Genomic DNA, 144,179 nt, shown 5'->3' on the forward strand with positions numbered 1-144,179 from the left:
TGCCCATGCTCCCATTCATTTCTATGAGGCTGGTGGAAATAGCCTATTTTCGGCAGCCCTATAGAAATGAATGGACGGCGCCTCCTTCACTTTCGGGGCTCTGTTCTCTATATCAGTGCGGGTCCCAGCGGTGGGATCCACACCTATAGGACAATGGGGGCATATCCTACCTAGCGATATGCCCCCATTGTCCAAGATGGGAAAATCCCTTTAACTATGACCAAATTCCTATGCACACTGCACATATGTTATTTTGAAGTGAAAAATACAATATAAATTTGTAAAGTTAAAATAAATCAGCAGACTTACTAGTACTTCAATGGGAACTGTGGGCCTGCTTTTGGCTAATGAGATGGTCAATGTCCGGTTCCATATTTGTCACTGCAAGTGTGCATCAGTTAATCTAGATCTGGTTGGAGATTTCAGATGTTTCATTCTTGAAAAAGTCTGTTCACAGACATAAGTGCTGCCAAAGATGGTTACCATTTTGAGTCCATGGTTCCTGAGATTAGGATATGTCTCAGAGGGGAGAGATGCATAGAAAATAGGAAGGCTGCTTGACTTGAATGCGTCTTTCAGAGAGTCACAATTCTGCAGTTCACCCAGTTCCATTTGGTAAATTGTATCCACATTTTCAATGTCAATAGAAAATGGGTTACGGAAAAGCTGTATGTCCTGTTCATGGAGATGGAGCTCTTTAAATCTAAATTTGAACTCCTTTTGCAAAGTTTCCAGTGAATCCACACATGTTTTGTTTGGGAATGAGAGGGCCCCCCAGAGCGTTTAGCTTGGGGGACACATGGGGGCAATGGTGCCTTACACTTATGTGACTGTAAATTATTATTATGGCTGCTTTTCTCTATTTCTTCCCCCCCCCCCCCTCTTTTCTTGTGTTTCTTGTTTTCCCGCTTTTTCTTGCAGGTTACCTCAGGATTCTTGTTTTGAGTTGCCTGTTTATCTTAGTGACAGCTGGGGTCTCAGCTGGTTGGCCCGCTGCTGTTGCTGTGAGGGAGTCAGGGACCCTGGTTGGTGGCGAGTACAGTGGCGGGAAGGGTTAGGGCTTTATATTTCAGGTGCGGCAGCGATTCTGGGCCAGTTGTGAAGACCGGATCATCGCCTCACCCTCCCTCCCTATGTTAATGTTTGTCGCTTTGCTTTGTTAGAGGGGCTGTGTCACTCAGCTATTGCTGAGGGGACTTCGGTGTTTTGTTACAATTTTGATTAATTAATTTAATAATCTGTCGTTTAATTGTGGTCCAGTTTATTACTGGAATTTGTATTTAACCCCTTAAGGACTTAGGACGTATCGGTACGGCATGGTTCCCGAGTCCTTAAGGACCCATGACGTACCGGTACGTCATGAGTTTAAAATAAGATTGCGGCCGCCCCGGGGGTTAATCCGAACGGGATTTCGGCTGAAATCATTCAGCCGGCATCCTGTCACAACGCCGAGGGGGGTCATGTGACCCCCCCGTATCGGCGATCGCAGCAAACCGCAGGTCAATTCAGACCTGCGGTTTGCTGCGCTTTTAGCCGATTCTGATCCCCGCGGTCTCTGACCGCGGGGATCAAACGTTAAAATGCCAGAAATTAAGTTTTATTAACCCCCCCCTGCACCCCTGAATGATATTATGTGGGCGGGTGGTGCAGGGGGGGTGTCGCAGGCGGTGCGGGAGGTGCGGGAGGCGGGCGGTGCGGGAGGCGGGATCACGATCCCCCGCCCGCCTCCCCTTGAATAATCGTTGGCTTCTAGTGGGTATACCAGGGTGCCAGCACATTGCTGGCACCCTGGTATAAACGGCTGACATCGGTGATGCGATGTCAGCCGTTTAACCCTTTCCATACAGCGGTCCGTACGGACCGCTGTATGGAAAAGGTTAACAGCTCAGGGAGCTCCCTCCCTCTCCCATCGGGGGGCTGCTGTGCCTTTGCAGCCCCCCGATGGGAGAGGGAGAGAGCTCCCAGGCAGCCCCCCAAGCCCCGTCCTTACCCTTCCCCGTCTGCGAAGTTCTGAACACTACTGAGCAGACGGGGAAGGTTCCCATGGCAACAGGACGCCTCTCAGGCGTCCTGCTGTCCATGGTGCTGAACAGATCTGTGCTGAAGGCAGAGATCTGTTCAGACAAAGTGGTAAGTAAAATACAGTGCAGTACAATATATATTGTACAGTACTGTATTATACAGACATCAGACCCACTGGATCTTCAAGAACCAAGTGGGTCTGGGTCAAAAAAAATGTAAAAAAAAGTGAAAAAAGTTAAGATTAAAAAAAAAACACATTTATCACTGAATAAAAAAAAAAAAAAAATATACTACACATATTAGGTATCGCCGCGTCCATAACGACCTGATCTATAAAACGATCATTTTACTTTCCCCGCACGGTAACGCCATAAAAAAAATAAAATAAAAACTATGAGAAAATTGAAATTTTGCCCACCTTACTTCCCAAAAAAGGTAATAAAAGTGATCCAAAAAGTCGCATGTACGCCAAAATAGTACCAATCAAACCGTCATCTCATCCCGCAAAAATCATACCCTACCCAAGATAATCGCCCAAAAACTGAAAAAACTATGGCTCTTAGACTATGGAAACACTAAAACATGATTTTTTTTGTTTCAAAAATGAAATCATTGTGTAAAACTTAAATAAATAAAAAAAAGTATACATATTAGGTATCGACGCGTCCGTATCGACCAGCTCTATAAAAATATCACATGACCTAACCCCTCAGATGACCACCGTAAAAAAATAAAAATAAAAACGGTGTAAAAAAAGCCATTTTTTGCCATCTTACATCACAAAAAGTGTAATAGCAAGCGATCAAAAAGTCATATGCACCCCAAAATAGTGCCAATCAAACCGTCATCTCATCCCGCAAAAAATGAGACCCTACTTAAGATAATTGCCCAAAAACTGAAAAAACTATGGCTCTTAGACTATGGAGACACTAAAACATTTTTTTTGTTTTAAAAATGAAATCATTGTGTAAAACTTACATAAATAAAAAAAATTGTATACATATTAGGTATCGCCACGTCCGTGACAACCTGCTCTATAAAATTACCACATGATCTAACCTGTCAGATGAATTTTGTAAATAACAAAAAATAAAAACGTGCCAAAAAATCTATTTCTTGTTACCTTGCCGCACAAAAAAGTGTAATATAGAGCAACCAAAAATCATATGTACCCTAAACTAGTACCAACAAAACTGCCACCCTATCCCGTAGTTTCTAAAATGGGGTCACTTTTATGGAGTTTCTACTCTAGGGGTGCATCAGGGGGGCTTCAAATGGGACATGGTGTCAAAAAACCAGTCCAGCAAAATCTGCCTTCCAAAAACCGTATGGCATTCCTTTCCTTCTGCGCCCTGCCGTGTGCCCGTACAGCGGTTTACGACCACATATGGGGTGTTTCTGTAAACTACAGAATCAGGGCCATAAATAATGAGTTTTTTTTGGCTGTTAACCCTTGCTTTGTAACTGGAAAAAAATATTAAAATGGAAGATCTGCCAAAAAAGTGAAATTTTGAAATTGTATCTCTATTTTCCATTAAATCTTGTGCAACACCTAAAGGGTTAACAAAGTTTGTAAAATCAGTTTTGAATACCTTGAGGGGTGTAGTTTCTTAGATGGGGTCACTTTTATGGAGTTTCTACTCTAGGGGTGCATCAGGGGGGCTTCAAATGGGACATGGTGTCAAAAAACCAGTCCAGCAAAATCTGGCTTCCAAAAACCATACGGCGCACCTTTCCTTCTACGCCCTACTGTGTGCCCGTACAGTAGTTTACGGCCACATATGGGGTGTTTCTGTAAACGGCAGAGTCAGGGCAATAAAGATACAGTCTTGTTTGGCTGTTAACCCTTGCTTTGTTAGTAGAAAAAATGGGTTAAAATGGAAAATTAGGCAAAAAAATGAAATTCTCAAATTTCATCCCCATTTGCCAATAACTCTTGTGCAACACCTAAAGGGTTAACGAAGTTTGTAAAATTAGTTTTGAATACCTTGAGGGGTGTAGTTTATAGAATGGGGTCATTTTTGGGCAGTTTCTATTATGTAAGCCTCGCAAAGTGACTTCAGACCTGTAGTGGTCCCTAAAAATTGGGTTTTTGTAAATTTCTGAAAAATTTCAAGATTTGCTTCTAAACTTCTAAGCCTTGTAACATCCCCAAAAAATAAATATCATTCCCAAAATGCTGCAAACATGAAGTAGACATATGGGGAATGTAAAGTCATCAACATTTTTGGGGGTATTGCTATGTATTACAGAAGTAGAGAAACTGAAACTTTGAAATTTGCAAATTTTTCAAAATTTTTGGTAAATATGGTATTTTTTTATCCAAAAAAATTAACTTTTTTGACCCAATTTTTGCAGTGTCATGAAGTACAATATGTGACGAAAAAACAATCTCAGAACGGCCTGGATAAGTCAAAGCGTTTTAAAGTTATCAGCACTTAAAGGGACACTGGTCAGATTTGCAAAAAATGGCCAAGTCCTTAAGGTGAAATAGGGCTGAGTCCTTAAGGGGTTAAGGTTACCCTTAATAAAGCATTGCGGCCATTTTATTCCACAAAGGTTGTCTGTCTTTATTTATTAACTTAGTGTTAAGGGGAATGAATGTTATGCATTGAATGGTGCCATTTGCATCCATGGAACCAATGGTTTTTCTGCTAACAGGTTTTGAGTTGTGGGGAGACGGCAGAAGTTTTCCTCCTTCACTTGTTTGATGAGGAGGCCTAATTTTACTTCAAATGCTTTCACATGTGATTGCATATCACAGATGAGCTTCCCTTTTCCTTGAAGTTGCAGATTGTAGCTGTTGAGTAGCTCTGTTATATCTGTCAGAAAGGCAAGGTGCCATCTCCATTCTGCATCATTGAGCTCTGGTACTTCTTTGTTTTTTGAAAGTAGAAAAGCTGTAATCTGTGGAAGTAAATCATAGAAACGTCTCAAAACTCTCCCTCGACTCAACCAACGGACTTCTGTGTGGTACAGAACATCTTCATAGGCAACATTTAGCTCAGACAGAAATTCCTGAAATTGTCTGTGGTTTAGTTTAGTGCATGAACTCTAATGAAGTTAACACAAGATACCACCATTTTCATAACAGAGTCCCACTTCAGTGATTTACAACCCAGCGCTTGTTGGTGGATGAGGCAGTGTATGGTATTGGATGAGGGTGGTTATGTTTGTCCATCTCTTGTTTAATGTGAGCAATTACTCCTTTCTTAGACCCCACCATGCTAGGAGCACCATCAGTTGTCACAGCTGGCTAGTTTAGCCCAATCCAGCTCCAAACCATTCACAGATATATGCAATGCTCTGTGGTAGTACCTTTAATCGCTTGCAGTGCAGCAAGCTCTTCTGTGACTTCAAAATAGTCATTCGTCCCACGAATGAGAATGAGAAGTTGGGCAGAATCCCGAACATCATTGCTTTCGTCGAGTGCCAAGGAAAAATAGCAAATTTTTTTGGCAGTGGTTTGCAAATGCTGATGCAAATTGTCTCCCATTTCTTCAATCCTTCGTGTCACTGTAGGTCCCGAAAGACTCACTGTACTAAATAAATCGGACTTCTCTGGACACATCTCTTTGGCAACAGAAATAAGGCATTCTTTAACAAATTCTCCCCCCACGAATGGTCTGCCAGTGCGCGCTATTAGCTTGGCAACTTGAAAACTTGCTCGCAGTGATGAAATATTTAGCTGCTTCTGCTTCACAAAAGTGTTTTGCTGAGTTGTCAATGTATGTTTCAGTTTTAATATTTTATCTTTTCTCACTTCTCCGACCAAACAATCATATTTATCTTCATGTTGAGTTTGATAGTGGCGACGCAAATTGTTTTCTTTGAACACAGCAACTATATTCTGGCATATCAGACACACAGCTTTTTCTTTATACCGCATGAAAAAGTAATCGGAAGTCCACTGTTGTCTGAATATCCTACACTCCGAGTCAATTTTTATTTTTCTTGACATCATTGTTTCCTAGGGATTCAAACTTGCTATTAGAAAAAAATACCAATGTGTGTGTGTGTGTATATATATGTGTATGTATGTATATATACATACACACATATACATATATATATATACACACACGCACACCCAGTGTATGAACCCCCACTTGCAGGTCTGTGCCCCCGATGTGGACACTTACCTCTTGCAGGCTTTTCTATGCAGACCAGCTCAGTCCCTGATGGGGTTCTGTTATATCTCCCTATATAACGGGCCAAATTGATACGTCCTAAATCCAAACACTGAAAGGAAACGCAATCAGTAATCTATTTTACGTTCTGGTTTGGAATGGCTATATAAGCAGGAAGATCCTTTCCATGGGACAACCATGACACTAAAATAGGATCTTCCTGCTTATATAGCCATTCCAAACCAGAACCCCCACTTACAGGCCTCTGCCCCCCGACGTGGACACTTACCTCTTGCAGGCTTTTCAATGCAGACCAGATCAGTCCCTGACGGGGTTCTCCCTATATAACGGACGGGGTTCTCCCTATATAACGGACGGGGTTCTCCCTATATAACGGACTGGGTTCTCCCTATATAACGAGCCTGAAAGGAAATGCGTATATAAGTAGGATGCTATTTTATTATCATGGTTGCCCCATGGAAAGAAAACTGGCAGTTGGCTGGATTGGCATGCTCTCAATTGTTTCCCAAAGAGACTTGGATAATGAAATATCAGGCTGCAAGTCTGCATTTCTATAGGTCAGATTCTGCAGACTGGCACCCTGATATTTCATTATCCAAGTGTCACTCTGACTGACCTGTTGACCGGCCAACTGGCATTTCGTTATCCAAGTGTCTTTGAGTATGAAATGAGAGCATGCCAACCCAGCTAACTGCCCGTTTTTTTTTTTTCCCACTGTCACAGTGGCCACCATTTTCATTTGCCCCACAGACAAGTGGCCGCCATTTTAATGTCCCCCGCATCGGCCCCGCCGCCCCCCCATTGTAAAAAATGCCCACCACACACTGTCTCCCCATTGTTAATATTAAAATGCCACACTGACGCCACAGTTGTTCCGGCTGTTCTTCTCTCTGCTCCGGGCGGTGATATGAGAAGCTGGCGGGCGGCGGCGCTAACTCACTCACTGTAGGTCACGCGCCAGCGTCGCCTGCGTCGCCTGAGAGGAGGCGCGTGACGTCAGTGAGCAGTCACGTACCGCCGGAGCAGAGCTGACATCGGAGGGAGGGAGCGAGGGCGCAGGAGGAGGAGAGCAGATGCGCGTAGGCCTAAGGTTAACTGTTAAAGACCCGGCGGGCCGGATCAGAGTCCTTGGTGGGCCGCATGTGGCCCGCGGGCCGTAGTTTGAGGACCCCTGCTATAGAGGATAGGCAATGTGGGATTCTGGAAAGTAGGGTGGTGATATCTGGACCAGAGAGGTTAATCAGCAGGGTGCATGTCCTGTTGATGAATTTAGCATAGACTAAACTTTTCTAAGTAGAAATGTGGAGGATCTTTTGTTAAATAAGTAGTGCTGTGTACCACACTGAAGCCTCCTCTATGCTGCCTTCATAAATATGAAGTCTCAACACCCTGTTTTTTTTTATGGCATGTACACCAGATAACTGGTATAAATATGATAATAATATTCAATATAATTTTAATTCCATTTTACATCACACTGTAGATGATAAAACTGTCCACCTGCAGCTGCCACTAGGGGGAGCTCAGTACATAGTAATGTATACAGTTACACAGAGTTCTCTCTAGTGGTGTCCACAGGAAAATGCTCTGTATTTGGTGGCAGGAATTCAGTGCCGGGCCACCTTTCCCCACAGTCTCCATAGTGGCACGGTGTGCTTCCATGCTGTGCTATCCTCGCCATTAATATGACATAACCCTGACAGACCCTATAATAAGTCTGTGGGAGCCATCGGCGGTCCTTTGGGTCCATAATTTGGCAGATCTGGCTCACCGGTATAGCCTTAGGTATAAACACAAGCCATAGTGCAGACTTAAAGCCAAATTCTGCTTGAAAAATGCTTTGACGGGGACGATAAACGCTGATGGTTTCTTTTCCTGCTGAAAAGATCTATGTACATCTAATATATTCCTATATGTTAGGAACTAACCTAACAGTACCTCCATCTACACATTTTAATAGCTTTTAGTAATTACAAATTAATTTATGTACTTCTCTTAGAGGTAATAATTTCTTCACCACTAGATGGCGCTCAGTAACCAGAGGATCCCAGTACTTTCACTGGTTCTTTCAATGTCGCTTGTAGTTTCTTGGTAGTTTTGCATTACATATAAAACCTACAGTAATCGGGGAGATTTATCAAACTGGTGTAAAGTAGAACTGGCTTAGTTGCCCATAGCAACCAATCAGATTCCACCTTTCATTTTGGACAGTTCCTTTAGAAAATGAAAGAAAGAATCTGATTGGTTGCTATGGGCAACTAAGCCAGTTCTACTTTACACCAGTTTGATAAATGACCCCAATGATGTGTGTCTGTCCAGTGATGAGGCTAAACCAGTATATACTGTATTACTATTTTCACTTGAGGCGGAAAAAACTGCTTCTTTCTGAGAAAAATGATGTGTAGCAAAGCCTCACGTCATCCTATAACCACAGTGGGATTTACATAGGATGGACATTCTGAAAAAAAAAAAAACAATTAGGGTATGGCTACATGGCGACACTGGTCAAGCAGATTTTTTTGCGATTCAGGTGTCGCAGTTGCGGCAATGCCCTTGCAATCTTGAAAGCGACCAGTGTCGCCGCACCCCGGAGTACAAACCTATTCAGGACATAAAACCTCATTATCAGAATGGGCAGAGGTTGGCACCATCTGTGCAGGTACGCTGGTGATTACCAGTATATGCAGGATCTGACATATAATAGACATGGTGGTGGATCTGGCAGCCGAACTCACTAAGGGTCCATTCACACGTCCGCAAATGGCTCCACATCCGTTCCGCAATATCGGGAAAGGGTGCGGACCCATTCATTCTCAATGAGGCAGGAATCTACTAGGCGAAATATGCCCTGCTTCACCCTGGGCGTTCCTTCTCCCAATCGCAGCGCAGATCTCGGAGCCTGGGAGTTTTTTTTTCTCTCCCAGGCTGTGAGCTTTGCGCTGCGATTGGGAGAAGGAACGCCCAGGGTGAAGCAGGGTAGACTCCGCCTAGTAGAACCAATTCAGTGAAGATACCGGAGGACACAGCGGGCGAACGGAGCGGCGCCCAGGGATAATAGTAAGTGCAGGGAGATCCCTGGCGCCGCTCTATGTAGCCTGATAATTATCTTACAATGTTTGGACCGGTGAAAGGTCCTCTTTAACCCTTTGTGGCAGAACGGATCAATATTTTTAATAAAGACCAATTGAAAAAAAAAAAAGATTTTTAGCCCAAAATGAGTAAAATGCAATCATAAAAGAAATGTTGCCTCCGAACGTGTACATAGCTTTGAAATGTGCAATGTCTATTGTACAGTCATGTGAAAAAATTAGGACACCCTTTGAAAGCATGTGGTTTTTTGTAACATTTTTAATAAAAGGTTATTTCATCTCCGTTTCAACAATACAGAGAGATTAAAGTAATCCAACTAAACAAAGAAAACTGAAGAAAAGTCTTTTCAAGATCTTCTGTAAATGTCATTCTACAAAAATGCCTATTCTAACTGAGGAAAAAGATAGGACACCCTCACATGTATTCCCTCTTAAATTGGCTCAGATCTCACACAGGTATATCACACCAGGTGCACATAATTAGTAGATCGTTACTCTGCATGTTGAATGAGGCTTGCCCTATTTAAACCTCAGACATTTAGTTTGGTGTGCTCCTGACTGTTGAAGTGAGAGTGAGCACCATGGTGAGAGCAAAAGAGCTGTCAGAGGACTTCAGAAAAAAGATTGTAGCAGCCTATGAGTCTGGGAAGGGATTTAAAAAGATCTCAAAAGATTTTGAAATCAGCCATTCCACTGTCCGGAAGATAGTCTACAAGTGGAGGGCTTTCAAAACAACTGCCAACATGCCCAGGACTGGTCGCCCCAGCAAGTTCACCCCAAGAGCAGACCGCAAGATGCTAAAAGAGGTCTCCAAAAACCCTAAAGTGTCATCTCGAGAACTACAGCAGGCTCTGGCTACTGTTGATGTAGAAGTACATGCCTCTACAATCAGAAAGAGACTGTACAAGTTTAACTTGCATGGGAGGTGTGCAAGGAGGAAACATTTGCTTTCCAAGAGAAACATCGAGGCCAAACTGAGATTTGCCAGAGATAAAGTTGACAAAGACCAGGACTTCTGGAATAATGTTCTTTGGACAGATGAGTCCAAAATTGAATTATTTGGACACAACAGCAGAGGACATGTTTGGCGTAAACCAAACACAGCATTCCAAGAAAAGAACCTCATACCAACTGTGAAGCATGGAGGTGGAAGTGTCATGGTTTGGGGCTGCTTTGCTGCAGCAGGACCTGGTCAGCTCACCATCATAGAATCCACGATGAATTCTACTGTGTATCAGAAGGTGCTTGAAGAACATGTGAGACCATCAGTTAAAAAATTAAAGCTGAAGCGGAACTGGACCATGCAACATGACAATGACCCAAAACATACTAGTAAATCAACCAAAGATTGGCTGAAAAAGAAGAAATGGAGAGTCCTGGAATGGCCAAGTCAAAGTCCAGATTTGAATCCCATTGAGATGCTGTGGGGTGACTTGAAAAGGGCTGTACGTGCAAGAAACCCCTCAAACATCTCACAGCTGAAAAAGTTCTGCATTGAGGAGTGGGGTAAAATTTCCTCAGACCGATGTCGAAGACTGGTAGATGGCTACAAGAACCGTCTCACTGCAGTTATTTCAGCCAAAGGAGGTAACACTCGCTATTAGGGGCAAGGGTGTCCTATCTTTTTCCTCAGTTAGAATAGGCATTTTTGTAGAATGACATTTACAGAAGATCTTGAAAAGACTTTTCTTCAGTTTTCTTTGTTTAGTCGGATTACTTTAATCTCTCTGTATTGTTGAAACGGAGATGAAATAACCTTTTATTAAAAATGTTACAAAAAACCACATGCTTTCAAAGGGTGTCCTAATTTTTTCACATGACTGTATATATTCCATCCATATGATGAATTTCTTACTGCAAATTTACAAGAGGTTTAGATAAGAATTACCATAGCTCTGTGGCACCACCTAGTGGCTCTGACACACAGTGCAGGTTAGTTAATTTCTTTATTCATTTTTGTTACCTTTATTAGCAATTTAGGGAAATAATGATTATATAATATTGTACATTATTATTATTACAGATGAGATTGAGCTGGGTCTGTCTGTACATCAGAATGCATTTTGTCATTTATTGACAAGACCCTAATTTCCATCTGTAGAACAGGAAGCATGTATTGTGAATAAGCCCTAGGGTTGATGTGCCATGACTTTTCATAGAACATAGGTTAACAATCGCGCATACAGAGACAGGCGTGCGCACATTGTCGCGCGTTCCCGAAAATTTATGTGCGGGAACGCGCGACAAACGCCCCAAAAAAAGCTCAAGAACTGCGCTGATTTTTAACGGCATTTGCTAGTTCATTGTGTAGTCGGTGGCAGTATTACACTGCAAGATAATCGCTAACAAGCGTTCTTGCAACTGCTCGTTAACACTTATCGGCCAAAATATCCAGGGTGGCCATACACATTTATGTCTGACGACTCCCTCCCGAATACTTCATACACATATATGTTCAGCTTGGACAAACATGTGTGTATTCAATGGGGTGAGTGGAAAAGGCTGCAAGACACTTCTGGTGCTGCCATATCTCCCAGGAGAACCAAAGGATCAGGCGAAAATATTCATTTTGGCTGATCCTTGTCTCCCCCGGGAGAGAGTCGGGAGTTGTTCCACCAGGACAAGCCCCTGTTGTTGGGTAGCCCTCATCCGCTCTCCAAAGCTGCACTGATCACTAGGGGTCTGACTGCTGGAACCTTGGTTAGATAATGAGGGGCTATGCATTTCCCCTGCACTGACACAGGTTAAAAGTGGAATAATACAAGGTCCTTCTAAAAAAATTAGCATATTGTGATAAAGTTCATTATTTTCTGTAATGTACTGATAAACATTAGACTTTCATATATTTTAGATTCATTACACACAACTGAAGTAGTTCAAGCCTTTTATTGTTTTAATATTGATGATTTTGGCATACAGCTCATGAAAACCCAAAATTCCTATCTAAAAAAATTAGCATATCATGAAAAGGTTCTCTAAACGAGCTATTAACCTAATCATCTGAATCAACTAATTAACTCTAAACACCTGCAAAAGATTCCTCAGGCTTTTAAAAACTCCCAGCCTGGTTCATTACTCAAAACCGCAATCATGGGTAAGACTGCCGAGCTGACTGCTGTCCAGAAGGCCATCATTGACACCCTCAAGCAAGAGGGTAAGACACAGAAAGAAATTTCTGAACGAATAGGCTGTTCCCAGAGTGCTGTATCAAGGCACCTCAGTGGGAAGTCTGTGGGAAGGAAAAGTGTGGCAGAAAACGCTGCACAACGAGAAGAGGTGACCGGACCCTGAGGAAGATTGTGGAGAAGGACCGATTCCAGACCTTGGGGGACCTGCGGAAGCAGTGGACTGAGTCTGGAGTAGAAACATCCAGAGCCACCGTGTACAGGCGTGTGCAGGAAATGGGCTACAGGTGCCGCATTCCCCGGGTCAAGCCACTTTTGAACCAGAAACAGCGGCAGAAGCGCCTGACCTGGGCTACAGAGAAGCAGCACTGGACTGTTGCTCAGTGGTCCAAAGTACTTTTTTCGGATCAAAGCAAATTTTGCATGTCATTCGGAAATCAATGTGCCAGAGTCTGGAGGAAGACTGGGGAGAGGGAAATGCCAAAATGCCTGAAGTCCAGTGTCAAGTACCCACAGTCAGTGATGGTCTGGGGTGCCAGTCAGCTGCTGGTGTTGGTCCACTGTGTTTTATCAAGGGCAGGGTCAATGCAGCCGCTATCAGGAGATTTTGGAGCACTTCATGCTTCCATCTGCTGAAAAGCTTTATGGAGATGAAGATGTCATTTTTCAGCACGACCTGGCACCTGCTCACAGCGCCAAAACCACTGGTAAATGGTTTACTGACCATGGTATTACTGTGCTCAATTGGCCTGCCAACTCTCCTGACCTGAACCCCATAGAGAATCTGTGGGATATTGGGAAGAGAAAGTTGAGAGACGCAAGACCCAACACTCTGGATGAGCTTAAGGCCGCTATCGAAGCATCCTGGGCCTCCATAACACCTCAGCAGTGCCACAGGCTGATTGCCTCCATGCCACGCCGCATTGAAGCAGTCATTTCTGCAAAAGGATTCCCGACCAAGTATTGAGTGCATAACTGAACATAATTATTTGAAGGTTGACTTTTTTTGTATTAAAAACACTTTTCTTTTATTGGTCGGATGAAATATGCTAATTTTTTTAGATAGGAATTTGGGTTTTCATGAGCTGTATGCCAAAATCATCAATATTAAAACAATAAAAGGCTTGAACTTCTTCAGTTGGTGTGTAATGAATCTAAAATATATGAAAGTCTAATGTTTATCAGTACATTACAGAAAATAATGAACTTTATCACAATATGCTAATTTTTGGAGAAGGACCTGTATACGGCGGCCTCTGAATTCAATGGGCCTCTATGTAGTATATGGTCATGTCAAGTTCTCCAGACTCATTCCTTGGTGTGTTTCAATGCCATTCAGTAGCTATTAGCGCAATACCTGTGCCATATAAGGTGCCCATACACATTAACGTCAGCTAAACCTGCAGATTTTGGTGGGACCTGCTATCTAATGTGTATGGGGGATATTCTGACTCTTCCTCGACCGCAGATGGATTTTAGCATGGGATATTAGCTACTGCCAGAGGTGTCCAAGACGGAATCGAGAGGCCACCTTTAGGCCTCTTGCAGATGAGCATGTCCGGATTAGGTCCGGATGTGTTGCGAATGCGTTCAGTGAAAAATGCGTGATTTCACAGGCAAAGTCATTCAGTTTTGCCTGCGATTGCGTTTAGTTGTTCAGTTTTTATCACGTTGGTGCAATGCGTTTTGATGTGTTTTGCACACGCGTGATAAAAAACGGAATGTATACAAACAAAATCTCTTAGCAACCATCCGTGAAAAACGCATCGCATCCGCACTTGCTTGCAGATGCGATGCGATTTTCACGCAGATCCATTCACTTCTATGGGGCCAGCGTTGCGTGAAAATTGCAGAATATAGAACATGCTACGAATTTCACACAACGCACAAGTGATGCGTGAAAAACAACGCACATGTACACAGACCCATTGAAGTCAATAGGTCCGGATTCCGTGCGGGAGCAATGCGTTCGCATCATGCATTGCACCAGCGCGGAATACTCGCTCGTGTGAAAGGGGCCTTACAGACCTGCAGGGACCACGCATTGCGTGTGCCCAGTATTAAAGGGGTTGTCTCGTCTTAGACATTGGTGGCATTTCGCTAGGATATGTCACCAATGTCATATAGGTGCGGGTCCCACCTCCCATCCGCACCTATCCCCAGAATGCGCCCCTGAAGTGAAAGGAGAGAAGCCGCGCTTGCGTATGGGGGGGGTCTCACTCCTCTTCGACACCCAATCATTTCTTCTCATGGGATATAAACTACTGCCAGAGGTGTCCAAGAGGGAATCGGGAGGTATATGGCCTCCTTTACAGTCCTGCAGGGATCACGCATTGAGTGTGCCCAGTATTAAAGGGGTTGTCTCATCTTAGACACTGGTGGCATTTCGCTGGGTGTAGGGACCCGCACCTATCTCCAGAACCGGAGCCCTAAAGTGAGCAGAGAGCAGCCTCGCATGCGTGGATTCATTTCTATGGGACTGGCTCGCGATCTCCTCCGGCAGTCCGCAGTGCGCTGTCCGTTAATTTCTTATGACAGTTCTGAGAATAGCTGAGCATGCTCGCTCGACTATTTTCGGAGCTCCTCTAGAAATAAATGGACAGCACGTTGCAGCGTGCGTGTTTGCGCGCTCTCTTTAACATTCAGGGTCCTAGCGATATGCCACCAATGTTCCAGAGGAGACAACCCTTTTAAGCGATCAGGCAGAGCATCCTATTAGGGAGTCGCTCTTCTAGCAATGATCATATAGTGGTGGGGGATGTGAGTAGTCTATGCTCTTGGCCGGGATTCTTAGAGGTGTAGCTCTATGCTCCTCCTTTCCAGCTGAAGAGGCCTGTGAGACAGTGGAAGAGAATCATTTCCCTGTCAGAGCTGAGGGAGGCAGCGAGGGGAATCTGTCCAAACCATCGCCCCTCCAGCAGCCATCTGCTCGCACTGCCTAGTACATGACTGGTCCTGTATATAGCGGGGTGGACTGTCTGCAGCAACCATGTGGGGATATACAGCGCGCCTGCTCCTCTGCGTCGTCTTCTGCACTGGAGCAGCAGCAAACAGCAAGGTAGGAGGCTTCTCACTTCGAATATTCTTTATGGAGTTTGGCCAGCAATGGGTGGCATCAGGAAAAGGGAAAGTTTGGCTGGAAACCATCTGTGATGATGGAAGTCGCCTCCTGTCTATGGCGCTATCAGTGATTCCATGCTCCTGTCAGGATAGTCTATGCTGGAGAATACGCAGAAGCTCCAGGAGCCTGTCTGATCCCTTTGAAGTTTTTGGAAAATCGTGGGTCTCTATTGACTTGCCTTTATGACATTTCCTCTTGTGCTGCATCTGCTCGCCAGGCTTTGTATGGCATCTGAGCCAAATAGCTCACATTAAATCACTGCTTCTTAATTCCAGCAGCTGCCCTCCTGTGGGCTAAGATGGGTGGCAGGTGCCCAGTCATGTGACGGCTTGTAGAGGGGGGCACAAACTTTCTTCTTGATTGGGGGGACACTGAAAAAGGTGGCACGTGCATATAGTGTTTTAGGGGGACGGTTTCTAGCTTCGCAAGGGGAGATTTGTGTAATGCAGTGATTTATATAGAAATGTAGCAGAGCTGACTTTGTTATTTAAGTGTTTGGTCTCTCGTAAGTCTGGTAACGTGTTAGCCGGTAGAAAACAGGTCTATTGCTCTCACTATAAGGGCTCGTTCACACGACCGTATGGCTTTTTCAGTGTTTTGCAGTCCGTTTGTAACAGATCAGTTTTTTGTTTCAGTAGTGTTTCCGGTTCCATTCCATTTTTCCGTATGGCATGTACAGTATAGAGTAATTACATAGAAAAAATTGGACTGGGCATAACATTTTCAATAAACGGTTCTGCAAAAACGGAACAGATAAAGAAGACATACGGAGTACATTCCGTATGTGTTCCGTTTTTTTTGCGGACCCATTGACTTGAATGGAGCCACGGAACGGGATTTGCGGGCAATAATAGGACATGTTATATCTTTAAGGGCTCGTTCACACAAACATTTTTTTTTTTGTGTTCCGTATACGGGCCGTTTATTGCGTTCTGTATACGGTCTGTATACGGAACCATTAATTTCAATGGGTCCGCAAAAATTTTTTTAATGTACTCTGTGAGAATTCCGTTTCCGTATGTCCGCATTTCCGTTCCGCTACATTTTGAGTCTTGTCCTATTATTTTCCGCAAATCACGTTCCGTGGCTCCATTCAAGTCAATGGGTCTGCAAAAAAAAAAACGGAACACATACGGAAATGCATCCGTATGTCTTCCGTATCCGTTCCGTTTTTGCGGATCCATCTATTGAAAATGTTATGCCCAGCCCAATTTTTTCTATGTAATTACTGTATACTGTATATGCCATACGGGAAAAACGTAACAGAAACGGAAACACAACGGAAACAAAAAACGTAACAACGGATCCGTGAAAAACGGTCCGCAAAAGCCATACGGTAGTGTGAACAAGCCCTAAACGGAACGGAAATACGGTAAAGGAATGCATACGGAGTACATTCAGTTTTTTTTTTTTCGCGGAACCATTTAAATTAATGGTTCCGTATACAGACTGTATACAGAACGCAAAAAACGGAAAAAAAAAACGGTGGTGTGAAAGAGGCCTTATGCAGTCATTTATATAGAAATGTAGCAGAGCTGACTTTGTTATTTAAGTGTTTGGTCTCTCTTATTTAAAAGAAAAAAGTCTGGTAACGTGTTCGCCGGTAGATACCAGGTCTATTGCTCCAAGGCCCCATTTTCCATTTCCATTTAGTTTTTTGCGTTCCGTATACGGACCGTATACAGAACCATTCATTTCAATGGATCCGCAAAAAAAACGGAAGGTACTCCGTATGCCTTTCAGTTGCTGTATTTCCATTTTTCCATTCCGTTCAAAGATAGAACATGTCCTATTATTGTACGCATAACGGACAAGGATAGTACTGTTCTACCAGGGGCCAGCTGTTCCGTTCCGCAAAAAACTGAATGCACACGGACGTCATCTGTAATTTTTGCGGACTGCTAAATACTTCCTGTTATGTGCGTAGGACCCCCATTGATCGGTTTTCTTTTGGCATACGGGGGACGGTAGTTGTCCCAATGCTTACTCTTTCACTGTATGGCGTGGTAATGCCGACTGCACCTAATTCCACATAGAGGTACACATTGAGAACGGACTATATCCGTTTTTTCCTATGGGCTCCTATTGGCAACATGTGTCCCGTATGCCCTATATACTGCCATATGTCGGAGCCTGCTGTTCCAGATGTATACTGGGAAGTCCTCCCAACATGTGCCTCCGACGTAAGGCAATAACAAAGTGTGAACAAAGGTGCCATAAAGATTGCGACATCGCATCTAATGATTTCAAGAGGGCTGTGATGCAACGCTATTGGATTTTCGGTTGCAAAACAAATGTTTTTGGTAGCCCCAGCCTAATACTGTGCTATTAGCATTGGAAGAATATGGAAAGGATGAAGTAAATGTGTGTTATTAGTATGCAGCGACTGTGGCTGCGCGTAATGTGGCACGTGCTGTACAACAAGCACAGAAAAACATGACTGCCGCAACGTGAGCGTAGTGAGTTGTGCCAAATAGCAAACTCAGCTCTGCTATATCAGACGATCTTAGCTGTTTTCCATTAACCACATGACTTGATCAGGCCTCATGCACACGACTGTATATTTGGTCCGTGTCCCATCCACATTTTTTGCGAATCGCACACGGATCCTTTCATTTCTATGGGTCCGCAAAAAAACAAAAAAAACAAACAAAAAATGGACAGCACACGGATGTTATCCTGTCCTATTCTTGGTCGTTTTGCAAGCAACAATAGGCTTTTTACAATGGATCCCGAAAACATTGCGGGATGCACATGAATCACATCCGTAGTTTGCGGATCCGCGGTTTGTGGACCCGTGATTTGTGGCTCCAGAGACTGAACCGTCAGACCCCTGGAACACCTGACAAAGGGTTGTGTCACATAAGAGATTCCCCTCCAGGACTGTCTAACTGAAAACTTGTCTCCTGCTTGACACTGGAGTCAATGGGGCAGAAAATCCTACCAGTGGTTTAAGGAGGCCAGTTAGTGAAAAGGTGAACGGTCGTAGAAACGTCTGTAGATCTCATGCATCTCATGTCACTTGAAACTAGAGACGCTGGAACGTTGGTCTATGTTACATGAATGAGTGATGTGATGTCTGATCTTTCCAACCATCCACTCATAGCCACACAATGCTGCAGGAAATCCCAAAAATCTAAAGCTGGCATACACATTAGATAATTGGTATAATCACAAGATAACGCCCATTTGGCTGTCGGGTGCCTTTCCTCATCCCCGCATACACATGCATGCTTGGCTTGGTAGAGCATGCATGTGTTGTGAATGGGACAGGGGAGAGAGCTTCTGCCAGACACTTATGACCAGTTTCACATATGTGTTAAAGCTATCCGGTAGGCACCTGCAGAGGAATAGCCTGCCGGTATTCACCGTATCCGGTATAGCCGGCGTCTATTAACTATCATGGGACCCAGCGGGGAATGTGGCCAGTTTAGGGCGTGAGTGGCGGGATTCGATCCGGCGAAAAACTCAATTTATGCTGGAAACAGGCCAGGTCCCTACCTGCTCTGGTCCTCTCTCCGGCCATGCCAGGAAAAGCCTGCCGAATAGTAGCCTTAAAGGCTATGTACACCTTTGTAGGCAATTTTTGTTTATGATTGCATTTTACTCATTTTTGGCTAAAAATCATATTCATAAGAGATGACCTTTTAGTAATTTAGAGACAAGGTTTGTTAGATGACCGGCACAAAGTGAAAGTACCAGTCGCACAGCTAGAAAAACAATTAACCTTTTTTGACAAAATGGCTCAATATTTTGAATAAACAAAATATTGAGCCATTTTGTCAAAAAAGGTTAACTGTTTTTCTAGCTGTGTGACTGGTACTTTCAGTTTGTGCCGGTCATCTAACAAACCTTGTCTCTGAATTACTAAAAGGTCATCTCTTATATCTTCCCTGGCCCACAGCCCTAAACAACTTTTTAACACTTTTAACTCCCTTCTCCGTCCCCCAGTGCCCCCACCCTCTCCTCTCATCTCAGTTGAGGACTTCGCCAAATACTTCAAACAAAAGATAGTCAACATGAGAGAAAGCTTCAGTACACAGTCCCCACGAACCCTCTACACAACAACTGCTCGGTCCTCTTCTCCCAAAACCCGCTTCTCCACCATTACAGAAGAAAAACTCTCCACTCTACTCTCCAGATCTCATCTGACCACCTGTGTACTTGACCCAATCCCATCCCACCTCATCCCTAACCTCACAACAGTGTTTATCCCAGCCCTAACTCATCTCTTCAACCTATCACTAACCTCTGGTGTCTTCCCCTCTGGTTTTAAACATGCTACCATTACACCCATCCTCAAAAAGAGTTCCCTTGACCCATCTGCTCTGTCCAGTTATCGCTCCATATCACTTCTTCCGTATGCCTCAAAGCTACTTGAACAACATGTCCATTCAGAACTGTCCTCTCACCTCTCCTCCTGCTCCCTCTTTGACCGCCTACAATCTGGCTTCCGACCCCACCACTCGACTGAGACTGCCCTTACCAAAGTCACCAATGACCTACTAACAGCCAAAACCAAGAAACAATACTCTGTCCTCCTTCTCCTTGACCTGTCCTCTGCCTTCGACACTGTTGACCACTTCCTTCTGTTGCAAACTCTCTCATCTCTTGGCATCACTGACCTGGCCCTCTCCTGGATCACATCATACCTCACAGAACGGACATTTTGTGTCTCCCACTCCTGCACCACCTCTTCGTCTCATTCCCTGTCTGTTGGTGTCCTGCAAGGCTCTGTCCTAGGCCCCTGCTCTTCTCTATCTACACTTTTGGCCTGGGACAGCTCATAGAGTCCCATGGCTTTCAGTATCACTCTTATGCTGACGACACACAAATCTACCTCTCTGGTCCAGACATCACCACCTTACTATCCAGAATCCCACAATGTCTAACTTCTATATTATCCTTCTTTGCCTTTCGCTTTCTAAAACTTAACATGGATAAAACAGAATTCATCGTCTTTCCCCCATCTTGCTCAACCCCCCCAAAAGACCTATCTATCAAGATCAATGGCTGCACACTCTCCCCGGTCAATCAAGTCCGCTGCCTTGGAGTGACCTTGGATTCTGCCCTTTCCTTCCGACTGCACATCCAAGCCCTTTCCACCACCTGCCGCCTCCAACTCAAAAACATCTCCCGCATCTGCACTTTCCTTAACTTTGAATTTGCGAAAATGCATGTACATGCCCTCATCATCTCCCGCCTAGACTACTGCAACACTCTCCTCTGTGGCCTTCCATCTAGCACTCTCGCAATCTATCCTTAACTCTGCTGCCCGACTAATCCACCTCTCACCCTATTACTCCTCTGCCATTCCCTTCACTGGCTCCCCATTGCCCAGCGAATTCACTTCAAAGTACTAACAAATACATACAAGGCCATCCATAACCTGTCCCCTCCCTACATCTCTGAGCTACATTCCCGATACACCCCCACACGCACACTGTCCGATCCTCACAAGACCTCCTTCTCTCCTCTTATCGCCTCTTCCCCCAATCGACTCCAAGATTTCTCCCGTGCATCCCCCACACTCTGGAACTCACTACCCCAACATATCAGACACTCAGCATTCAGACCCCCACCATCAAAACTTTTTTTTTTTACGGCTTAGTGGCCGTTTAATTCTCCAAGAACAAAAGGATGGGACATGTAGCTAACCAACTTGCTGAACCTCATACACAATAGATGCTTGGCTGATCAATCATTGACCAGCTTTACTTGTACCTTACAGGGGTTTTCCCCATTAAAGGAGTTGTGCCACGACAAACATTCTGCATTTTTCAAACCAGCATTTGGGTCTGAATGCTTTTGTAATTGCATGTAATAAAAAATGTTGCATAGCTACTGAATTATCCAATAAAATATATCTGTATAGCGCCACCTGCTGTTTGTTCTTTTCCGTATTTTTCTGTCCACCTCACTTAGGTGGTCGCACATATTCAGTTTAAATCGTCAACTGCTACCAGCCATATCTTCTGATCGAAACTGTGACAGTTAAAGGGAAAAAGCTGCAGCAGAATGGACACGCCCCCTGAGAAAGAACACGCCCCCTGAGCGGTCAGCTTGATATAAATCTAGCAGAACAACAATTAATGTCCAGATCTCTGGATCCATGTGAGATACAGGGCTGGTTCTAGCTTTTTAGAAAGAGATTGTCATGTACTATATGATGTCTGATTTAATTTTTTTTACATCAATGATGATTTAACCCCTTTAACAGCATGTATAACCAATGTATGATGTCACGGGGTCAGACTGCTGGGAGAAAATAGGGTCACCAAATCCCTATGTGAATGGAGTGGTGGTTAATGGAAACCTTTTAACTAGGAGAGATGTATATGCAGGTCAGGTTGGCTAGGTTAGGTTCTCTCCATGTCTGGTCTCTACATTTGGCGTGTATACATCGAGCCTGTCCACAGGCTGTTATTAGACACATGTAGGCCAATAAAGCGTCCTTTTGGCATATGCCATTGGCCAATAGAACAATATATAAAAAACCTATACACTCCAGAAAACATGGTGCCATGTGATGCAGGCATCTATAGTGCTCTCCTTGAGTGCTCCTTGGAAGCATTTGCCCTGTCATCTGTATAAACAAATGATTGCCTCTATGAGCATCACAGGATCTAGCAAAGGCAGAAGACAGGGCAGATCGTAATGGTGCTGAAATAAGTCATCTGCATGGAGTAGACTAAATACATTTAGAAAATGACCCCATGAAGAACGTTGCTCCTGGACTGGTCACAATGAGTGGAGAATGCCTAGTAGATGTGTCGGGGGCTGGACAGTTCGGTTTCTGTGCTTTGCACTGTTTTGCCATGTTGCTTAGACTCCGAGTTGATGCCGCCCCCTTGCTATATGATTTCACAGCTCACTGTCACGGCTACACGTTCATTGCTAAGTCTCTAGACAAGTGCTCATTCATGTCTGTTTCAGAGGACTTCAACCTATAGCTCTCCGGCTGTTGTAGACAACAACTCCCAGCATTCCCTGACAGTGTGCGACTCTCAGGGCATGCTGGGAGTTGTTGTTTGACAATATCTGACTGAAGACCTGCTCTATAGAATGCGTTCTATGTTGGTTCTTATCACTCCCAGCCAAAGCATCATAGACTTCAGATTTTTTTTATTAAGGGAAATTAATTTAATTGAAAAAAATTGTAATAAAAAAAAATCTCTATCCACCTCACCCACTTTATCTGACTTTGGAAAAAAATAGAATAGGTGCTTTATAAATATGGAGGTCAACCTGAACGCTGTATTTACACCAGAGAACTGGCATAATACATTGATAAATCTGCTTCCTTTCTATTAAAAAGCTGACTGCCTGCAGCCACCACTAGGGGGAGCTCAGTGCATAGGAATAGAAACTGAAATAAGCTCTTTTGCATTGAGCTCCTCCTAGTGGCAGCTGCCTGGAAATGCAGTTTTTATTGTTGGTAAAAAAAAAAGTGCAGTGATGGGCCCCAAGAGCAGTTGCGTGGTCTCAGTTGAAAGGTACGCCACTGGTTCTGATAAATTATTGTGATGTCATGGTATTTTACTTAAAATCACATAGCGCCTGCATTGGCTTGATGTAAAACCGTATGCGTTCTCATTATGGCAGTATAAGTACAGTAGATTCCCACCTATCAGACATTTAGGGCAGCTCTTTTAAGCATGTTATTAACAACTTTAGTTGGAATATTGTATTAGAGAGCATATGTCAGCATCACCAACCCTATTAAATCAGGCATTTCCCTGGTAGGGTTTATCATGCTGACTAAAATGATACATTTTAGTTTTGCCTCTAGGGTTGATATTTGCACATGTATTGTCCTTTTTACATTCATGCAAATAACCTATTTGGAGCACCAAGGGGCTTGCCATAGTGGTAGGAGCACCACTAGCACAACACCCTTGTGCTCTTTGTACTTCCCCCTCCACTTTGATTGACAGCTCTAGACCTCATTTAGCCTGTGTTCTTGTGCCCGCGCCAGTTCAGCCCAGTGACTGGGCACTTGTGCAGTGGATCAGATGCTGCTTCCCGAGCTTAGGAAGTAGAAGAAGGTCCATTGGGCAAGCATTGAGTTGGCTCAGTGACTCAGCACCTGCGCAGTGGATCTAATGAGCTCGGAAAGCAGCGCTCATAATATTCACTGCGCAGGCGCCAAGTCACTGAGCCGACTCGGAGCTGGCATGAGAACACAGGACTACATGAGATGTCTAGCCCTGTCAATCAAAAGGGAGAACACAGGGGTGTTGCGATAGTGGTGCTCCAAGCGCTGCTGCCAGCACCTTGGTGCTCCGAATAGGTAATCTATAACAATGACAATAAATCTGCAAATGTTAACCTTAGAGACAACAGAAAGGTATTGTTTTAGTCAGCATGATCAAGCCTACCAAGCCTAGTTTAATAGGGTTGATCATGCTGACAAATGCTCTTTATTCATTGTATAATAAGTTATGCACATTTCTAATATGCTTTTTGTGTCTATTACCATTTCATGATCTCAATTTGCTGTCAGTGAATGAAATCATTTATATTCACATCCAGAGACTGAAAATCTGAACAGACCATGTTCTGTTCACACCTGAGAGGTTTGATAGATATAATTGTATACAATCTAGTGTCACGGACGTTCCTGTGACAGGTGGCAGGAGATCGGTAAGACTGGCAATGCGTTTAATCTGACATGTTTTCCGTTTGGATCAAATGACACCTGTGTTGTTTCTGGTGCTTGCCGCACCTTCTTTCCACAGGTGTGGCTATTAGGGTAATTTAACCTTCTCTATTTATAGTTGCTTCTCCCACAATACTGTGCGGTTTATAGCTTCTGTTTGGACCTTTAGATAGGTTGTGGTTGGATCTCGGCTGAGTTCCTGGTGCTTCCATTGCTCCTTTGAAGTTAAGTCTTTCCTTTCCCTTTTGTATTTTTTTGGAGTTCTGTGTGTTGCATTTCTTCTGTGTGTTGCATTTCCCTATTGTTTGTATTAGGCCTGAAGGAGACTCCTGTTCGTCCTTCCTTTTGGAGGACCAGGTAGTCTCATCCCTGCCATTAGTACCAGGGTCCTATAGGACTTGATAGCACTCTAGGTATTTCTGCGTATGAACTCATCTACCTTTGGGGTCTGTTCATACTGGTAGTCAGTCAGGATTTTGGTTCGTTTTTTTTTTTTATACTAGGTGTCCATTTTCCTTCCCTAGTTCTCAGGCCTGATTCCCTATTCCCCCTTCCCTCCTATAGTCGGTGTGGTGTTTCCCTCCCACACCAAAGCATGACATCTAGACAGTACTCTCTGCAGGTTATTACCACTGGAAATAAACAAGAATGTTTTCATTCACTGACAACAAGCATATAAACATGGTGAGTTATTGTTTTATATATTTCTACTTATTCTGTAGTTTAAAGGGGTTGTCCCACAAAAAAATATTCTACATTTTACCAGCACCTGGATCTGAACATTTGTGTAATTGCATGCAATTAATCATTTAGTATAGCCTTTGAGTTATTCAGTAATATCTGTCTGTATAGCGCCACCTTCTGTTTGCTCGTTTCCTTATTTCTTTGTCCACCTCGCTGAGCTGGTTGCACGTTTAGTTTCTAACTTCAACTGTCACCAGCTGGTTCTTCTCTTAGAAGCTCTGAGTTACAGGGAGAGAGCTGCTGCAAAAAGGACAAGCCCCCTGAGAAAGGACACAACTTTGAGCTGTGATAGGGAGAGAGCTGCAGCCAAAAGGACACACCCCTGAAAAAAAGACATTACCCCCTGAGGTGCCAGCTTCAAATAAACCTAGCAGAGCAATGTGAAGTCTATATATATGGCATCAAATAGCTGAGGGTTGGAAGATGCATTTATATAGGCTTTGGCCAAGACACATCTAAAAAGAACAAAGTAAGCTTTGTGTGTCCAGGTGCATAACTTGAAGTTCCTGGGCAATGCAAAATCTGTAACCAGCCCCCCCCATCATGTGCCTACTATAATTCTGGTGTCTTATGTGGCAAATGGGCCTTTGGACTCTCTTAGGCAAAAGAGTTTGGGGGCAATTGCCATCTCTGTACCCCCTGTAGCTTGTGCGTCCCTAGACATATCCTATCTTTCAATGTCCTCCTGTAGCTGTTGTGCGGAAGATGGCCATAGACATGTCCTTACATCCCATTCTTGGCCTTGAAATTGCCCAATACTTTCATCTCAGAGACCATAAAAAGAACTGAGGGCCGGCCATAGACATGTCCTTACATCCGATCCTTGGCCTTGTAATTGCCCAATATTTTCATCTCAGAGACCATAAAAAGAACTGAGGGCCGGCCATAGACATGTCCTTACATCCGATCCTTGGCCTTGTAATTGCCCAATACTTTCATCTCAGAGACCATAAAAAGAACCGAGGGCCGGCCATAGACATGTCCTTACATCCGATCCTTGGCCTTGTAATTGCCCAATACTTTCATCTCAGAGACCATAAAAAGAACTTGAGGGCTGGCCATAGACAGGTCCTTACATCTGATCCTTGGCCTTGTAATTGTCCAATTTTTTCATCTCAGAGACCATAAAAAGAACTGAGGGCCGGCCATAGACATGTCCTTACATCCGATCCTTGGCCTTGTAATTGTTCAATTCTTTCATCTCAGAAACCATATAAAGATCCGAGGGCCGAATACCAAAAATACTGAGCTACAGATTTTCAACTACACTGACCTCTACTCTTATATTTTGTCCCAGGTAAACTCTTTGAAGTTTTTTTTCTTGCCTCAGTTACAGGGTTATCTACTGATTTGACCTCTGAGTCTAGAAGCCATCGTTCTCCTCCATCGCAACGTTCCTGGCTTCTGTTAAATCAGGAAACCATTCCCAGATGTTGGACAGTAGAAAATACATTCGATGTGGACAGCTGCTTCACACAATTCTTGTTTTCAGACAGCCCATTCAGTCCTGCGGCAGATTATGAGTTTAAGAGATTGACAGATTACATTATACTAAGGACGCGTTCTCATCTGTGCTTTGAATTCCAGCGGAGGAGGAGACTGCTGGAGTTCCCTGTATGCACCATAGCCGGATACCACCATACACCATTGGATCCCCCTGAACTATAATGGTATGCGGATGCATTCCGGCATATATACCGGTTTTCGGACACACAAAAAATGTTGAGTGCAGTATTTTCTGTCTGGCCGAAAACTGGCATATATGCCGGATACAGTGACCGGAAAAGAGATGTGAACCCGGCCTAACAAGAGAGATTGAGAACAAAGTTTTATTTTGTTTTCCCAAAATTTTTCTTAATTTTTTAAGTGTCATTTTTTTTTTTACTAATTAAAACCAAATAGTGGAATATGTTCCTCTTTTATGATTGTAGTTTTTATTTTTAATTCTTTATTCTGCACGATATTTGCCTGAGCCGCCAACAGCATTTACAGATATGCTTTAGAGCAGCCACATGGACAATGGCTCACAACCTACATGATACACTGCTATGGGAGAGTGTAGTGCGCATGCTCTATGACCAGTGCAGAGGTCATTGTGCAGGGAGGGGGAAAAGATGAGCAGTGACCGTCACCTATTGTGAATGTCTGATCCCGTTTTACATATCACTGATTATATGTTTTACAAAATAGCAAATCATTGATCTCCAAAGGGAGTAAACTGCATGTAGTTCCTGATGTAATGATACAATCCTTAGAGGTCCCTTAGGGTAGGAGGCCCTGGCTAGTGGAGAAACATTCAGAGGCACCACTAGCCAGTCATCAAACCAAGCACATTTGATACACATTTACGATTAGTACTGGTAATATGATCCTGTGTGAGCTGTACAGAGGTGTTATCTGTCATTGTATTCCTGTCTGTCATGATAATGAGATGACTGCTGAGAGAGAAGTAATCACCACAGAACATGAAATTTTAACGTATTATTTGGCTTAGTGGTGAACACTTTATTTTTTTTAATATCGATAGCGACATAAAAATGGCAAATAAAATCACAAAAAATTCATAAAAATATATTTAACTTGATTTAAACAATAGGTCATTTTTTGATGACACGTTTAATAGCAATGGTCATGGCCACCAGAGTGCTGTCTGATCCTACTGTTTACAACGATATCTACCAATGATCTGCTGCATATGGACACAGATTATTCCTGCACCGCTGTCTGGAGAACATCATTTGGGTGTGTTGGATTTCAGCATGTCCGATCCTTTTTTTCCTTTATGGGATAAGCTGTGGCAAAGGTTTCTGGCAGTGGCACATGCCCTTCTCCCTCTTCATCCATTATGTAAAGCAAAAGGACTGTTTCTAATTCGGAAAAAGAACAAAAAAGAGATTAAAGGGATTTTCTTGAACTATGATACTGATGCCCTTTTCTTAAAGGGGTCATCCCATGATTAATGTCAAAAATAAATATCAGACATCATATAGGACAGGACAATCTCTTTCTAACAAAGCTAGAACCAGCCCTGTACCTCACATGGATCCAGAGATCTCTTCATTCATTGCTCTGCTAGATTTATATCAAGCTGACAGCTCAGGGGAGAGTCTTTTCTGCTGCAGCTCAGGGGGCGTGTCCATGCTCTCCCTATCACAGCTCAGGGGGCGTGTCCATGCTCTCCCTATCACAGCTCAGGGGGCGTGTCCATGCTCTCCCTATCACAGCTCAGGAGGCAGTTGAAGGATGAAACTGAGTATGTGCGGCCTTCTCGGTGAGCAGGACAAAGAAATAAGAAAAAAAAAACAGCAGGTGGCACTATACAGGTAAAAAAAATTGAATAGCTCAGTGGCTATGCAAAATTTTTAATTACATGCAATTAGAAAAGTATTCAGATCCAGGTGTTGGTCTGAAAACTGTAGAATATTTTTTCATTGGACAACCCCTTTAAGATATGAGATCAGTATCAGATCAGTGGAGGTCTGTCTCCAGGCAACACCACCAATCACCATGAGTGATGAGGTGGTGGCACGTTTTTGAGTTTACATCCCCTTCATTGGTTGCCAAGAATAAAACAGATACACAGAGGCCAACCTGAACATGCTGAGCTACAATGCATTTTTTGACATGGATTTTTGGTGCGGGATCCATGCCTGAAAAGCTCTGTGTGAATCTAGCCTTACTGTTCAGCCTCATTGCATTGAACAGGAACGAGCTACAATATCAGACACGTCCATTAACAAGAATGGCGCTGTTTTTATCCTTTTTTCTAATCTTGGACAACCCCTTGAATTTTGGAAGAAAAATGTGCCTAAAAATGTATCCAGTGCCACTTACATAATGGACTACAGGGAGTGTTTTCTTGACATTTTCACACGCCTTAATTTTATTTATATCAACTCAATTAAAATTCCTGTCATTTTCTACAGTGGAAGGATAATTAGTGAAGAAGCCACAAACAAAGGCTGCAGATGTCACGCTTCAGACGTGCGGCCGACAGGAAATTCCTATCATAAACCGTAGTCACGTTACTCCCCTATTAATCCTGCTGAAACGGAATCTACATCAAAAGCTTCGACATGCTGGAAGTGGTTTTACCAAGAGCTTTTACAACATATTAGAAGACGTATCATGTGAACGATCCTTTTCCTGACAGTGTACTAAATCACAAGAACATTATTATTACTGACTGTGCAATCACATGGAGAACATGGTAACTTGTGTCAGACATGCTCATTGCATGTACAGGAATCTGGACTTCGTTGCAGGGCAACCACCAGGCTGCTGCCTCTTGAAGTAGTCTCTGTTCAAATGACTGCTGAGCTACGGGGGTCAAGAGACACCGGAGCGATCAGGCAAAGGCAGACAGGCTGAGGTCAGGGCAGGCAGGATATATGTAGTCCGTTAAACAGTCTGAGGTCAGGGTGGACAACTAAGGGTCAGAACAGAGTTAGGTCAATTCCAGAAGTCAGGCAGTAGTCAATACATGGGACAGGCAAAAAAACTGACACCTCTGCAGAAAACTGACATACTCAGGCACCTTTCCATAGGGGTACAGAGAGGCATTGCCGGCAGGAAGCAGGCCTCAGCTTTGGTAGAAGGACATTTTTACTCAGGAGGCTGGGACTGCCAGGCAGGGAGTTAAGAACGCCAGCAGGACCTGGCTGCCAGGTAAGCAAAGCAGTGGCCGTGTCCACCAGCAGGAGAGGAGCTGTGGTTGGTATGGACTGCTGCAATAACAATCCGCATCCACACTGATCTACTCATTTCTGTGGGACCGTGCACACATCCGTATTTTTTGCAGTTTCGTGTGGCCGTTCCACAAATTGTAGAACAAGTCCATTTCTGGTTTGTGTTGCACACAAGAATAGTCCTTTCTATTGATGGGAGTGCACATGGAAGGTATTCATCTTGTGTGGATCCTGGAATTGCGGACCTAAATATGGACATGGCTGCATGCATGAAGCCTAAATGTACTTTATAGCAAACATACTTAAAGGGTCACTCCAGGTATAAACTAAAAATCAATCCAGTTTCACCTCTGTGGGAGGGGCTTAGTTGTGCGCACCTGCCCATTGACTTGTATGTACTGAGAGGTAATTGCCATATGGCTGACTCCGTTATTGGCCTTGGAGTCATGAAGATGGCAGCCACTTCATAGAAACCAGAAATAAAAGGGAACAAAAAGCCTGAACAATGTCAAAGTAGGCAACACATCTAAAGAACAAGTGCAATGAGCAGGACACTGGTACGATGGCCAATGATGCAGTGGGTCAGGATATGTATGTATATATATATATATATATATATATATATATGAGTTGTTCGTGACGCCAATTGCAGCTTGCGCAGGTACTGTTCCAGGGCCCTTTAAGATGTTATAACTCACATACCAGGTGAGGAATGCCAGAGGGGGATCATTATCCCCCTCTGGCATTCCTCACCTGGTATGTGTATAGCAGATATGGTAGTGTCTGCGGTGTCTCCTACCTTGGTACGGCTGGACTCCTGGATCCTGGCTCACTTGCAATAAATTGAGTGTTGTTAATAGGAGCAACTGAGGAACTTTGGTAGCAGTAAATGAGATCCAGACTGGCGATATAATCCAACTTGTCTTTACTAAATAGCAGCAGTAATCCATACAAGTTACAGCAATAGTCCTTTAGTTCCCAGCAGGTATAGACAATGTATGGCAGGGATCAATATCTCTTCTGCTTCTATACTATGTGCCTGGAGAATCTGGCAGGTATCTATCTTCTGCTCTGTCTGTCTTCTGCTTGTAATGGGCCTGACTAGCTGAGGAGGGATTTGGCTTCTCCTGGACTCTGGATATGTACTCACAGCTTGGCTCACAGGGGATGCTTCTTCCTGGAGACTGGAAGTGTTGCTTGCTTGTCAACCAGCTGAGGCTGATGGCTCAGGCTGGGAAGGGTTCTCTGGTCTCACCCGAGACAGGGTCCTGACTTGGAATCCCTATCTTCTGGGAGCTCCTACTAACACAGCCTACCCCAAGCTGGTACACTCACTAACTTCCTCCTCCTCCCCATGAGACAGGACATGGGACCAGCCCACTTCTGCTCACAGAGGAGGGGAGCTAAAACTGGAATAAACTATTCCAGTCTAGCAATACTAAACTGGCTATGGACCTGATCACACATTGCTGCCACCTGCTGGTGTACAGGGAAATGACAGCATAATATAAAACAGGCCTAGAAATACATTAAATGACATTAATGACAATATAATTATATAGACGGACAATAAAATTGCACTTAACATGTTGTAGCAGGGAAAGAGAGTTTAGTAACATGCTTCGGGATGTTACACAAGTGATGGCTGATTTTCCTGTTTTTGACCGGAACAGCCCTTGAATACAAGACAATGACACCAGTTCCATACAGTGTTGTACTAGGGTATCTAGTGCCCACCAGTAAAAATGATTTGAGTTTGTTAAATAATCTGCCCAGTTTTAGATGGTCTATCCGGCCTATCAATATGTAGTGCAGTCAATCTACTGTGCCATGTGCCACTTGTGCAGGGCATGGGTGACTAAGGGCCCACCTTGCTCTGGAGCCCACCGGTGAATTCACCCATTCCTCTGTGGGCCAATCTGAGTCTGGTTCCATACCCTAAAATGCAGTTGCACCTACTGAATGGGCTGATCTGGGAGGCAGGACAAACCATGCCAACTAGACTAATGTACACCCTACAATAGGCTCTGGCTTAAGCTAGTCATACATAGGATAAATGTTGGCCAAATACACCAATTTGTGTATAAGTGGTCCCCTTAAATTTCTGTATATGTATTGTGGGGTTTCACTCTGGTAGACAGGATTAGCAGACACAGTATAGAGGCAACAACAAGTTCTTTGGATCAAACAGTTCAGTGTTTTATTCACACTTAAGGCAAGTGACAAAACAAGCAGTCATATTCAAACAAAAAGTTACCTTGCGGTGTTGGTGGTAATTCACACCATGCAGCAATTCTCAAAGAGTCCTTGACCATAGCAGCACCAACCTGTTTTCACACCAAACAGGTAGCAAGCCTTCATCCAGACAAGGCTCCCAGATCCCAACACAGAGACATGGCTTCTGAGCCCAGCTGCCTATTTAAGGACAGCCAGGTGCTGCCAAAACCCAGACCGGCACTTCAAATCTGGTCCGGTATTTGACCTCACCTAGCTGTAAATCAGCCCAACAGTACATGCTGGGGGAAAAATACCTGTTTTCCCAGACAAAACCTCTCACTATGTCACAGTATTTAATGTATTGTAATTCCTAAGTTCAGGCTGGCATTGTCATTATATCTATTCGCCCCTAGGTGTGCTGGCGCCACATACTATATAAAGCTTGGGGACTGCTGACTCAGTGTGGAGGAAGTGTGTAGAAAGGAAACAGAGAGGAGAAGCAAGTGTATGGAGGAACAGAGCAGGCTCAGTCCAAGATGTAGCTGCCTTTCTTTCCTCTGGGCCCTGATCAAGCCTGGAGAGTACAGACCAAGTAGTCACAGCAGCCCAACACAAGACAGTAAGTCTATGTACGAATATAGAGAAAGTCTAGTAAAGATTAGAGCTGAGTCTAGCCAAGGGACTTCACAAGCACCAGTGACCGGGAGGAACTTAAAGGTACCTGGACAAAACTGGATAATTAATGTGCAGAGTTATCCCTTTTCACTAAATGCCTTCTGGGACATAGTGAACCTGAATATTTCAGGAGAGCATCCTGCATATAATAATGTAGCAGAGAGTTGTCCTGCCACGAGGGAGAACACTTTATTGGATTGCTCAGTATAATGTAAGGAAACAATTATATTCCGTACCTGAGTGCTAGAGATTAGACTTAAAGTAGAACTATTTTGGAAGAAAACTTTTGTCTTGCCTGTAAAGTAACAGCATTAAGAAAACATCTCAACTGACAATCACCAGACCTGTTGTAAGGATTACAGCTAAACTAATTATGCCATATAACTGCACTGTACTGTTGAACTGTACCAACAGTTCTGAGACATTTGATTTAAGTAAATGTTCAACTGTTTCTACTACAACTGACTCCCCATCCTTTCTACTACCCTCAACATTTGCACCTTACGGTGCTGGCGTCATGAACACAGGGACCCAGCTGCCAAAGCACCTTAAACACCTATAACATCTAGGGCACCTCAACTTCCATCTGGCTGGTGTTCCCTGCAATAAAGAGTGCCCCGGAGGATTTAGTGCTGACCTCCCTTCCACTGCACACCGGCCCAGGGAGCTGCAGAAAAGTGAGTATGACTACTACCCCCATTCAGCACACTACCATAACACTCACTGTCCCCTGTGGCCCGGACGTCGCACTGGTTGACCACCTGAGGTGACTCTCCCCAAATGGCAGATGTTGAGGAAGATAAGCATTGGGCAGTGGGATCTGCCCTGTCCATCCTTTTGCTTTTGGGGAGGCACCTCTGGCCGCAGCCTTCTCCCAGTTCAAGACATGTGCCGAGCCGAGCTTACATGTGTATGGAGGGTTGGAAGAGTCTAAGACAGCCTTAGGGCTCATGTACAAGATCGTATGTATTTTGCAGTCCACAAAAAATACGGATGACGTGTGCATTCCGAACAGCTGGCCCCTAATAGAATAGTCCTATCCTTGTCCGAAACGTGGACAATAATAGGACATGTTCTATGGTTTTGTGGAACGACATACGGAAAGGGAATGCACACAGAGTAACTTCTGTTTTTTTTCCGGACCCATTGAAATGAATGATTCTACATATGGTCCTCAAAAAAACGGAACAGACACGGAAAGAAAATGTATTCGTGTGCATGAGCCCTTAGACAGCTATGCCAAGAGATCAACAGGATATTTTTGTGACACCCCCTTGCAGAACATCAAATGCTCAAATGACATACCACTGGTCTAGGATGAAGATGAAGCTTCCAGTCTGGTATGTGAATTAACCCCGTGCTGCCACCACCACCACAGATCCTGAATATACTGTGTGGTCCTTTAATCCGTCCCTTATTAGTACTTGTGAAGGTCGTGTTATACCAATTAACTGAGTGACATTTTGGCATTTTTCATTAACCTCTCCTGACACGTCTGTTTTAGTAAATACTTGTATTCCCCATGTAATGCCATTTGTGCGTTGGGCAATTCCTTTGTTATTCCTCCTAGAAATATATTACATTTATAAATTGACAACGGGGTGATACTGGCAGCACTAATTGGATAATGTTAGACTATGTAGGGACACAGCCCCAACAGGTAACACGTAGCTGTCAATTTATTCATACATCTCTAGTAGGATTAAGATAATGCACTTCAGTTATTGTCGGGACCGCATTGCTTTTATGAGAAGTATCATGCTGATCCCATTGTAGTCAATGGCCAACAATAGGGATGAGCGAATCAACTTCGCATGAAACATCAGAAGTTGATTCGCATAAAACTTTGTTTCAATACTGTGCTCATTGCAGTATTAGAATGTATTGGCTCAGATGAACCGAAGTTATTACTTCGAAAATTCTTTTGAGACTTTGCGTAATAACTTCATAAATTGATTTCTACTGTAAAAAAACTTTTTTTTATAACTATATTTTTATTACAGTATTTTCCCCCCCAAATACAATACAAAAGTGTGATCTGATTCGTACAAAAAACAGCAAAACACACATTGACATTATCAGATGAGAAGCATGGGGTATACTATTAGGCCTCTTTCAGACGGGTGTTGCGGGAAAAGGTGTGGCTGTGTTGCGGAAACACGCGTGATTTTTCCGCGCGAGTGCAAAACATTGTAATGCGTTTTGCACTCGTGTGAGAAAAATCGTGCATGTTTGGTACCCAAACCCGAACTTCTTCACAGAAGTTCGGGTCTGGGATCGGTGTTCTGTAGATTGTATTATTTTCCCTTATAACATGGTTATAAGGGAAAATAATAGCATTCTGAATACAGAATGCATAGTAAAATAGCGCTGGAGGGGTTAAAAAAAATATAAAATTATTTAACTCACCTTAATTCACTTGATCGTGCAGCCGGCATCTCTTCTGTCTGTCTTCCTTTGCTGTGTGCAGGAACAGGACCTGTGGTGACGTCACTCCGGTCATCAGATGATCCATCACATGATCTTTTACCATGGTGATGGATCATGTGATGGACCATGTGATGACCGGAGTGACGTCACCACAGGTCCTGTTCCTGCACACAGCACAGAAGACAGACAGAAGAGATGCCGGCTGCGCGATCAAGTGGATTAAGGTGAGTTAAATTATTTTTATTTATTTTTTTAACCCCTCCAGCGCTATTTTACTATGCATTCTGTATTCAGAATGCTATTATTTTCCCTTCTAACCATGTTATAAGGGAAAATAATAATGATCGGGTCTCCATCCCTATTGTCTCCTAGCAACCGTGCGTGAAAATCGCACCGCATCCGCACTTGCTTGCGGATGCTTGCGATTTTCACGCAACCCCATTAATTTCTATGGGGCCTGCGTTACGTGAAAAACGCACAAAATAGAGCATGCTGCGATTTTCACGCAACGCACAAGTGATGCGTGAAAATCACCACTCATGTGAACAGCCCCATAGAAATTAATGGGTCGGGATTCAGTGCGGGTATACTCGCCCGTACTCACGCATCGCATCCGCGCGGAATACTCGCCCGTGTGAAAGGGGCCTTAGGGGTGTAAATACCCAGAAAGCATACATATAAGTAGGGCTGTTTCGGGTATCGAATTTTCGATACCCAATCAATACTTTTGCCTGGTATACCAGGATTTTCCTTTTTTTGATACTAGGCTTCGCTATTGCGCAGTCTAGTATCAGAGAACAAGGATCGCGCTGCTCTAGCGTGCCCCATGTTCTCCTAAGCAGCACGGAGAGAAGGAAGCAGTCTCTCCCTCCCCCCTGTGCAGCGCTGCTGCCGCTGCTACCAATGAGGAGAGAGGGGCGGGCGCACTGCGCCACCAATGAAAGTAAATGTTTAATACAAATCCCGGAGGCGGGTGCTGGCGGGGAGCTGCGATTAGCGGCAGTTAACCCCTCAGGTGCCGCACCCACCTCCTGTATTAAATGTTAATTATATTATCATTGGTGGCGCAATGCGCCCTCCTCCCTAACAGAAAAAATAAAAACTGCGCTTTTTGCCATTCGCGATTTTTTTAGTCACCTTGTCCACCCAAAAAATAGGACCGGACTGTTCTATTATGGGCCAGACATTCCATAAAATGCGGAATGCATGCATCTTTTTTTGGTGTTTAATTTTTTTCGCGTGGTATCGAGTATCGCAGTACTTGTTTATGGTATCAAAACCGAATAAAAATTTTGGTATCGAAACAACCCTACATTCAAGGTTATACATAGATCTGCAAAGTCACGTGAAAGAGTAAGGTTGCAATAAAATGAGACCTAAATCTTCCACTGCCACCAGCCATATAGTCTGTTACCAGCTGTGGCAGTTACAGGGAAAGAGCTACATGAGAAAGGACATGCCTCCTGAGAAAGGACACGCCTCCTGAGAAAGGACACACCCCTGAGAAAGGACACACCCCTGAGCTGCCAGCCTGAAATAAATCAGGACAACTAGAGCAATGAATGGGGAGATCTCTGGATCCATGTGAGGTACAGGGCTGGTTCTAGCTCTGTTAGAAAGAGATTGTCATATACAATATGATGTCTGATGTTGATATTTTACAACATGGCATAACCCCTATAAGCGAGTACCGATCGAGTTGTCATATTGTCAGTCGCCTCTCATTCTTTGTTCAATTGGCCAGTGTAAAAGGCCCCACACATGTTTTTGGGAATGGCAGGTTTGGCTGAAAGTCTAGTGTTTATGGGGAACTCCCTTACTGTCCCCGGACAGATGATGTCGGGGAGAGAAGGATCGGGCGAGGTGAATATTTTTGCCCTATCCCTTTGTTCTCCCAGGGGATATGCTAAACATGTACATGTATGGAGGAACTGGTAAGGAGTCAGGAGAGACAGATGTACTCCCTAATCTATGATTCATTTGCCAGAAGGATTAAACCTATAAAACCAGGTATAATTCCTGCTGAGGGTTGATCCTGCTGATTAAAACGATACCCGAAAGGTAAAATCTGTTTCCTTGTTTATGTAAATTAGGGCTTCAGCGCACCTCAATTCCTCAATTTTTATACCCCTCTAACCTATCCGGGTATCAGCGTCATCTTGCTTGGCTCTGTAGTACCGTGCCTGCACCATGCGCCACAGTTTCGGCACATGCACACTAAACAACTGATGTACTGTGCATGCGCCATAGAAGAAAACTCTGTGTTCACTGGAACAGATTTTTGCCATTGTTTTAATTGGCAGGATCAACCTCAGCAGACAGGGTGCCTGATTGAATAGGGTTGATCCTGCTGACAGATCCTTTTTTTTAAAGGACATTCATGTATACAATAGCCTAAAATGCGTATATTAAGCAATAATAATATTTTCTGCATTAGGAATAGTAACATTGGGTTTTCAATTCATTCATACTATTGCAAGAGGAATAACAGAGGATTAACACGTTAGATGGTTGGTCAATCCTGCTGAAATGATCAGGTTCAGTTGACATTTATCTTTGGCCTTTATACTGTAAGTACTGTCGTATGATGAAGACTATGCTGCGTAAGCGCGGAGCAGGAACCAGAAGACACTGCAGAGTTTTTGGTACACTGGAGCAGTAATGCAGTCGCTCTGCTGGTGTCAGCGCTTCCTGGTATTTTACTGTAGGTCGCACGCCTTTCACCCACCCATAAAAGAGGTGGGAGAACCATTAAATGTTCCAGTTGAATTCTCCTGGGTGTAGGTGTTTCTCTGCTGCCTACGTAAGGGGGGATTCCATTATTAGACATGGGTCAGATCACATTAACCCTTTGTGTGCTGGGCCATTTTCAGTTCAACAAAACAAATCTGTGCACTAAAATGTACTGGAATGAGAAAATGTTGCCCTAAGGTAAAACCTAACGGGGCACATTTACTACAAGATCAGGGATCAGCAACCTCCGGCACTCCAGGCGTTCTGAAACTACAACTCCCAGAGTGCTAAATTCACTTTTATAGGAGTTCTAAGAAGGGCTGAGCATGTTTGCATGCTGGGAGTTGTAGCTTCACAGCAGCTGGAGTGACGAAGGTTGCTGATCCCTGTACTAGACCATGCGACAGTGTGATATTCTAGTACAGTGATCGCTAACTCCCAGCATTTCAGTTGTGGTGAAACTACAACTCTCACCATTTATTTCTATGGAGTTCTGAAAATAGCCAAGCAAGTGCGCATCTTGGGAGTTGTAGTTTTACCACAGTTGGAATGCTGGAGGTTAGCCATCACAGGGCTAGCATAACAGTCTATTGAGGGCTTGATAATATGGCATTTAGGGCTCATGCACAAGAACGTACTTTCTTTCCTGTGTCCGTTCTGTTTTTTTTTGTGGACCGTAAGTGGAACCATTCTTTTTAATGGGTCCACAAAACAAGCAGAAGTTACTCCGTGTCGATTCCGTTTCTGTATGTCCGTTCCTCAAAAAAATAGAACATGTCCTATTATTGTCTGTATCGGACAAGGATAGTACTGTTCTATTAGGGGTCAGCTGTTCCGTTCCGCAAAATACAGAATACAGATGAACGTGATCCGTCAAAATACATACAGTCGTGTTCATGGGCCCTTATTCTAATGAAAAATGGTGCAATGACCTTGGCAGGCGGCTTAAAGGGGTTGTCCCACAAAAAATATTCAACAGTTTTTAAACCAGCACCTGGATCTGAATTCTTTTGTAATTGCATGTAATTAACAATTTTGTATAGCCACTGAATTATTCAATAAAATGTATCCGTATAGCGCCACCTGCTGTTTTTTTTCTTATTTCTTTGACCTGCTCACTGAGATGGCCACACATGCTCAGTTTTATCCTTCAACTGAAACTTGAGCTGTGATAGGGAGAGCATGGACACACCCCCTGAGCTGTGATAGGGAGAGCATGGACACGCCCCCTGAGCTGTGATAGGGAGAGTATGGACACGCCCCTGAGCTGTGATAGGGAGAGTATGGACACGCCTCCTGAGCTGCAGCAGAAAAGACACTCCCTTGAGCTGTCAGCTTGATATAAATCTAGCAGAGCAATGAATGGGGAGATCTCTGGATCCATGTGAGGTCTGTTAGAAAGAGGTTGTCATGGACTATATCATGTCAGATTTTATTTTTTTACATTATTCATGCGATAACCCCTTTAACCATCTTTTTGTTCTACAGCAGACAGGAAAGAGGGGGGGGGGAGGCTCCTGCTGCAGCAAGTTGTCTTGCAGCTAGACACAGGGCAGTACAGGAGGAGGGAGGCACAGAGTAGGATTACTAATATATCTTTCAATATTTCAAAAATTGTATCATACGAAAGGTGGAGATTGAAGGAAGAAGTGCGGGAAAATGTTTGTAATCTTTTTGGGCATTTTCAGTGTTTAGTGTTCCTTTAATCAGATGCCTTCCCCTTCTCCCCAAGCGAGGCGCCTGATCCACCTACAGCTTGTTCAAAGCCTGGTTCTGCAGGCTGCTCTGTAAGTTCCTATTAAAGGGATTCTCCAGAAATTATTTAAAATGGCCGCCAGCAACGTGTTCTGGAATGTGAGTAGTACTGGTTACCTCCACTTGCAGAGCTGCCTAGGGGAGGGGGGTGAAGTCTCACTACACACTACGATCTGGTACTTGCATATACTACATGAGTGTTCCTGTCAGTCTGCTCAGCCATTATAGGCAGCATCACATCATTACCATACCATTTACTGTAGAGCAGTGTAGTGTGTAATGAGGCCCCACCGCCTCACCTCCCTAGATAGCTCTGCAAGCGGAGGCACCCAGTCCTCTTCAAATTCTAGGACAAGTTGCTGGCAGACATTTTAAATAATTCCTAGTGAACACTCCACGTCTGATTATGTGATCGGATTGGGGCACTATATTCACTTTAGGCCTCAGGCACACAACCATTCTGTTTTTTTGCGGTCCGCAATCTGCAAAAAAAATGAAGTCGCCCGTGTTCCTTCCGCAAGTTTGCGGAACGGGCGGCCCATTGTAGAAATGCCTATTCTTGTCTGCAAAACGGACAAGAATAGGACATGTTATATATTTTTTTGGCGGGGCTACGGAACGGAGCATCGGATGCGGAGAGCACACGGAGTGCTGTCCGCATCTTCTGCGGCCCCATTGTAGTGAATGGGTCCGCACGATGCAGACCAAAACAAACGGTCATAAAAAAATTCCACGTGAATAAAAGTAATAAATAGAACACACTAAAAAAAACTTCTAATGCGTGTCGAGTCACTACTGAGCCTTATTCACACTGATTGGATCCATGCATCATTGTTTTTTGCCAAAGTCTGTGGCTCAGATTTACTAATGTGTCTTTTGACTTGCTCAGAAATGGGTGGTGCTTAACAGGAAGTGTGCATGGCCTAAGGTGCGACATTTTGCCCCAAAAATTTGCCATAAATCTGCCATAACATTCTGTCTCTAAGGGTTCTTTTACACGAGCGGATGCCGTGTGTGGAATCCACTGCGTGAAAGAGTGCCAGGCTGCGCTGGTTGATAATGCTCTTTGGCTCTCTGTGATCTTTCTACTACAAAATCACGGTGACAGCTTTACCTCACTGTGATTTTGTAGTAAAAAGATCACGGAATGGCACGGAGCATTATCGGTCATGTTAATGCTCCGTGTCTCTGCTGTCCAGTGCGGGGCTTGAGACTCCTTTACGCAGCCCTAAGGCCTCTTTCAGACAGGCGTTGCGGGAAAATGTGCGTTGCGGGAACACCCGCGATTTTTCCGCGCAAGTGCAAAACATTGTAATGCGTTTTGCACTCGCGTGAGAAAAATCGCGCATGTTTGGTACCCAGAATACAGAATGCATAGTAAAATGGCGCTGGAGGGGTTAAAATAAATAAATAAATAATTTAACTCGCCTTAGTCCACTTGATCGCGTAGCCCGGCATCTCTTCTGTCTCCTTTGCTGAACAGGACCTGTGGTGAGCATTCATTTCAGGAACAGGACCTGTGGTGACGTCACTCCGGTCATCACATGATCCATCACCATGGTAAAAGATCATGTGATGGAACATGTGATGACCGGAGTGACGTCACCACAGGTCCTGTTCAGCAAAGGAGACAGAAGAGATGCCGGGCTACGCGATCAAGTGGACTAAGGTGAGTTAAATTTTTATTTTATTTTTTTAACCCCTCCAGCACTATTATACTATGCATTCTGTATTCAGAATGCTATTATTTTCCCTTATAACCATGTTATAAGGGAGAATAATAATGATCGGGTCTCCATCCCGATCGTCTCCTAGCAAACGTGCGTGAAAATCGCACCGCATCCGCACTTGCTTGCGGATGCTTGCGATTTTCACGCAACCCCATTCATTTCTATGGGGCCTGTGTTACGTGAAAAACGCACAAAATAGAGCATGCTGCGATTTTCACGCAACGCATAAGTGATGCGTGAAAATCACCGCTCATGTGAACAGCCCCCCATAGAAATGAATGGGTCGGTATTCAGTGCGGGTGCAATGCGTTCAACTCACGCATCGCATCCACGCGGAATACTCGCCCGTGTGAAAGGGGCCTAAGTAAGCCAACCATTAATTGGTATAATGTAGACAAAAATGTCTATCCCTTCACCAGATTTATCATCCAGCCCGAGCTCCTGTGATAAATCAGGTCTACACACCGGTCTAAGCTTACACCATCTACACGTGCAGACACTTTGGTTACCACAGAACTTAGTAATCCCTCTGGCAAGTTCACATTTTGCTTTGCGTTCATGTCAGGGCGGTCGACATTTACTACGATGAAGATTTGCGTTGAACAAATGGAAGTCCACGATCCAAATTTCAGGATAAATTCGATTGGTCGTGAACCTGAATTTCCTCGTGCTTCGTGGTAGTGAATCGATTTAACCTGAAATTGTGTAAAAAACAAAAAAATCATCCTTACCTGATCCATTTGCTCATGAGGGCTGGCCGTCACCATTTTGCTTGAAGATCTCTCACGGGCCGCTCAAGATTTCACGCCAGATCTTCAAGCCAGATGGTGGCGGCCGACCCGTCGCGAGCAAATGGATCAGGTAAGTATGTTTTTTTTTTATTTTTTATTGTGCACTCTGTTATTTATATCAGATACCGCCATCATGTATGAACGTGACATCTGAGGGGTACAATGCCGGGCAGCGTCGCAATCGCCGCTCTCTGTCATTGCACCCACTACTTACAAAGAAATTACAAAGTAAATCCTCATTGACACGTCCGTGTCCGCGCTCAAATCCGTGAGAAGGTGGTCAGTGAAGCCGTCCGTGAAGGATCCCTATGTGGTCCGTGTGTGTTTTTTTTTTTTGCTCTCCGTGTGTCATCCGTGTTTCAGTGACACTGCACAGCTGAAAAATAATGTTCAAAGCATCTCTTTCTGATGATCTGTGAAACATGGATGCAACACGCATGGCATCTGTGGCTTTCACTGATCCATAGACTATAATTGGCGTGATGGACAAAATAGAGCATGCATCCATGCTAAAAACACCCACGAACAGTCCTAAAACACATGTGTGAATACACACATTTCAATGAATGGGGACGTGTGCTGTCCGTGGAGAAAACATACAGCACAGGTCCGTGTAACACTGATGTGTGAATGAGGCTTATTTCGTCATGAGGCGAATTGTTTGTAAAATTTGGCGAAGCTGGCGTATTGAATTTTTGAATAATTCGCTAATAAAGATGTAAAACATCTGCGCTCCCTGGACTTTGTGTGGCTGTCGTGGCCCATAACAGGTAGGAACTAGTGTTAGGGACCACTCATGAAGGCGACCTTGACGTGGTGAGTGGCTTATTACGCTTTGGCCAAAATGTACACCAATGCCTTATTCAACATCCAGCATAAAGGCAGGGCAGAGTGCTGGTTGCAGAGTGCGATTGCATTTGTGTTTTTGCGTTTGTATCTGTATTTCGCCATAGCAATCTGCACCTGCAAACAGGGTTGTGCGGGCTGAACCCCCCACATATTATGATGACTATGAACATTAAGTCGTGTCTATAAATAAATAAAACAATAGATATATAGAGACCAAACAAAGGCTTAAGTGCTGACGGATGCTGAATTTCCTGTCTTTCACACGTTGGCGTTTGAAGACTACAATGGAAAACCTCAGACGTTAAGTAAACGTCTGTTCTTTTGAAAGGGTGTTTCCTTTTCCACCCACTTTTGAAATATCAGATGGACAAACAGATCTGAGCTGGAATCTCCTGGGCCCCAGAACAAATCTGTACTGGGGCCCTCCACCTATTAATCACTCTCTAAGGCCTCCTGCACACGACCATATGGCTTTTTCAGTATTTTGCGGTCCACAAAAAACGGATCAGCAAAAAATACGGATGACGTCCGTGTGCATTCTGTTTTTTGCGGAACAAAACAGCTGGCCCCTGATAGAACAGTACTATCCTTGTCCGTTAGGCTATATGCACACAACAGTGGTGTGTTTTGCGGTCCGCAAATTGCAGATCCGCAAAACACAGACAATAATATGCGGACAATAATAGGACATGTTCTATCTTTTAACAGAAAAACTGAAATACGGAAGACATACGGAGTACCTTCTGTTTTTTTGCGGATCCATTGAAATGAATGGTTTCGTATACAGAACGCAAAAACAGAACGTAAACGGAAAATAAAAAACGTTGGTGTGCAAGAGGCCTAACACAATGAAGTAGAGTGAGATCTAATGTCCCTAGGACAACATTTATTGTCCGCGCCCTCAGATCTGGAAGTTCGGACTTGTCATAGGAATATTGTGTCACCCTCATAATGTACATTCAGTAGATTGACTTTATCTAGCACTTACATATTTGACAGCCCTGTATAGAGATTGTTGTTAATTACATCAGTCCCTCTCACATAAAAATTCTGATTTAAGGGGTTGTCCAAGATTTTGATATTGATGACCTATCCTCAGGATAGGTCATCAATATCAGATGGGGGATCCAACCAAGCCACGCCACAGCCTCTTCTTAGGAGTGAATGGGACTAAGATGCAATACCAAGCACAGCCACTATACAATGGATCCAAATAGAAAGAAGAGACTCCCACGGTGCGGAGAACCATTCTTTGGTGACGACACAAACTTGATTTAATGGTTTAGCAGATTGTACAACGCGTTTCGGGGCAGGAAGCACCCCTTCATCAGGTACAGACTGCTCATACAATACAAACATCTTGTAGACACACTTAAATACATAAAAAAATACCAAAAAGGCACAGATGGGGGAGTGGAAGGGGAAGTTCTGACCCCTCCACATGTTCCAGTAATGTGCATGCGACGTGGCATGCAAATTAAAATAATATTTATATAAGGGTCACTAGATAAGAGATAAAGCCGGAACACATCGCTCTGCTGGGTGCGGTCTCATGTGACCTGACTATGGCAGCCAGGGCTTCAGTAGCGTCCTGGCTGCCATGGTAACCGATCGGAGCCCCAGGATTACACTGCTGGGACTCCGATCAGAAGCTGCCACTGCCGCCAATGAGAGGAGGTGAGGGGACTCTGTGGCCACTGCCACCAATGATTTTAATACTGCGCCACCAATGATCTAATACTGGGGGGAGGGGAGGGCGCACTGCGCCACCAATGATTTTATGTCACGCCTTGCCCTGTGAATGTGCGGAGATCAGCCAGGCTGGCTGCACATGTCTGATTCTTCTCTTTGTTTTGGTTTGGGTTTGAGCTGGATCCACCTTCCCTCAGGTGTACTGGGTTTGATTGTTAGTGAGGCTATTTATCCCTCCTTCCCCCAGTAGCCTGTGCGGGTTATAGTTCTTTCCTGGGAGCTCTTGATGTGTGTTGGATCGTCTGCTCCAGCTCTGCTCAGATAAGTCCTCTTCTTTTTTCTCTTTGTGTGTTCTCTAGGCTTCTAGGGACACACTTGCTTCTTCCCGGTTTGAAGAAGCAGGTTGCCTCTTCCCTTTTCCCTGCTGTTTAGGTTTTTCCCAGGGCGTTCAGGTTTAGGCACGAGGGCATGTGCGTATCCACCCTAAGGGTATGCACATGGGCGCAGCAGTTTAGTGAAAGCTTTTAGGGATCGCTAGGAGGTGACTCTTTTCTCCCTAGCTTTTGGGCCTAGTCGTTTATTCTGTTTGTTTTCCCGTGTTTGGTTATTTCCCCGCTTACCTACCTTCCGTGACATTTTAATACTGGGGAGGGGGAAGGGCGCCAACAATGTTTTTAATCCTGGTTTGGGGTTAATTGCCGCGGATGCAGCGACTTGTCAGAGGTCAGGTGCCGGCAATGTGTTTCTGACACCTGTATTTGTAATGTATTAAACAATAGTTATCATTGGTGGCGCAGTGCGCCCTCCCCCTTCCCCCTCCAGTATTAAAAACATTGGTGGCGCAGTGCGCCCTCCCCCTTCCCCCTCCAGTATTGAAAACATTGGTGGCGCAGTGCGCCCTCCCCCTTCCCCCTCCCCAGTATTAAAATCATTGGTGCGCCCACCCCTCCTCTTCTCCTCTTTGTCCCCATTGGTGGCAGCGGCAGCAGCACAGGGGGGAGGGAGAGACTTTTCCCTTCTCTCCGTGCTGCTGAGGGAACATGGCCGCGCTGAGTGCATGTTCTCTAATACTGGGCTGTGCAGTATCACAGCCTAGTATCGATAAAAGGTAAGAGTATCGATTGGGTACTGAAAATTCGATATCCGAAACAACTCTAGTCCAGGGACTGTGTGGTTTATATCAAGCGTCAGGGAATCTTGACCCTCTCTTGACAATATCCTCATGAGCAATTCTTGGCGTTGGTCACCTTGATAATATAGTTTGTACTATTGACATTACAAATTTGGATGTGCCACATGGTTAAAAAGTTACTTGAAAGTCCTCCTGGGATTGTTTTGAGCAGGGCAGTGACTACCATCTGTTTTTCATTATGTCACTAGGCTCAGCCCCATCCCAGGAGAGCGGCCCATGTTCTTAAAGGGTCATACTGAAATAACATATATGGGATAACATCTGCCCGCAATGTAAATCACGTCTAATTACATCGCTCTGCTTTGACGGCCAGCATACATTTACCCTTCTTTGCATTTTTTTTTCTGTCCATCACATGTTTCGAACCAAACCCAAGTCATAAAATATACAATAATCACATACAATACTTTTACTCATGGTAAAGGAACCTTGACCCGGGTTTTTCAGCAAGGAACAGTAAAAAAGCATGAAACAATATTTTAGTAGGTCTGAAGAAACCAGCCATATGTATATAGACACTCTTTGATGACAGCAAGGTATACAGCTTAGACACAGAGGAGGACTGGTTCAAAAGAGGTGTGGAGTACCAGGCTTGAAGAGAGGTGGAAAGGTTTCACATCTGCTGTCTGCCATTTACAATGCTGTTCTAACACCTCCCCTAAGGCAGTTCAATTACAACAAATAGATTTAGTCATGCTAATGTAATCAACATCTTCCTTTCATTATTGGAGTCACCAATATTTAAAGAGGTATTCTCATAGTAACATAGTTTATAAGGCTGAAAAAAGACCTCCATCCATCCAGTTCAGCCTGTTATTCCGCAAGTTGATCCAGAGGAAGGCAAAAAGACCCCTGTGAGGTAGAAGCCAATTTTTCCCACTTTAGGGTAAACAAAATTCCTTCCCGACTCCAATCAGGCAATCAGAATAACTCCCTGGATCTCATCTCAGACAATGGGATCATATCGCTAGGATATGCCCCCATTGTATGATAGGTGCGGGACCCGCACCTACACTGAGAACGGAGCCCTGAAAGTGGTGGAGGGTGCACTGCGCATGTGCAGCCACCCTCCTTTTATTTCTATGGGGCAGCAGATAGAAATCAGGTGCTCCCATTCACTTTTATGGGGAGACCACTTGGGTGGTGGCCCAAACTATGGAAACCCGGGGTCCTCTAGCCACCATCTTCCCCGGACCGTTCTCAATATAGGTGCGTTTCCCAGCGGTGGGGCCCACACCTATCAGACAATGGGGACATATCCTAGCGATATGCCCCCATTGTATGAGACGGGAATACCCCTTTAATGCAGGAGATTTCTTGAACAAGCCATTCGAACTGAGAAAGCCAGTTGGATGACTAGTGAAACGTCTTCAATAGAATAAAAATTCACAAGTCCATTTGCTCTCACTTATTAATACCAATAACGTGACCTTGATGATTGATAACCTTCACAGGAAACGCACATCCATGTAGTACATGGTCAACTCAAGTCCACCAGAATGAACTCTTTCAGAGTGGCTGTCTGTTTCATCTCATTGAGGGGGTCCTGAGCTGGCGAACCCCTCTGTGACACCTATATGCCCTAGCAGAACACATGAAAAGGGTCATCTTCATGACAATAGGTTTGATTATGGGTTGGATGTTGGCTTATAGAGTAACAACCTATAGGTGGCACTATAAAGGCAGTTTTTTTCCTTCTTTTCCTAGGAAGCAATGTCTGAAAGACTTCCTATATCAGCTGGGTCTCTACAAGGAGAAACAGTGCCACTTCAAAGATTTATGGTGTGAATTTCCACATGTAACTTTCTCCTCTTTTTGGCATTGTGTAAATCTACCCATAGGGGTCAGACCTCCACTTACATAGTTGCTTCCTGTAGGTGGCACTAGAGAGGCAAATTTCTTCCTTCTGGAGGAGAGCTAATTTGCAGTCCAGGGTGGAATATACCATACAAAAAAAATACATTCCTTCCAGCCCAAAATGCTGGCATTCCTGACCATCACGTGAGTGGACTAGGCACTTACCAGGTATAATGCACGGCTCCTCCAGCTGGTATCAGTAATCATCAGGCTAAACACAGACTCCCTCATATTATTCACAGGTACAAGAGACACTTAGATATTCTAATCCAATAATCCCATCATTTACAGTCCACATATGGTTTACTTCAAGAATCCCAGACTTCTGTCTTCTCCCTACATTTTTAGCTTCTACCAGCAGGGTCTGCATATAATGAATCGGGAGTGGTTGTCAATGACGGCGTATTATGGACTTAGCAAAATATCCAGAACTGTAATAGATGCCTTCCTGTCATATAGACTTGGTATGGATTACCAAGTGATACCTCCGAGTTCTTTAGAGCTGTAAAGCCACCCACAGTTTGTTATGAGCACCCTGCTGGGGTCCATTGGTACCTTTTTATATGCCTCAGATTGTATAGGCTTTATCAGGAGAGACGGTGGGGGTCATTTATTATACTGAAATACGCCTAAATTAGGCATATTTAAGGCGCAGATGGTGGCGCAACTAACTGTTCTGCAACTTTTCCCCGCACACACCAGGTCTAAATTTGTGGGTGTGGGGTGGTCGGGGAAGCAGAGGGGCCGGCAGGCCCGTCTGATTTACCATTTTCTACACCAAGTTTAGGTGTAGAAAATGGTCTAAATGTAAGACAGTTTGCAAGCGGTCTTACATTTAGAACTGGCGCTGGATGCGCCGAAGTTATGGAGAGGCCTGTGCCTCTTCATAACTTCGGCGGATCCACTGCCAGCTATGGGGCTTTATTAAGACCAGTGTCTAAATCTCTGCTCGTAATAAATGTGCCCCTATCTCCATAATACAGCGTCTTATAGTGGCAGCACCTGTATTATATGCCTCTATGCATATGCTATATATACAGTACATTTAAAGGGAACCTGTCACATTTAACCTAATATCTGAGCTGAAGGCAGCATGTTATAGAGCAGGAGGAGCTGAGCAGATTAATCTATAGTTTTGTAGGAAAAGGCTCAGTATAACTTGTAATTTATACATATAAATCCCTGCTTATTCTGGACTTTGAAGTCCAGGAGGCGGTCCTATCAGTGATTGACAGCCTTCCCTCTATGACTGTGTATACAGAGATAGCTGTCAATCACTGATAGGACCACCTCCTGGACTCCAAAGCCCAGAACGAACAGGGATATAAATAACGTTTTACCAAATCTTTCCCCATAAAACCATATATCAATCTGCTCAGCTCCTCCTGCTCTATAACCTTCTGCCTGTAGATGAATCCACCTTTTCATCCATTCCTTTAAAGGGGTTATCCCACCATAAGATCTGAGCCCACAAATCAGAAACTTATCTTCTATCCTCTGAACAGGGAACATGTTTTTATGGTGGGACAACCCCTTTAATATGCTATCTGCACAGACTGATTGAATAATATTGAACTTCCAGAACATGGTCTGAGAAGATAGCCTGTGTATTATTTATATTACCTCCCAAAGGTGAAACTTTGCTAAGAAAATTGATTATAAATCTTCTACTGTTGTGAGTAGACAGCTCCTATGTAAACCTATATGTCTGCATGGTAACAGCCTGCAAACAAACCCTGTGTAGTCTGATCCTCCAGGCATTCTCTTGTATTTCCAACTTTAAAAAAAAAACATGCATAGTTTAGGTTTTCATAAAGTTTACATCGCATGGAGTATTCCTGCAGGATCAGACTACACAAGTTTTCTTTGTAGTCTGTAACCATGGAGACATATTGGTTTGTAAGAACAGTAGGCTTTATGTTAGATACATAAATAAATAAATAACAAAAAGTATGTTAGAACTGGAAGAATCCCTCTTCTAGGAATGAGTACAGTTACCAGGCAGTTGTACACGTTGCAGCGAGGTAAATAATCTTATCTCACAAGTTCGTGTGAAGTGTCTGAGGAATCTAACAACAACACCCCCTTTATAGAAGACTCAACATGTGTAGGAGAATCTGTGCTGCGTGCTGACCGCATGGCGGACATTCTACACCTGCCTGGGATTATTCCACTTCTCAGAAGGACAAGTTGAAATCCAAATCTTCAATGATGCGTCTGCCGACTGGATAGGAAAGGAGAATTCCCATTCAGCTGAGGGTAAATTCAGTATTAAAGGCTGTTGTCACCTTTGGGGACATTATTTTTAATCATCACATTTTACTAATTTTAGACTAAAAATAATTCTTTTCAGTTGGTCTTTGTTAAAGGGAACCTGTCATCAACGTTATGCTGACCTCACTAAGGGCAGCATAAACTAGTGACAGAAATGCTGATGTCAGCGATGTGTAACTCATCAGCTAAAAGTAAGAGGTTGCTAAGAACCCAGGCCTCGAAACCAGCCCAGGCCTCGAAAAGAGTCAAATCTACCTGAGAAGAGTCCTGGTTATTCATAATCTCCTGCTCTCTCACCCCTCTGCTGATGATTGGCAGTTCTCTCCTAGGGAGATGGGGAGGAAACTAGGTAGAAGACGGTCAGTCATCAGCAGGTGGGCAGGAGAGCAGGAAGTCATGAATAACCAGGACTCTTCTCTGGTGGCCAGGACTCTTCTCCAGGCCCAGTCTACAATGATTGTGATGTTGGTTCTCAGCAACCACTTACTTTTAACTTTTAAAAGACAGATCGCCAAAATCAACTCACCTGTCTCTACTTTATTCTGCCGTTAGTATGGGCAGTATATAGTTGATGACAGGTTCCCTTTAAGCATTTTCACCAGTTTTTCCTCTGCAGCTTTCACTTCCGGTGCGTTTGCAGACTATTGCCTCCTGTTTTACACTAAATGCGTCAGGGCTCAATCCGTATCCCTTATCATATCCTACTATGGAATGGAGAGACGACAGGCCTATGAGCTGCTAAATGTGTACCTTCCCCCTTACTTTTCAACAAGGAAGCTGTCAGCATTGGCTCAGCAAGGTACATAAGGCTAGCAAGCTTCGGGTTGGTGGCCAATTGTCCAGAAGGCAAACAAAAATGAGCCAATTAATACCATGTTACACCATACATTGTTATTGCTTCACTATTACTGGCACTAAGATAAGTCCATAAATCTATAATTAGATGTTACCATTGATGTTTTCCAGTTAGCAGAATTGCCTTCTATGCTACTATAACAATAGTAACATAGTACATAAGGCCAAGAAAAGACATTTGTCCATCCAGTTTGGCCTGTCATCCTGCAAGTTGATCCAGAGAAAGGCAAAAAAATAAATAAAATAATTTTTTTTTTATTAATTAGATTGCTGTAGACTCTATGATAGTCAAAGATGGTGCTTCAGCTATTAGTTATATAGAATCCCTTAATTCTAGAGCCTGACACTGCTCCCTCTCTTCACCTCCTTAGCACACCCTGGAGAGCATGCCATTTTTTTTAAATATAATTAGTATAATGGTTCAGGTAGAACATTTTGAGACATTTATGGGTATTAACACAGATCATCAGTTGACTAAAAATGAATCCATCATTAGATTGGTCAGCATTGCCACATATACCCTGCTTGTTGACAGTTTCCAGTTAGCAGCATTGTTTCGTATAACGCTATAACAATACTGGATTTCGCATTTGATGGCGGTAGAGTCAATAATAGTGAAAGATAATACGTCGCATTGCGCTTTATCCTGGAGCCTGAGACTGCTACCTCCTACTCCTCACCCTGGGGAATATGAAATATTTTTATAATGACTATGATGGCTCAATGAAATGATTGCTCTCATTTTTTATTTGCCGTGTTGCTGGATTCCAATGACGTGGAGATAAAAGTTTTTCATAGAGAGCCCACACGGTCTCTTGGTTTCGGAGCGCGTTGTATTATGTGACCTTGATTACACATTGCAGCACAATGCATACCACAGATTTCACAGGAAAGCCACCCTATTAAAAGCTAATATTTGTCCTTTCGCTGGACTTGTCAAAACCTGCAGTTGCAATGCCTTCCATGATATAGGAATCCCAAGAGCGGTTCTGCCGAGGCGTCCTGTGGGTAGGACAGCTGCCGCTAGGAAAAGTATATGATGGCATTACTAGTAACTGCCATAGCCTAAAAGTTATGTCAAATATCCAGTAATGAGAAGTCATCTCCGGTGGCATCAGGGGTGGAGAGGTAGGAGTCACGTCTCGTCCCAGGAGCCTGAGAAGGCCCAAAGTCCCATCTGCCATATAAGAAGACGCCAGTATTGTACATAGTACAGGAGTCATGTGAATGTGCTATACCCCACATGCATAAATAGGATTTCTGGGCCCATTTTTGGTTTTGATTCTCGGTCTTTCCTCCCTACGTCCCAATAGCCATTACTTTTTTTTTATATTTCCGTTTTTTGTGTAACGGACTTTAGTTATTATTTGTACCATTTTTGTGGTACATATGACTTTTTTATCACATTATTCAATTTTTTTTTTTTGGGGGGGGGGGGGGGGGGAGGTGATAAAAACATTAGACCCCTTAGGGGGCTAGTACTTTGGATCTTTTGATCCCTTCTCATATTCACCCTAATAGAGATCTCGTGCATAGCTCAGCATGAATATTGTCATGACAGGCCGCGATTTCACTGCTGGGGCTCCGATCAGAAGGTAGAGGGAACCGCATTCCTCTGCTTTCACACAGGTGCCGTGACCAGCGTTGATCATGGCACATGAGGGGTTAAAGGGTGGGGGCGGCACAATCGCCGCTCCCCATTATTGCGGCTGGGTGCCCAATGCATGATACAGCCAGCACCTGCGCGCATATGAAGCGGGCTCACTGCAGAGGTCCGCTCCATACATTCTCTGCACCACCGTGACGTACCGGTACGTCATGGTGGTTGAAGGGGTTAAGGTAAGAGTCAACAGTGCCATTTTGAACAAATTAAAGGGAGTCTGTCAGCAGTTTTGACCTTGCAAAACTGCTGACAGTGCTTGATAGGGGCAACAGAAAACAGGACTAACATACCTTTTTGTAATTAGACCCTTTAAAGGGGTGTTCCCATTGATGACAGGTGTGGGTCCCATCTCTGGAACCCGCTCCTAGCTCCAGACCAGGCCCGCGAAGTGAAGGAGAGAACACTGTGCAAGCAAAAGTGTGCTCAGCTATTTTCGTAAGTACCATAAAAGTGAATGGAAAGCAAGCCGTTCAAGCTCAACCACCTCTGTCGGGAAATAGCTGAGCCAGCGCTTGGCTATCTTAGGAACTCCATTAGCGGTGAGTGCAGGGAGGCCACGCATGCTCAGTGTGCTCTCTTCTGGAGATAGCAGCAGGTCCCAGAGGTGAGACCCGCATCTATATGACTTTTGTGACATATCCTAGCAATATGCCATAAATGTTGAGATGTGAAAACCCCTATCAGCCTCTTAAAAAAATCAACCAGACTCTTTAAAGCTGCATATTTAGTAACATAGTAACATAGTATATAAGGCCGAAAAAAGACCTTTGTCCATCCAGTTCGGCCTGTTATCCTGCAAGTTGATCCAGAGGAAGGCAAAAAAAAAAACTGTGAGGTAGAAGCCAAGTTTCCCTACTTTAGGGGAATAAAAAATTCCTTCCCGACTCCAATCAGGCATCAGAATAACTCCCTGGATCAACGACCCCTCTCTAGTAGCTATAGCCTGTAATATTATTACACTCCGGAAATACATCCAGGCCCCTCTTGAACTCCTTTATTGTACTCACCATCACCACCTCCTCAGGCAGAGAGTTCCATAGTCTCACTGCTCTTACCGTAAAGAATCCTCTTCTATGTTTGTGTACAAACCTTCTTTCCTCCAGATGCAGAGGATGTCCCCTCGTCACAGTCACAGTCCTGGGGATAAATAGATGATGGGAGAGATCTCTGTACTGACCCCTGATATATTTATACATAGTTATTAGATCTCCCCTTGCATCTTTTCCTAAAGTGAATAACCCTAATGTTGATAATTTTTCAGGGTACTGTAGTCCCCCATTCCAGTTATTACTTTAGTTGCCCTCCTCTGAACTCTCTCCAGCTCTGCTATGTCTGGCTTGTTCACAGGAGCCCAGAACTGTACACAGTACTCCATGTGTGGTCTGACTAGTGATTTGTAAAGTGGTAGGACTATGTTCTCATCACGGGCATCTATGCCCCTTTTGATGCAACCTATTATCTTATTGGCCTTGGCAGCAGCTGCCTGACACTGGTTTTTACAGCTTTGTTTGCTGTTTATTAAAATTTCTAGGTCCTTTTCCATGTCAGTGTTACCGAGTGTTTTACCATTTAGTATGTACGGGTGACTTGCATTATTCCTTCCCATGTGCATAACCTTACATTTGTCAGTGTTAAACCTCATCTGCCACTTCTCTGACCAAGCCGCCAATCTATCCAGATCCCTCTGTAGTAGTATACTGTCCTCTTCATTGTTAATTACTTTACACAGTTTAGTGTCATCTGCGAAAATTGATACTTAACTATGCAAGCCTTCTACAAGATCACTAATAAATATATTGAAGAGAATAGGGCCCAATACTGACCCCTGAGGTACTCCACTAGTGACAGTGACCCAATCTGAGTATTTACCATTAATAACCACCCTCTGTTTTCTATAATTTAGCCAGTTACTTACCCACTTACAGACGTTTTCTCCCAGTCCGAGCATTCTCATTTTATATACTAACCTTTTATGTGGTACAGTGTCAAATGCTTTGGAGAAGTCCAGATATACGACATCCATTGATTCGCCGCTGTCAAGTCTAGAACTTACCTCCTCATAGAAACTGATTAAATTAGTTCGACATGATCGATCCCTCATGAAGCCATGCTGATAGGATGTTATTTGCTTGTTTTCATTGAGATCCTCCAAGATAGCATCTCTTAAAAAACACAAACAGTTTACCCACAACAGATGTTAAACTTACCGGCCTATAATTTCTGTGGTCTGTTTTTGGACCCTTTTTGAATATTGGCACCACATTTGCTATGCGCCAATTCTGTGGAACACTCCCTGTCAGTATAGAGTCTGTAAATATCAGAAATAAGGGTCTGGCTATGACATTACTTAATTCTCTTAGGATATGGGGGTGTATGCCATCTGGTCCTGGCGATTTGTCTATTTTAATCTTTTTAAGACCGTTGTACTTCTTCCTGGGTCAGACAGGGCAATTTTAATGGGGAATTTACTTTTATATTCTGCATTTCATCTGACAGTTTATTTTCCTCAGTGAATACAGTGGATAAAAAAATATTTAATAGCTTTGCTTTCTCCTCGTCGTTCTCTGCAACCTTCCCCCTCATTGCTCTGTAGAGGGCCGACACCTTCAGATTTATACTTTTTACCATTTATTTAATTGAAGAACATTTTAGGGTTAGTTTTGCTCTCTTTGGCGATTAATCTCTCGGTCTCTAGTTTGGCGGCTTTTATTTGTTTTTTACATATTCAATTATTTTCCTTATAGTTTTTCAGTGCTTCCTCTCTACCCTCCTGTTTTAGTGATTTAAATGCTTTCTTTTTGTCATTTATTGCTTTCTTTACAGTTCTATTTATCCACATTGGTATCTTCTTGTTCCTTAATCCTTTATTCCTATAAGGTATGTACAGGTCCTTCTAAAAAAATTTGCATATTGTGATAAAGTTCATTATTTTCTGTAATGTACTGATAAACATTAGACTTTCATATATTTTAGATTCATTACACACCAACTGAAGTAGTTCAAGCCTTTTATTGTTTTAATATTGATGATTTTGGCATACAGCTCATGAAAACCCAAATTTCCTATCTAAAAAAATTAACATATTTCATCCGACCAATAAAAGAAAAGTGTTTTTAATACAAAAAAAGTCAACCTTCAAATAATTATGTTCAGTTCTGCACTCAATACTTGGTCGGGAATCCTTTTGCAGAAATGACTGCTTCAATGCGGCGTGGCATGGAGGCAATCAGCCTGTGGCACTGCTGAGGTGTTATGGAGGCCCAGGATGCTTCGATAGCGGCCTTAAGCTCATCCAGAGTGTTGGGTCTTGCGTCTCTCAACTTTCTCTTCCCAATATCCCACAGATTCTCTATGGGGTTCAGGTCAGGAGAGTTGGCAGGCCAATTGAGCACAGTAATACCATGGTCAGTAAACCATTTACCAGTGGTTTTGGCACTGTGAGCAGGTGCCAGGTCGTGCTGAAAAATTAAATCTTCATCTCCATAAAGCTTTTCAGCAGATGGAAGCATGAAGTGCTCCAAAATCTCCTGATAGCTAGCTGCATTGACCCTGCCCTTGATAAAACACAGTGGACCAACACCAGCAGCTGACATGGCACCCCAGACCATCACTGACTGTGGGTACTTGACACTGGACTTCAGGCATTTTGGCATTTCCCTCTCCCCAGTCTTCCTCCAGACTCTGGCACCTTGATTTCCGAATGACATGCAACAGTCCAGTGCTGCTTCACTGTAGCCCAGGTCAGGCGCTTCTGCCGCTGTTTCTGGTTCAAAAGTGGCTTGACCTGGGGAATGCGGCACCTGTAGCCCATTTCCTGCACACGCCTGTACACGGTGTCTCTGGATGTTTTTACTCCAGACTCAGTCCACTGCTTCCGCAAGTCCCCCAAGATCTGGAATTGGTCCTTCTCCACAATCTTCCTCAGGGTCCGGTCACCTCTTCTCGTTGTGCAGTGTTTTCTGCCACACTTTTTCCTTCCCACAGACTTCCCACTGAGGTGCCTTGATACAGCACTCTGGGAACAGCCTATTCGTTCAGAAATTTCTTTCTGTGTCTTACCCTCTTGCTTGAGGGTGTCAATGATGGCCTTCTGGACAGCAGTCAGGTCGGCAGTCTTACCCATGATTGCGGTTTTGAGTAATGAACCAGGCTGGGAGTTTTTAAAAGCCTCAGGAATCTTTTGCAGGTGTTTAGAGTTAATTAGTTGATTCAGATGATTAGGTTAATAGCTCGTTTAGATAACCTTTTCATGATATGCTAATTTTTTTAGATAGGAATTTGGGGTTTTCATGAGCTGTATGCCAAAATCATCAATATTAAAACAATAAAAGGCTTGAACTACTTCAGTTGGTGTGTAATGAATCTAAAATATATGAAAGTCTAATGTTTATCAGTACATTACAGAAAATAATGAACTTTATCACAATATGCTAATTTTTTTAGAAGGACCTGTACCTCTCAAAATTAGACTTTAGGATGCTTTTAAAAATATCCCATTTTGTGGCGGTATCTTTGTCCCAGTCCCAGTTAGTTACGCCTATGGCCTCTCTTAGGCTACTTTCACACTTGAGTTTTGTGCGGATCCATCTTTTATCTGCACAGACGGATCCGCACCAATAATGCAAACGCTTGTATCCAATAATAACGGATCCGTTTGCATTATTTATTCCAAAAAAAGTCTAAGTCAAAACGGATCCGTCTTGACTTACAGTACATTGAAAGTCAATGGGGGACAGATCCGTTTTCAATTGCACCATATTGTGTCAGTGAAAAACGGATCCGTCCCCATTGACTTACATTGTAAGTCCAGACAGATCCGTTTGGCTCTGCATAGTCATATGGTCACCAAAACGCTGCAAGCTGCGTTTTAGTGACCGTATAAACAACGCAACGGAGACCAAATGCAGCCAAATTGATGCATTCTGAACGGATCCTTATCCATTCAGAATGCATTGGGGCTGAACTGATCCGTTTTGGGCCGCTGGTGAGAGCCCTGAAACGGATCTCACACGCGGACCCAGAATTGCCAGTGTGAAAGTAGCTTTAGTTGGCTAAATTTAGCTTTTTTGAAGCTTGGTATTTTTGTTCCTCCCTGTACAAAGACTCGTTTGAATGACAATTGGAAGGTTATTACTTTATGGTCACTATTTCCCAGGTGTCCCCCAACCTGCACATCTGTTGTTCTGTCAGGTCTATTGGTTAGTGCTAAGTCCAGTATGGCCGTCCCTCTAGTCGGGTCCTGAACCAGTTGGGAGAGGTTATTGTCTTTGGTTATTGCCAAGAACCTGTTTCCTTTATGAGATATGTAGGTTTCAGTTTCCCAGTCTATATCTGGGTAGTTGAAGTCCCCCATAATAACCACCTCATTATGATTTGCCGCCTCATCTATCTCGTTTAGTAGTATATTTTCTGTGGACTCTGGTATATTAGGTGGTTTATAATAAACTCCTATTAGTAATTTATTATTGTCTTTGCCTCCATGTATCTCTACCCACAGTGACTCCACATGTTCATGTCCCTCACTTATATATTCTCGGACTGTGGGCTTTAGACAGGACTTTACATAAAGGCATTTATATTTATGGGTGGATTGTGCATGCTCAGGGTCCAGAAGCTGCAAATATGCCTTTCCAGGTCCCTGCATTTTTTTTAATCGCTTTTTTCTTAAAGGAGTTGTCTGGGTTCAGAGCTGAACCCGGACATATTCCCATCTTCACCTCTCTGGCCCCCTTGACATGAGCATGGGAGCATTTCATGTTCTGATGCTCTCCTTTGCCCTGCGCTGAATGGCATTTTTTTGGAGCTCCGGTGACGTATCGTGCTCTCCATGGGAGGCCTCCGCCCAGCAGTGAGTCCAGGGACGCCACCGGCACTAATGGGCAGGCTTTAGCGCTGCCCTAGCCTGTAAAATGGCTAGGGCAGTGCTAGAGCCCTCCCATCAGAGCCGGTGATGTCATGGGGAACACTGCTGGGTAGAAGCCTCCGCTTAGCAGTATAATAATATGAACAAAAAAGGCCCTGCCCTGCGTGATACAGCGCAGGCAAGGGAGAGCATTGGAGCATAAAATGCTCCCATGCTCATGTCAGGGGGGGCCGGAGGGGTGAAAATGGGAATATAACCGGGTTCAGCTCTGAACCTGGGCAGTCTCTTTAATATCAAATGATACTTTTCTATGTAGATAAAGGGGATCAGTGGGGGTTATAAATTTGTGTTAACGAAGAGCAGAGAGATGACATTTCTTAGATAGTTGGCTACTATTCAGTTAAAGGGTTGACTCATCCTGACAACCATTTCCATATGCATTATTGGAGCATATGGATGTCTTAGAGATGTTCTCCTACTCAGAACCTCTCCCCCATGAACTAGCAAGCAGAAGCTCTTACTCTGGTGAACCTGCAAGATCCACGTATTGCATGGACAACCATTCAACTTAGTGTCTGCACGTAGTACTACATCCAACCTGTAGTGGCTGCTGCAGCGAAAATGAGCAGCTGATGGAGCCTGACTTGCTTTAATCAGAAGATCATCATAGTGGCTATCATATTTACTGTGTTATATGTACTGAGAAAACCCTTTTATAAATGATTTCAGGTTGCATTATAAATAATTCTGTGGAAAGCCAATGAAATCAAGCCGTCTAACTCTATTAGGGCCCAAGCACATATACACAGATAGATAATTAAGATGATTTGAAAGGGCAAATATCCCTTTAAGTGGACAGATTATGATGTTTTTATTGTTTAAAGTAGTTACCCTAGTGGTTACTCACATATCAGGAGGACGTGCTGGCCTTTCTGTGGATGGGCAGCAGCTCAAAACCTGCAGTTATCTGTTGTTAATACCTTCCTCCCTAGATAGAAAACAGTCCCTTACATATAGCCCCAGAGTTACCTATGTCATGCCCCCACAGTTTCCTTCTCCACTGTGTAGAGAGAGAGAGAGAGAGAGCTATAGGTTTCTATGGATTTAGAAGTAGGGATGAGTGAATGAAAGATGTCTGCCCCATTTCATCTGCTTTACTATGAGATCACTATGTCAGCCCTGAGGGGACAGGAGCAAGGAAGCTACCGAGCATGTTAGTCCACCTTAGAATGCAGGAGAAGATGGACCAGAAAGATAAACAGCAGGGTCGTGCATCCAGTCCCTGAGGAGCCGGTGCAGAGGATGGAAGTGGTAGTGTTCCTGATGAGATGTTGTATTATGGTATACTCCCTCAGGCCGTTTCTCCCTGGGGATCAGTGCTGTGGACAAGTGGTTTGAAGTATCAGACCAGAAATAAGTGTATAAAGGTTTCTCTTTAGTTAGTGCAAAATATAACTTGTGGTACATCCAGAAGAATTAAGTACAAAGTGCAGTTTCTTTCACTAGATGAGGAGGTATGGTGGCTGCTTGTGTGGCAATTAAATAGCATTTTCAGGCATTTGTGGAAATACATGACTAATTAGTGATTCACGTTTGAAGTTAGTATGGCCTGGTGGTTATTCTAGGTGATGGGTGCCTGACCTGTTTTCCCTCACCTGCAGCAGGGTCTGTGAAGCTGTGAATTTTCTGATCACTCTGCTGGCTTTGCACACTGAAGTTCTTTGAAAACAGGCTTCTGCTTTCTGGTAATCTCACTTGAGTAATGGTCTCACAGGAGAATTGGATATGGTTTCTATGAGCTGTGGCATGTGCTTCCTATCTCCTTGCTGTCTGGACTGGAACTCCCCCTCCTGGCAGGAAAGTAGAAGCAACTCATTCCCACCAAGATGGGAGCCAACCATCGTCAACCATACCTCCTCGGCTGGAAATAATATAACATAACATTACAATACAATACACAGAAAAAAACTATTTTTATTGCATGTATATTGCTATAATACTTCATTTGAAATGCCCTGTTGATTGCACAGTAATACTTTTTGTGGGATAATGCAGATTCATATTTTCTGAATGGGAAAATAGAATGTGGGGAAAAATTGATCTAAACAGAGCAAAAGTTAAGAAAATGGACGCTTAACAACGGAGTGTTTTCTTCCTGCCAGATTATGAATAAGTGATTACCACTAAGAGTTTTCATGGAGTAAACATCTGCTAATAGTGACCGTCTTCCGGCTCCTGGCTCTGTAATTGTAGTATTACATAGCCAAGTGCTGTATCCTCTTAAAGGGGACCAGACAGCTGTCGTGACTTGTCTGACCCCATGAAATCAGAATGCAGTTTTCTCATAACCATGCTGTTCCTCTGTAATTCCTCCTGCAAAAGTATAAATTAACTGACAACTGTGTATTACCATTACCCTTGTCAAAAGGGGTGCCTCCCTATACAGTCTGCTACTGTCGGACAGTGTCAGAAGGTGCAGGGACACGCCCAAACTAGTAGCACCCACTTTTCAATGTATTCACAAATTTCAGGGAGAATTAAAGTGTTCTAAGAAAAGAAAACACTAGAAATGTTAATTTATAAAGAATACAATTCATTACTAAAATGGATATCTGGAAAGCTGTCAGGTCCTTTTTATGCAGTACCCACAATAGGGTATACTTGCAAATTGCTTCTTGTTGTAAAATGTTCTGATGTATTGTATAACCCAGTATAGTCTGTATGGAACCGTCAGGGTTAACAATCCTGTCTCTGCCCTTGTAGGAAGCTAAGACATGGACTGAGGTCTGCCCCTCGTTCAGAGTAGTGTAGTTTTAGCTGAGGAAGTGAGAGGAGCTACATGTGCTCACTCCTTGGAGTGCATCAAGAAAGCCACCTCTACAGTACTCCAGAAAGAGAGAGAAAAGAAAGAACTAGAAGGTCCAGAATCTGCAAGGTCGAACATTATGGTCAGTCAGTAAGGTGTTCGCTGTTTAAGGATTATAAAGACTTTACTGCAGTGAGAGGCACATTGTTAAAACACCGTCCCACACCGTCCCACGCTCCTGGCCAGTCGTATCTTAATTCTGGAAATTACAGACAAGTTTAGCATCAGCCTTATTATCAGCCTTAGATTCTGCAGAGAGAGAAAGACTTTGGAGAGATACAGAGAAGGTGTACTACAACTCCCATCTTAGCTATATATGGACATAGGCAATCAGGGAAGATTTGCACAGTGAATTGTTTGGAACTGGGTTTGATACCATTACTACAACTCCCATTCTGCACCTTAGCTAAGAGAAACTTGTCAATGTTCTACAACTAGCCTGGTTACTGACTCCAACACCCACCTACACCAGCTGCCTTGTACCCACACCAAACTCATAACACCAAGGGTACCCCAACTACCATCAGACAGGAGCCCCAAGGGAAGCAAAGGTGCGCCCTCCTGTCTCATCCCCAGGGAGCATTAGTGTGAGGATTGCCTCTGTGAATAACTATTGCAGCCAGATCCACTACTACCTTCATCCTCTGCATCACTCCTCTGCTGGCTTGCGGCATTTGTACTACCAGGGCCTAGAAATAGGTATTTTTCATATTCTTCCCATTGTAAGGCCTCATGCACACGGCCGTGTTCCGCGGCCGAGAGCGGTCCGTAGTAACACGGCTTGGATTCCTGTTGAGAGCAGGAGCGCACGGCGTCATTGGTTGCTATGATGCCGTGCGTTTCATGCCGCCGCTGCACTACAGTAATACACTCGTATAGCCAGCCGAACTGTCGTGCATAAGCGCTGTCAATCACAGCGAAGGGGCAGGGAAGGGGGCGTGGTTACCGTGACTGGAAGCAAGGAGGCCGCTGCCCCCGTGACTTCAAGCATGTGTGCCGAAGCGCGCCGGCAGGGGATAAAACAACGGTTTTACAGCTTTTCCTTCATCTGCCTGCAGGAAGAAAATGATCGCTACAAACACGCTGCTGGCTACTCTCAGGTACTGCTGGCGGCTTGGGATGTTTTTTGGAGGTGACAGGTTCCCTTTAAAATTGAAAGTACCCTTATTCTCGATAAGAATAATACTGGCACCCAGACAAACAAATGAATTTAGAAATATAATAAAAAAAAATAGCATATATGATAAATAATGTCAAAGATAGATAAATACCCATACAATAAAATGGAGAGGTTAAAGGGGTTATCCAACAATTCCTGGGCCCCTTGTACATACAGGTGAAGCTCGAAAAATTAGAATATCGTGCTAAGTTCATTTATTTCAGTAATGCAACTTAAAAGCTGAAACTAACAAATGTGATAGACTCATTACACGGAAAGCGAGATATTTCAAGCCTTTATTTGGTATAATTTGGATGATTATGGCTTACAGCTTATGGAACCCAAAAGTCACAATCTCAGGTGCCCTTTGCTCAGGGGGTATGGATTAATTAGCTGAATAGAGTGTGACACTTTGAGCCTAGAATATTGAACCTTTTCACTAAATTCTAATTTAAAGTTACATTAATGTAATTCCTTTTAAGTTGCATTACTGAAATAAATGGACTTTTGCACGATATTCTAATTTTTCGAGTTTCACCTGTATTATACTTACCTGCTCCCTGGCACCCGTGTCCCTGCATGACCGCCGCTGCATCTCCCCATCATGCGGATCAAAACATCCGGCAACAAGGGGGAGCAGCCAAGGGCGGGCTGGGACGGTCACCAGCCTCCCCAGCGTCACCCGCGATGCTAGGGAGGCTTGTCCCTGTCGCGGCATGCTATTGACTTCTCCCCTCGTCGCCAGATGTTTTGATGCAGTGGCGGCCATGTAGGGATCCGGAGTGATGTGGGTGCCGGGCTGCAGGTAAGTATAATGTATACGAGGGGCCCCAGCATTGGGGGGGTTATTATAGGGGTTGGATAACCCCTTTAAGTAGCGCACATTTATCGGGTAAGTATACATCTCTTTACAGGGGGTAAAGTTAAAAAACAAATCTTGGACAATCCCTTTAAGGTTTTAAGGTTCCTATTGAATGGCAGGAAGCAGAGATCCTGAAAACCATGAGAAATTCAAACAGAAAGTATACTGGAAAATTGTATAACGTTTCATTTTTATTATACGGGTTCGATGAATGATGAGCCCCTGAAAAAATAAATTTTCTAAGATCACAAGCAATCAGAGCGGAAAAATCCTGACAACCCGAGGGTCACTTTGATTTTGCATAAAGGATGAACAAGTTGAGAATTGTGCAGTAAGTTGGCACAATACAAATAATGCCATTGTCCAGCTTAGACGGCCTCCGAGACGCTCATTACGTGTCTGTTCTTCAGCATGAGTGCAGCTGCCAGCCGGCTTCATGCTACATACTAATTGGTAGTAAACTCCGAGCAAATGACAGTAATGACATAATTCATGCACAGTCGCTTTTGGCAAAGGGTTCTCTATAAGCTGTGGGGATTCGCTCTGGTAGGCAGGGTTAGCGGATGCAGTACAGAGGCAAAAACAAGGCTGTAAAGCAAAGTTCAGTGTTTTATTCACACAATAGGAAAAATAAACCAAAAGTAACAGTGTTCAGTTTTGGTGCCTGTTCACACCACACAAAGTCCACAGTGGTCAGTAGTTTTCCACCCACAGCCCACAGCAGGCCTGTTTCCCCAGCATGCGGCTCTCAAGACACAAACTCCACAGCTTTTTTGTCATGGAGGATAATCCACCCCAGCTGAACGTGCTGGCTGGGTTTTTATATCCCAGCCAAAACCCAGCCTGGAACCGTGGGGAACAGCCACCCACCCTGCTCTTTGGCTGCTCCCAGTAAGAACCGGCCTGGATCGGCTTTACAGCCATACTTAACAGCTGAAGTGTCAGACTGCACTACAGAACTGACACTTCAGGGAAAAACCCGGTTCTTACCTCACTGAGCCAGGAACCTTAGTGACACGTATCTTCCGTCAATGACGGCCCCTTGTTCCTTCTTACAAAGCTTAATGACTTGTTAACCTTGGAGCACTCTTACTATAAATTTATATTGTACTTTCTAGTAGTTTTGTAAATTTTCGAGCTAATGCTTCCATTGAATGGGTTCTGTATAATTGTGGCTAAGGGAACATAGCCAGTAATCCCAGAGACTGGTTGTGGGTTATATAACTGTGGAAATAAGGGAGGTAAGGCTACTTTCACACTAGCGTTCGTCGGTCCGCTCGTGAGCTCCGTTTGAAGGGGCTCACGAGCGGACCCGAACGCAGCCGTCCAGCCCTGATGCAGTCTGAATGGAGCGGATCCGCTCAGACTGCATCAGTCTGGCGGCGTTCAGCCTCCGCTCCGCTCGCCTCCGCACGGACAGGCGGACAGCTGAACGCTGCTTGCAGCGTTCGGGTGTCCGCCTGGCCGTGCGGAGGCGTGCGGATCCGTCCAGACTTACAATGTAAGTCAATGGGGACGGATCCGTTTGAAGATGCCACAATATGGCTCAATCTTCAGGCGGATCCGTCCCCCATTGACTTTACATTGAAAGTCTGGACGGATCCGTACGAGGCTATTTTCACACTTAGCTGTTATATGCTAAAATAATGCAGACGGATCCGTACTGAACGGAGCCTCCGTCTGCATTATTATGAGCGGATCCGTTCAGAACGGATCCGATCGAACGCTAGTGTGAAAGTAGCCTAAATTGGGATTTATGCATGCATGTATGCATCCCATCAACGTAGACAAGTGAGCGCCTCTAGTACAGCCATGGTGTTCAATATCGCCAATCAGGTGCGTAGCTATAGGGGGTGTAGTCGCTACCAGGCCCAGGAGCCTGAGGAGGCCCAAAGACCCTTGTGCCGCATAAGAAGACACCAATATTATAGAAAGTGCATGCTGGTCAAGTTACACATCTGGCTGGAGGGAAGGGGTTAGGTAAAAAAAAAAAAATTTAGCCTCAGGCAGCACAAAGGCTATGTGCTTCCCTGCCCCTGGCCACAAAGCACTGAGGGAAGGGGGGCCCAAGCTGCGCCCCTGTCAGCAATATGTTCTTCAGCACTGCTTAGAGAGTCCCATCAGCCCCTGGCTTGCACACTGGGACCAAGTCTTCCTGTAATCTATCTGGCCATTCACATTAGATACACTAGTTCAGCCGACAGCTATCTCTCCTAGCCCCCCTTCCCCATAACACGCATGGTGGGCTCAGCCAAGCTGCATAATGTTGTGCTTGGTTGGAGTTGACCTTCCAAGCCATTCACTGAGCCACCATGCTCCCCTACTATATATTGATATGACTACTACTCTTATTATCAAGTGTTCTTATAAAGATGATTTATGTGTATAATGTTTTTGTTTTGTAGGTTTTTGGGGATACAGACCACGTGCGCATGATTTCAGAAGGCTCGGATTGTCGTTGCAAATGTATCATGAGACCCCTAAGTAAAGAGGCCTGCGCCCGTATTAAAAATGGCAATATGCGTGTGGAGGATTATTATACCGTGGAAACAGTCAGCTCTGGTTCAGATTGCAAGTGTTCCTGTACCGCTCCACCGTCATCTCTCAATCCCTGTGAAAATGAATGGAAAATGGAGAAAATGAAGAAACAAGCTCCTGAGCTGTTTAAGGTATCATATAATGTAATTGTACCTGTGTGCACAAGGACTAGCATAACATAGAGACAACCTATGTGACTATTACTGGGAGATCGGAACCCAACTATGGTGCCTGATTCCTTTCCTAAATTACAGGGTGAACCTCCTATCTCACTAGGCAGTGTAGTGCTTACAGCAGACCATGGTTAGTCCTCCATTCTGTTCCACCAGATGGGTTAGGGATGAAGATGCACCTGTCCCATGGTGGGGGTCTGGGGAATCTGGGCCAATGTGTTCTCTGCTATTCTTTCTTATGTACCAATTATTCTACATTAGTATTGATCCTTGTCAATGAATGACCAACCAACAGCCATCCCCTAAATTGGCTCTTCGGTATTGTAGTGTATTTTCTACGGCTGGCCTTGTTACCAAACACCAGGAAGAAGTCCCCATTTTTCGGCCCATTTTTTTTTTGTCGTAGAAAAGAAAAATTAATCAATTGATTGTTTAATAACATTTATACTAGGGCTTTTTCAATTTTTTATATTTTGTTAGTCTTCCTATAAGACTATAATAGAGATGCAGAATCTATCATATGGTACAAAGAAAGATGTATATTCACAGAATGCCTTAGGAACCTCTTGGTACCTCCTCGCTGGGGAATGAGGGGTCACAATCCTCCATGTTTTCATTCACGGTCTGGGAGAGATGGCTTCATTATGATCCTGTTTGTGATGTCTATGTAAACTGTACAGAACTGTCGTCACAGACAGGACCCTAATGACCTTCATTTCTCAACAACTTGTCTGTGGCAGAAAGAATGGTTGTCAAACCTGAGTTGAGAGTCTTGGATGTAATAAAGTCATTGCCAAGAAACCATAGAATAGCATCTAGTGAAAGTTTTAATGAACTCTGGGTTTCTGACTATACATAGTATATTGAAGTCACCCTTGAAACAATACAAGGCAGACTTTTTACTGTTGACCATGTGAATGAGGATGCACAATCTCCCTGCGATTTCCTGAAAAATCATGGAGGGGTCTGAAATTGTAGGTGCATTCCCACCGTGAGATACAGATTTATTTATTTTTATTCAGGAAATCACATTGTATGATTTTTAAAGAATTTATTTGTCTTGCACTGCTGACAGGGCCGGTGCACTCACTCACTGAATGACGTACACAGAACCTCACTGACAGACACACATACACTCACTGACAGACAGACACACACTCACTCACTGACAGACACTCACTGACAAACACCTACCCACTGAAACACACACACACACAGAAACTCACTGACAAACACTCACTGGCAGACAAACACACACATATACTCACTGACAAACATACACATACTCACTGACAAACACACAGACACTTACTGACCGACAGACATCCACACTCACTGACATACACTCACTCACTAACATACACACACAGACACTCAATGACAGACACACATACATTTACTGACAGAAAGACAGACATACATGCACTCACTCACTGACATAAATACACAGGCAGACACTCACTCAGTCAAACACTTAAACACTCACCTCCCTGGGGTCCAGTGTGGTGCAGCTCCTCAGTCCTCCAGTGCGCCGTTTAGCATGCCGGGGCCGGAATGACATATTGCGGCATCACAGAGGGCGCACGAGGTAGGAGTGGGGAGCTGCTAGAACAGCCTCCCTTGCCGCTCGCCTCCTCTCCTCCGGTAATTTACTGGCAGAGCAGGCACCTGCCATCAGGGTAAGCAGATGCCTGCTCTGCCATATTTAAGAAGGACCTCCACCTCCAGGCCCCCCTGTAACGGCGCTAGGGGCGCAGCAGCCCCAGTCAGGGGGAGCCCACCAGGGCGCCCCCAGTAGGCCGGCGCCCTAGGCGAACGCCTAGTTCGCCTATATGGTTGCACCGGCCCTGACTGCTGAACATAAGTATTTGAACACCTGAGAAACAGCAAGAATTCTGGCTTTCAAAGACCTGTTACTGTGCCTTCAAAAAGTCCACCTCTACTCCACTCATTAATCTAACTTAATAGCACCTGTCTGAGCTTTTTGAAGACACCTGTCCACCCCACAGTCAGTCAGACGCCATATACTACCATGGGCAAGACCAAAGAGCTGTCAAAATACACCAGAGATACACCAGAGACAAAATTGTGGACCTCCACAAGGCTGGAAAGGGCTACGGGGCAATTGCCAAGCAGCTTGGTGAAAATAGATCAACTGTTGGAGCAACTATTAGCAAATGGAAGAGGCTAAAGACGACTGTCAGTCTCCCTCGGACTGGGGCTCCATGCAAGATCTCACCTTGTGGGCTATCACTAATGATAAGAAAGGTGAGGAATCAGCCCAGAACTCCAAGGGAGGAGCTGGTCAATGACACGAAGAGAGCTGGGACCACAGTTTCAAAGGTCACTGTCGGTAGAACACTACGCCGTCGTGGTTTCAAATCATGCATTGCACGGAAGGTTCCCCTGCTCAACTCATTACATGTCCAGGCGCGTCTGAAGTTTGCCAATGACCATCTGGATGATTTAGAGGAGGCATGGGAGAAAGTCATGTGGTCAGATGAGACCAAAGTAGAACTTTTTGGTCTAAACTTCACTCGTCGTGTTTGGAGGAAAAAGAAGGATGAGTTGCATCCCAAGAACACCATCCCTACTGTGAAGCATGGGGGTGGTAACATCATGCTTTGGGGATGCTTTTCTGCGAAGGGGACAGGACGACTGTACTGTATTAAGCAGAGGATGAATGGGGCCATTTATTGTGAGATTTTGAGCAACAACCTCCTTCCCTCAGTCAGAGCATTGAAGATGGGTCGTGGCTGGGTCTTTCAACATGACAACGACCCGAAGCACACAGCCAGGATAACCAAGGAGTGGCTCCGTAAAAAGCATATCAAGGTTCTGGAGTGGCCTAGCCAGTCTCCAGACCTAAATCCAATAGAACATCTTTGGAGGGAGCTAAAACTCCATGTTGCTCAGCGACAGCCCCAAAACCTGACAGATCTAGAGGAGATCTGTGTGGAGGAGTGGGCCAAAATCCCTGTTGCAGTGTGTGCAAACCTGGTCAAGAACTACAGGAAACGTTTGACCTCTGTAATTGCAAACAAAGGCTTCTGCACGAAATATTAACACTTATTTTCTCAGGTGTTCAAATACTTATGTTCAGCAGTGCAAGACAAATACATTCTTTAAAAATCATACAATGTGATTTCCTGAATAAAAATAAATAAATCTGTCTCTCAGAGTGGGAACGCACCTACAGGTCCTTCTAAAAAAATTAGCATATTGTGATAAAGTTCATTATTTTCTGTAATGTACTGATAAACATTAGACTTTCATATATTTTAGATTCATTACACACAACTGAAGTAGTTCAAGCCTTTTATTGTTTTAATATTGATGATTTTGGCATACAGCTCATGAAAACCCAAAATTCCTATCTAAAAAAATTAGCATATCATGAAAAGGTTCTCTAAACGAGCTATTAACCTAATCATCTGAATCAACTAATTAACTCTAAACACCTGCAAAAGATTCCTGAGGCTTTTAAAAACTCCCAGCCTGGTTCATTACTCAAAACCGCAATCATGGGTAAGACTGCCGACCTGACTGCTGTCCAGAAGGCCATCATTGACACCCTCAAGCAAGAGGGTAAGACACAGAAAGAAATTTCTGAACGAATAGGCTGTTCCCAGAGTGCTGTATCAAGGCACCTCAGTGGGAAGTCTGTGGGAAGGAAAAAGTGTGGCAGAAAACGCTGCACAACGAGAAGAGGTGACCGGACCCTGAGGAAGATTGTGGAGAAGGACCGATTGGGGGACCTGCGGAAGCAGTGGACTGAGTCTGGAGTAGAAACATCTAGAGCCACCGTGTACAGGCGTGTGCAGGAAATGGGCTACAGGTGCCGCATTCCCCAGGTCAAGCCACTTTTGAACCAGAAACAGAGGCAGAAGCGCCTGAAATGGGCTACAGAGAAGCAGCACTGGACTGTTGCTCAGTGGTCCAAAGTACTTTTTTCGGATGAAAGCAAATTTTGCATGTCATTCGGAAATCAAGGTGCCAGAGTCTGGAGGAAGACTGGGGAGCGGGAAATGCCAAAATGCCTGAAGTCCAGTGTCAAGTACCCACAGTCAGTGATGGTCTGGGGTGCCATGTCAGCTGCTGGTGTTGGTCCACTGTGTTTTATCAAGGGCAGGGTCAATGCAGCTAGCTATCAGGAGATTTTGGAGCACTTCATGCTTCCATCTGCTGAAAAGCTTTATGGAGATGAAGATTTCATTTTTCAGCACGACCTGGCACCTGCTCACAGTGCCAAAACCACTGGTAAATGGTTTACTGACCATGGTATTACTGTGCTCAATTGGCCTGCCAACTCTCCTGACCTGAACCCCATAGAGAATCTGTGGGATATTGGGAAGAGAAAGTTGAGAGACGCAAGACCCAACACTCTGGATGAGCTTAAGGCCGCTATCGAAGCATCCTGGGCCTCCATAACACCTGAGCAGTGCCACAGGCTGATTGCCTCCATGCCACGCCGCATTGAAGCAGTCATTTCTGCAAAAGGATTCCCGACCAAGTATTGAGTGCATAACTGAGCATAATTATTTGAAGGTTGACTTTTTTTGTATTAAAAACACTTTTCTTTTATTGGTCGGATGAAATATGCTAATTTTTTTAGATAGGAATTTGGGGTTTTCATGAGCTGTATGCCAAAATCATCAATATTAAAACAATAAAAGGCTTGAACTACTTCAGTTGGTGTGTAATGAATCTAAAATATATGAAAGTCTAATGTTTATCAGTACATTACAGAAAAGAATGAACTTTATCACAATATGCAAATTTTTTTAGAAGGACCTGTACAATGTGAATTTCAGACCCCTCCATGATTTCTAAGTGGGAGAACTTGCAAAATCGCAGGGTGTTCAAATACTTCTGTTCCTCACTGTATCATTTATTGATAATGCTCATAGACTACTAGACCACTATAGTGGCATAGTGGGTGCAGAGGTAGCTGTAGCACCTGGACCCTGGTGTACAAGGTGTAATTATAACGAGTGACAGTGAATCTGGACCGCACATCCTCAATACTATGCTTTTGATATAACAACAGTTTTTCAGCATAATAAAACATGGCTTTTCAGCACAATATTAATAAATATAACCTATGCTATGCACTAAAAGGAGGCATTGGTATACAGTTTGATAAAAGAGCATAGGCCCACTTACCGCGACAAGGTTGCCTCTTCAAGTGGGGACCTACTCTAACTTTAGCTCGGCACTGCGCAGCGACCACCGGCAACTCCACACTGCAAAGCCACCTTGGCCCTGGGTCCCACCGCTCCACCAGCACAGCACAAAAGCAGCAATGGCCAGCGCTCAGCACCGCATAATGTGAACAGGTGCAAAACGCTAACCTGTTCACAAACTCTTTTTCCCCAATACTGGATCAGCACTCCTCCCCATTTGGCCCAGGTGTTTTTAATCGGCAGGAGTCTGCTAAGGGTCTATAAATTACCACCATCTCTCAGTTGGAATTCCTGAGAGTTTGTGAACAGGTTAGCCTTTTGCACCTGTTCACATTATGCGGTGCTGAGCGGTGGCCATTGCTGCTTTTGTGCTGTGCTGGTGGAGCGATGGGGCCCAGGGCCAAGGTGGCTTTGCCGCACAGTGAGGGTGCTGTGTGGCCACTGGGTCCTGTTGTCTATTGGCGCAGTGTGGAGGTGCCGGTGGTCGCTGCGCAGTGCCGCGCTAAAGTTAGAGTAGGTCCCCACTTGAAGAGGCAACCTTGTCGCGGTAAGTGGGCCTATGCTCTTTTATCAAACTGTATACCAATGCCTCCTTTTAGTGCATAGCATAGGTTATATTTATTAATATTGTGCTGAAAAGCCATCTTTTATTATGCTGAAAAACTGTTGTTATATCAAAAGCATAGTATTGAGGATGTACGGTCCAAATTCACTCTCCCTCGTTATATGCACAAGGTGTAATTGCCAACTGTGGGGAAAAAAGGGAGATCTCCGATATCCTTGGAAAAGTTGGCAAATTTACCAAGTACTAAAGAAGCCTCCAAGCACCTGCTTGAAAGCTGGCCTAGGGTCAGTAATTCTTCTGGGCAGGCTTGTGCTTTATCTGTGTGTGGCGCCAGGAAGCTTCCAGGTCCAATGTCCAAATGCACATTCATGGGGTGGTGCCATGCCATAGAATGAGCGCAAAGTCCACAGAAGGGGGCATGGTTTAAGAACATTGGGTGTGCTTATGCCCTGAAAAAATTCAGGAACACTCGTAGACCTCCCAGATGGGCATTTATAAAAGTTAGCAAGTATGACATAAGGAGGCATCAAGACATCTCTACTGCATAAGAAGACACCAGTATTATAAATGTCATATGGTGGGTGAGGAACCCTGTTCTAGATTTTGAATTGAGGCCCAGGAGCCCAAGTTACACATCTGTCCCCACTGCAACAATACATGAGATAAAGTATGATTGCCCATAGAGGAGCCTAATACTGGGTTACAACCAATAATGGTCATTGTTATACTGATGCTCATAGTACCTTAGAGTCATAAGTCATTCACCGTCTGGTAAAAGGGTGCATAAAAACCCAGAGCACAAATAGTTTCCAAAAGTGATTTTCACATACGCATAAGATACGAGATGAAAATATAGTTATTAAAAGACCCCACATAAGAACACAACTCCTAAGGCCTCTTTCACACGGGCGAATTTTCCCACGCGGGCGCAATGCGTGAGTTGAACGCATTGCACCCGCACTGAATCCGGACCCATTCATTTCTATGGGGCTGTTCACATGAGCGGTGATTTTCACGCATCACTTGTGCGTTGCATGAAAATCTCAGCATGCTCTATATTGTGCGTTTTTCATGCAATGCAGGCCTCATAGAAGTGAATGGGGGTGCGTGAAAATCGCAAGTGCGGATGCAGTGCGATTTTCACGCATGGTTGCTAAGGAGATGATCTGGATGGGGACCCCATCTTTATTATTTTCCCTTATAACATGGTTAAAAAATAATAAACAAATTTAACTCACCCCATCCACTTGGTCGCGTAGCTGATCTCCTCTTCTTTCTTTTTCTTCAGGACCTGGGTAAAGGACCTTTGATGAGGTCACTGCGCTCATCACATGGTCCATCACCATGGTGATGGACCATGTGATGAGCGCAGTGACGTCATCAAAGGTCCTTTACCCACGTCCTGAAGAAAGAAGAAAGAAGAGGCGATCCGCTAGGTGACCAAGTGGATGGGGTGAGTTAAAGTTGTTTATTATTTTTTAACCCCTTAATGGACATGTTACTAAGCATTCTGTATTAAGAATGCTATTATTTTCCCTTATAACCATGTTATAAGGGAAAATAATAAAATCTACAGAACACCTAACCATAACCTGAACTTCTGTGAAGAAGTCCGGGTTCGGATCTGGGTACCAAAATGCAGATTTTTCTCATGCGCGTGCAAAACGCATTAAAACGCGACACACCCGCATCTTATCCGGCCCTCACACCCGACGCCCGTGTGAAAGAGGCCTAAGTGTGTTGGAGTTGAGGGAAATGTTCATAGACTTTGCTTTTAGGTAGACTCGTTGCTATACAAAATGGAAAATCCTTATCAATAGCAGCTCCAGGCGTTGTCTGTGGAAAATGAGCTATGGCTATTCCTACCAGCTAAGGAAGTCATGGGAAAATGTCTGAGCTGTGGGATAGTCGGTTTATCCCATGCAACATTTCTATTTTCTATGAAAACTCCCTAAGGCTTCCCTCATTTTGTCTATTAGAACATTGAGCCAAGACGCTGAATACTACCGTCACTTGTTTAGATGAAACTGGGCCTAATGTTTGGTCAAGGGAAGACACAGAATTATATTTCCCATCATGTCTTTCCTTCTAGAAATAGAAGTATATTACAGTAATCTTCCATAGAGGATGGTCACTTAATGGTGGCACTTTTTTCTATACATTTGGGAAAGTTAGTGTGACAAACATATGACATTTTTGTGTTTCTTATAGTTTAGTGCTCTCATTAAGAGAAACAAAATAGGAGTATTGCAGGTTTGATACCTTTTAATGGCTAACAAAAGTAGAAGAAATTATGTTACATAGAGAGCTTTCGAGACATCACCAGTCCCTTCATCAGGCGTACTACAAGAATATATGAAGAAACGGCAATATATGTACAATAAGAACAGAGGCATGGGGGGAATGAATGGACATTTGAAAGAAAAACAGAACAATATTAAAGATCTTGAGAATGAGTCCTTAACTATCTTACAGAAGGGGTGTGAAAGTTTTATGGTCTCTAAATTGATGTTATCTCAGAGACCTGGTGCCCCGACTAGGTCTATAGACCTAGGTCTCTGAGATGACATCAATTTAGAGACCATAAAACTTTCACACCCCTTATCTGTAAGATAATTAAGGACTCATTCTCAAGATCTTTAATATGTTGCCCTAGCTCCGGTCACCAAATGGATAGGCTAGAGGGCAAACCATCTGATTGGGCAAAGGAAATTTAGGATGTGTTTGCCCAGGGAAAGATTTAAAAAACCCAACTGAGTATTTTTTGGGTAAGAGTCTGCGAGCGCGGAGCTATGCTATAACATAGAACCACAGGTCCCCGGATAAAGAACTACAAGAACTGAATACCATACTTCACTGTCAGGAATACTCGAACCACATCTTATAGGGACATGAGTTTAGTTTTTATGTAATCCCTTTTCTTTTACTTCCCTTTGTATTGTTCCTTTGTAACCGTAACTTGGATGCTCTGTTGTTACATCATATTTAACCATTAAGTTTAATAGCTGCTGTGTTGTCCTGTTGATGGAACCTGGTTAGTATCACATTTTACAGTGTGTATAGCAGTGTATTGGCTTGGCAGAAGTTGCATCGCAACAATTATTTAGACGTGTGAGCCTCTTGAAACTGTGGCGCATCTGTGCACTAAAGCGGAGATCTGCAGGGAGCCCCTGTGAGAGCTGGTGCAGAGGATGGGAGTGGTAGTGTCACAGTGTGCTCCCTGGGGTTCGGTCCAGTGAAAGGGTGATGCGAACAAACTAGGCAGAGATTGCAGAACAAGTAACGTTTTCCTTTACTTAATGCAAAAGGTAGATTGAGGTACATTCAGCAGTAGGTAGTACACTCAGAGGTTCCATAACAAACGACGCAGGCCGCCTCGTAGAATCCATATATATACTGTATTTAAATTAATTGCATATAAGATATTCCTAAAAAGCAATCTTCCATGGAAAGTGCATAAGGAAAAAAGAGCCGTGCTATTGCAGTACACTTACCAATTCATACAATCCATCAAAAGAAGAAAGTCCACATTGGAGGTAGAAAGTCAGCATGTCAGGACGCTCGACAGCGACGTTTCGGGGTACATGCCCTCTTTCTCAAGCCTACACAGTCTCAGTCCTGTTTGGACAGGGCCGGGACTGTGCAGGCTTCAGAAAGGGGATGTGTACCCCGAAACAGCTCTCTGCCAAGCATCCTGGCGCGCTGACTTTCTACCGGTGGCAGGTGCAATGCTATGATTTATGTACACTCAGAGGTCCCAGCATGAGCTCAGTGGAAAGTTAAAGCAATAGCCATAGCCCTCAATTCACCCTCTTTCTCTTGCTAGAGTCTCTAATTCTAGTTTCACTGGCTAGCAACTGTCACCTCGTCTTTTGAGGGCATTTGACATGGAACAGTTTTTCACCTTATTTTTTGTATGGCCCATTTATATATTTGTATAGGTTCATCATGTTCCCCCTAAGATGTCTCTTCTCAAGACTAACTGGTCTATAATTAATTACATGTGAAGGACCTAGATCCTTTTTTGAATATGGGCACCACATTTGCCTTACTGTACCAGTCCCTAGAGAATCTTAAAAAATTATAAACAGGGGCACAGCAATGACTGAACTGAGCTCTTTAAGCACTCTTGGGTGTAATCCATCTGGACCTGGAGCCTTGTTCACATTTACCTTATTTAACTCATCTTGGGCCATATCTACAGTTAGCGAATTGAGTATATTACTGGATGTACTAACAGCTCCAGCACCACAGATAACAGCTCCTTTCTCTTCTTTTGTATATACAGAGCTAAAAAAAAAACATTTAGTAACTCTGCCTTTTCCTTATCTTCAGTGACTACCCCCCTTTGCCATTTACCATTATTTAGAGGACCGACCTGCTCAGACCTTGGTTTTTTAGCATTTATATATTTAACAAATTTTTGGGAATTTGTTTTGCTCTCTTTTGCCACCTGCTGTTCATTTTGTATTTGTGCCAGCTGAGACACTTATTTAACTCCATAAGCTCCCGTTGTCTCTCTGGTGACACTCGGGGCACTGGTAGTATTTCTGAAAACACTATCTTGGAGGTCCTGGACTTGAGCTTCTCTCCTAGTTCCCTATAATCATTTTTAAGAACCTTCCATCTCCCCCTGACTTTGTCATTGGTGCCAATGTGTACCATGACCGCCGGGTCCTCTCCAGCCCCACCCAGCAATCTGTCAATCTGATCCGCAATATGCCGAACCCGAGCACCCGACAGACAACACACTGTTCGGCATTCATGGTCTCGGCGATAGATGACCCTGTCTGTCCTTCTAATAATAGAGTCCCCTACCACCAGCATCTGTCTGATCTTTGCCGCACTCCTTTTCCATCCTTCCTGCAGGGGGCATCCTCCTGGTTGCTAGGAGAAACGCCCTGCTGCAGTGTTGCTGGCCCTAGGCCTTCATCCCTAATATCAGCCAAACAGGCATATTTACTAGGGCGTTCCAGCTCAGGACTAGCCTCCCTGGCACTTTTCCCTCTACCCCTTTTTCCTACATTAACCCAACTGCTGACCTGATAGTCCTGATCTTGCCCTCCTCCTCCCACCTCCATTTTTACTGACCCCAGTCAGTGCCTGTACAGTGAGGTCTAAGCCTCTCTCCAGGTCTACAATGCTCCTAAGTGTTTCAAGCTGCTTATTTAGATCCAAGATCTGGGCTTCCAAATATGCAACATGATTGCATCTAGTGCAATTGTATTCACCCTCGAATGGCTCTTCAAGGCACGCATACATTGCACAGGACACACACTTAGTGGCATTGTCCATGGAGCAGATGTTTAAATGGGGATGAACAGTAAAGAAGGAAAACAGTAAATATGAGTTAGAATTAGACCCTGTCTGCTGTAGTTGGAGGACTAGCTAGAATCAAGTCAACAACATACAAGGAAAATCTATCAAACCTTAGTTTCTTGCTCCTTGTCTTACACTCCGGTTCTTTAAACTCCACTTATTCACAAGCCCACTTAGTACAGCAAGCTTCAGGTAGTGCAAAATGTTTGTGCAAACATGGCGTGCGCCAAGCTTAGCGACTTTTTGATACCAGTTTTTTGGCATGCAGGGGATGATAAATGTCTCCTATAGAGTGTAAATATAGCCTTTGTATACTATAAAAATTGCACACATGCATATAGTACATACATATACTTATCCATCTATATACAGGCAACTCACAACTTTTGGAGATGTGAAAGTTATAGAAGTGCCCTCATAATAAAGAGACAGATGAATGGTTCTGTTCTGTATGATTGGACGGAGCATTTGGAGTACAGGAGAACTTCTTCATGACCATTAACCCGGAGGAAGCAATTAAGTAATTTGGAGAGGGGTATGCACAGCAGGTACATGAGGGCTGCCGACTTCCTTGGATAGAGATATCATTAGCTGATTTTTCTAGATCTGCATATCTGTCTGTATCCATATCAGACTGATAGTTCATTTTATGTTGGACTAAAGCAAATGGAATATTTCAAAAAATAATCCTAAACTCGGATTGCAATGCAGGCACTGAACCCCTAAGGCGTGCCATGTAAGGCCAATCAGTAGATGTGGCAGATAATTATCCTTTAGTGAGCTCTCTTGGCAACTCATGCTGGATTTAATAGCTCAGATTGTAGCATTTGTTGGATTGGTCGTCTACTGGACAATTATTTGGCTATACAAGAAAACAATTAAATTATACAAGAGACCATTCAACATGTCACTGGCATCTATACTTGTCATCAGTCTAGCAAGCTTATACAGTGTATATATACATATGCAGCATGTAAAAATGAATCTTATTTATTAGAAGACTCTATGGTTACTCAAGAGGACTACCAACTTATGGTGCACAAAAACATTTCTAAGGAATGGACATACATAACATGCATACATACAACACACTGGTACCTCTAGCATGTCCAGTACTGGCCTGGCTCTGTAAATGCAGCAGTATCCTTCACTGAGCGAGCAGCCGACTGTCGGTAAGGAACGCTTCTTTCCCGACAATTGGCTGTTCCATCGGCTCATGTTAACTCGCCTGGGAATGCTATCAATCACTGATAACACCTCCCCAGTGTACAGCTATCAATGACTAACAGCTATCTCTGTATACACACTTACACAGAGAATCCTTTCAATCACTGATAACACCTCCCCTTATACAGCTATCAGTGATTGACAGCTATTTATGTATTCACACTTACACAGAGAATTCTATGAATCACTAATACAACCACCCCCATGTATAACTATTAGTGATTGACAGCTATCTCTGTATACACACTTACACAGAGAATGCTATCAATACCTGATAACACCTCCACCGTGTACAGCTGTCAGTGACTGACAGCTATCTTAGTATACACACTTACACAGAGAATGCTATCAATCACTGATAACACCTCCCCTTATACAGCTATCAGTGATTGACAGCTATTTATGTATACACACTTACACAGAGAATTCTATGAATCACTAATACAACCACCCCCATGTATAACTATTAGTGATTGACAGCTATCTCTGTATACACACTTATACAGAGAATGCTATCAATACCTGATAACACCTCCCCAGTGTACAGCTGTCAGTGACTGACAGCTATCTCAGTATACACACTTACAAAGAGAATGCTATCAATCACTGAAAAGTCCACCCCCATGTACAACTATTAGTGATTGACAGCTATCTCAGTATACAAACTTACACAAAGAATGCTATTAATTACTGATAAGTCCACCCCCATGTACAGATTATCAGTGACTGACAGCTATCTCAGTATACAAACTTACACAAAGAATGCTATTAATTACTGATAAGTCCACCCCCATGTACAGATTATCAGTGACTGACAGCTATCTCAGTATACACACTTACACAGAGAATGCTATCAATTATTGATAAGTCCACCCCCATGTACAACTATTAGTGACTGACAGCTATCTCAGTATACACACTTACACAGAGAATGCTATCAGTCACTGATAACACCCCCTCCTTGTCTACAATTATCAGTGACTCTCTGTATACACATTTACAAAGAGAATGCTATCAATCACTGCTAACACTTCCCCTGTGTACAGCTATAGTCAGAATAAGCAGAAATATGAATGTATAAATGACAAGTTTTACTGAATCTTTTCCCATAAAACTATATATATTTGTACTCAGCTTCTCCTGCTCTATAACACGCTGCCTGTACTGCATTTTGTGGTTCTCTTTAAATTACTGTCAACCACATCTGATGTGAGTTTGTTCCAAGTGTCAACTAATGTTTTAATGTAATAATATTTCCTGACATGGTTTCTGATCTTCCCTCCAAGTGATTTTAGATTGTATCCTCCCTGTACTTATCCTTAGTTTGTCTATTAAGAACACTTACCTCCTGAACCTTATTTATACCTTACTATATTAAAAACATTTGATCATGTCACCCCTTTCCCTTCTTTCCTCAAGGCTATGCAAGTTAAAAGGGTTGTCCGGGCTTTTTCGTATCGATGACCTATCTTCAGGATAGCTCATCAAAATCAGATCGGCGGTGGTCCGACACCCCCGCCAATCTCGCCTTGTCTCTTCCTCTCCTCTGCTGCTGTCCCATAGACATATAGTAGCGGAGCAGGAAGAGAGACTGCACATGGCGTGCGGTCTCCTCATACAGCTGATCGATGGGGGTGCCGGGTGTTGGACTCTCGCCGATCTGATATTGATGAGCTGTCCTGAGGATAGGTCATCAATATGAAAAAGCCCAGAGAACCTCTTTAAGTCTGTCATGATATGCTTTAATCTTCAGACCCTCCACCATTTTTGTAGCCTGCCTTTGCACCTGTTCCGTTTTAGCTATTATTCTAGGTGGGGTCTCCAGAAATGGCTACAATATTCCAGATGTGGTCTCAGAAGAGCTCTATACAGCCGGAGTCAAACTGGTCCACCAGAGAATCCTCTGGTGGGCCTAGGCTCTAATACCATAGTGGGCCTCAAAGATTCAGAGAAAAAACTTTTTGGGCTGCCTTTGGAGCCAATCACTTGCCACTAAGGTCTATTTCTTTGATTGAAAACCTATTAGACCTTATTGATGATGTAACGGTTGGACTTCAAGAAAAAAATTCTCCTGAAGGACCCAAGGAGCCCCAGTCTGACATCATAATCTCTCTCTTCCTACTGTTTATATCTTTAGCTATAAAGCCAAGCATCCTACTTGCTTTCCCAGCCTCCTGCACACACTGTGCATCCATTTTGAAGTTGTCAAGATATGAGGTGACTTCTGTTCCAGTTTGGGGTACTCAGCCTGGAATCTGAGGGACAGGAGGCTGGCCACCATGGCCCACCTCCCCTTTATCCCAATGACCTCATAAGTTAAAAGCTGCTTAATGTCTTTGTCAATAAACTAAACAGTACTAAAGTTAACAATTAAGATAATGGAAAGGCCATAAAGGTCATTGTATAAGTGATGAAACTTGCAGTATTTATTGGGCTACTATTCAATTCACTGCGCTCTGTTTCCATTAATGGATCAATATAGCTCTGAGTTTTTACACTGTCTGACGGATACTCAATATTATGTACTGACAATTACAAATGTATGTCTGCCTCACCCCCTGCAGTATCCATTGATGTAGTGATGCTCAGGCAAGAAAAGCATATATCCAGCAAATTGCAAATTTCTGTATATTTATATTTTTGGGAACTGATTGCCTTAGATGACTGCTACTTATATCTAGCGGATTCATTGAGGTTCACTGAAAAGGCTAATGCGTATGTAAGCAAAATATGGATGAAGTAATAATTTATATATAGGCGTTGTCTAGAGAAAAGAGTCTGTTTTTTCGTATAAACAGCACCAACCACAGTCTAGAGCTTGCCTGGCTGTAACATACTTACCTACGGAGATCCAGTCTTCTTGGTAGTGCAGTCTATCATAAGACTCATTTGTTCCACCCATAAGAAGGTACAACTGGGTCCAATCAGGCCTGGGTTGGTGGGACATTAAGTTACCAATCAGAGCACTTGACACTCTATTTGAGGTTGTCGTGCCCTGCACCCTATGTCAGTGTGTCCTACAACCTTGTGTGCTATAGATGAACTATCTTAGATTTCGGGGCCGGCTCCTCTAGACTGTGGATTAAAGGGGTTCTTTAGGCTTTGCATTAAAAAGTGGAGTGCCCCGACCCTGTGGAGGAAAGATACAGTAGTTTTGCCAGTACTTACCCCTCCATTAAGCTTTGATGCCATCTCAACTGCGCTCTTCTAATCAGGTCCCGACCAGATATGTTCCTTAGTCTTCCTGTTCAGCAGCGTGTACTGTATATGCAACAGAACAGGAAGACCTGGGAACACATCTGGACAGGACACGAGTGGAAGAGCCTACAGCCTGACTGAGCGCAGTAAAGACAGCGGCATCAGTGGCCAGGTGGAGGGGTAAATACTGACAAAACTATTCTATCTTTCCTCCACAGGGTCAGAACCCAGGTTTTTCTGCAATGGCCGGAGAACCCCTTAAAGGGATTCTGTCACCAGGTTTCACCCCTTTAAGATAAAAATATGCTTATGTTCAGGATGCCTTCACGATTCCTAATGTGGTCTTAATAAATGTAATCTGTAGGCTCATTTTGCCCAAAAAAAACGCTATTACTAACCTGTCAGTCAAAAAAAGGGGATGTAAATGGATGCAAGGTGCCGGCCGCACCCGCCGCCGTTCGTGCCCAGCGCCGCCTTTCCCGACCTCAGCGCCGCCTCATAATCTTCTGTGACGCCTCCCGCTCTCCCTCCCTCCTCCTGCTGTAACATCGCTGTGACGCCTCCCGCTCTCCCTCCCCCCTCCTTCTGCTGTAACACAATGTTACAGCAGGAGGAGGGGGGAGGGAGGGAGAGCGGGAGGCGTCACAGAAGATTATGAGGCGGCGCTGAGGTCGGGAAAGGCGGCGCTGGGCACGAACGGTGGCGGGTGCGGCCGGCACCTTGCATCCATTTACATCCCCTTGGGCACCTTATTTTTTTGACTGACAGGTTAGTAATAGCGTTTTTTTAGCAAAATGAGCCTACAGATTACATTTATAAGACCACATTAGGAATCGTGAAGGCACCCTGAACATAAGCATATTTTTATCTTAAAGGGGTGAAACCTGGTGACAGAATCCCTTTAAACCCTTCCTAAAACTTTCTGGTAGCAACTTGGACTGCCTGCCTTCTCTTTTGCCATCTTGTCTGTCACTGATTCTGGCTATGGCCCTGACTCTGTATCTGGACTTTGCCTGGTTTGGCCTTCTCTTTTTTGGTACCTGGTGTTGACCTTTTGGTAATGCTCTTCTCTGTTTGCTCCACCAGTTGGTGACTACTTTGCAGATACCACCTGGGGATTCACAGAAGTGTAGTCCATATCCCAGTACATAGGTTAAAGGGAGAGAGAGCCTATGGTTCCTTAGATTCTGCAAACTAGAGTGTCCAGCGCAAAGTCAGAGTGGTAACGCATGTCATCCTCATTCAAGTGATGGGGCATATCTGTAATACCAGTCCCAGCCATTAGCTGCATGAACTGTTTTTTTCTAATGGTGTACAACCTCTTTGATATTACCATCCCAAAGTGCATCCCCACCTACTCTGCCAAAATGCAAAGACAGTGACAATATTGTCTGTGATATCCCTTAGCACGCTGGTGAATTCCTCCGCATAGTAATAACCATCTAATGTTTGGACTTTTACAAAGGCAGCTTTGAAATCGAAGCGTGGCAAATGTCACAGGCTCTCACTAAATGTTGTGAGCTGGAAAATACATGAGAAAGGTTCCTCTACATTTTTGACATTAGATAAGTGGCAGAACCGCAACTTGTGAGTAATGGGACTGGAAGGATAATATATACTGGGACAACTCCATGGAGGCCAAAAGAACATTATTGATTAGAACTTAGAAGCCAAGATGTTTATATATTGCTGGGGGCATTGGATGTTTTCAAGGGTACTTTAATCAATTAACTATCCGTACATAATGAATACTGCTGGGTGCATAAAACATGGCTCATTTATACTTAGAAGATGCTTCAGAATTCAGTGATGGCATTTATAAAAGATATATAATGGGTTATGCCCCTTGCCATATTACAGTATGTAGAAGGTACTATGTAAGGGCTCATGCACTTAGAAAGTACTATATAATGGTTCATGCACTCAAGGAGGCTCTGTCAGCATGATCATACTGCCTGGTTGGACTCCTCCTGCTGATTAAAACAATACCTTTCTTTTGTCTGTATGCTAAACAGATGCAGATATATCTACTCATATGCAAATGAGCAAGTTGGAGCACCATTAGAGTTCATGCACCCGGCCATATTACAATACTTTGAGAGTACTCTATAAGTTCAAATCACTGAATAAAGTGGCCTAAATAGGAGGAAATGCTCAGAACCCCAAATACTGTAGCATATTTAGAACCGGGGGGGACAAAACCTCCACATGTGATCCGCTGCAAACGGCAATCCCCAGCAAATAATGCATACAATGGAGGATGCCGGGAGCGGCACATGTGCCACAAAAAAATCCTACACAATATGGAATAATCTGTGGATTAGACTATGAGAATAAATAAATCATTGCTAAGGTGCACTACAATATATGCAAATGAAAATACAAGGCTAAACCCTCACGCTAGATGTTTAAATGAGACTTTAGCCAATATATTCCATTCAAGAACATATCAGAGCCCTCTCACCCCGTCAAGGTATCTCAGTTGGCACGAGACCCACTGCTAAACCTACCTATAGTGTGTAAACACTGTCTGATAGGTGCTAAGGTCCGACTCTCTATAAGTTCATATGCACTCAGCCATATTACAATATCTAGGAAGTACAATAAAAATGCTCATGCACCAGACCATATTACAATACTTAGAAAATTATATATAAGTGTTCAAGCCCCTGGTCATATTTCTATATGTAGAGAGTACTATATAGGGGTTTAATTACATGACTGAATTATATATATTTTTTAAAGTGCTATTTAAGGGCTTAGGCACACATTCATACTTTGAATCTATAATCCTAGACCCATATTGGCCAGCAAGTCCATGCACTTCTTCTCCTTAGGCCTCAAAATCTCAGATCTCTGTGAGAGTTTTTACTTCTGCTACATAAAGAAAGAGAGAAGGAAAGAACTTAGAATCTGCATGGCCAAGCATAGGAGTCAACAAGGTAAGCTGTGACCACAGCTCACCAGACATTCCTGCTTGTGAGGGATTACCTTTAAGACACCCTTCACACTTAACCACATCCTGGCCAGATGTGCCTCTAAAGACCTTTATCCTGCAGTGGACACTACAGCCACAATTATCATATTACAGTCACCAATCTGACATTTTTGTGAGAGAGACTTTAGCAAGATAGCCTATCAAAAATGCCATTATCTGCCACTTAGCTGGCCTCCATACCTCGCTATGAATTTGCACTGTGTCCAGGCTGTTATTGGATGTTCTACAACCTCTATTTTGCACTCAGTAAAAAAAAAAACTTGAATTCTTCTACCTCTGGCCTGGTTTTCTCACTTGTACCACACCACATGCTGGCTATTGCACCACATGCTTTGCACCCATCCAAACACCTACCATCACAGACACCCCAGCTACCATCAGGCAGAAGCTCCAGAATCAGGACTCCACATCCTTACACTGCACAGCCCTAGTGAGCAATGGCCTGAGGGAGACCACAGCAACACCACATATTATTAGAGCCACTACCACTCCCATCCTCAGATCCAGCTCTTCAGGGGGCTCACTGCCCATTTTATGAAATTGCAGGGACTTTACATGTCCCTGTAGGCTGATGGCTTTGCTTTTTGCATCACGTTAAGGATAATAAATGTTTAGTTCACTGTATTTAATGTATCCCTACTCTCTTCGGTTGCCATTAGTTAATGCTTGAAGGGGTTATCCGGGTTCAGAGCTGAACCCATACATACCTCCATTTTCCCCCCAGGCAGCCCCCCTGGCTTCAGCATCTTAGCAGTTCATGTTCCGATGCTCTCCTTTGCCCTAAGCTAAATCGCGCAGGGCAAAGGCATTTTCAGGAGTTCTGGTGACGAACCAGGCTCTCCATGGGGCTGCCAAAAAGCCTGTTGACATCACCGACACTGATGAGTGGGCTTTAGCGCTGCCCTAGCCAGTAAAATAGCTAGGGCAGCGCTAAAGCACGCCCATTAGTGCCGGTGACGTCACCGAACACACTGCTGGGTGGAAGCTTCCGTCCGGCAGTGTGTTGTTGTAAACAAAAGAGCCCTTGCCCTGCGTGATCTAGCGCAGGGCAAGGGAGCGCATCGGAGCATCAGATGCCCCGATGCTAGCATCAGGGGGCTGCCTGGGTGAAAATATGGGTATGTCAGGGTTCACCCGGTTGTGGGAACGGCATCGATTCAAGTAGTGCGCATGCGCCAGCCTGGCAAAGCAGTGCGCAGGCGCGAGATCTTGGCCGGACCTAAGGATGATGCAAGGGAATAGGAGGGCAGGCAAACAAAGAGGCTGGGGAGGAGTAACGCTGAAAGAAGGCGGAGCAGCCTGGGCTCCTACACACTGAACGCCGCCCCTGAGCACTTGTGAGTGCTCATGTACATATGAATTAAACATAGTTTTTCCTGCTTCTGCAATTCTAAAGAAAATAACAAAGGTACTATAACATTCATGTATAGGTGTGCTACAGCACAATGTAAGCACTGGATATGGTCATATAGTGGTGACAGACTCTCTTTAAGTTGGATGATTGGTCACTATGATTAAGACTGTCTTGGACTTTGTCTTCCATTCTCAGCTGCAGTCTATGGTAGACCTTCTGGAAGGAACCCTGTACAGCATGGACCTGATGAAAGTGCATTCCTACATCAATAAAGTGGTGGCCCAGATGAACACTCTGGAAGAGGTATGATTGCTAGCTGCTGTATGACTTCTTGGTGACTAGATGTGTAACATATGGACACCCATGATGTTTAGGTTGTATATCACAAATACTGTAGTTTCTGGGGGGAAAAATTTAATAGCAGTCAATGTGGCAGCGTGCAGCTCCTTGGTGTGTGTCTTTTACAGTTTACTAAGACATAGTGTTTTTTATCTTGCTCCTAGGTACTTAGAGGGGTAGTCACCATGTGCTAGAATTTTTGTAACCCTTTCTCTACCTTTTCTAAACAAAGCTTCAAGACAGTATAAGCACACGTGGTGAACATATTTCAGTCCCTATGGTCAAGCTTTAGTCCCAAAAAGTGAATTCCCTTTAAATTAAATCAGTCTTTTTAATGAACAATACAAGGGTGCATCCACATGGGCTGTATATGCTCTGGATTTCTTCCACAGGCAGAAAAACTGCCTATATCTGCCTTTGGCTATTGTCATTGTAAAAAATATACCTTAGGCTTGTTTCACATTAGCGCAGGAGCAGCCTGCCGGATGCGTCTGGATCCGGCACTGCCGGATGCTAACTGCCATCACCTAGCCCCATTTACTATAATGGGGACCGGCGGAGATCCGTCAGCATCCCAGCAGACATGCTGAGATGCGACCGGATGAAAGCTGCTGTGCACATTTGTCTGGATGCTTTTCGCCATATTTGCCGGGTTGCGGCCAGACCGCCACCAGTCCCCATTATAGTGAATGCGTTTGAGTCCGGCAATGCTGGAATGCAGAGAGATCCGGCAAGCTGTTCCCTGCTAGATCAGCCTGGCAGATTTCTTTAAAGCAAATGTGAAATAGGCCTAAAAGGGATTTTCCGGTTTGCGTCAACCTACTTTAAAATAATCCTCTATGAAAGTAGCTGTAATTTTGTAATGTATTTATTTTCCCTTTATTGCCCCTATCTTCTGGGTTGTGGTCACATGACCATGTCCTTGCAGCTCTTTCTTATTTCCTGCAATGTTATGTCCATGGGCGGGGCAGTGGAGTATGGGAAAGATATATGAACATATTTGTTATAACCACAGTTATCGAAGAAACCCCCCTTTAAAGAGTTTCCCCACAATGGATATGTATCACTTCCACAGATTAGGTAATAGATGTCTGGTCACTGGGGACTCCAACTCTTGGACCCTCACCATTACTAGAATGGGGTTCTTAAGCCCCCAGTTGCAACACTGAGAGCAGTGGTTGAACATGCAGTATCTAGAGAACTATCAAAAGAAGTCCACTGTAGGAAAACCAACCCCTTTAGGGTACGGTCACACAGTCAGGGTTCTGCATTCAGTTTTGGAAGCCAATGCCAGGAGAAGTCGTATCTATTATTATTCACTCCTGATTTTGGCTTCCAAAAGTGAGTGCTGAAACCTGACCGTGTGGCTGTACCCTTAAAGTTTACTGTGCATCGTGGTTCTGAAGAGCGTAGTAGCCTAGTACTGCCACAGTACTCTAAAAGAAAAGGTGTTGACAAGTATGCCAAAAAAGCCATGTTTATGGAATATGTCACAACTGTTTATTTTTTATAATGATGATCATTAGCATGGATGTTCCTGGTACTACATCCCAGCCATGCCAAACCACATTCATTTGACCAGACACCGGTAACATTTGATATGGTTGTCACTGTGCTGGGTATTGCATTAAATGGTCTTCTGTTGCCTCTGCTGATCAGTGGAGCTGGTTTATTATGATGTCCTCTCCTCTATTTTCCCGCCACATCGGCACCCCCCTAGGGGAGGGCTGCAGTTACCTTGACATCTGGGTGGCCAGTAGTGCTGTTGTGCAGGGAAAATTTAGAAGAGGACGCATCACTAAATCAGCACTGCGTCCTTTTATTCTCTGGATCAGTGGCGGTCCCAGAAGTTGGACCCCCACCTATTATAAAGTGATGCAATATTATAAAACTGGAAGAACCCTTTAAAGGCATTGCTATAGAAAGCATCACAATGATTGAATGATCAATCTTTGCTCTACTGAACATGGGCACTGGATTGGTAAAATATACAGTTGTCCTCGATTTTGAGTTATTGTGTTAAACACACCCAATAATTAGTTCTAAAAAAAGTTGAAAAGCAAAGTTTTCTAGTCTTTGTCTAAAACATTCCTTTGCACACATGGAGCCCATGTGGTGAATGCAAACCGTGCGGTGGATCGCCAGAGAGACTAGAAAAATAGCTACATAAACAGTGTCCATATCCCACTAGTGTGGCATTCACACGGCAGTGAGAATACTAGGAGATACCACATAAGATGAATGACTCAAAATTATTATCACTTCTATATGAAACCGTTCTTTTCATGATTCTAGACCATCAAAACGAACTTAACCCGAGAAAATGACTTCATGAAGGAAAGTGTCATAAACCTCTCTAATCAGATGAAGAAGTATGACAACTATTCTGACATTATGATGAGTATCAAGAAGGAGATTTCCAACCTGGGATATCAACTGCTTCAGAAAGATGCCCCAGAAAATAAAGTGCAGGTAAGTATAAAGAGGGTCTCAGTGGTTAGTACTGTCCCCTGGCAACACTGGGGTCCTTGGATCGAATCCAAGTCCAACACTTGTGTGGACTCAGTACATTCTTCCCAAATTCTAAGAAAACCATATCTGAGATCTTTGTACAGTTTTGCAGAACGTGTTGGCACTATATCATAAATAATCATTAGACGGAAGACCCTGATGGTTGTAGGTGTTTTCTGTGATTTTAATATTGATGACTTGGGCTAGGTCATCATCAGCTTTGTAGGGTCCATCTCCCAACACCTCTTTTGATCAGCGCCTTGAAGGCCAGGCACAATTCTATATACCTGATTGCAGCAGCCCAGTCCTATTCAAGTGAATTGAAGTGACTTCCATGAACCAGGCATGACCACTGCACAATGTAGAGATGTTCCTGGTTCTGGTGCAGTGTGTGCTCTACAATCTGATCGGCAGGGATGTTGGGAGTCAGACCCCACCTATGTCATGATGATCTTAAATATAGGTCATAAAAATAAAAGTCCTGGAAAACCATTTTAATGGGGACAATGGGAATAAGACCAAGGAGAGCCTACAGAATCAGTACAGTTACAAACTACAGAGCTGTGGGTACTCTGTTTGCCACTGTATGGTGCCTGTATACAGCACTGTGGTATTGTCCCATAAAAGCAATATATTTAGTAGAGAATATATAAAAACCGGTGTTCAGTAGAACGTCACAACGTTTTCTCTACGATTCTGTATGAATCCAATAGAGGCACAGTATGTGTCTATAGACATCTATGGCCACAAATTATAGATCAGTTGAACTCATAATATGTATGGAGCTGTAATATAGCTTTATAAGTTATAAGGTGAAGTGTTAATTAGACAAGGTAATGGAGAGATGCCTAGGATAAAGATAAGGTTTGTGCACCAATGGGCCATAGAACAGTACCCATTAGCCAGTCACTACAGCTTTCAGTTGTGAGGTCTAGGAGGCCAGCCTATTATGGTGGCTGGTACGTTAAATATAAAAAATGTTTTATTCATCCTTGAACCTATAAATCTGATTGAATTTAAATGTGAAAATACATTTATTACAGTCAAGCTTTTCTGCTGCAGGACACAGCAGGAGCCAGAGTCAAAGAAAATAAATTCACAGACTCCAAGAAGAACTCTGGGGAAAAGTCTTTATCTAAGGTCACAAAGGAGAAACCACAAAAATCAGAGAAACCTAAGAAAGAGAACAGCAAATCCAAACCGGCTTTGTCTCAGCCTACACCGAGACCTAGATCTCCGGTACATCAACAGCCGGTGGTCATACGAGGAGTCACCTACTACAAATCTACAAGGCATGATGAGACAGATACAAGCAACCGAGGTATGTGGCATCAAGGTCAAACAGATTATCTTGTGGAAATTCAGAATTCAATTTCAACACTAAGTTTAAGCGTTCAGCATGGTCTTCAAAACTTAGACTTCTATGACAGCAGCTGTTAGTAAAGGAGTTGTAAGTGCTTGAAAGCAGAACAGCTGATGTAGTAGAAATATCAAGCAGATCTTCTAGGCTGCGAGTAAAAAAATTAATAAGAAAAACTTGAATTTGAATATTTAGCCATCAATAAATTCTACTTGAGCCTCTGAGATTAGTTTCTCTGTGCAGCTTCTTGGAGTGCTCTAAAGTCATGGAGTTGAGTTACCGGTTACCATACGGCTAGGGAATGGATAATATGTACGTATGTAGACAATGGATGGAGATGGTGTGGTGCCAGGAAATTAGACCTAGAGCTATACTCATTTTATACCAATTTATTTCTTAGGCAAAAACAAAAAGTGCACACAGTAAAATATAGAGCATCAAACCAAACATATACAGGAAAAAAGGCGCCAAAATCATATGGCACCAAACTTGTACTTCACTAAAGATGAACAATACTGCAATACATGGTACTGCTATCTAGACAATAAGGTCAATGGGTCCCTTATCTGGATCTCACTCTTCATCGTAGAGTGCATAGTCAACCATTTAGCATGTCCTTTTGGTGGTCTCTTGAATTGATTGCCGTCATATGGCCAGTGTCATGTTGTCGGATGTTACAAAATTCCATAGACTAAAATAACAGTTTATGGAAAATCTAAATCTCTACTTTATAATTTAATCTCCAGGTCTTCTTCGCCTTCATGGGTGGATTTATTTACTGGCAATGGATGGGTATTTACATTTCAGGCTTGATCTCTGAAAAGGAAGGAATAACTGTGGAGTCAGAGACAAGTACAGTACTTGGCTGGTTGATGGATTACACAGAGTTGTACAAGTTAGTTCCAAGCCATTGGCAGTCACTTTGAGTTACAGGCTAAATATTAGAAATGTCATGTGTAAAACAGAAGGAGTTATGTGCACAACTCATTAATGATAACCTCCATTGTGATTATTCAGGGGGTGGTAGTTCTTCAAATTCCCAGATGTTTTTTCCAGATCTCTGGTCAGCTGTTTCAAGCATTTTACTATATACCGTCCATTGTCTGTCAGGGGCCTATCTCGTGTGAGATCTTAATGGAAATTTGAGTCTGCCGCCTCCACTGTATGCTGACACTGGGTGGGTGGTTGCACGGAGATACTTAATGAGAACAGAGAAGGTTGAGTAGGATGCGCAGGAATATTTAACCTGTTAAGGCCTTGGGCTAAAATTTATGCAATACATTCTAAAGATCAGTACATATGTAGTAGCCTGTAGTAATTGGCATCACCACTGCCCCAATAGCTCTGTCTGTCCATCACCCCAAACTTTGAAAACATGATCTGCACACCAAAATATTCTACAGCTTATCGTCAAGAAGAACAAAACATATCTCCCACTAAAATCTGCAGTAGATTAGATTAGATTCAGCCTGTCCCTGAGATCTCCCCATTAATTGCTCTGCTAGATTTATATCAAGCTGACAGCTCAAGGGGAGTGCCTTTTCTGCTGCAGATCAGGGGGCGTGTCTATGCTCTCCCTATCACATCTCAGGGGGCGTGTCCATGCTCTCCCTATCACAGCTCAGGCGGCAATTGAAGGATGAAACTGAGCATGTGCGGCCATCTCAGTGAGCAGGTCAAAGAAATAAGAAAAAAAAAACAGCAGGTGGCGCTATACAGATACATTTTATTGAATAACTCAGTGACTATGCTAAATTTTAAGTACATGTAGTTACAATAGAATTTACATCCAGTTGCTGGTTTTAAAACTGCAAAATATTTTTTGTGGGACAACCCCTTTAAAGGTTATGGACACCTTCGGGGGCATTTTTTATGACTGCATTTTACTCATTTCGGGCTAACAATATTGTTTTCAATTGGTCTTTATTTAAGCATTAAAAATCAGTCTGTTTGCAAGCTGTGTCTTTCTGTTTTCTTTGAATCCAGTCAGATGACGGATAATGTAGAGCAGGGGTGCAGAACCTGCGGCCCCCACGGCCATGGTTTGCAGCCCCCATTCTGCTGGGCATAAACACAGCTTATCATGCGATCAGCTGTGTTTCTGCCTGGAGCCGCACAATTGCAGGATTACAGCTCATGCTCCTGCACTGTAGTTAGGAGCAGGACGGGCCCCCGGCTGTCAGAGACAGCGGGGAAGCCAAGGAGAAGGCAGAAGCAGTGTATCAGCGCTTCTGCCTTCTCCTCACACAGGTGAGCAGCGCACTATGCAGTTTAAACCTGGTGATCATGTGATCGCCGGGTGTCAGGGGCAGAGGAGTGCAGAGCCTTGCCAGCTCTGCCTTGTACAAAGCCTCGCCAGGAGGCTGGTTTTCCCTGTAACTGGGTCTCCTTTGGATGCTCCAGTTACAGTGGAAATAGTGCAAAAAAAAGTATGTGTCCCCCAAAGGTCTTTTATGGACTTTTTGAGGACAAAATATGTGGCAAATATATATATTAAAAGTTTTTAAAAAATGTGAAAATACAAATAAAAGGGAAAAAAGTGCAAAAGGAAAGAAATTGATAAAAAATTGTCAGTGTCCCACAGAGGTCTTTTAAAGACCTCTTGGAGGACATACAGTGCTGCAAAAATATATAAAAAAAAGAAAGAAAAGAAAATTTTTGCAAAAAGATGTAAAATAAATAAAATACAAGTAAAAGAAAACTATAAAAAGGAAAAAGTGCAAAATAAAATTGTTCACTGTCATATTATGTGGCAAAACTATATTTAAAAATAAATAATAAAGTGATGTTAAAAAAAAAAAATAATACAAACTCAATAAAATACAAATAAAAGGGAAACAAGCAAAATAAAAAAAGTCAGTGTCCCCAAAGGTCTTTTTGAAGCAGAAACATAAAAAAAATGTAAAAAAATAAATAAATATTAAAATACATAAAAGAAAAAAAAAGTCCACACCAACCAAAACCATTATAATTATTACCCCATTAATGTGAAACTATGCATATTGTATAATAAAACGATCCAACACATATAGGGAATTAATTATAATAATTTGCATTAATTGCATTAATTTAAATAATGAAGTATAGTTTGAATAAAAATGACTTTTGAAAATAAAAACTGTTTTCCCCTAATAAAAATATTTATTAAAAAGCCCCGTGTTATGTAATAAAAAGCTGCAAAAGTTATTTTGGTAGTCCAAAAAATAAAAAAGTTAAAAGTGTTTGAACCATGTGTGCTAAATCACAAAAAAGTGACTGGTCATTAAAGGGGTATTCCTATCTCAGACAATGGGGGCATATCTGTAGGATATGCCCCCATTGTCTGGGCAAACAAGCGCTGATTAACTTTTTTTTTTGCCTCCCCATGAAAAAGTGTGACGTGACAATGCTGCCCCCAAACCAAAAAAAGTTGTGCACCCCCTGATGTAGAGCTCTTATCTCTGATTTCCTGAACTAATAAACACTCATTACAGCTCAGTTCTTATGAAACTGATAAGAATATGGCTTATATAAGTGTTTATGAGGTCAGGAGATCAGAAATAAGACCTCTACATTAGGCTACTTTCACACTGCCGTTTCAGGGTCCGCCTGTGAGAACCTTTTCAAGGCTCTCACAAGCGGCCCCAAACGGATCAGTTTAGCCCTAGTGCATTCTGAATGGATGCGGATCCATTCAGAATGCATCCGTTTGGCTCCAGTCCGCCTCCATTCCGCTCTGGAGACGGACACCAAAACGATGCTTGCAGCTCACACTCATTCAGACAGTACAGTGCAGCTGTCTTAGAGTGAGCTGTTCAAAAGGACACGCCCCCGATCCAGCAATCCAGTAAAGGCCACTGTTAACAGGGCGGGTCCCTGTGGAGGTCACTGTCAAGGGAGTGGTTGTCACGGCCATGGTCATGGTCGTGACTCTTGAACCGCATGCTGTTGCCTGCGGTTTGTATGTAGGTGTTCAACCACAGGTGAGGGCTGCTAGTGTGCTGCCTCACTTGTGGTTGCCGCGGGCAACAAGTTATGTTGTACTGTTGCAGCATAGCAGCCTGAGCTGTTGCTAGGCAGCTTGCTGTAAGTGCATGCGGTTGCACTTGGCTTGTGTGTTTATGTATGCACTTTGTATGTCTGGTGTGCACTAGGTTTTATGTTAGGTGTGCACTGTGACACTTCCCTTCACTGTGGCTGTCCATGGCAACGTTTGGTATGGTGTACATGTGGTGGCAGTGTCTCGGCCTTCTGGCTGACTCCCAGGACATGGTTGCCACGCATGTCGTTGCCTGCGGTAACAGCTGCAGTGTGATGTTCGTTTGGACACTTCCCCTTTAAGTGGTTTCACTTCCCTGGTTAGTCTTGGAAGGGTTAATTCCCTCTCCTTGTGTGTCTGTGTGGGTGTGGCCACTTTGGGCTATAAAGCCTCTTTGGATATCAGTTGCTGAGGGGTTCTTCAGCCATGCTTTGCTGGAGACACCCTCCTGGTTATTACATCTGCCAGTGGGGGCCACCCTTGTGGTCATAAACAAATTGTGATTCTTAAGTTTTTATGTGATGTCCACTTGATGTTTTCTTTGTTATGTTATGCACCTATGGATCTGGGTTCCTGTGTGTTTGTGTGTGTGCTGTGTCCATTGGTGTTTGGGTGTGGACACTAGCTTGTATTGCACGGGATCCAGTCTGTGTGTCTGTGGCAGGTAGGTGTGGAGGTGCTTTTCATCCTCCTGCCATATCCATAGGCTGTTTATGTTCTCTTCCCTTTGCAGCTTGGCTAGTGAGACTCCTAATTCTCCGTGCCTAGGAAGAACAGGTCGTCTTACCCTGCTCCTTGTTCCAGGGCAATCTTGAGGGCTAGTAGGGACCCCAAGGCATCCGGTGTATGAGCCCTCCCACCTTCAGGGTTGACTCATATGGTTAGGAGTCAGGGTCAGTTTAGGGACGCGATAGGAGGTGACCTGCTCCCTAATACTGTCGTCCTGGCCAAGCAGCGCTTAACATCTTCTGGCATCGCACGGCTGAGGGTTTTCCCCATCCTCAGCCGTGACAGTTGTATGCTGTGAAAGTCACTGTTAAAGGGGCAGGCTGCTGTAAAGGTCAAAGTTAAGGGGGTGGGCTGCTGTGGAGGTCCAATTTTAAGGGACAGAGCACTGTGGGGGGGGGGGGGTCCATGTTAAGGGGTGGGGGTCACTGTTTTGCGGGCGGGGTGCTGTAGATGTCACTGTTATAGCGAATAGTGTTGATATCTTTTAACGACACACACAAACATTAAATGAAATAGATTAAATATACCCGAGCGAAGCCGGGTAATTCAGCTAGTTTTTAATAAAAAACAATTGAAAAAATGAGTAAAATGCAATTATAGAAAATGCCTCCGACGGTCTACATAGCCTTTAAAGGACCCCCTGGCAATACACTGATTAAGTCACCCATGTATGAATGCCAATCTGTATAATACAAATACAGCATAAAGCATTTTCCAGGATTTTGATATTGATGGCCTAACCTTAGGATAAGGCCATTAAATATCAGATCAGTGGGGGTCCGACACCTTGCACCCCCACTGATCAGCTGTTTAGTTGTAGCGCCTGAACTACACAGCACCGTCCATTGTGCTGGTAACTGCAGCTTGGTAACTGCAGCTTGGCTTTTATTCACTTCAATGGCAGCATCACTGCAGTTATCATCTCCATTCACTACACAATGGATGTAACTATCTAGTTTTGGGTCCAACTTTCAGAGCCAGACCTACAACCAAACAGTTGACTGTGGGTATGTGGGGTGTCAGACCACTTGCAGATCTGATATAGATAGCCTATCCTTAAGATAGGCCATCCATATCAAAATCCTGAGCAACCGTTTTTAGTCTACAAGAGGGACTCTCCACCCTGGCTCATTGAAGTGGTTCCTGAACAATGAACCCTGTGATGTCCATATGTCCTGATAGCACTTATGGACTGGGGTTTTCTTCGTTTAATATGATAGTTCAAACTCAGAAGGGGTCCCTTGTGTGGACGCTTAAAATGTGGTGTAATTTACTGTCAATTTCCATCAAGTTTTGAATGAATACCAATAATAACATTTATCTTCTTCTTTATTGATTTATTCTTGGAATTTGGATGACCTTGTCTAATTCTCACACACTTGGGCTCTTGACCTTAAGCAGTGTAGATGCCTCAGTCTTTTTAGGTGTTTAGCCTCTCCATGGTCAGCTTGTGAGGCTCAGCCAAGTAAAACAACTTTTTTAAAATAAAATGGTGGGTCTTTAGGACTGTACATTTTTGAATAATTTAACACAAATATCTATATAAATTTCCAGAATAAATACAAGCATGCAGTTTTCCCAGCAGGTTTAACCTGGAGTCCCTGCAGTGCTTTTGAGTCCTACATAAGATGGAGTGAAAAAGAAAATATCTTCAATCCTTTCTTGAAAATGTAGCAAACACAACTAAGCCTTCCTTTTGTCTCCTAGCAATAATTATTTAACGGCGTCTCACATGGACCCTTTTACTTGCTGGGCCCTATGGAGATGATATGCGTCCTGTCCTGGTACTTATACCCATGATACACATTATTCGGTTGGGGTTCTTCTGACTTCTGGGACCTTCAGGTTCCAAGATTGGACCAGGGAAGAACTTAGATGAGAGAATTAGTTTGGGTGATGAATTGTAATGATGGGAAAACTACAATTGTGTCTCGTTGGGGTTTTGGATGAAAAATAATGCACATTTATGATGGTTTCTAGAGCTGTCAATTGTTTGGTCTTGTTTTCAAGGTGTGACTTCTAAATGAGAGTAATGAAAGCAACCCTGCAAAACTGTATTGTGATAGTCCATACATAGTATTAGAGACCATTATGGCCATTGACTCTCCAACCAAGTCCTCTAAGGTTGAGGTGTAACAAGTATCCATAGGGTCCTATGACAAAAGGGAGTTGAGGAAACTATCCTGACTTTAAGATTTTTATGGCCTCTGTTCACATTCCCTTGCACCTCAAGTAACTAGCCCTATTGTTCCCAAGTGTACCTTAAAAGTTGAGGTCCCCCCCCTCTAGGCTTCTGTACCCCAAAGAAGCTGCTGTCTCTGTTTGTACTCTTGGTAATTACTTTCTTATCTTGTTTTTATATACAAAGTGAAATTCCCAGAAATAAATTTTCCACCTACTCGGTCCTAGTAGTGCATCACAAAAAGGTCATCTAAAAACTAAGTCATCCTTTACATTTTCCATTCATCTTATAAGCAGTTTTAGGTTTTTACACGTCTTTCCATATTCTTGACATCAATCCAGAATAAAACATCACGGCACATTGCTGACTGATGCTATCTGTAGAGTTTCTCCATGCATTTACAGTATGTATTTATAGTGTTTGTAGACCTGATGATACCTCAGATGATCCGGTTCCTTTATGCACCAAGGAATGCATTTGAGGATGTTAAATGGAGAAGCAACACATTTCCAACCTTACTTCTGATTGTTTTCTTGATAACATTCCAGCTAAATTCCAGCTGTTTCCCATCAAATTGTCTCCACCACTGCATAAGATCAAACGTGAGGCTTGCTTCCTATACAGGATGTGAACCCTTTATTTATTATGTAATCAAGTCCATCCATTCTAGTGGGGCTTATGGTGCAGAATACTCCTCTGCGGAGAATTTACAGCTGGCATGGTTCCAGAATGGATGCACAGCGCTCTGACCAGCCAGTATAACCCTTTATCGAGAAAACATTCAGAAGGGAATACATTCTGTGGAGAAGAAGCAATTTTCCAAATGTTCCTCTGTTGTTTTCATCATAGGTTATGGTACAGAAGCTCTAATGTGTGATGGTTTGGAGCCTGCTGAACCCACCTGCAGCTGATACTATCATCAGTAAAAACTCAACCCCATATCATATGCTTGGAAATAGACAAGAGAGATTATACGCCTCCTTTATAATACATGTAGAACCAGCACGTAACTGGAGCATAATACACCCACATTAAAGAGCTTCCAAAAAATTTGAACTTGGTATGAATGTGATGGCCTGGGAGGAGCCCAGCGAAGGATGGGAGTGGTAGTGGCTCTGGCTGAAAAAATCATTAACATAAATCACAGAGGCAGGCTTCACATCGATGCTCTCTAGAGCGGGGCAGTAATAGGAGGGCGCACTCTTTCTTCCCTAAGGGCACACCCTGATGTCAGGGCTTCTTCCTAATGGTAGTTGGGGTGAATGAGTGCAAGGCAGGAGATGCAGGGGCTGTGATTGGCGAATGGTGCAGGAGTCAGTAGCCAGGCCAGTTGTAGCAAATAGACAAGTCACTCTTTACTAAAGTGCACAATGGGACTTGTAGTACATCCAACGGTTATCAGAATACAGTTCCAAATAATTCACAATGCACATCTTCCCCGATAGCAATGTATGGATATGCCAGTATGGGGAAACAAACAACTTTGCATGAAGAATATGTAGCTGTATTTCGATGTAAGAATATCACGTTTCGGGGCCGAACTGGCCCCTTCATCAGTTTTCACATCAATTGATGACGCTGTATTCTTACATCAAAATAAAAAAGTCCTAACTGGTATACATCTACCGTATTCTTCCTCACCGTGACGAGCAGTGTGCAAAGTTGCTTCTTTCCCTCTACTGCCTTGTGATTGTTGGTCCGCTCTGGTGACCGATCGGAATGCACGGTAGTCCATGGTGATTTTTGAATGTTATTTGAAGTGTTGTGCCTCTAGCACAACACAGTCAGGTAAGCGTCCTATCTGTTAGCCCCGCACCTCCTATTAAGACTGTCCTACTTATGTGCTCTTCTCTCTCCTTTGTCTGAATGTATGGATATGAGCAATGATGGGGTGTACTACTCCTTCTCTCTGTCTTTCCAAAGTCTCTCTCTCTTTCTGCAGAATCCAAGGCTGGCAATAAGACTCTTGCAAACTTGTCTGTAATTCCCAGGTTGAGGGGTACAGGATTAAAATACGGTTAGCCAGGACCATGTCAAAGTGTGGAAGGTGTATTAGCAATGTCCCTTTCACTGCAGTAAAGTCTCTATCAGCCTTGCGTGAGCACAATACCTTACTGAATGACTCCAATACTTAGTCTTGCAGATTCTGGACCTTCTAGTTATTCTTTTCCACTCTTTGGTGTATTTTTAATGTACCAATGGCTTTCTTGATGTAAATGTCTCAGAAACAATGAATCTCTTGGACTCAGGACTAATCTTCTGAGGAGTGAGCACATGTAGCTTCTCTCTCTTCTTCAACTAACAATAGACTTAATCTAAACTAGGGGTGGACCTAAGTCCATCATATAGCCTCCTACAAGGGCAGAGACAGGGCTGGTAATCATGACTTATGCATAGAACTATACAGGTGCAACCCAATACATAAAATAACATTACATAATGAGAATCAATTTTGCAAGTACCCTATTCTGGGATACTGCCTAAACAACATGGGAGAAACATGGCTTAGTCTTAAAGGGGTCTCTGGGACTTACATATTGGTGGCATATTCCCAGTATAGGACATTAATATCAGATCTGGGGGGTCTGTAACATGGCAACCTCATGAATAGCTCCATCCACTGTGTAGTTTACTGGAATGGGAGCTGAGTTGTAGTACCCTGGCACAGCTACTGCACAGTAGGATGGAGTCTTGTGCTTTCTGCTTCTGTCCACTGTATAGTTTGTGACACCGGTGGCTGATTGGTCGAGGTGCCAGATGTTGGACCATTTGATATTGATGACCTATCCTGAAGATAGATCATCAGTATCTAAGTACTGGAAAACAGCTTTAAAGAGGACCTTTCACCGATTTTTACACTGTGAACTAAGTATACAGACATGTAGAGTGGCGCCCTGGGATCTCACTGCACTTACTATTATCCCTGGGCACCGCTCCGTTCTCCTGCTATGCCCTCCAGTATCTCCGCTCACTAAGTTATAGTAGGCGGAGTCTGCCCTTGTTCTTCTGTAGCGCTGGCCAATCGCATTGCAAAGCTCACAGCCTGGGAGAAAATAACCTCCCAGGCTGTGAGCTCTGCGCTGCGATTGGTCAGCTCTAGAGCAGAACAAGGGCAGACTCCGCCTACCATAACTTAGTGACTGAAATCTCCGCCTACTATAACTTAGTGAGCGGAGATACTGGAGGGCATAGCAGGAGAACGGAGAGGCGCCCAGGGATAATAGTAAGTGCAGTGAGATCCCCGGGCGCCGCTCTACATGTCTGTATACTTAGTTCACATTGTAATAATTGGTGAAAGGTCCTCTTTAAATAAATGAGATAAGATTATAATCTGTTATCACGTATGTCTATCTTCAGAAATAATATTCAAAAAGTAATACGCAGTTACCATCTAATATATTTTTTCTCTTTTTTTTCAGTTATTTTGTAGTTTTTAATTGGCCAGGATAAAAACTACACAGTGTAACATGAAGCTCATAGGGTACAATACAACATCTGTAATGGAGCCCCTTATAGTACTGATGTCCCCTCATGTGCCATAGAGACCCAGTAGCACAATGTGAAACCTCTGGGCCCCTGTGCACGATCTGTAATAGGGCCCTCCACCTATCTTGTGCTATTTATAAGACTGGCATCTTGTTATGTGGCATAGGCGCCTTTGGCCTTCTCAGGAACCAAGGCCTAGGTGCCACTGCTACTTCTGCATACCCTATAGCAGGGGTCAGCAACCTCCGCCACTCCAAGTGTTGTGAAACTAAATCTCTCATCATGCACACTTGCTTGACTGTACTCTGAACTCCAACAGAAGTGAAAGGAGCATGCTGGGAGTTGTAGGTTCACAACAGCTGGAGTGCCAAAGGTTGCTGATCCATGCCCTATAGCTATGCTCATGGGGACCTTTGAGGTATCTGGAGAATCACTTTTAGGGAGTGGCATGCTGGGCATACCCTATAGCTATCCCTGAGGGACCTTTCAAGGTACCTGCAGAGTCGGTTTTAGAGTGGCAAACTAGACAGTTTCCCAGAGCCCCAGTTTCCTAAGTAGCCTCTCCGCAGATGGACCTTGAAGAGCCACCCGAAAGTAGAGTTGAAAAACATTTGGCATTTCACTGGAAAGAAGGGCAGGGAAGGAACTGAAAGCTGGACATGGTTTGCCCAGGTCCTCAGTTTTAGCTCTGCACCTTTATAGCAAATCACCTACTAATATATCTTGATCTTTTGCTTGTAAAAAATTGTGAATTCATGTCCAATGTGTATGTTTGCTAATATAAACAGAAGTGATGGCTGGCCCTCCACTAAATGGTATCTTCGTTTCTAAATGGTATCTATGTTTGTTAATATGACATGTGCAATTAATAGTGAGTCTGCACCAGAGATACAGTAGCAGATCTAGCTTCCTCCTCCCAGAGCCAAGTTTGCAATGTCTACAAGACTTCTAGGAAGGATATGAATATCTTTTTATCAGGGCCAACTCTTCGGAGACATGTTGCATTGTTAGGGCTTTCAATAACAATCAGTGACAGGAGCTGTGAAACCTCCGCAGTTGTTTAGTCGATATGTTTGCCTTTGGCTTACAATGTGAACTGTCAGTGATGTGCAGTATGTAGAATTAGCAGAGTTTTACTAGTTCATGAAAGTCAACATTTTTACAAGTGATGCAAATGGCTGTTTAAAATTCCTGAAATATGTTGGTTCGCCACCATGCTCGTTGACAGGCAAACATTATACAGACAAATCCAACCACAGCTTAAACATTTGTCTTGTTTGTACAGACTCACTCAAAAGCAAATAATTCCTCTCAGTCTCGGTATATAATAAGGTTTTACTGATCAACCTCCGTTGCTAGGTCTATCTATACAGGCACCAATACACTAGTTCCTCTGACCGCAAAGAATCCAGGTTACCTTATGGCCTCTATCCACCAAAGATGGATGTGTGTTCTTGACAAGCATGGACGGCCATACTGTTGTACAACCTGTAGAGCCACACAGATCACATCACCTGGCCCTCATAGCCTGGGTACCTAGAGCTTACACTCCTACTGTGTGAGTGTAAAAAGGCCAGGGAGGGACATTATCGGCTGCGTGTTTAGCACACTGAGTTATGACTCTAACTCCGTCCAGTACAGTTGTTATTCCCCCTTAGTGCCCCCACACAGTAGATGTGCCCCCTTAGTGTCCCTACTCAGTAGTTATGTTCCCTTAGTTCCCCCACACAGTAGATATTCCTCCTTAGTTCCCCCACACAGTAGGTATGTCCGCCTAGTTCCCCCACACAGTCGATATGCCCCCTTAGTGCTCCCACATAATAGTACGGTGAGGATGCAAGTTCTAGGTGCCCAGGCCATCAGGGCCAGTGGCGCCCTCTTCAGTAGCCACAGGTGACTTGCCCTGGTCTCCCAGGCTGTTCAAGCCCAAGTAGTACCTTATTCTATTTATGTAAGTCTGGGGCTACATAGTAATCTTGGGTCAAAGATCGCCGTATTGGGATGCTACATCGCAACATAATGTAGTCAAGTTGTAAACCACAAGTTGCCATGACCAAAAATTAAGCAGGGTTGCATTTCTGGAGACTTGTGTGTCATGGTCGTGGAAACTTGCAATGCAATCATGGTCAGTATTTTGAATCAGTATTTTGTCAGTATCTGTAAGCTAAAACCAGAAGTGGAACCTATAGAGAAAAGGTATAATAGAAATATTTGTGCTTCTTCTGTGTTTTGGACCCACTCCTGATTTTGTCTTACAAATACTGATGCAAAAATACTGACTGTGTGAAAGAGGCCATACTTTAATTACATAGAATGTGTCGGCAGATAAGAACCATTTGGCCCATCTAGTCTGCCCAATACAAATTGTGTTGTAAAGTAGCACCCCAATACTGCAATATCTGGCCATGCAACTTGTTGCACAGCCGAAGTCACAGTGTAGCCTAAAGGACATAATAATAGCTGTTATCCTGTACTATGCAGTTGACCTGCCTATAAAACAGACAGGAAGTAATAAGATGGTACCTGAGTATGGAATAAACTGAGAAGACTGGTGTGAAAGATTGGGAGAAGAATGGTCCATGGTTTAGTGCTTTTGCTAAAAACTACCACTCAGCCACGTGTCTGGAGCTACCTGGTGATTTCACTGGAAATACCCTACCGAGTCACCATGGACTCGTAACTACACCACAGGGTCAAGAGACATGTGTGATGTAACAAAGTAGTATACCTCATGGAAAACAACAATTCTTCTTCTGTCTTTTCACAAATTTCTAAGTTACATCAGTTTTTGGAAAAGCCAGGTGACCATGGTCATGGTTACAGCTTCCATTGTGGTAGACACCTCCTAGACATAGTTTTTAAGCCGAGAATCTGCCTACTTGTGCATCAATATCTAGAAATTATCTACTGGTGATGTTTTTCCTATGTAGGAAAGGAAGTGTTCTTTGAACCACAATTTACCATGTTCTGAACTTATAATTAGTCATATCCTTATGTCATGTATCGTAACTTGTAACCCTTTAACAGTAAAGACGCAATTCACATCTAATGTTCATTGCTGGGTGTGATCCCATGAAATATGTGTTTTCCTTTAATAAAATTTTACAAAAAAAGTCTCCACTTGACATCATTGCCATGACTAGCGTCTGGCATATATACAAGTAGGCTGAAGATCAACATAAATTTGTGTCTAGGACATGGACATGTAGTTAACTTCTAGATGACCAGGGCTCATTTTGTGTCTAGATATTTAACCTTTAGGAATCATACATTCTAAAAGCAAATATTTTCTAATTCTTAGTTTTCTTCAATTTTTGCAAAAAAAACTAACAAAAAACGGCCACCTGCTGCACATAATTTTGTGAATTTTTGTGAGCTGCACCTTGCCACGTCACTTTCAGAAGTGAAGTAATAAGTTGGTCAAGATTTCAAAGTAGATAAATTTTATGTCAATTTATGAAGTGTGATTTTTTAAAAAGTCACAAAAAAGTCGTAACTCCATACCAGATATCCCCCAGGTGTACAAATTTATTAAAACCGTGCCCCACTTCCATAAATTTGCTACAGGTGTGCAAGGTAAACCCAATCTAAAAACTAAAACTTCAGATACATCTGTAATGATAAATTCTCCCCACAGTTCTGAAGACAAACCCCTGCACTGCAATCACTAGAGGAAGCATGTCCAATGCAGTATAGGTTCCATATTATAGCTTCATGTATACCTGATGCAAATAATGATTTGGATGAAGGTCTATGAGATCAGAAATTCTTTGGAAATGTCTTTCCTAATTCCGCCAGTGAGTCTACTATAGTGCTGCTTCATGTATCTGTGTGGTATAATGACTACATTACTTAATAATTTATTTCCATTTGTAGAGAACACAGGGAGGTTGTCTCTACGAGGAGAAAGACAAGATGTTAAAGCATCAGCAAACATCTCAGAATCTCACATCATCCAAGAGGAGAGACCTGTAGAGCTTGAGAAACCACCTCCAATGACTACAACTACTACTACTGCCACCACAACTCCCACCACTACCACCACCACAACAAAGAGCACCACTACTACAGAATTATCTACAACCACCACTAGCCCAGAGTACTCTGTGATCACATTTTCTTCACTTGGTTCTGATGCAGAAAACAATATTAAAGGTATGGGTTGTGGATATGGTATGTTGCTTTAGCTAAATTTCAAATGCAAATTTAGAAAGTAGACAGCTGGGAATTTTTTTTTCAACCTATCAGAAAATATCAATATCACCCAGACATCCAATAAAGCAAACCCTGATTTGTTTGTACCATGTAGTATGTCGCTTATGGGATTTTTCCTATTGACTATGCACTGTGTATTCCAAAAGGCTGGATATAAGTAGGAAATAGTTACCTGGCAGTCCTTAGTTAATAGTTGCTGGGTAGTGGACTAGATCGATTTCCCCTGGTTTGTGAGTGTTCTGGTAAGCAAGCCAGAGAGAAAAGACCTGTTTGGTGTGTACCGCTGCCAAGTAGGCCAAGACAGAACCTGTCTCCAGGAAGTCACCATTTGTATGAGTGAAAGTTGCTACAAAAGCAACTTTGCTGGGAACTAACCTCTGAGGAAAGAAGCGTTGAATTATTGCAGATCATTAAGGACATTTAATGGCCACTCTTGAACTAAGACAGTAATGGTAACACACACAAAATGCTTTAGACTTTACTGCATGTGTTTTGGGTTCTCTTGCTTCTAGTGCCTGCCACACTTCTGAGACAGACTGGCCATCCTTTCTAGGGTAGCACTCAGTCGCTAAGCTCCACGCCTAGGCCAGAGATACTAGTCGTGATGTCATTGGCCCTGATGAAAACAGAAAAAAGGCCGCGGCAATCCTGGAGCAAGACTGCCTTCTCAAACAGCTGATCAGCTGAAGTCCCGGGTGTCAGACCCACGCCGATCAGATGCTGATGATCTATCCAGAGGATAGATCAACAGTTTAAAAGAACTGCAGGACCCCTTTAATTACAAGTGGGACCTTGCAGTTGTGCTGAACCAACCTTTGAGGACCAATAACACCTGCATAGCACTAACAAGTGAGTGGAGGTGTTGCGACCATGACACAAAGGACCTCCGCCGATTAGCTGTTTGGGAAGGCACTAGCGCTCACAGTAGCCTGCTGCCTGCTCATCAAGCACAGCGCCGTACATTGTATAGTGGCTGTGCTTGGTATCACAGCTCAGCCCCATTCACTTCAATGGGGCTGAGCTGCGCCTAGATCATGTGATTAGGGTCCATTCACACGTCCGCAGTGTTTTGTGGATCCGCAAAACAGATAGAAATGCCTATTCTTGTCCGCAGCTGTGGACAAGAATAGGACATGTTCTATTTTTTTTTTGCGGAGCCGCGGACCGGAAGTTCGGGCCGTGGACCGGAAATGCAGATGCGTACAGCACACTGTGTGCTGTCCGCATCTTTTCCGTCCCCATTGAAAGTAAATGGGTCCGCACCCGTTCCGCATAATTGCGGAACGGATCCGGACCCAAAGTGCGGACTTCTGAATGGAGCCTTAACGTGATGTCACATGTCCTAGCGCTGGTGCCCTCTCAAACAGCTGATCAGCGGGGGTTCCGGGTGTCAGATACTGATGACCTATCCAGAGGATGGGTCATCAAATAAAAAAAAAATCTCCACATATTTCCAGCATTTTGTGTTGCTGTTATACTTTTTTTGGGGGAAAATGCAATCTTTTTTTTCTTCGAAATTAATGGTTAAAATACAAATGGGAAGGATTATTATAGAGTATGTCAGCTCTGGGATAATGCTAGACAATATGTCTTCTGATGATTTAATCCCCAAATCTTCAAGATGATTCATTCTTTTCTGGAGACACGTGCCAGCTGTAAAAGACAATTTCTAACTGAGTTGTGTTATTGATTAGGAGAAAGTGACATTCCTTTCTAGAAGTCGCTTTCGGGAATTTTGTGGTCTGTAGCGCAGCCTTTTTCTACATTTCTGAACAGAACATGGCGGCAGATTTATGGAGTAGTCTTTGTTGCCCATAGCAACCAATCACAGAGCAGAATATGAAAATGAAAGGTACGCTGTGATTGGTTGCTACGAGCGACAAATAAAGCTTTTGTTTTAAGCATCATCATAAATCTCCCCCATTATCTGTAATGGATTCAGAACAATTTGTTATATTACCTGTCTGTTATATAGGCAATCTAGTGCATTGTATGTGTCACATATCACATCGTATACAGTTACACTATATGAGGTTTATTTCATGTTAAAAAGGGTTTCCGGGACCTAAAAGGAGTATTCCCTTCTAAGACATTGCTAGACCCGCTCCTACTTTCAGTATGGGTCCCCTGAAGTGAAGGAGAGTGCACTACGCAAGCGTGACCACCCTCCATTCATTACCATGGGAATTCCGGTGAATGGAATGGTGGCCGTGCATGTGCGGTGCGCTCTTCATTCACTGCTATGGAACTCTCTGTGAAAAGACTGATGGCATCTCTCTGAGGCCGTACTACTGTGCTGGCGCAAGTGCGGCCACCCTCCATTCACCGCTATGGAAGTTCTGGCGGTCATGCATGTGCTGTGGGCTCTCCATTCACTGCTATGGGACTAACATTTTTCAGAACCCCCATAGCAATGAATGGAGACCATGCCCCACATGCGCAGTGCACTCTCCTTCACTTCGGAGGCTCCCTTTTGGAGATAGGAGCAGGTCTCAGAGATTGGACCTGCACCCATCTGACATTGATGGCATATCTTAGTGATTATTGATTATCGATTGAAAATTTGATTGGCGAACGTCTAAATTCCAGCACCGTCTCTTATCAGCTGGACAGAGCAGTGTTGGTGTACCTGGAACTGAAGCTTAGTCTAATTCATTTGAATGGGACTGAGATGAAGTGGGCTGCAGTTCCAGGCACAGCCACAACCTTAGGTAAAGCGCTATTGCTTAGTAAACAATGAATGAGTTGAGATTACTGGAGAGTTGTGGCCCCTCCATTCAGTTAATCAGCACGGGTGTTGGTAGTCAGATACCCACCGACCAAGTATTGGTGGTCTATTCTAGGCATAGAAAATCAACGTGAATAACCACTTTAATATCGATAAAATTGGAAAACAATAAAAGTGGCAATATATTTCCACCAAGCCCTGCTGGTACCCAGTCCTTCTTGTTTACCACCCAGTTTACCTAATACAGTGTTAGGCCCTGGTCAGAGCTTTAGGTTGGAGGTACTCTGATAGGCTCCTCCGATGTATGTCATTGTATAGCTATACATTGATGTCCATGCATTCCAGGTGATGGAGGCAAAAAGAACACTCTTTTGGCCTCTGTCCAGTGAATAAGAACTTTCCTTCCTTGGCGCATACGCCAAACGTTCACAAGACTTGAAGTCAACCTAGCCTTGAGGTGGTCTAAGTCAGTGATGGAAATGTTGTCATGAATGAGCTCCATCAGTAATGTTAGGTATTTTCCCCTCAGTCAAAGAAGGAGAGTGTGAAGGCACCATTGCATCGGTTGAGACACCCAAGAAACATCAAAGTTATGGTCGCAATGAAGGAGCGTGGATGAAGGACCCTGCAGCAAAGGATGATAAAATCTATGTCACTAATTATTACTATGGAAATAATCTTGTGGAGTTCAGGAATCTGGATAATTTCAAACAAGGTATGAATTCAGTCATTTTATAACGTGTACAATATTTTATATTATTATAATTATTTTTATTATACATTGGCTTTATTTATATGATTAATAGAGGTGGCTACCTGAATATTTTTTTAAGGGGAACCTTTTCAGCAAATGTTGCTGCTCGCATATAATACTGACAGCCATGCTGATTTGCCGATTTCAGTGCTGTGCCATTCATGAGCTAAAAGTAAGTGGTTGGCGTGAACCGGCTTTATAATCATCACATCCCGGGCCTGGAAAAGAGTCATGGCTCCTTGAGAAGAGTCATGGTTATTTATAAGCTTCTGCTCTCCCTGCCCACGTGCTGATGATTGCCAGTTCTCTCCTTAGTTTTCTCTCTAGGAGACAACTACCAATCGTCAGCAGGTGGGCAGGGAGAAGCTTATAAATAACCAGGACTCTTCTTAAGCAAGCGTGACTCTTTTCCTGGCCCTACTGGTTTTGTGCACTTCATGAGCTACTGCCAGTCTCTGCTTCCTGCTCCCCCTGGATCCATAAAAAGTGCCTACACAGTCAATCACTTGCCTCAGTGGTGACCGGATTCAGCAAGTGATTGATTGAGTGAGTATTTCCAGCATATTGAAAGCAAATTGTGGCAATAAGGAGAGAAAGGTGCTCATAGGGGGAGTATGTCAAGTGAGCATTAAATTCACATATAGTAAGAAATGGCTTGCTCACCTATTCGGGTTCCACCAAATTGGGCACCACCACAATGAAGGCCGAATAGAAATAGTTAATAGTTGGTGCAGCCTAGACTTGTCCAATCGCCTTGGGCGGGTGCCACACCGCCACTCGAGTAGACAGTAGAAGTAGGATAACGCCGGACCATAGGAGCCAAGCGTGTGGACAACAAGGGCGCAATTTCACAACCAGTTGATAAACAAAGTTCTAGTTATTGTATGACGACGCGTTTCAGGGTACCATTGACTTCTTTATTAAGTCTGGAATGAAGTCAGCTGAAGAGCTGTCATGGCCACTGATCGCCCGACACGTGGAGGACGCTGACTACAGTCAGCGTCCTCCATGTGCCGGGCGATCAGCGGCCGTGACAGCTCTTCAGCTGACATCATTCCAGACTTGATAAAGGGGTCAATGGTACCCTGAAATGCGTCGTCATACAATAAATAGAACTTTGTTTATCAACTGGTTGTGAAAGTGCGCCCCTTGTTGTCCACACTCTTGGCTCCTATGGTCCAGCGTTATCCTACTTCTACTAGCATATTGAAAGAGGAGGAGGCAGAGACTGGATGGGGTACCGTGAAGTGTCAAGCAGAAACAGTAGGGGATCAGTAAGGTGAGTATAAGGCTAGATAACACCTTAGAAATACAGATCTGTCTCTATCATATACCATTTTAAGCCAAATGTTACCCAAGATAAAGCATAATTTCTCATGTTGATATGGTTATTATCCAAGTCAATAGAACAGGTGGCATTGCTCCAGTACCCTATATTGCATTTTTTGTAATCTCGTTCTTGCTAGTTTCACACTAGCGCTAAAATAATCCAAGAGAAACAGCCTGCTGGAGTTCATCATATCAGGCATTGCTGGATACTACCAGAGTCCGTTGACTATACTGGGACCAAGCGGGGATCCAGCCTTTTTCCGGCATTAGTGGCAGGATTTGGCCAAACAAAAAACTGTATTTGGGCGAATTTTGGCACTAATGCTGGAAACAGGTTGGTTCCTCGCTAGGTCCCGCTAGAGTCAGTGGAGCCTCGCGGTGCTCTGGCTCCTTCTGGCTATGCCCGATGTGATGAACTCTGGCCGGAACAGCCTGCTGGATCATTTTAGCACTAGTGTGAAACTAGCCCTAGTCAACATACATAGTATCTTTGTCACTGATTTCACTACTATGGTTGTGATGCTTTATTTTACAATCTACCTTCTACAGGTCGATGGAGCAATCTGTATAAGGTTCCCTACAACTGGATCGGGACGGGGCATGTTGTATTCCAAGGAGCCTTCTATTACAACCGAGCCTTTACTAAAAACATAATTAAGTATGACTTGAAGCAGCGCTTTGTAGCAGCCTGGACTCTTCTGCATGATGTAATTTATGAAGATACCACTCCGTGGAAATGGAGAGGCCATTCAGATATCGACTTTGCCGTAGATGAAAGCGGCCTATGGGTCATCTACCCCTCCGTTGACTATGAATACTCCCATCAAGAAGTCATAGTTATTAGCAAACTAGACCCTAACGACTTATCTGTGAAGAAGGAGACGACGTGGAAAACCGGCCTCAAGCGTAATTCCTATGGAAACTGTTTTATAATCTGCGGTATTCTGTATGCGGTGGATGTCTACAACCAAAAGGAAGGACAGATCTCTTATGCCTATGACACTCACACAGATACTGATGCAGATCCAAAGTTGCCTTTCGTTAACGAGTATGCCTTTACCACGCAGATCGACTATAACCCCAAAGAAAAAGTACTATACGCCTGGGACAATGGGCACCAGTTGACGTACAAAGTGAATTTTGTTGTCTGAGTGAATTGATAGCTTGTTAGGACGTAGATCGGTCCTCCACAAAGAAAGCACTTTTACACATCGGTTATAACGTGTTGCTTGGGGAGCAACTAAAGTATTATCCTCTGTCTGTTGGGAGGTGAAAATACTCTGGCCAAGACAAGTGTAATGGCCTAGAAATGTGGTATGTGACTAATCCATTGTCAAGAAGCTGAACAAAATTGTAAAAGTGTGAATGGACCTGAGATGAATGGCTCAACGTATAAAAGACCACCACTTTCTTTTTTTAGCCCTTTGACATCCTATTTTTTTACGTTTAACCCCGATGAAGGAGAATGAACAAACTGAACACAAAACAGCTGGGAGCAAACTTAATTTGATCGACCACCAAAGAAAGTACTGACACCCCGTACCTAATAATATGATTATTCCCAAACAGCAAACATTTGCATTTAGATCATATATTATCATAAAATGTTATTTAAGAGGGGATCATTTTGTTGAAAAAAATTAACTATTCATTTTTGGGTTCATTATCATGACCATTTTCCACTAACTTTCTTTTTTTTAAAGGGGGATCCAGGATTAAACTTTCTTATATAGCCCTCTCATTCTCTAAAGGGCAGCTATTAGCAGGATCAGTCCTATTAAACCAGGCATACTGCCTGGTAGGGTTGATCCTACTGATTATTATGATTATTATGTGATTATGTGAAAATTGGTTGTGGCGTTCCTGAGAAAAGAACAGTTTTATTCTTTATGAAAATTAGGGCTTTACCACCAGAAGGGTTGTGACAAACACTAGACATGTAGGCCCCACCACTCAGTGCTCTGAAGCCATTGATTGCATAGAGAATAAAAGTCTTGCCTCTTGGGAACGCTGCAACCGATTTTCACAGTCCAGGTATCATTTTAATCTGCGGGATCAACCCTACCAGGCAGTATGCCTAGTTTGATAGGATTGATAATGTTTACAGGTGCCCTTTAAGTATTAAATGGATTTACAATATAATGTTCTACCTCTCACTCTGTCACCCACGAAACTGAGCGCTGCTTCATGTAGACATGCCAGTGGCGCTCAAGTCAAGGGCGCGCCTTCATTTTCTGTGGAGTCTATGAGACAGACAACCATACATAGCACAGAGAGTGTCAGGAATATACTGCAGATAGCTGTCATATGTGATCTCAGCAAACAAATTGACTTGTAAAGCATTACATAGATACATAGATGTCAATGTAACATTTGCTACATCTGTACATTTCCTGCGAAGCTTGTTAGCTTGAGATATTTTAGTGCATCTGCTGTTTTGCTGAACAAAGAGCATTCACTAAGGAGAGAAGATGCTCATCTGGATGGTCTGGTCTTCAAAATGTGGAGACACACAGCAAAAGATCTCTACAACAGAGCCGCTTGAACTGAAGAACATATCTGGTTGCATCTCAGATGTGTCCTCAAGCAGCACCAGTTGTAGAGATCCTACATAAATTAGACACAATTGCTTTTTTCAATATATATTTTTTTCAAAATAACCCTTTTTAGACACGGCCTTCGGTATGTGCTGTCTTAAATCAAGATACCCTTGCTTCAACATTCTCCCCCTCCTAATAATACAGCGCACATCTTTAACATTTACAACAGCAAGCCAATCTCTTTGGGATTATGTCTGACAGTTTTATTCTGCTTCGAAAATGTAAGAGACGGAAATGACTCTTTTTCACCTGTGCATTTTCACTCAATGAATGGGTGTTAACAAGCACACACAGCCAAGCCTGAAGGAATAAGTCCAGTGTGCCAGCTCCCTGGTGCCAGCTGTATTTTCCCACAGTTTAGAATCATTCTGTGGTGGTTCTCCAGTTCTCTGATAAAGATGTTTCCTTTTAGTTTATGTGCTCGTAATCCACATCATTCAGATTTCTAGTACAGTTGACAGCTGTGCATGTGTTTTTCCAGTTGAGTTTAGTGTGGCCAACATATACTGTAGGATGTATATCGATTTTTTTTCCTTACTAATATTCCCGAAATGACTAGAAAAACACATGGGTTCTAACTTTTAGGTTCCATGAGGTTCTTGAGCTGCTTGTCTATATCAACACTGGCATTGGGACATATTAGAGAAGATACCACCCACGGCCACCATCTAGTTGAGTCTGTCACTACTGTATGTGGAGTATACATACATGTTCATCCTTCCAATTTTTGCACATTTTTGTCGTTGTTGAAGAAGTTTGCATTTTAGCATTGACTGGACATGGAACCCAATAATTAAGTGACTTGAAGGGGCTGTGCCATCATTAAATGTTTTATGTTAATTCAGCATGGAAAAAATAACTTTTGTGAATTTTTCTCTGTTACAAATGCCCTAGTTCTGAGATTTTCAGTTTACTTGATTATTATGGCACCCTTCTGGTGTTTAATCTGTTTAGTAATGTGTACGTCCATCTCCTGAGGTGGTCATACATGCTCAGTTCAATCCTTCAACTGCCAAAAGCCATATCTACTGTTAGTAGCTGGGAAAGATACAATGCGAGAGCTGCAAAAGAAAGGACAGGCCCTGGTGACCCTTGACAGGGAGAGAGCAAAAAGAACATGCCCCCATGGAAAGCTAGCCCAAAGAGAATCTAAAAGGCACCTGGAGTCATTAATGGAGCTCTTGGTCCATATAAGGTATAGAACTGGTTCTAGCTTTGTTAGAAAGAGATTGTCATGTACGATATCAATCATGCCATAAACATCTGGTAAGTACGGGTTCAACCTTCCATGAAAGTGAATAAAAATTATGCAGTGTAGTCCTTTCACAACGGCCACTTCAACAGTTAGGGACCTCCGTTTTTCAGATAGATTCAGGTGCAAGAGGTGAGACCTGCTTCTTCAGACATTTATGGTATATCTTGATTGCTTCAGATACAGCCAGACTCATCCAGTCAAGACTACAGGTTACTGTTATAGGAGAGGTACAGACTAAAGAGTGAGGCTGTTCTTTATAGATGGCGCTTCAGACGGCACTGCCAGATTGCTGTTATTAGGAGAGCTTTAGACCACAGAGCCAGACTATATACCCAGACTGGCCTACATATGGACTTTTGCACACTCAACACTGTCGTGAAGCAATCATCATGTAGAAGGCGCTGGAAATTACCTTTGTCTAGAAAATAATTGACTGTAAGTAACATATTGCAGCTGCATGGAAGTAGTTGAGTAGCCTGGGCTTAATTTTTCCAAAATCACTACTAAATTATATATTTCTGTACGACATTAACTTGAAATCGATTCATTATGACAGCAACTTCTGGGCTCATATACACTGTTGTTGTTCACACACCAATGGACTGCACCATGGATCTGTACTATGTACTGATACCAACTCTACGTGTCGCCGTCTGATACCTCATTAGATATGTGAGAAAGGAACACCTAGAGCCTAAGGCACATGAAGGATCACCATGAACCTATAGATTTCTAAAGATGCTGAATTCAGGATCTGTGCTCATGGTTCCTAACTTTGGGATTCTATAACATTACAATGAATTTTGCCCAGTACTAAATAATATGACCGTATAAAACCTTGAAGTAGATAATTAAAGAGTAGAATCCTTCCATAAAGACATGTCTGAAGATAATTTGTACAATTCTCAAAACTGATGCCATAAAAGAAGGGGACTCAGTGATTGATAGTGGCCTGAACATTTTGGAACAGTGCCCATTGTTCTCTGTAACAGCAACTGATTCGATTCCACAGGCTAGAATCCAAGAAGAGCATAAGAGAAGACATTTTCCAAGTGTTAGCAGGAGGTCCCAGCTCCCGAACCCCATCAATGTAATTTTCTGAAATGTCTAAGTGATGTATGATAAAACTCCAACTATTAAGCCCTTTAAATAATAAAAACAACATTACTATGTGACACTGTAGAATTGCTGAAGTAAAACTGCATATATTAGAGCTTTAACAAAGCCAAGTCCAAAAGCTTGTTCGGTGTTTCTACATCTCAGATGTTACATTTCAGTGTAAGACACCATCTGTAACCACTTTAGAGTTCTTCAGATGCATCTTAAGAACAGTGAAAGTACAGGAGTAAGACAAATATGATTTGAAAAAAAGATAAACGTTCCAAAAAATTATTGTACAACAGTAGTAGCCAGGAGCAGACTGGAAACTTAAAGTGGCCCTGGAAAAAAAAAAAGAAAAAAAGTGGCCCCATGTTGTAGGTGGGTCCAAATTGTCAGAAGGCAGGGCCAACAAAAGTGGGGTTGGGGACAACACAAGTAGGAGTAGAGCCAGGTTTACCATTTTGCGAGCTCCAGCAAAACAAAATTACCCTACAAAATAATGTTCCATCTCCAGCAAAAAATACCTTCCAGAAGATGCCCACTGTGGTGGCCAACACCACGTTCTGTCCTTTTACTGCAGTTGCTTCAGGATGGCAATACAGTTGAATTCTGAAGTCAGGAGGCCACCTGTAGCCACCAACAAGGTACATAGTAGTGTCAGATCATTACTTGCTTGGCTGGCGGACAGGGCTCAGGTGGCTCCCTGCTCATCGGACCAACGGAAGGTTTTCCTGTAAGATGTAAGGCAGTCCACCCCTGGTAGTTGGACAAAACACTTGGACCCCAGTGGTTCCAGAGAACTGAACTCAGATTACCAAACAGTTCTGTATCTAAATTTCATCCAGAAGAACTGCACTGTGCCTGGATTTTGCATATATAATATGAAGATTAAAATTGAACCTTTTTACAGGTCTGTAAAATTCTTATAAAACTTTTTATCTGTAGTGGAGCCCTTAAAAGTCTATATGTAAATCCACACGGGTCAAAATATGGCCTATCATGTAGATTTTAAAGTGGATCCACGGAGATCTAGAAAACCCAACTCCGCTGAATTCAGAGCATTCGTGAGTTATTAGAAAAGTTTAATATCTATACAGCCACACACTTACTTAGCCTTTTAGTTGACTAAGTAAAGGGGTTGTCCAGGGAGGGGGGATTTTTTAGAATTGGGTAAGTATAAAATAGAAAAGAAGGGATGCTCACCCTCATTGACTCCTTGCCCCTACCATTCTAATGCTTACCGAGTTTGCAGTGTCTCTATTTTCTGGTCCTGATTTGACACACAGGAAATGTCTGGAGACTCCTGCTCAGCCAATTACTGCTGGCCACAGCGGTGAACCACATAAGCATCTCTAGGCATTTCCTTTCTTTCTGCGTATTCTCTCTTTTTTTTGTTTTTCTGAGATTTTGATATTTGTGGTCTTTCCTCAGGATAGATCATCAATATCAGCTCGATGGGGGTGCCAGCTGTTTGAGGAGGATGTGGAGTTCCTGTGAGTGCAGCAAACTGCTCACAGATTAGCAAGCACAGCGCCATCCATTGCCTAGCTTGGTATTGCAGCTCAGCCCCATTCACTTGAATGGGACTAAGATGCCCCAAGGCCATGTGAGCGATGAACTTGATGTCACATGACCTAGGAAGAGGCCGCAGCATGATGACCTCTTCAAACAGCTGATCGGCGGGAGTCATGGGAACCGGACTCCCGTTTATCTGGCAGCACAGTAGCTCAGTGGTTAGCATAGGTTTGAGTCTTAACAAGGTCACCATATGCATGAAGTTTGTATGTTCTCCTCGTGTTTGCGTGGGTTTCCTCCGAGTATTCCAGTTTCCTCCCACACTCCAAAGACATACTGATAGGCAACTTAGATTGTGAGCCCCGATAGGAACAGCATGATCATGTCTGTAAAGCGCTGTAGAACATGCAAGCGCTATATAAGTAAGTCTGATATTGACCTATCAGACCTACCTAAGATAGGTCATCAATACCAAAATCTTGGACAAGCCCTTTAATATCACTCTAAAGAAACACCCAACCGGACAACCTATTTAATTGACGACCTTCGTGTTGGACACACAAGTTGGTTAAAATCTGGTCAGTTGACAACTTGACAGGAGTAGTCTGGCTAAATTGACGACTTAAATAAAAAATAAATAAAAAATGTTAGTTCCCCCATCCATAAATTCCATTCTCCATGTTTTGTGTTTCTTATATGTGTAAGGGCTCGTTCACATCTACGTTGAGCTTTCCGTTCTTCCGATATGTCAGAAGAACAGAAGAATTGAAAAAGGAGTCAGTCTTAGGCATTTGATTGACGGGTTGCTTAGTTTTGGCGGAAGAAAAAGTCCTGTCTACACCTCTTTTCTCTCCACCAAACGTAACAGATACATGACAGAAGAGAGCTTTCCGTTTTGTTTTTTTTGCACGTCAAAGGATGACGGATGCAAACGGAACATATTCTGCTGACATCCATCACTTGATCCATTTAAAAAATCCATTTTTCCCTGCTGTTCTAAAGGAACAGAAAGCTCAATGCAGATGGGAACAAGCCCTAAATGTAAAAGAAGTATATACATTTTTTTTATACCGTGCAAAGCTGTATTAAATATGTTGAATATATTCTTTATCTGTTGTAAATAGGAAATATATGTTTTTGGTTTTTTACGTATGTAAATTAGGATATTGCTTTACCATTTGTATATAACATGTGCATTCATCCGACGAATAATTTAATGCCAGTCATTTACGTTTTCATTGCTGCCACTTAGATATGGTTTGAGCTAATCTTGTACGAGTGAGGTTTGCGCTCAGTATAAAATGGTTACCACGAGTATGGCGTATCTCATTTTATTCTTTTTAAAGTAACTTATGCGTTAGAATGGAGTTGACATCTATATGTTCTGCTGAAGAATGAAAGTAAATAATAAACTACAATGATATCAGTCGAAGGCTTGAATTACTTTGTGAGCTGCATTTTGTTATATATATTTTAATACTCCCTATCACAGGAGAATTGGACACATCCAGGTTTAGACAACATGGGGGAGATAAGTGGTGTAAAGCAAAATGGCATAAGGGTACTTTCCCACTAGCGTTTTTCTTTTCCGGCATAAAGTTCCGTCCTAGGGGCTCTATACCTAAAAAAACAGATCAGTTTTATCCCCATGCATTCTGAATGGAGAGCAATCCGTTCAGGATGCATCAGGACGTCTTCAGTTTAGTCTTTTTGACTGATCAGGCAAAAGATAAAACCGTAGCATGCTACGGTTTTCTCTCTGGCGAAAAAAAATGAAGACTTGCCTGAATGCCAGAGGATTGTATTAGGCCTCTTTCACACTTGCGTTGTTAGGCTCCGGCGTGCACTTCGGCGTGCACTTCCGTTCAAAATACAGTGCGCAGACCGGTAAAATGTGAAAAAAGATACAAGACGGATCCGTCTGTCCGCATGACAAGCGGAGAGACGGATCCGTTCTTGCAATGCATTTGTGGGACGGATCCGCATCTGGATGCGTCTCACAAATGCTTTCAGTCACATCCAGATCGGCAGATCCGGCAGGCAGTTCCGACGACTGAACTGCCTGCCGGATCACACTGCCGCAAGTGTGAAATTATCCTTAGTTGCCCATAGCAACCAATCAGATTCCACCTTTCATTTTTCAGAACAGTAAAATGAAAGGTGCAATCTAATTGGTTGCTATGCGTAACTAAGCAGGATTTCCTTCAAAATGATATCTGGTGGTCCAGGGTATACAGTATTATGCCCCATTCACACATTCGCAATTCTGTTCCGCACTTCCGGGTCCGCATTTCCGGGTCCGCATTTCCGTTCCCGAAAAAAATAGAACATGTCCTATTCTTGTCCGCAATTGCGGACAAGAATAGGCATATTCTATTAGTGCCGGCGATGTGCGGTCCGCAAAATGCGGTTCGCACATTGCCGGTGTCCGTGTTTTGCGGATCCGCAAAACACACACGGACGTGTGAATGGACCCACAGAAGGGTATATATTTTATTTCCTGGTGGTCTAAGGAAAATAAGGAGATAATACCTGGAGATCTGGTGGTTTAGATATCTCCCCAGACACCCGCTATGTGTCCTGTTTGGGTCTTCAGTCTGAAGAGACGCCCCATGTTCAGCTTCCCTTTATACCCTGCATTGATCATACAGATCAATGCCAGACAGGGAGCTGCACAGTTCTCTCAGTGATCTGGCAGAGTTCTGTATGATCACTCTGCTCGATCATTTAAGTGGCTATCTCAAAACATTGGTGGCATATCGCTTGTATATGCCACCAATATCAGATGGGTGTGGGTCCAACCTCTAGGACCCACAACTGTCTCCAGAACAGAGCTCCCAAAGTTGCACCATGCTTTGGGGCCGCCCTCCATTTATTGCTATGGAACTGTATTTCCAGAAGATCCATAGAAGTGAATGGAGTGGTGGCCACACCCAGGGCCGGTGCAACCATATAGGCGAACTAGGCATTCGCCTAGGGCGCTGGCCTGCTGGGGGTGCTCTGGTGGGTTCCCCCTGACTGGGGCTGCAGCCCTGGGCGAGCGGCTTTTGAGCCGCCCCCAGCGCCGTTACAGGAGGGCCAGGAGGTGGAGGTCCTTCTTAAATATGGCAGAGCAGGCATCTGCTTACCGTGATGACAGGTGCCTGCTCTGCCAGTAAATTACCGGAGGAGAGGAGGCGAGCGGCAAGGGAGGCTGTTCTAGCAGCTCCCCACTCCTCCCTCGCGCGCCCTCTGTGATGCCGGACTATGACGTCATTCCCGGCCCCGGCATGCTAAATGGCGCGCTGGAGGACTGAGGAGCTGCACCACACTGGACCCCAGGGAGGTGAGTGTTTAAGTGTTTGACTGAGTGAGTGTCTGCCTGTGTATTTATGTCAGTGAGTGAGTGTATGTATGTCTGTCTTTCTGTCAGTAAATGTATGTGTGTCTGTCATTGAGTGTCTGTGTGTGTATGTCAGTGAGTGAGTGTATGTCAGTGAGTGTGGATGTCTGTCGGTCAGTAAGTGTCTGTGTGTTTGTCAGTGAGTATGTGTATGTTTGTCAGTGAGTATATGTGTGTGTTTGTCTGCCAGTGAGTGTTTGTCAGTGAGTTTCTGTGTGTGTGTGTGTGTGTTTCAGTGGGTAGGTGTATGTCTGTCAGTGAGTGTCTATCATTGAGTGAGTGTGTGTGTGTGTGTGTGTATGTGTCTGTCAGTGAGAGTATGTGTGTCTTTCAGTGAGTATGTCTGTCAGTGAGTTTCTGTGTGTGTCTCAGTGGGTAGGTGTATGTCTGTCAGTGAGTGTCTGCCAGTGAGTGAGTGTGTGTCTGTCAGTGGGTTTCTGTGTGTGTGTGTTTCAATGGGTAGGTGTCTGTCTGTCAGTGAGTGAGTGTCTGTCTGTCTGTGAGTGAGTGTATGTGTGTCTGTCTGTCAGTGAGTGTATGTGTGTCTGTCTGTCAGTGAGTGTATGTGTGTCTGTCAGTGAGTTTCTGTGTACGTCATTCAGTGAGTGCGTGTCTGTCTGTCAGTGTGTGTGTGTGTGTGTGTCAGTGAGTGAGTGACATGAGGGGGCGGCAAAATGGATCTTTGCCTAGGGCGGCAAAAATCCTTGCACCGGCCATGGCCACACCTTCACTATGTGCTCTCTATTCTTTTTTATGGGACTTCTGAAAATAACGAAGCGCACCGCTCGGTTATTTTCGGCACTCCCATTGAAATGAATGGGTAGCGGCCGCCCTAACGCGGTGCATTCCTTTTCACTTTGGGAGCTCCATTCTAGAGATAGGTGTGGGACCTGCACCTACCTGACATTGGTGGCGTATCCTAGCGATATGCGATCAATGTCTGACGTGAGACAACCATTTTAAAGAAAGCTATTAAGGGTTGTGTCTCTTCTGGCCTTTCCCCTTGACACACATATTAAAATATGGAATAGATATTAAAATATGCAGCAGCAAAAAATAAGATGTACAGGTGAAACTCGGAAAATTTGAATATCGTGCAAAGTCCATTTATTTCAGTAATGCAAATTAAAAGGAATTGCATTAATGCAGCTTAAAATTAGAGTTTTGTGAAAAGGTTCAATATTCTAGGCCCAAAGTGTCCCACTCTAGTCAGCTAATTGATCCATACCCCCTGAGCAAAGGGGACCTGAGATTGTGACTTTGGGGTTCCATAAACTGTAAGCCATAATCATCCAAATTATACCAAATAAAGGCTTGAAATATCTCACTTTGCAGGTAATGAGTCTCATGTGTTAGTTTCACCTTTTAAGTTGCATTACTGAAATAAATGAACTTTGCACGATATTCTAATTTTTCGAGTTTCACTTGTATATAAAAAGAAACCTGACAATTCACCATAACACTGCCCCTCTAGAAACCCTTGTAAGATCAAATCATGAACATGGGATAAGAGAACTTGAGGGGGTTCTAAGGTGGGCTAGATGATAACATGAGATGGGAGGACTTGTGTAATGAGATTCTAGAAGAATCGAGTATGTATAAATATATGTGTGGTCGATACAAAAGTTGGCCCATTATTTATTCTTTCCAAGAACTGTACAAAGGGCTAGGGCCCAGGGGACATTCTTTGAATGTGGTGATTCAGAGACGTATATACTGTATATTGTCCCACTGTAGTATGCCCTACACTTAGGATTCTAAATAATTTAGCATTGGAGGATCTAGAATTGATCTGAGAAAGGTTGAACATTATGGACCTGTGCCTTTTTTTTTCCAACCTAGGGAACTATCAAGGTATGCTAAAAAGTTTTTTTTAAAGAGATGCTTCTTGGATAGGTCATCAATATTAAAATGGCGGGGGTTTGACACCATGTATCCCTACATTCAGCTGTTTCGGAGTAGCTCCATGGCCGGAAAAAGGAATCGGAACTACACAGCTACAACTGCACAACTTGATTAGCGATCAAGTGGTTGAAGTCCCTCTACACAATGGTCGGAAACTGTGTAGGTCTGTTGCCTATTTTCAGAGCCAGAGGCAGTTAGGCCCCCACAGATCTGATATTGATGACCTATCCTAGGTCAAGTGGTAAATATTGGAGAACCCCTTTAATGTCCATATGTGCCCTCTATTTGGCCGACATTTGAGTTTTATTAGCCAGTCCACGTGTGACAGGACTGAAATAAGCTGGACATTCCCAGACAGAGATTACCGTAAATTCTTAATTGAGATCTAAATTAAACTTCTCGCTTTGATTCTAAACATAGATGAACGTTTCGAGGATTACATTATTACAGCAGCACATATTACTACACTGTCAGTCTAATGAAGAGTAATATTAACATAATCTTTTTTAATTTGTACTGCATTTATTTAGTAGTTTCATAGTTAGTTCCATAGTAATGGTTATTAATGGAATATTGCCATCAATACATGATCAGCGTGTCCAACCACTGGGATCAACATCTTTGTCTATACACAGTTTAAAAATCTAAAAACAGCTAAAAATCATTTTTTGACTGTGTGACTGGTACTTTCCCTTTGTGCGGGTCATCTAATAAACCTTATCTCTAAACTACTAAGAGGTCATAAACACTTATTTAAGCCACATTCTTATCAGTAAGATAAGAACTGAGCTATAATGAGTGTTTATAGGGTCAGAGAGCAGAGATAAGGAGCCCGTCAGCTCCCCAACTGACAGCATGTCAGCTCTGTACAGAAAAAAGCCATATTTTTTAATAAAGACCAATTTAAAAAAATGTTTTAGTTCAAAATGAGTACAATGCAATAATTAAAAAAAAAATTGGCCCCAAAGGTGTACATAGCCTTTGAAAGGGTTGTGTCATGACACATATTCTACATTTTTCAAACCAGCACCTGAAACTGAATACTTTGTAATAGCATTTAATTAAAAATTTTAAGAGAAAACCAGAGAGCTATTTATTAATAGGTATCTGTATAGCACCACCTGCTGTTTGTTTTTAATCCTTATTTTTTTGTTCTTCTCACTGAGCTAGTTGAATGTGCTTAGTTTAAATCTTCAACTGCCACCAGCCATATGTTCTGTTAGAAGCTATGGAAGTTACAGTGAGAGAGCTGCAGCAGAAAGGACACCCCTCATGATAAAGGACACACCCTTGAGCTGCCAGATTGAAGATAATCTGGCAGAGCAATTGGAGGAGTGAATGTAGAGATCACTGCACCAATTTGGTGTACAGGGCTGGTTCTAGCTTTGTTAGAGAGAGACTCAATTATTAGGGGTACAGATAGGGCGATCTGTCTCAAAGACCGGGATCATCAAACTGTGTGTTGTCTTCCTGGCACTCGAGTTCGACACATCGCGGATCGGGATGACAGATTACTGGGAGGGGCTGGAGAAGATCCAGCGGTCATGGTCCATATCGGAACCAATGACAAAGTTAGAGGTAGATGGAGCATCCTTAAAAATGATTTTAGGGATTTAGGTCAAAAACTTGCAAGGACCTCAAAGGTAGTGTTTTCCGAAATACTACCCATATCACGAGCCACACAAGAAAGGCAGCGGGAGATTAGGGAGGTTAACAAGTGGCTCAAGAACTGGTGTAGGAAGGAGGGGTTTGGGTTTCTGGAGAACTGGGCCGACTTCTCTATCGGCTACAGGCTCTATCATAGGGATGGGCTGCACCTCAATGGGGAAGGGGCAGCTGTGTTGGGAGAGAAGATGGCTAGAAGGTTGGAGGAGTGTTTAAACTAGGGACTGGGGGGGGGGGGATAATTACATAATAGGAGGGGAAAATAGTGTAAATAGAGACCGGGGGCAAGGTAGTGGGACTGGGGAAGGAATGGAAGGAGGGACTAAAACAGTTCAGAAGGAACGGTGTAGGGTAAAAAAGATACAGAAGCCTCTTAATTGTATGTATACTAATACCAGAAGCCAGGGGCGTAGCTAAAGGATCATGGGCCCTGGTGCAAGAGTTCAGCTTGGGCCCCCCTTCCTTTAGTGCTTTATCGCCAGGGGCAGGGAAGCACATAGCCTTCGTCCTGCCTTAAGGCAAACATTGAAACGGCTCCCCCCAGTACAAATTCTTGACATTACCCCTTTCCCTCCAGCCAGAGGTGTAACTTGAACAGCATGCACTTTCTATAATGCTGGTGTCTTCTTAGGTGGCACAAGGGTCTTTGGGCCCCCTTAGGCTCCTGGGCCCGGTAGCGACTGCTACCTCTGCACCCCCTATAGCTACGCCCCTGCCAGAAGCCTGACTAATAAAACTGGGGAGCTGGAATTAGTGATGTGTGAGGAGGACTATGACATAGTGGGAATAACAGAGACATGGCTGGATGATAGCTATGACTGGGCAGTTAATGTACAAGGTTACAGTCTGTTTAGAAAGGATAAAAAAAAACGGAGAGGGGGGAGGGGGTCTGTCTTTATGTAAAGTCCTGTCTAAAGCCCACAGTCCGAGAAGATATAAGTGAGGGACATGAACATGTGGAGTCACTGTGGGTAGAAAAACATGGAGGCAAAAACAATAATAAAATACTAATAGGAGTTTAGTATAAACTACCTAATATAAATATAAGGTAAATTCCCCATTAAGGGTCCATTCACACATCCGTAGAATGGGTCCGGATCTGTTACGCAACATTGCGAAACAAATCCGGACCCATTTATTCTCTATGGGGCCGGAAAAGATGCAGACAGCACACAGTGTGCACGGCTCCCGAAAAATATAGAAAATGTTCTATTCTTGTCCGCAATTGCGGACAAGAATAGGCACTTCTATGGGGGTGCCGGCCGGGTGTATTGCGGATCCGCAATTTGTGGATCGACAATACACTACGGACGTGTGAATGGACCCTAAAAGTGCCCTGTCTGACCCAGGAAGAAGTAAAGCAGCGTCTTAAAAATAGTGATGAGCGGCAGGGGTCATATTCGAATTCGTGATATTTTGCGATTTTTTACTCGAAAAATCGTCAAGGTAATGATGATTGGGTAATATGCGATTGGGTAATATGCTAATATAGTGCTATAATCTTCTTTGTCTAATAGTTGTAAGTTAAAAAATTTGCAATAAAAAAATTTGTATTACGAAAATTCGCATTACGAAATTCGCAAACAACACTACTCCTAAAGTCAAATATACTGCAGCCTTCTCATTGGCCCACAATCTAGAAGCAGGGAGGGAACATGTGTACTGATTTAAAAAAATAAAAAATATTCGAAATTACGAATATATATCACTATATTCGAAATATTAGCAAATTTTCAAAGTACCTATATTCGCGATAAAAATTCGAATATTCGTGATCAACACTACTTAAAAAGATTAAAATAGACAAGTCACCAGGACCAGATGGCATACACCCCCGTATCCTAAGAGAATTAAGTAATGTCATAGTCAGACCCTTATTTCTGATATTTGCAGACTCTATACTGACAGGGAGTGTTCCACAGGATTGGCGCATAACAAATGTGGTGCCAATATTTAAAAAGGGTCCAAAAACAGACCAAAAACGGAAACTATAGGCCGGTAAGCTTAACATCTGTCGTGGGTAAACTGAAGGTTTTCTAAGAGATGCTATCTTGGAGTGCCTCAATGAAAATAAGCAAATGCCGCCATATCAGCATGGCTTCATGAGATCATGTCAAACTAATTTAATCAGTTTCTATGAGGAGGTAAGTTCTAGACTTGACAGCGGCGAATCAATGGATGTCGTATATCTGGACTTCTCCAAAGCATTTGACACTGTACCACGTAAAAGGTTAGTATATAAAATGAGAATGCTCGGACTGGGAGAAAACTTCTGTAAGTGGGTAAGTAACTGGCTCAGTGATAGAAAACAGAGGGTGGTTATTAACGGTACACACTCAGATTGGGTCACTGTTACTAGTGGAGTAACTCAGGGGTCAGTATTGGGCCCTATCCTCCTCAATATATTTATTAATTATCTTGTAGAAGGCCTGCACAGTAAAATATAAATTTTTGCAGATGACAGTAAACCGTGTGTAACGGACCGTTTCAGCAGACAAGGGGTTAAAATCCGTTTAGGCGATATGCCCCTTTCTGAGAGACAGGCACAGCTACTGCAGAACACCAAACTCCCGAACTGGATACAAAATAGCACTCCAAACTGGAACCTCGCGAATAGCTGCTAGGAGAAGAACAGGAAAAGCATACCGTCAGCTTACACTCCTGGCAATCAGTCTCCAACAGCATACAGGGAATCCCCCCAATGACGAGACAAGGCTCAGTGTTCAGGGTCAAGCAGTGGTCTGACTGTACTTCAGATACAGCCTCTTTTATTCCTAAAAAAACAAACATAGTACTGCCCACAGGGTTTTGAAATCCAACCAATCAATATCTTACAACACACACAATGCAAGTACAGCAGCCAATCGTTCACGCCCCCTAGAGGACCAGAAGGGAGACTGCGACACAGAACAGATACAACACATCCCCACAATGCATCATGGTTTCCTCCTCTCTGTCCCAGAGACAACCGAGGGCAATCCAATTATCTCTCAGGACAAGTCTCGCAAATACACATGTGGAGACAACAGGACAGACATCACCATTTAAACACACAATGGGACAATAGAACCACACCCAGCATATTCCTCCCAAGCTGACAAGTTACACTTATTATAAATTGTTACAACTTTGTGAGGTTACATTGTCCATACATATAACTTACATCAATTTAAACAGTATAACTTGGGGACAAACCTATCCAAAATTCACTTGAATAGGTTCAGGGGTTTAAAAGTTAGCAAAAGTATCTCAAAGGGCCGTAATCCTGGGGCAGGAGGCTGGCAAACAGCCCCCTCCAAACCACCGTGGCGAGGTTCGGTTTCGCCACACCGTGTAAAATAATTAACGCGGAAGAGGACAGTATACTACTACAGAGCGATCTGGATAGATTGGAGGCTTGGGCAGAGAAGTGGCAGATGAAGTTTAACACTGACAAATGTAAGGTTATGCACATGGGAAGGAATAATGCAAGTCACCAGTACATACTAAATGGTAAAACACTGGGGTAAAACACTGATATGGAAAAGGACCTAGGAATTTTAGTGAACAGCAAACTAAGCTGTAGAAACCAGTGTCAGGCAGCTGCTGCCAAGCCCAATAAGATAATGGGTTGCATCAAAAGGAGCATAGCTGCCCGTGATGAGAACATAGTCCTAAAACTTTACAAATCACTAGTCAGACCACACATGGAGTACTGTGTACAGTTCTGGGCTCCTGTGAACAAGGCAGACATAGCAGAGCTGGAGAGGGTACAGAGGAGGGCAACTAAAGTAATAACTGGAATGGGGCAACTACAGTACCCTGAAAGATTATCAACATTAGGGTTATTCACTTTAGAAAAAAGATGACTGAGGGGAGATCTAATTACTATGTATAAATATATCAGGGGTCAGTACAGAGATCTCTCCCATCATCTATTTATCCCCAGGACTGTGACTGACGAGGGGACATCCTCTGCGTCTGGAGGAAAGAAGGTTTGTGCACAAACATAGAAGAGGATTCTTTATGGTAAGAGCAGTGAGACTATGGAACTCTCTGCCTGAGGAGGTGGTGATGGTGAGTACAATAAAGGGGACTGGATGTATTTCTGGAGTGTAATAATATTACAGGTTATAGCTACTAGAGAGGGGTCGTTGATCCAGGGAGTTATTCTGACTGCCTGTTTGGAGTTGGGAAGGAATTTTTTTCCCCCTTAAGTGGGGAAATTTGACTTCTACCTCACCAGCTTTTTTTTTGCCTTCCTCTGAATCAACTTGCAGGATAACAGGCCGAACTGGATGGACAAATGTCTTTTTTCGGCCTTATAAACTATGTTACTATGTATTGTCATGTACTATATATTGTCTGTGACGAATACCACACCTCGTGCCCGCTTGATGTCACCTACATTGAGCTCACGAGACGCTGTATGGTCACAGGTTACCAAAGCGTGACGTTACGCCCTCCAGAGGAGCAGGTAAGGTCAGTTTGGTACAGTTTACACAGACACCTCCTGTCCACGCGGGCACAGAGAGGCAACAAGCTGAGAGAGCCTTTTCACTGCCGCAGTGAAAACAGCGCTATCTCAGCACGGGTATCTGCCACCAGCTTCTCGTTTGATATAAGCCCAGTCCACTAACGTGAGAAACTAACCCGGGGTAGCTTATAACTAGGCCGAAACACGGACGTGGGGATTCGTGATCAAGATACAAGATAGCACAAGATTAAATTATATATTTAATCGCCTTAGGGGGACACTAGATATAACACAATATACACAGAGAATATATACAGTGGTCTGAGGTTACAGATACAACAGGGTTAAGCAGAGTAAAAGTCAGTTACCGGGTAAGATGAAAGTTCCTTTCGGTTGTGGTGTGTTCTTTGCTGTAGTCACATGAAGGGCAGTGATGTCAGCTAGTTCCTGGGCCCCCATAAACACATTACACGATGTGACCCTTTTTCAGAGAAAGACCCGCCCACTTGTTGGCACAAGCCTCTTAACCTGTAGCCGGCCCCTCCCCTCCCGGCCTTTGGGAGGGGACCACCCCCCTCTGCTGGACTGGCTGCAAATGACCCACAAAACCCTTTAGGGTTCATAGTTCCAGGCCAGAAGTCACAGGGAGATGGTTCTGTGACCAATGGATCTGCCTGGGTTCCGGCTACAAGTAGAGTCCAAATATGATACCGTTAGTTGGTTTCTGTGGGGAGATATGTATATCTCCCTTCCCTGGCATCCCACCATCAAACCAAGAACATGGGCACGTTCCTCGTGGCCACCGGGACACAAATATGTATCCGGTTTGCGCCTGCGATGGCAGGGCGATTCATAATTCCTTATGAAATGTAGGTGCCAACATGTCTGGGAGGTATCAATGATACTGGCAAGGGCTGATACCTCCTGCTGTGGGTTTTCCTTCAGGATCCGTGCTGTCTGACTGGAGGTGTGAAATGTAACAAAATGTGGCCCGCTAGGAGTTTTCCGCTATCTGGCTATGGCTTTGAAGCAGGCCCCCCTGTGGAGCTTGATTTCCTCTGCCATCTTTCAGCAAATGGTGGGTGTGAGGACATGGCTGACAGTAAATATTAATCCATTTTCCTCACAGTGTCTCATTTAGATTTTTTAACATCAGTCATGGCATAACCCCTTTAATGTCCATTCAAGTGAATGTGACTGAGCTGCACCTAAGCTGTCTAGTAAAAGCCAATTGTATTGATGCCTCAATAATTGAGAATATTACAATTTGTGACCCAACTTCTTTATTAAAAGTGAACAAAATATGTAGTAGAGAACGTAAGGCAGAAAGAGTGTGCAAAGTTATGTATAGATGTTAATGGGGGGAGTTGGGTTCAGAAAAACTATTTTCATACACCATATTAGGGAATATAATGTCATTAATAATAGGGATCCTTTGTCCAGGACCCTTACCTCTTGGCCAGTGTTGATAGCACTGGCATAGAATAACAACTCTCCCTCTGGAGGACCTGTCCTGTCCCGCTTTACATAGAAAATCCATTGTTTTGAATAGACAACATGTAATGCCTAATTTGACCACTGGTGTCACTATAATGAAATTGAACACTTTCTCCACGCAATACGGCTGATTGCTGGAGGTCAAAGCAGATTGGCATTTTGTGCCTATTTAATTTCCAGGAAAATAATTAAATGTGTCTAGGTAAACAACAAGAACAAAATGTTCCTTTGTGAGGGTCTGCTGTGACCTGAATACTAACAAAGGGGAGAGGTAGAAGATATCTGCCAAACATGGCATAATCTAATATTGTCATATAACTGGTGACATCTGATTACCTATCTTTTAGGTAGGTAGGCTGGGCCTAGACCAGGGTTGGCAACTGTCTGTAGATTTACAGACAGTCTGCAAAAACAGGGTGTTTCTTTCCGCCGTCTATAGTGTCTGGCAGAAAACAATCTTGTCCATTTAAACTACTGGGGGCACTATAGGGGGCCATTTAAACTACTGGGGGCACTATAGGTGTCACGGGCGGTGTACAGGAAACAAGGCAAAGCAACATGCATAAATGACTCGCTGGATCCAAGAGCTAAGGAACCAAAGGGAGACCCCTGCAGAAGACCTGGCACTTTCCCTGGCTGCTCAGCCTATGCAAAGATCCGAATTGTGGAAGTTTGCATATCCACGTACCTTGACTATATAACCCCTGAGCAACCTACAATAGTGAGGGGACACGACCACCGGCTCCCTACACAAGATACGGAGGGAGTCAGGGTCACCTGGGATCCAGCAAACAGAAAATAACAGATAAATGTTCAAACCTTAACTTTGTAGCAGACAGGAGAACAAGATCAGCATGCACACACACTCCAGGAAGAAGTATAAGCCGCCCAGAAAAGCATTCTGGGGAGGAATTTAAAGGGAAGCAATTAGTCCAACACATGACAGCTGAGAGAGGCTAACGAGATGAGGAACTGAATACCACAACAAAGAAACTCAAGGGGGAGGTTCTGAAAGGCCTCTGTCAGAGCTTCTCAGCTGTCTGGTTGTGACAGTACCCCTCCCTCTAAGAGTGGACTCCGGACACTCAGAACCCACCTTCTCAGGATGGGACCTATGGAAAGCCCTGATGAGACGAGAGGCCTTAATGTCCGTCACTGGGACCCACATCCTCTCTTCAGAACCATACCCCTCCCAATGAACAAGGTACTGAAGAGAACCGCGGACAAGACGAGAATCCACAATCCTAGAGACCTGAAATTCAAGATTCCCATTACCATAATCGGAGGAGGAGGCAAAGGCGAGGGTACAATGGGTTGAACATAAGGTTTCAATAAGGACTTATGAAAAACATTATGGATCTTCCAAGTCTGAGGAAGATCAAGACGGTATGCAACAGGATTGATGACAGACAGGATTTTGTAAGGCCCAATAAACCTAGGACCCAACTTCCAGGAGGGAACCTTCAATTTGATATTCTTGGTAGACAACCACACCAGATCACCAACATTCAGGTCCGGACCAAGCACACGTCTCTTATCTGCCACACGCTTATATCTCTCACTCATGCTCTTTAGATTATCTTGAATCTTTTGCCAAATAGATGACAAAGACGAGGAGAATCTGTCCTCATCAGGTAAACCAGAAGACCCCTCTCCCGAGAAAGTCCCAAACTGCGGATGAAACCCATATGCACCAAAAAATGGTGACTTATCAGAGGACTCCTGACGACGGTTATTTAAAGCAAACTCAGCAAGGGACAAAAAAGCACACCAATCCTCTTGATTCTCCGCCACAAAACAGCGCAGATATGTCTCCAGATTCTGATTGACGCGCTCTGTCTGGCCATTCGACTGCGGGTGGAAAGCAGAAGAGAATGACAACCGAACCCCCAAGCGAGAACAGAAAGCCTTCCAGAATCTGGAAACAAACTGCGTGCCCCTATCAGAGACTATGTCTGAAGGAATACCGTGCAATTTGACAATGTGATCAATAAATGCCTGCGCCAGCGTCTTAGCATTGGGCAAACCAGGAAAAGGGATGAAATGCACCATTTTGCTAAAACGGTCCACCACCACCAGAATCACAGTCTTCCCCGAGGAACGAGGCAGGTCCGTTACTGAAGTCCATGGACAGATGTGTCCAAGGACGGGAAGGAATGGGTAAGGGAAGGAGAGGACCTGATGGCCGTGAATGAGGGACTTTGGCACGAGCGCAAGTCTCGCAGGCTGCCACAAAACCCTCAACCGACTTACGAAGCGCAGGCCACCAGAATCTCAGAGCGATGAGATCCAGTGTGGCTCTTACCCCCGGGTGCCCAGCAAGGACCTGTATCGTGGTGTTCTTTAAAAATCTTGTGTCTTAAAGCGAGAGGCACAAACAACCTCCCAGGAGGACAAAGATCTGGAGCCTCTGACTGGGCTGCCTGCACCTCTGCCTCCAATTCAGGATAAAGAGCAGAGACCACCACACCTTCAGCCAAAATGGGACCCGGGTCTTCAAAATTCCCGCCTCCCGGAAAACAACGTGACAGGGCATCTGCCTTCACATTCTTAACTCCAGGGCGGAACGTGACAACAAAATTAAACCTAGAAAAGAACAAAGACCATCTGGCCTGTCTCGGGTTCAGACGCTTGGCTGACTCCAAGTAGGCCAGATTTTTATGGTCAGTAAATACGGTAATAGGGTGTCTGGCTCCCTCTAGCCAATGGCGCCATTCCTCAAAAGCCAACTTGATGGCCAACAATTCCCTATCTCCCACATCGTAATTTCTCTCTGCGGAGGAGAGTTTTCTTGAGAAAAAGGCACACGGTCGCCAATTGGCAGGAGAGGAACCCTAAGACAAGACCGCCCCCACACCCACCTCAGAAGCATCAACCTCAACTATGAAGGGTAAAGAAACATCAGGTTGCACCAAGATGGGAGCGGAAGCAAAACTCTCCTTGATATCAGAAAAAGCCTTACGTGCCTCTACTGACCAAGAACAAAAATCTACCCCCTTTCTGGTCATATCAGTGAGTGGTTTAACAATAGAAGAATAATTCAAAATGAACTTCCTGTAATAATTGGCAAAGCCCAAAAAACGCATCAGCGCCTTCTGATTCTCAGGAAGCTCCCACTCAAGCACAGCGCGGACCTTCTCGGGGTCCATGCGAAAACCAGAAGCGGAGAGAAGAAACCCCAGAAATTGAATTTCTGGAACCGCAAACACACATTTTTCCAGTTTCGCATATAATTTATTCTCCCGCAGGATGAGCAAGACCTGACTTAAATGTTCCTTATGAGTTTTGAAATCGGGAGAAAAAATCAAAATGTCATCCAAATACACCAATACAAATTTTCCCATCAAATGATAAAAAATGCTGTTCACGAAATGCTGAAAAACGGCTGGGGCATTCATCAAACCAAAAGGCATAACCAAATTTTCAAAATGGCCCTCAGGGGTATTGAAGGCCGTCTTCCATTCGTCCCCTTCTCTGACCCTGACCAGGTTGTATGCCCCTCTTAGATCTAATTTGGAAAAGACTTTAGCCCCAACAACCTGGTTAAACAGGTCCGGGATCAGAGGAAGCGGATAAGGGTCACGAATTGTGATACTGTTCAGCTCCCTGAAATCCAGACAAGGTCTTAAAGAACCATCTTTTTTCTTAACAAAGAAAAAAACAGCGGCAACAGGTGACTTCGAGGGTCGTATGTGTCCTTTTCTCAGACTCTCAGAGATATAAGCACGCATAGCGATCCTCTCAGGTTGGGAAAGATTGTATAAACGAGATTTAGGCAGCTTGGCGTCTGGGATGAGATTAATAGGGCAATCGTACTCCCTGTGCGGGGGCAAATCCTGAACTCCACTCTCAGAGAAGACATCCGAAAATTCAGAGAGAAAATATGGTACAGTCTTAGTAGCAACTTCAGAAACAGATGTTATGAGGCAATTCTCTCTGCAAAAGTCACTCCAACCATTTATTTGCCTCGCTTGCCAATCAATGGTGGGGTTATGTTTAGTGAGCCAGGGTAGCCCCAACACTAGAGGGGTAGGCAAACCGCTAAGGACGAAACATGACACATCCTCAACATGAGCATCACTCACAATTAAACGGATATTGTGAACTATGCCCTTTAATGATTTCTGAGAAAGTGGAGCGGAATCAATCGCAAAAACCGGAATATCCTTTCCCAAAGTGCACACCTGGAAACCATGAGCTATTGCGAATTGACTATCAATGAGATTGACCGCTGCTCCACTATCCACAAAAATCTCACAAAAAATGCTCTTGCTCTCTAGCGCCACCCTAGCAGGCAGGACAAAACGGGAACTACAAGCAAACGGAAAACCTTCAATTTCCGCCTCAACCCTGCCAATAGTAACAGACGGAACATTTTTAAAAGATTTTTTCCTCTCTCTCTAAGACGCCTGTCAATACGAACGGCCTGAGACATAGCAGAGTCTAAAGAAATAGGCCTTTCATGAAAGGCAAATGCATCTTTCAATCCCTCTGAAAGACCATGGCAAAATTGACTTCGGAGTGCAGCATCATTCCAACCAGTATCAGCTGCCCATCTCCGAAATTCTGAGCAGTATATTTCTGCGGATTGTTTACCCTGGCATAATAGACGTAGTCTAGACTCCGCCAGAGCAATACGATCCGGATCATCATATATCTGACCCAGGGCTAAAAAGAATTCATCCACTGAACGGAGGGGCCGTGCCCCCTCCGGCAGCGAAAAGGCCCAGGACTGAGCGTTACCCCTGAGCAGCGATATAATGATCCCCACCCTCTGTTCCTCATCACCAGAGGAATGGGGAAGAAGGCGAAAATAGAGTTTGCAAGCCTCTCTAAAACACACAAAATTCTCACTACCCCCGGAAAACGTATCCGGGAGCGAGATCTTAGGCTCAGAACAAACTCCATGAACGCAAGCTGAACCGGTCACTTGAAGCTGAGAAAAAGTCTTACGGAGATCAGCTACCTCCAATGAAAGACCCTGGAAGCGTTCAGCCAAAAGTGAAACCGGATCCATGCTTGAGACGGTTCTGGCGGCTTATAATGTCACGGGCGGTGTACAGGAAACAAGGCAAAGCAACATGCATAAATGACTCGCTGGATCCAAGAGCTAAGGAACCAAAGGGAGACCCCTGCAGAAGACCTGGCACTTTCCCTGGCTGCTCAGCCTATGCAAAGATCCGAATGGTGGAAGTTTGCATATCCACGTACCTTGACTATACAGGTCCTTCTAAAAAAATTAGCATATTGTGATAAAGTTCATTATTTTCTGTAATGTACTGATAAACATTAGACTTTCATATATTTTAGATTCATTACACACCAACTGAAGTAGTTCAAGCCTTTTATTGTTTTAATATTGATGATTTTGGCATACAGCTCATGAAAACCCCAAATTCCTATCTAAAAAAATTAGCATATCATGAAAAGGTTCTCTAAACGAGCTATTAACCTAATCATCTGAATCAACTAATTAACTCTAAACACCTGCAAAAGATTCCTGAGGCTTTTAAAAACTCCCAGCCTGGTTCATTACTCAAAACCGCAATCATGGGTAAGACTGCCGACCTGACTGCTGTCCAGAAGGCCATCATTGACACCCTCAAGCAAGAGGGTAAGACACAGAAAGACATTTCTGAACGAATAGGCTGTTCCCAGAGTGCTGTATCAAGGCACCTCGGTGGGAAGTCTGTGGGAAGGAAAAAGTGTGGCAGAAAACGCTGCACAACGAGAAGAGGTGACCGGACCCTGAGGAAGATTGTGGAGAAGGACCGATTCCAGACCTTGGGGGACCTGCGGAAGCAGTGGACTGAGTCTGGAGTAGAAACATCCAGAGCCACCGTGTACAGGCGTGTGCAGGAAATGGGCTACAGGTGCTGCATTCCCCAGGTCAAGCCACTTTTGAACCAGAAACAGCGGCAGAAGCACTTGACCTGGGCTACAGAGAAGCAGCACTGGACTGTTGCATGTCATTCGGAAATCAAGGTGCCAGAGTCTGGAGGAAGACTGGGGAGAGGGAAATGCCAAAATGCCTGAAGTCCAGTGTCAAGTCCCCACAGTCAGTGATGGTCTGGGGTGCCATGTCAGCTGCTGGTGTTGGTCCACTGTGTTTTATCAAGGGCAGGGTCAATGCAGCTAGCTATCAGGAGATTTTGGAGCACTTCATGCTTCCATCTAATGAAAAGCTTTATGGAGATGAAGATTTCATTTTTCAGCACGACCTGGCACCTGCTCACAGTGCCAAAACCACTGGTAAATGGTTTACTGACCATGGTATTACTGTGCTCAATTGGCCTGCCAACTCTCCTGACCTGAACCCCATAGAGAATCTGTGGGATATTGGGAAGAGAAAGTTGAGAGACGCAAGACCCAACACTCTGGATGAGCTTAAGGCCGCTATCGAAGCATCCTGGGCTTCCATAACACCTCAGCAGTGCCACAGGCTGATTGCCTCCATGCCACGCCGCATTGAAGCAGTCATTTCTGCAAAAGGATTCCCGACCAAGTATTGAGTGCATAACTGAACATAATTATTTGAAGGTTGACTTTTTTTGTATTAAAAACACTTTTCTTTTATTGGTCGGATGAAATATGCTAATTTTTTGAGATAGGAAATTTGGGTTTTCATGAGCTGTATGCAAAAATCATCAATATTAAAACAATAAAAGGCTTGAACTACTTCAGTTGGTGTGTAATGAATCTAAAATATATGAAAGTCTAATGTTTATCAGTACATTACAGAAAATAATGAACTTTATCACAATATGCTAATTTTTTGAGAAGGACCTGTATAACCCCTGAGCACCCTACAATAGTGAGGGGACACGACCACCGGCTCCCTACACAAGATACGGAGGGAGTCAGGGTCACCTGGGATCCAGCAAACAGAAAATAACAGATAAATGTTCAAACCTTAACTTTGTAGCAGACAGGAGAACAAGATCAGCATGCACACACACTCCAGGAAGAAATATAAGCCGCCCAGAAAAGCATTCTGGGGAGGAATTTAAAGGGAAGCAATTAGTCCAACACATGACAGCTGAGAGAGGCTAACGAGATGAGGAACTGAATACCACAACAAAGAAACTCAAGGGGGAGGTTCTGAAAGGCCTCTGTCAGAGCTTCTCAGCTGTTTGGTTGTGACAATAGGGGACTATTTAAACTACTGGGGGCACTATATGAGACCATTTAAACTACTAAGAAAAAAGGGGGTTAGTCAGCACATCCCAATGCGTAGGTGCACGTCGCTGTGGCTGAAAATACATATAGAATAACACATAGTGCAACAACACTCTACAAACCAAATAGAGTACAAAGATATATTATATTGCAAATGCTATGCTAATAATTTAGATGTATTCAATATGGGAGAAAGAATCTGGATCGCACATCCTCATTACTATGTTTTTGATATAACAACTGTTTATTTAAGCATGATAAAACATGGCTATACAGCACTATTATCAATATATTGCTATGCACTATTAGGAGGCATTAGTATACAGTTTGATCAAAGAGCATAGGCCCACTTACCACGACAAGGTTGCCTCTTCAAGTGGGGACCTACTCTAACTTTGGCGCGGCACTGTGCGGCGACCATCGTGCCCCCGCACCGCTCCAGCAGGCAACGGGACCCAGCAGCCACACAGCGACCCCACTGTGCAGCAAAGTCACCTACGCCCTGGGCCCCATCACTCCACCAGCACAGCACAAAAGCAGCGACGGCCACCGTCCAGCACCGCATAATGTGAACAGGTGCAAAGAGCTCACCTGTTCACCTCTCAGGAACACCAACCGAGAGGTGGTAGGAATTTATAAACCCTATGCAGACGTCTGCTAATTAAAAGCACCTGAGCCGAATGGGGAGGAGTGCTGATCCAGAGGGGGGAAAAAGAAAAGTTTATACAAATGTATTCAATATGGGAGAGAGAATCTGGATCGCACATCCTCATTGCTATGCTTTTGATATAACAACTGTTTAAAATTTATGCATGATAAAACATGGCTATACAGCACTATCATCAATCTATTGCTGTGCACTATTAGGAGGCATTAGTATACAGTTTGATCAAAGAGCTAATAATTTAGAGATGCTTGGCAAATACATTTTGTAAAAAATTATTTGAGCCCGTCTGCCGCACGCCAAGGCGATCTCTATAAGACGAGTCCTAACACTAAACTCACCTGTTATGTGCCATGACAGCGACCATGAAATTCAGGAAGTGCAGGTCCCACATGCATGCTGGGCCCCTTTTGGTTTATATCTCTGTGGTGCCAAAATGGCCTCCATTGAATCCAGGGACTACAAATACCAACATGCATGCTGAGCAGACTATGTACTCATGCTAATTAAAATCAGCCTGTGAGGCAAAACAGGCTCTAGGAGTGCACGACCAAATAGGAGTCAGCCACGTCTCCCAGACAAACTACAAAGAAAAAAGGGGGTTAGTCAGCACATCCTAATGCGTAGGTGCACGTCGCTGTGGCTGAAAATACATATAGAATAACACAATCTACAAACCAAATAAAGTACAAAGATATATTAACTGATAATAAATATTTAGAGAAGCTCAACCGGCAAACTACTGGAGCCCAACCTGTCAGTTACCAGCTGAAAAAAGGAATAAATCAATAATCAATCAAGCTGGCTCACAGTATTTTTGCATGCATAAAATTTATTATCCCAATAAAATGTTAAAATATTAAACATAACCTTATTTCATGTCAGCATATCAGCGTAAATATATACAGATACATATAATGCGTGAGCTCCGCATTATATGTATCTATATATATATTTACGCTGATATGCTGACATGAAATAAGGTTATGTTTAATATTTTAACATTTTATTGGGATAATAAATTTTATGCATGCAAAAATACTGTGAGCCAGCTTGATTGATTGACAAAGATATATTACATTGCAAATGCTATGCTAATAATTTTGAGATGATTGGCAAATACATTTTGTACAAAATTATTTGAGCCAGTCTGCCGCACGCCAAGGCGATTTCTATAAGACTGGGGGCACTATAGGGGACCATTTAAACTACTGGGGGCACTATAGGGGACCATTTAAACTACTAAGGGCACTATATGAGACCATTTAAACTACTGGGGCACTATAGGGGACCATTTAAACTACTGAGGGCACTATAGGGGGCCATTTATACTACTGGGGGCACTATAGGGGACCATTTAAACTACTGAGGGCACTATAGGGGACCATTTATACTACTGGGGGCACTATAGGGGACCATTTAAACTACTGAGGGCACTATAGGGGACCATTTAAACTACTGAGGGCACTATAGGGGACCATTTAAACTGCTGAGGGCACTATAGGGGACCATTTAAACTACTGAGGGCACTATAGGGGACCATTTATACTACTGGGGGCACTATAAGGGACCATTTATACTACTGGGAGCACTATAAGGGACCATTTATACTACTGGGGGCACTATAAGGGACCATTTATACTACTGGGGGCACTATAGGGGACCATTTATACTACTGGGGGCACTATGGGGGACCATTTATACTACTGAGGGCACTATAGGGGACCATTTATACTACTGGGGGCACTATAGGGGACCATTTAAACTACTGGGGACACTACAGTGGAGCGTTTAGGCTGCTCGAGGCACTATAGGGGAGTGCTGGGGGCACTATGGGGCCTTTAAGTTACTGGGTGTATTATAATTACTGGGGAAAATATATAAGAGAGATATAACTACAGAGAGCACTATAAAGGAGCCTTATTACTTTTTGGGACCACTATGGGAGTCTTTATTAATACTGGGGACACTTTAAGGGTAATTTTACTTCTGGGTCATGATGGGAGGGTTATCTGTTGCTATGGGAGGCTTTATTACTACTGGAGGCACTATGAGGAACATTATTTCTATTGTGGGGCATTATTTCTACTACCGGGGGTAATATTGGTGGGTGTTATCATTGTTTGGTACAATATGGAGAGCACGACTGCTAACAGGGGTACTTTCAGAGAGCATTATCCCTATTGGAGCACTATTAATAATAAGGTCACCTTGGGAGAGAATTATTAGAATTAGTGGGATTATGGGGAGCACTGTTAGTATGGGGGGACTATCTGTATGGTGCTGTTATTGTTGCAGTATAGTATTTGGGGGCTTTGGGGAGCACAGTGGACACAGTTTCGGGGGTAGCAGTAGGATAACATTGTTGGGGCACCAGGAGGAGGAGGATAGAAAAGTGAGGAACCTAAGATGTCTGTGTGGTAAAACTCTACAGAGAGAAGATGTGGCTGAAATAAATCATCATGGCGGTCTGGTCTGAATGGAGAAGATGAGAAAAGAGAACATCTACATCAGAGGAGACATCACTGGATGTAAGAAGTATGTGGTGCTGTGTTCTCCTGTGTGGTAGTGGTGAATGTAATGTCCATCTAAATATGTCTTTAATGCTTTGGGGGAAGATGATTGGATTAGCAATCATTGTACACATCACTGACACTGTACTTGCTGGTTATAGCCCTGTCAGCACGTCACATGCATCATCACTGCAGCAATAGAAACAAAGCACCCATGCTAGAGTAGTAGGGATCTAACAGCTGAGAATTATGGATTTTTTTCCACATGCTGCTGCCATATTTTATTTTAAACTACTGGGCAACCCCTTTAACTCTGGGGTGTTTGTGATTCAAGGGCATTCTATTTAAGACACTTTAAGGGAGGTGGTCTCTAAAAAGGGGCAGGGTCTGGCTTTGATTTTTGGTTAAGTTGTCCAGAAAAATTTAAAAGGAAGGTTGGCAACCCTGGCCTAGACTCCTTACAAATATCTCATGAACAAAGGAAGTCAGGCCTGCATATGCAGAGGCGGATTGACCATAGACCTTACAGGGAAATTTCCCGGTGGGCCAATGCCCAGGGCGCCACCTGGGCCCTCCTCACGGCCAGCCAGTGGAAGTTTTCGGGGATGTATTTTGTGCTGCTGGCAGTATTTTATGATGGGCTGTGGTACATGGTTCTGTTGTGGTGGTATAATGTGCCACAATATGGTATTGCAGGCTCTGCCTTCCATCACTTTGGACCCGACTACAAAACAGGGCCACTTTTAGTATTTTTTCCAAGGCCACTTCTAGTTCCCAGTCCGTCCGTGTGCATAGGGCATGACTGGGGGCACCGTTGTGGAAGGGACATCATACTAAACCAATATCCTTGCCTCCTAGCAGTCTCAGAATTCTAGCAAAATGCCACCACTTTCCATAATGTGAAATCTCAAGTAAATCACAAAATTTAATTATGGCTTAACTTGGTGATGACTGTGGCCAACTATTGACGTCATAATAGTCAGTTTGAATAGGACCAAACATGCATGTTAAAAAAGGTTGTCCAGTATTTTGATATTGATGTCCTATCCTCGGCCATCAATATCAGATCAACGAGGATCCGACACCCTGAAGTTCTAGAGCTGTTCACTGCAGCACTGCTGCCACCTACTAAACAATGGATGGATCCCAGTAGTTTTAGCACTGGACGTACTCCAGAACTAATGATATATCCTCAATTTTAAAAAAAATTGGACAACCCATTTAACCAAATATTTTTTACGGTGCTTGGAAATGCTGTTTATAATTGTCTTCCGGTGGTAGGACTTTAAAAAAATTGAATTGCATTTGCATTTCTCCGTGGGTCTCAATAATGTTACAGTTATGGGATTGAGAATCAGTTGAATGACCTCGTAACTGAAAAAAAAAATGCAGCTTCCCTAAACTAATTTCCATATCCGATCTACTACAGAAAAGTGTCCGAACCCTTGCGATCATTTTTGAAAATATAAAGGCTGCACAAAGGTTGTTACCTTCTGTCCTAGAAGGTCCTACATTGTGTTATGCAAGCGAATGTGGACCCACTGCGCCACTGACTGGCTATGGTCTGGAGGGGAGTGGCTAAGCAACTACCTGGTCTTGACTATAGCTTCTGATGGTGAGGATAGGCTTGGGCCGTTGGTGTTGTTGTCAGGTGCCACTGTAGAGCAGTCCCAGAGTCAGTGGCAGCTGATCAGGAGGTCAGAGATACCGTATCGGTGCAAGCACCGAGGGGAAGTGCGTGGTCAGGAAGTCCGGGGTCAGGGCTGGCAGTGATCCAGCAAGGTCCGTAAGCAAAGTCTGAGGTCCGAGGCAGATGGCAAACAAGCAAAATCCGATAATTCCAAAAGCAGGGTCCGGTACACAGCAAAGCAGAACTTTCAAAAACACCTTCACACAGGGAACTAGACAAGCTAGTGACCATGAGTTGCTCAGGCATCTTCCTGTGGTAGGAAGCGCCTTTAAATACTTTCTGCAATCCAGACATAGACTGGTGAGACAGAGGGCGTGTAGGTGCCGCCTCACAAGGGAGGAGAGACATGCCCATACAAGCCCTACAAACAGTACAGGTCTCTAGCAGGAAGTAAACTCTGGCATGGAGCACAGGTGCAACAGTTAAGCTACCTGCTGCTTGCGCTTGTCAGCACGGCGCATGGCAGCAGGAGTGAAAAAGGTAGCCCGGCGCCCGTGCCCGTGGGTAGGGGCAGCAGCGCTGGCACAGACCGCTGGGCTAACAAGTCCTACATTGCCACTTTTACCCAAATGATTGTGATTTCCATCTCTTCCTCCACAAATTGCGAAACATATGTTGGCTTTAGATCAAGCAAGTCCTTTTGCATAGTTAAAAAATTTATTATACATAATACACTGAGGAATATTTATGCCTGGAAGTATTCATATGAGCGCATCCACACATGTAGCAAATGACTGATTGGTCTCAGGCTTGGGATAGTCTTCGAAACTAGAAGCTGTACAGAGGCGTCCGTGCCTTGTGTAAGGCAATATATAGGCATTGTATGATGATATTGTGCTCCACTGTGAAAAAATGTTTTATATTGGTGCCACATGTTCACAAATGGTTCATACTGATGCCACAATTCTATGGCTACGTTGCCTTCACCATAAGTTTGTCATAAGACCATACATGTGGACCACATGTATTTTGTAATGATTGTTTGTATGGAAGGTACCCTTGATTCTCTTACTGATAGAGAACATTTGCCTTCCCCGAGAAAAAGACTCATAACAAAGTCTTCTTTGCATGTAGTCATTTCCTTCATCCTTCCTCTGCATGTGCAGACTTTTATCAAGGCTTTTTTTCAGCATTGATTTGCCTGCTATGACCCCAGCATTGTTCTTGTTACTGCTTGCCTGCTGTGTTGACTGCTAAGGCCTCTTGCCCACGAATGTAAGGGCTCCGAGCCCGTGCTGCGGACCGCAAATTGCACTGACCGTGGGGAAGCCGCATGCGGATCGCAGACCCATTCACTTGTATGGGGTCAGCGATACGTCCGTTCCGCAAAAAGATAGAACAAGTTCTATCTTTTTGCGGAATGGAAGCACGGAACCGGAACACCACAGAAGCACTCCGTAGTGCTTCCGTGGTGTTCCATTCTTCCGTTCTGTTCTACACCGCATCTCCAGATTTGCGGATCCATTAAACTGTGCTGCCCCAGGAGTTCCCTAATATAACGTCTACTGTGCATTCTGTGCTCCTTGTTCTATGCATTCTGTGCTCTCTTGGATGGTGCCTTACTTGCCACCTTGTATCATTTCTGATGTACCCATTGCACTATGTCTTCTGTGCACGCCATGTATTTTTTCTTCTGCCCACCTTGTACTGTGCAAGGTACTTGTATCTCTTCAACTGCAGTACCAACATGTACTGTGTCAGAGGATGGGAGTGGTAGTGGCACTGATGAGATGTTGCGTCACAGTGTACTCCATCTGACCATTGCTCCCTAGGGATCGTGTAAATGAGGGTTAGGTTTAAAAAAAAATACACCAAGCTCTGAACATCTCATGGAGCACTGTTCAATCCATCATCTGAAAATTGAAGGAGTATTGAACGACCGCAAACCAAAGAAGACATGAGCATCCACCTAAACTGACAGTCCAAGCAGGGAGAGCATTAATTAGAGAAGCAACCAAGAGACCCATGGTTTCACGGCCTATGGTGTGCGCTGTGACACTGTTGCTACACTTGCGGTTGCCCGCGGCTACGTGTTGCTGTGTGTGCATGCGGTGGCAGTGTCTCGGCCTTCTGGGTGATTGCCGTGACATGGGGGGTACTCCAGCCATGGTGTATGCTGGAGCTATCCTCCTGGTCTTCATATTCCATCTGTCCAGTGAGGGCCACCCTTGTGGTCATAGATGTTAGATGTTCTTATGGTGTCTCACGTTTATTGCAGCTTTGGGTGTCCTGGGTTCCTGTGTGGTTTGTGGTGTGTGCTGTGTCCTTTTGATGTTGGTGTGGACACCAGCATTGTACACGGGTTCCAGTCAGGGTGTCTGCGGCAGGTAAGTGTGTTACTGGTTTTACTTACCTGCCATCTCCTTATAGCTGTATGTGTTCCCCTCTCCTTGCAGCCTGGCCTCAGATAGAGACTCCTGTTCCTCCATGACTGGGATGAACAGGTTGTCTCTCCCCTGCTCCTAAGTGAGGGATTACCAGGGCGACTTAGGGTTTCTATGAATCCTGAGTATGAGTCGTCCTACCATCGGGGTCCGCTCATACAGTGAGGAGTCAGGGAGAGGATTAGGGATGCGGTAGGAGGTGACCTGCTCCCTTATTACTCCTTTTGGCCAGGCTGATCCCCTTTACCCTTTGACACCGCACGGTGGGGGGTTTCCCCCACTCCCCGTCGTGACACATGGTGATTCTGGAGGAACTGCAGAGATCCACAGCTCAGGTGGGAAAATCTCTGCACAGGACAACTATAAGTCATGTACTCCAAAATCTGGCCTTTATGGAATAGTGGCAAGAAGAAAGCCATTTTTGAAAGCAACCCATAAAAAGTCTAATTTGCAGTTTGCCACAAGCCATGTAGGGGACACAGCAAACATATAGAAGAAGGTGCTCTGGTCAGATGAGTCCAAAGTTGAACTTCTTGGCCTAAAAGCAAAACACTATGTGTGGCAGAAAACTAACACTGCACATCACCCTGAACACACCATCCCCACAATCAAACATGGTGGCAGCAGCATCATGCTGTGGGGATGCTCTTCTTCAGCAAGGATAGCGAAGCTAGTCAGACTTGATGGGAAGATGGATGGAGCTAAACACAGGGCAATCCTGGAGGAAAACCTGTTTGAGGCTGCAAAAGACTTGAGATTGGGGTGGAGGTTCACCATCCAGCAGGACAACAACCCTAAACAAACAGCCACAGCTACAATGGAATGGTATAGATCAAAGGATATTCATGTGTTAGAATGGCCCAGTCAAAGTCCAGAACTAAATTCCATAGAGAATCTATACGCCACTGTATGTACAACTTGGCATGTTCCCTTTAAATTCTAATTGCCCCACAATTAAAAATCTAACAAAACCCATCATCTGTCTTGTTATTCAAACAGGTGACTTTGTACCAGTCTTTGATGAGATCACCTAACTGTCGGATGGTCACCAACTATGCTGCTTGCTCATCTGACTCTAACAATGGCATCCTGAATCATC

At 43.7% G+C, this 144,179-nt stretch overlaps 1 protein-coding gene across 1 annotated transcript; it reads left to right on the top strand.

Annotated features, from left to right (window-relative positions):
• The first annotated feature begins 15,262 nt into the window (after nucleotides 1–15,262).
• Nucleotides 15,263–114,628, top strand: OLFML2A (olfactomedin like 2A). The gene is made up of 8 exons (XM_044305365.1): nucleotides 15,263–15,445; nucleotides 65,471–65,734; nucleotides 85,819–85,926; nucleotides 88,258–88,434; nucleotides 89,536–89,794; nucleotides 104,125–104,403; nucleotides 107,721–107,906; nucleotides 109,824–114,628. The coding sequence occupies exons 1-8, from the start codon at nucleotides 15,377–15,379 to the stop codon at nucleotides 110,423–110,425; spliced, it is 1,944 nt and encodes a 647-aa protein (XP_044161300.1). The 5' UTR covers nucleotides 15,263–15,376; the 3' UTR covers nucleotides 110,426–114,628.
• Nucleotides 114,629–144,179: the final 29,551 nt, after the last annotated feature.

The sequence above is a fragment of the Bufo gargarizans genome, chromosome 9, assembly GCF_014858855.1.
Source record: "Bufo gargarizans isolate SCDJY-AF-19 chromosome 9, ASM1485885v1, whole genome shotgun sequence".
Classification (NCBI taxonomy): domain Eukaryota; kingdom Metazoa; phylum Chordata; class Amphibia; order Anura; family Bufonidae; genus Bufo; species Bufo gargarizans.

Bases quoted from the DNA above. Each gene is read 5' to 3' on its own strand.
- OLFML2A (XM_044305365.1), top strand. From the start codon at position 15,377: ATGTGGGGATATACAGCGCGCCTGCTCCTCTGCGTCGTCTTCTGCACT. The intron at 85,927-88,257 runs GTATGATTGCTA...TCATGATTCTAG, and splicing joins AGATGAACACTCTGGAAGAG to ACCATCAAAACGAACTTAAC. The intron at 107,907-109,823 runs GTATGAATTCAG...TACCTTCTACAG, and splicing joins TCTGGATAATTTCAAACAAG to GTCGATGGAGCAATCTGTAT.